This window comes from Erinaceus europaeus, chromosome 5, assembly GCF_950295315.1.
Source record: "Erinaceus europaeus chromosome 5, mEriEur2.1, whole genome shotgun sequence".
Classification (NCBI taxonomy): Eukaryota; Metazoa; Chordata; class Mammalia; order Eulipotyphla; family Erinaceidae; genus Erinaceus; species Erinaceus europaeus.
The window spans coordinates 39,802,091-39,946,269 of record NC_080166.1 but is presented as its reverse complement, the minus strand read 5'-3'; the positions used below and the strand labels follow the sequence as shown (position 1 = coordinate 39,946,269).

Below are 144,179 nucleotides of genomic sequence, written 5' to 3'. Positions count from 1 at the left end.
CAATTTGGGTTAAAAATTAGAGCAAAAAGAAAGGAAATTTCTTGATTATTTCTCTCAGCCCCTCTCTCCCCATAACCAGACCCCTGGGGTAGGGAGCTGCTGCTAGCAGGCTCCCTGTGGAGCTCCTTTCTTTACCAAGATTCCTGGCCCAGCGGGGTGCCATTAAAATCTGCTTCCAAATTTCTAGGCTATTTTTGTTGTTCCTCTGAGTGAGGGACTTAGACCCATTCAAGTGACAATTAGCTGATCAAGCAAGCCTCACCCAACCTGGGAAAGACTGCTTGAAAGTTTTTTTTTCTTTTTTCCCAGTTGTTTTGTATTGTGTTTTCTTTCTCAGTCAGTTGTCTAGACTCAATGTACATAAGCTAACAGGAGCTGTCCAAGCTGTAGACCCACTGCTAGGGCTTTTTACTCTGTTCTATTTTACAAATACTATTATATATACACACGCACATTGCTCCCCCCCCTCAGGTAACCAAAATTAACTCTTAGTATACTTTCCATTGCTAGATGACAAGAATTATCAGCCACTGTGAGGGAAACTTGTCTCACTTTTCATACCTCCTCTATACGCTATCACACTTCTCACACCTCCAAGCCAATTAAAAATATATATATATATATACAACTCTCCTTTAACTGCTGTTTTTTTTCCTTCTGTTTCCTTCTTTTCTTTTTTGTTTTCTCTCTTTTTTCCCCCTGTCTTCCTTTCTCTCTTCCTCCTCCCTCTGCCTTCTGAATTCACTGATACTTATTTGTGAACTACTTCAGGGAAGAAGTCTCACTCAGAGCAGACTCTCTTTGTGTGTGTCTCTGCTCTACTTCCCTTTCCCCTCTTGCTACCCCTAGAATATACAGTGGACAGTAGATTTGCATAATTGTCTATTCCTGCTATACCTTTTTTCCTTTCTCTTTCTTTTTCATTCAGATTTGGTAGCTATTTTTTCTTGAACTGGAGACAATGTGGGACTAACTGGTATTGGTTAAACTGCTTCAGTCATTGCTTTAGTAACTATTGTAATTTCTGAGGGTGGTGATTTCATTTTTCATAAAGGTATTTAGTATAGTGTGGCTTGTATATAAAACAAAGCAACTGAGGAACATCAGAACATAAAAATAAAAAACATATTAAAAATGGGTAGATCAAGAGCAAATAAAATTGCTAATACAATGAATGAAGACAAGAGCCTAGAAGAAACTACAAATCAGCCAGAAGTAACCATAGATAAGAAAAGCATGCAAGCAACAATAAATTTATTAATCACAGAAATGAAAACAACTTTGGAGGAAAGGAATAGCAGTATTAGGGAAAAAACAGATGAGACCCTCAAGGAAAATACTAACTAACTTGAGGCGATTAGAGAACTGAAAACTGAAATTGCTGTAATGAAGAAAGCAGCTGAGGGAAGGGAAAGCAGACTAGCAGAAGCAGAAAACAGAATTAGCCAGACAGAGGATGAGCTAGCAAAAACAAAGAAAGAGGTGAATGAGCTCAAAAAGAGATTGAGAGACACTGTAAACAACAACAGAGACATATGGGATGATCTCAAAAGAAGTAACATTCAGATAATCGCCTGCCAGAGGAAGAAAGAGAGGAAGGGGAAGCAAGCATTCTAGAGGAAATTATAGAATAAAACTTCCCAGACCTGAACAACAGAAAGGACATTAAGATCCAAGAGGCTCAGAGAGTCCCAAACAGAATCAACCCTGACCTGAAGACACCAAGACACATCATAGTCAAAATGAAAAAAATTAAGGATAAAGGATCCTAAAGGCTGCAAGAGAAAAACAAAAAATCACATACAGGGGAAAACCTATAAGACTATCAGCAGACTTCTCTACCCAAACTCTAAAGGCCAGAAGAGAATGGCAAGATATCTATCGAGCCCTGAATGAAAAAGGGTTTCAACCAAGGATAACATATCCCACTAGACTTTTATTCACACTAGTTGGAGTCATCAAAACCTTCTCAGACAAACAACAGTTAAAGGAAGCAACTATCACCAAACCGGCCCTGAAAGAGGTTCTAAAAGACCTCTTATAAACAAGAACATCACTATAATACTTGCAACATATCAAATAAAAACTTGTGGAACAATGGCACTACAACACATTAAATCCATAATATCAGTAAATGTCAATGGCTTAAACTCACCCATCAAAAGGCACAGAGTGGGGGGATGGATCAGAAAACAGAACCCAACCATATGCTGCTTGCAAAAATCCCACTTGACCCAACAAGATAAACACAGACTTAAAGTGAAAGGATGGAAAACTTTCCTGCAGGCTAAGGGACCACAAAAAAGGCAGGAATAGCCATTCTCATCTCTGACACAATAGATTTTAAATAAAATAAATCAATAAAAGATGGGCAAGGTCATTACATAATGATTAAAGGATCAATCAGCCAAGAAGATATAACAATTATTAACAATTATGCAACCAATGAATACATCAAACACCTTCTCAAAGAACTTCAAAAATACATCAATAGTAATACAATAATAGTGGGAGACTTTAACACCCCACTCTCACACTTAGACAGATAAACTAAGCAGAGAATCAACAAAGAAATAAGAAAATTAATCAAAGAGATGGACAGACTAGACCTCTTGGACATTTTCAGAGATCTTCACCCCCCAAAATTGGAATACACATTCTTTTCAAATCCACACAACACATACTCAAGGATAGACCACATGTTAGGCCACAAAGATAGCATCAATAAATTCAAGAGCATTGAAATCATCCCAAGTGTCTTCTCAGACCACAGTGGAGTAAAACTCACATTTAACAACAAACAGAAAATTATTAAAAGTCACAGAATTTGGAAACCAAACATCATACTGCTTAAGAACCACTGGGTCAGAGAGACACTCAAGCAGGAAATACAAATGTTCCTGGAAACAAATGAAAATGAAGACACAACCTATCAAAATATTTGGGACACAGCTAAAGCAGTACTGAGAGGGAAACTCATAGCCATACAATCATGTATTAAACAACAAGAAAAAAGCCAAATAAACAACCTTACTGCACACCTTAAGGACTTAGAAGAAGAGGAATATAGGATCCCTAAAGCAACCAGACAGATGGAAATCACTAAATTTGTAGCAGAAATAAACAACATCGAAAATAAGAGAACCATACAGAAGATCAATAAAGCCAAATGTTGGTTCTTTGAAAAATTAAGCAAGATTGACAAACCCATAGCCAGACTTACTAAACAAAAAAGGGAGAAGACTCAAATTCATAGAATTGTAAACAATAGAGGAGATATCACAACTGACACCACAGAAATCCAGAAAATCATGCGAGACTTCTATGAAGAACTATACGCCACCAACCTAGAAAATCTCGAAGAAATGGAAGAATTTCTAGAAGCATATGCCCTTCCGAAACTGAACCAAGAAGAACTACAAAACCTAAATGCACCAATCACAGACAAAAAAATTGAAACTGTTATTAAGAATCTCCCCAACAACAAAAGTCCTTAACCAGATGGCTTCACAAACGAATTCTACAAAACCTTCAGGAAACAGTTAATACCCATACTCCTAAAACTTTTCCATAAGACTGAAGAAAAGGGACACTCCATTCCACCTTCTATGAAGCCAACATCACTTTGATACCAAAAGCAGATAGAGACACAACAAAAAAGGAAAACTACAGATTAATATCTCTGATGAACATAAATGCCAAAATATTAAACAAGATCTTGGCCAACCAGATACAGCAGCATATCAAAAAGATGGTTCATCACAACCAAGTGGGATTCATCCCAGGAATGCAAGGCTGGTTCAATATACATAAGTCTATCAATGTCATTCTCCACATCAATAAAAGCAAAGCCAAAAACCACATGATTATCTCAATAGATGCAGAGAAAGCCTTTGACAAAATCCAACACCCATTCATGCTCAAAACTCTACAAAAAATGGGAATAGATGGGAAATTCCTCAAGATAGTGGAATCCATATATAGTAAACCTACAGCCAACATCATACTCAGTGGACAGAAGTTGAAAGCATTTCCCCTCAGATCAGGGACTAGACAGGGCTACCCACTATCACTATTACTCTTTTACAGAGTATTGGAAGTTCCTGCCATAGCAATCAGGCAAGAGAAAGAAATCAAAGGAATACAGATTGGAAGGGAAGAAGTCAAACTCTCACTATTTGCAGATGATATGATAGTATACATAGAAAAATCTAAAGAATCCAGCAGAAAACTACTGGAAGTTATTAGGCAATATAGCAAGGTATCAGGCTACAAAATCAATGTACAAAAATCAGTGGCATTTCTCTATGCAAACACTAAATCTGAAGAAGAAGAAGACATCCAGAAATCACTCCCACTCACTGTTGCAACAAAATCAATGAAATACCTAGGAGTAAAGCTGACCAAAGAAGTGAAAGACTTGTATACTGAATACTATGAGTCACTCTTCAAAGAAATAGAAACTGATATCAAGAAGTGGAAAGAATTCCCATGCTCATGGATTGGAAGAATAAATATTATCAAAATGAATATTCTCCCAGAGGTATATACAAATTTAATGCAATGCCCATCAAAGTTCCACCAAGCTTCTTTAAGATAATAGAACAAAAACTACATTCATTTATCTGTAACCAGAAAACACCTAGAATTGCCAAAACTATCTTGAGGAAAAGAAACAGAAATGGAGGCATCACACTCCCAGATCTCAAACTATATTATAAAGCCATTATCATCAAAACAGTATGGTACTGGAACAAAAATAGGCACACAGACCAGTGGAACAGAATTGAAAGCCCAGAACTAAACCCCTACACTTATGTACATCTAATCTTTTATAAGGGGGCTCAAAGTCTTAAATGGAAGAAGGAGGCTCTCTTCAATAAATAGTGCTGGGAAAACCAGGTTATAACATGCAGAAGAATGAAATTGAACCACCTTATCTAGCCAGAAACAAAAATCAACTCCAAATGGATCAAAGACCTGTATGTCAGACAGGAAATTATTAAATACTTAGAGGAAAATGTGGTGAAACACTTTCCCACCTAAACCTCAGGGACATCTTTGATGAAACAAACCCAATTGTGAGGAAGACTAAAGCACAAACAAACCAATTGGACTACATCAAATTGAAAAGCTTCTGCACAGCCAAAGAAACTATCACACAAACAAAGAGACCCCTCACAGAATGGAAGAAGATCTTCACATGCCAAACATCAGACAAGAGACTAATCACCAAAATATACAAAGAGTTCAGCAAACTTAGCACCAAAAAAGCAACTAACCCCACCCAAAAATGGGCAGAGGATATGAACAAGACATTCACTTCAGAGGAGATCCAAAAGGCTAACAAACATATGAAAAACTGTTGCAGGTCGCTGATTGTCAGAGAGATGCAAATAAAGGCAACATTGAGATACCACCTCACCCCTGTGAGAATGGCATACACCAAAAAGGACAGCAGTACCACATGCTGGAGAGGCTGTGGGGACAGAGGAACCCTTCTGCACTGCTGGTGGGATTGTAAATTGGTCCACTCTCTGTGGAGAGCAGTCTGGAGAACTCTCACAAGGCTGGACATAGACTTTCCATATGACCCAGTAATTCCTCTCCTGGGGATATACCCCAAGGATTCCATAATGCCCAACCAAAAAGATTGTGTACATCTATGTTCATAGCAGCACAATTCATAATAGCTAAAACCAGGAAGGAACCCAGGTACCCAACAGCAGATGAGTGGCTGAGAGAGCTGTGGTACATATACACAATGGAATACCATGCAGCTATTAAGAACAATGAGCCCACCTTATCTGATCCATTTTGGACAGAGCTAGAAGGAATTATGTTAAGTCAGCTAAGTCAGAAAGATAAAGATGAGTATGTGATGTCCCCACTCATCAACAGAAGTTGAGAAAGAAGAAAAGAAAGGGGAACTAAAAGCAAGATCTGATTAAATCGAGAGCAGGGCACCAAAGTAAAAACCCTGTGTTGAAGGGGAGAGTGGCCATTGGGCTTCACGGCATGGCGAGGGGTGGGGGAGCGGGGGTGGGTGGTTGGGATAGGACACAGTCTTTTGGTGGTGGGAGTGGTGTTTATGTACAATCCTATTAAAGTGTAGACATATAAACCACTATTTAATTAATATGAGAGGTGAAAATCTGATGATATGTCTAGAACTTCTTAAAACACAGACTGAGTCTTTTTAATACATAGGATGTTTTTGATATGTTGTCTCTCCCAAAAGCCTGGACCAGGGAGAACAGAAGCAACAGGTAGCACAGCCTTATACAAGATGCTGGGTATTATACCCCTAACCCTATCAAAGGGATTTTCTAAAGTTAACCCTATCACCAAATAATGTGATGATAACAATAACTATCTATTGTCTTCTTGAACCCTAAGACAACTGGAACCTCACATTTCCACTATAGAGCCAATATTTCCCCCAGTCCTGGAACATTAGGGCGGGTCCCACTTTTCTGCATGCTGCTTTCAATTCAAATCAAATAATATTGCATCCGTGGATCGCAACCCAATCAACGCAACGAGTGCCACCCAAGCATGCTTCACTTCAAACTGTGACCAGAGACTTCAGGTGTGGAATGACAACCCTTCAGCTTCATCACTCGGGTGAGACCTTTCCTTTCATAGTATTCTCTAATTCCATTCCAGATGTTCCACTCCCCAATAAAGTCCCCAAACACAGATATAGTCCCGGTCCCCTGAAATAGTGCATAGGTTCAACTGTGCCCATAAACTAGGGGAAAAATATATACCTGAAAGCAGAAGTACACAAGTGCCTGTAGGGAATACCCCCAACACTTCATCTGCACTATTCCAGTCTTTAGGTCCATGATTGTTCAACAATTTGTTTGGCTTTGTATGTTAACTCTCTTTTCAACCACCAGGTTCTGGATGCCAGCATGATGCCAACCAGACTTCCCTGGACTGATGACCCCACCAATGTGTCCTGAAGCCCCGCTTCCTCAGAGCCCCACCCTACTAGGGAAAGAGAGAGGCAGACTGGGAGTATGGACCGACCAGTCAACGCCCATGTTCAGCAGGGAAGCAATTACAGAAGCCAGACCTTCCACCCTCTGCAACCCACAACGACCCTGGATCCATACTCCCAGAGAAATAGAGAATGGGAAGGCTATCAGGGGAGGGGCTGGGATATGGAGATTGGGTTATGGGAATTGTGCGGATTTGTACCCCTCTTATTCTATGGTTTTGTTAATGTCTCCTTTCTGTATCAAAGACTCAGCCTGTGGTCTGTGCATCAAAAAGTTTGAGACATTCAATCAATTTTTTCCCCTCTCATATGAATTAAATAGTTATTTAAATGACTACAGATTAATTGGAGTGTACATAAACACTGTTCCCTCAAACAAGAGACTGTGTCCCATCCCACTGCATCGCACTCACCCCACCCGTCGCACACCCCATGAAATCGAACATACACCCTCACCCTTAATACAGGGTTTTTACTTTGGTCCTCTACTCCAAGTTTAGTCAAATCCTGCTTTGAGTTTCCCTCTCTGTTCTTCTTTCTCAACTTCTGTTTATGAGTGAGATCATTCCATATTCATCTTTATCTTTCTGACTTAGGTCACTTAACGTAATTCCTTCTAGTTTCATCTGAGATGGGTCAGAGAAGGTGGGCTCATTGTTCTTAATAGCTGCACAGTAGGAATATACATTCTAAGTGAGGTGAACACAATAAAAATAGGAAAGAACAACATGCAAATAGGTGAGGGAATTAAATGACAAAAAAGCCCTATCAAATGTTTGTTAATCAAGATCAACATCTTAAAAAGTAAGAAAAGGCTTTCCTAGATAATCAATGCTAGTTATTACACACATGATAACCACAAAACAAAACAGGGAACAGAAATTTACAGAAAGCACAAGAAAAATCAGTGAGGAATTCACCACAGAAACTCATCCACATAAAAGGTCAGATATAAACAAATGGGCAAAGATTCAACAATTTAAAATAAACTAAAAAGAAAAATCAGAATGGACATAAGTAAACCACATACATCAATAATCACTCTAAATGTAAATGGACTAAATTTACCTGTCAAAAGACTAAGATTGCTAAATGGATTAAAGAACAGGATCCAACGATTATATGTCTTCAGGACACACACACACACACACACACACACACACACACACACAAGACATATGGAAATTTAGTATAAGAGGCTGGAGCAAGAAGTTCCAAGCTAGTAACTCACAATAAAAGTGCAGGGACAGCTATTATGTTCTCTGATAAAATAGACTTTCAGGCCAAAAAAGCAATCAGGGACAGAGAAAGACACTACATAATGGTTAAAGGACTAATCAAACAAAAATATATAATCATCATAAATATATATATGACCTAAACTTAGAAGCACACAAATATCTAAAACAAAAACTTACTAAATTGAGAGACACTGACAGCAACACAATAATACTTGAGAAGACTGTTTTGTATATATCTATTAGGTCCATTTCATCTATGGTTTTATTTAAGATCACTATTGCTCTATAGATTTTTTTTTGTCCAGATGTTCTGTCTCTTGACATACTTGACAACAGGAGACAGAACATCTGGACCAAATAAATCTATAGATCAATATCGATCTTAAATGAAACCATAGATAAAATGGATCTAATAGATATATACAGAACTTTCCATCCCAAAAGTAATGAATACACAAATCTTCTCAAGTACACATGGAACATTCACAAGGATTGATCATATGCTGGGTGACAAAGACATTCTAAACAAATATGTAAATATTAAAATTACAAGATACATCCTCTCAGACCATGAATCCACGAAACTAGAAATCAACCAAAAAAGAAAATTTCCCCAAATCCCAGAGACTAAACAGTATGCTGCTGAACAATATAGGACTCATTGAAGAGATAAAAAAAGCAAAGTAATAGTTACTTCGATACCAATGAAAATGACGAAACCAGCTTTCAGACCCAATGGGATGCAGCAAAAGAAGTCCTGAGAGGGAAGTTCATAGCAACACAGGACCACATTAACAAACAGGAGAAATCACTAGTAAACCATCTAACAACCTACCCCAATCAACTAGAAGTGGAGCAACAAAAAGACCCAACAGTCAGTAGGAGACAGAAAATAGTCAAAATCAGAGCAGAAAACAGTGAAATAGAAAACAAGAAGACCATTAGGAAGATTAATGAAACCAAGAGCTGGTTCTCTGAAAGAATAAGTAAAGTAGATAAGCCACTAGCTACACTCACTAACAGAGGAGAGAATGCTATGGTAAAATCACTAAAAAATGACAGAGGATATATTACAACAGATTAGGTAGATATTCAAAGGATTATACAAAAATATTAAGGACATCTACATGGAATCAAATTTGACAACTTAGAAGAAATGGACACATTCTTAGAATTATGCGAACTGCTAACCTTGACACAAGAGGAAGTAGATAAACTTAACAGGCAATCATTAGTAAATAAATTGAAACAGTAATCAAAAGCTTACCCAAGAATAAATTTATGGCCCCAAAATTTGCAAAGAAAAACTAATACTCATCCTCTTCAAACTCTTCCAGAAAACAGAAGAAGAGGGAACACTCCCAAACACTTCCTATGAGGCTCACGTCACTTGATCCCTGAAGCAGGAAAGGACCCCACCAAGATAGAAAACTATACACATATATCCCTAATGAACATGGATGCAAAGATCCTCAACAAAACCTTGGCTAATTGAATCCAACAACACATTAAGAGAATAATCCACCAAGATCAAGTTGGACTCATCCCTGGGAAACAGAAATGGTTCAGTATATGCAAGTCAATCAATGTAACTGATTATATCAACAGAAAGAAAGATAAAAATCACTTAAGTTTATCAATTGGTGGAGAAAAAGCATTTGGCAAAGTTCAACACTCATTTACAATAAAGGTCCTTGATAAACTGGAGGTGGAGGGAAAATTCCTTAATATAATAAAGGCCATATATAATAAACCCATGGCTAACATCATAGTCAATGGGGAAAAATTGAAAGCTTTCTCCCTAAAATCAGGAACTAGACAAGGATGCCCACTCTCACCTCTTTTACTCAACATAGTCTTAGAAGTCCTTGCTATCACAATCAGACAAGAAAGGGATATCAAAGGAATATATGACAGGATGAAGTTAAACTCTTATTATTTGCAGATGATATGTTTGTGTACTTAGGAGACCCTGGAAACTCTGCCAAGAAACTATTGGAAATCATCAATGAATTCTGTAAAGTAGCAGGCTACAAAATCAATACCCATAAGTCAGTGGCATTTTTCTATACAAAAGATGGGTCACAGGAAACAAAACTGAAGGAAACAATCCTATTTATAATAGAATCCAAAAAGATTGAATACCTAGGAATAAATCTAACAGGGGATGTAAAGGACTTTTTCAAGGAAAACTATAAGACACAGTTAAAAGAAATAGAGGATAACACAAAAAGATGAAAGATCATCCCCATGTTCATAAATTGGAAGAGTAAATATCATTAAAATGGCAATTCTGCCAAAGGCAATCTATAGATTCAATGCAATTCCTATTAACATCACAATGACATATTGCAAGGAAATAGAACAAATTATTAAAAAATTTGTGTGGAATATTACAAAGCCACAGATAGCAAAAGCATTCCTAAGGAAGAAGAAGAAAAATGGGGCATCACAATACTTGACTTTAGGTTATACTATGAAGCAGTAGTAGTTAAAACAGTGTGGTATTGGAACAAAAATGGTCATATGGAACAGGATAGAGTCCAGAACTCAATCTACAAATATACAAGCACCTCATATATTTCAAAGGGGCCATATCTGCCCTATGGATAAAGGAAAGTCTCTTTAAAAAAATGGTGTTGGCAGAATTGGACAGCCATATGTAGAAAATGAAACTAGACCACAAATAAACATCATACACCAAAATTAACTCAAAATGAATGAACGATCTGGATGTTAGATCTGGAAGTATAACATACATAGAAGAAAATATTGGTGAAATATTTCATGATAGCAACACTGAAGTTACATTTGGAGACTTCCCCCCATGGGCAAGGGAATCAAAACCAAAATTGAACAGATGGGACTATATAAAATTAAAAGGCTTCTATACATCAAAAGAAAACTTCATAAGGATAAGCAGAAAATCTAGCAACTGGGTGAACATATTCTCACACCATAATTCAGGTTGATATCAAACATCTATAAAGAACTCATACAACTTAACAAAAAAAAAAACAATAAAAAAGTAGGAAGAAGATATGAATAGACAATTCTCTAAAGAAGAAAGATACATGGCCCACAAACATATGCAGAAATGCTCTAATTCACTCATCACCAGAGAAATGGACATTAAAACCATGTTGAGATACAACGTCACACCTGTGAGAATGGGCTTCATCAATAAAACAGGAAGATTCTTGTGGAGAAAAAGGGACTCTATTACACTGCTGGTGGGAATGAAAATTGGTACAAACACTATAGAGAACAGTATGGAGAATCCTTAAGCAAATACAGATGGAAATTCCTTATGATCCAGCAATTCTACTCCTAGCCATTTATCCAAAAGGGTTTAATAACATTAATTCAAAGAGATATATGAACCCCTGTGTTCTATAGCTATATTATCCACAATAGCCAAAATTTGAAAGCAACCAAAATGCCCCTCAACAAAAGATTGGATAAAAAATACTATGGGACATATGTTAAGTGGAGTATTACTCATTAATAAAAAAGATAATTTGACATCCTTTGGCATAAAATGGATGGAACTTGAGAACATTATGCTTAGTGAAGTACGCAAAGAGCTAAAAGAAAACTACAATATAGCTTCACTCATATGTGGGATTTAGAGAACTGAACACATATAAATAAACAACCAGATACAACACAACCCATATGTAAATTGGAAAACTATAGTGGGGGCCACAGACTTCTGATGGGAAGAAAGGTGTGAAAATTTAATCCTATTGATTTATATTCTCATAAATCACTATTAATATGAAATGTCAGGGGGGAATAGATTTAATATTTCAAGCTCTCTAACTGCCTAGACCACAGCCCTAAGCACAAATATTTGCTTTAGCCTAAAAAATTAATATATTAGATCTGCAAGATGATCAAACTCTAATAATAGGATTAAATTGTTCAAGGGGCTCTAAAAATGTATCTGCAAATATAGCTCTTTAAACATCTAAGTCAATTAAAAATTTAGGCCAAACAGATCGTGACCATTTGGCTCTGTAAGTATCCAAAATACAAAGATGTTCGGATACTTCTAAAAAGATATAAATCATAGTAAAGTCAAGTATATTAATATAGATACTAACCATTGGATCATCATAGAAAAACCAACCCCCCCAACCAACCTGGCTATAATAACAATCAATTATTGACATTCCAAACTCTTTCTAAGCCTATAAAAAAAGCCTGTTGCATATACCCCTTTCCCATATTAGGGAGCTACTCTCTTCCCTGATCCAGCTTCCTGTTCCTTCTCTAGTGATAACATCATCTCCCCAGACAATAACTTGGATTCACCTGCATATCAGATTTCAGGCTCAGGGGAAAAAAAAACTAGTATAGCCTCAGGCCTTTTGTAATATAACTAAAATATCCCTACTAGGTATCTACAAAATGGATGACTCCCCAACACTTCATCTGCACTATTCCAGCCTTTGGGTCCATAATTGTTCAACAATTTGGCTTTGTATGATAACTGTCTTTTCAGCCACTAGGTTCCAGATGCTGGCATGATGCCAACCAGACTTCCCTGGATAAATGACTCCACCAATGTGTCCTAGAGCTGTGCTTCCCCAGAGCCCCAACCTACTAGGGAAAGAGAGAGGCAGGCTGGGTGTATGGATTGACCAGTCAACGGCCATGTTCATCGGGGAAGCAATTACAGAAGCCAGACCTTCTACCTTCTGCATCCCATAATGACCTTGGGTCCATACTCCCAGATGGGTAAAGAATAGGAAAGCTATGGATGGGATGGGATATGGAGATCTGGTGGTGGGAACTGTGTGGAGTTGTACCCCTCTTATCCTATGGTTTTGTTAATGTCTCCTTTTTAAAAATACTTATTCCCTATTGTTGCCCTTGGTTTTTTATTGTTATAGTTATTATTAATGTCATTGTTGTTGGATAGGACAGAGAGAAATGGAGAGAGGAGGGGAAGACAGAGAGGGGAGAGAAAGATAGACACCTGCAGACCTGCTTCACCACTTGTGAAGTGACTCCTCTGAAGGTGGGGACCTGGAGGCTCAAACCAGGATCCTTATGCCGGTCCTTGTGTTTTGTGCCACATGCGCTTAACCCACTGCGCTATTGCCCAACTCCCAATGTCTCCTTTTTATAAAACAACATCAACAACAAAAACACTTGCATTTTCTTTAAGACCCTCATTTCTCCTAGTTCTGGTACCTCTAAGATTATGCTCATAATTCTTGATATTTCTTCTCTATGATTCCTTACCACTATACTGCCTCTGTTACTTTCAACCAAATTGCTACTGGTGCTGCCACCCACATTATGCTGCTACTGTAACCAGAGATACAGAGCCTGAGAATTCAACCACGAAACTCATCAAATCTAGTGAGATCTTTCCTAGCACATGGGATTACCTACATCCACATCATTTAACTAATTAACAGATACTAGATATAGGCTAGCGTTTAGGGTACTGGGTATAGGTGTACATGTATCAATAAACAAGGGGCAATTATATAACTCAAAATTAAAGTCCTAACTAATATATGAAATGCCTAAAGAATGCATCATAAATTCTCTAATCTATTGGACTTACATCAAACTAGCTGGACAGAAAGACCTAAAGAAGACAGACCCCCAAAACCTAATTCTGTTTGGGTTCAACAAATAATAATTAATACTTAAACAACTGGGAGAAAATTTAAGGTCATCAGATAAAGAGAAGAATATAAAAGGCAAGAGACTGGCCCACTTAATAATGGCCCTTTTGGTCAATAGCACATCACCTCATCATCTGGGAATATAGTTAGGGAATCCTTGGACTTCCACACAAATATAATGGGCCTAGACCTTTAAGTGATTCCTCTCCCAACCACTACTGGTCACTTCCATCAGGAGCGGTATCATAAGCCCTCATGTGGGCCCTCCCAGGACCTTGCCCTTAGTATAAAGCAATGATGGTAGGGATAGCCCCAGTCTCTGAAGGGAAATTGGGGTATCCTGCTTTGCCACTTGAGGAATAGTGGTCCTGAAATGAGTACAACTGCAATGTTCCCAGCTGTGACTATGAGCTCTGAGCTCAGGCCAACAGGGACACAGAGGTTACACAGGTTCTGGTGAATATATATGTATATGTATATGTATATGTATATGTATATGTATATGTATATGTATATGTATATGTATATGTATATGTATATGTATATATATTGTACTGGGTCAGGTGGATGGAGATAAATAGTTAATGCTATCCACAGAATTTTTTTCAAGAATGGAAGCTACTCTCTGCTTTAATCCAACTTTCTATCCCTTTTCTTTACTCTGACACCATTATCTCAGACAATATTTTTATCTAACTTCAGGCTAGCTCTCAAACTCAAGCAAAACTCTCAAAATTGTGTGCCCCTAGGAACATGCATAAAATGGATTCCTGCATGTCTACCCCTCACCACAGGGTTTTTACTTTGATGCCCTACTTACAATTTGGTCAGGTCCTGCTTTTAGTTTCCCTTTCAGATCTTCTTACTCAACTTCTGTTGATGAGTGAGATCATCCCGTACTCAAGGGGTAGACATGCAGCTTCCAAGGACAGTGGGGGGTGGGAGTGAGTTGGAGGGATGGGTCACAGTCTTTTGGTGGTGGGAATGGTGTTTATGTATACTACTAGTAAAATGTAGTCATATAAATTACTAGTTAATTAATATGAGGGGCAAAATTAATTGTATGTCTCGAAGTTTTTCAAAACACAAACTGAATCTGTGTAATTGATATGCAGACTCTCTCAAAAGCCTAGACCAAGTAGATCAGAAGCAACCAATAGCACAGCTATATACAAGATACTGGGTACTGTAACCCTAACAAAAGGACTTTTCAAAGTTAACCCAATTACCAAATAATGTGATGATAACATTAACTATCGATTGTCTTTTTGAACCCTAAGACAGCAGGAACCTCACATCTCCACTATAGAGCCTCTACTTCCCCCAGTCCTGGAACCCTTGGATAGGGCCCACTTTCCCGTATGCCTCTCCCAATCCATATAAAATAATATTGCATCTGCCGATCACAACCTAACCACCACAACGATTGCCACCTCAACATGCTTCACTTCAGACTGTGTCCAGAGACTTCACGTGTGGAATGACAACTCTTCAGCTTCATTACTCAGGTGAGACCTTTCCTTTCATAGTATACTCTAATTCCATCTCAGGTGGTTCACTTTCTAACAAAGTCCCAAAACCTAGATATACACCAGTTTCTGTGAGAGACAGAGCATATGTTCACATGTATCCGTAAACTACTGCAAAATATATACCTGAAAGCAGAAGTACACTAGAGTTTGCAGTGAGTACCCCCCCCCCCAACACTTCCTCTCCACTATTCCAAGCTTTGGGTCCATGATTGCTCAACAATTTGTTTGGCTTCGTATGTTAACTGTCTTTTCAGTCACCAGGTTCCAGATGTCATCAGGATGCCGGCCAGACTGAAGACCCCACCAATGTGTCCTGGAGCTCAGCTTCCCCAGAGACCCACCCTACTAGGGAAAGAGAGAGGCATACTGGGAGTATGGACCGACCAGTCAACGCCCATGTTCAGCAGGGAAGCAATTACAGAAGCCAGACCTTCTACCTTCTGCAACCCACAACGACCCTCGGTCCATGCTCCCAGAGGGATAGAGAATGGGAAAGCTATCAGGGGAGGGGGTGGGATATGGAGATTGGATGGTGGGAATTGTGTGGAATTGTACTCCTCCTACACTATGGTTTTGTTAATTAATCCTTTCTTAAATAAAAAAAAAATGGATTCCTAGCTTTCTTTGATCCTAAGATCCCAAATTTCATCTGCTCTATCCCTACTTTTTAGATCCTGTTCATTAATGATTTTTTATTATTTATTATTTTTTTAAATTTCTTTATTGGGAGATTCATGTTTGACAGTAAATATAACAGTTTGGACATGCATAACTTTCCTCAGTTTTCCACATAACAATGCAACCCCCACTAGGTCCACTGTCATCTTTTTCCAGGACCTGTACTCTTCCCCACCCCCCACCCCCAAGCCCCAGAGTCTTTTAATTTGGTGCAATACACCAACTCCAGTTAAGGTTCTACTTATGTTTTCTCTTCTGATCTTGTTTTTTAACTTCTGCCTGAGAGTGAGATCATCCCATATTCAATCTTCTGTTTCTGACTAATTTCACTTAACATGATTTCTTCAAGCTCCGTCAAAGATGGGATGAAAATAGTTGAGTGGTATTCCATTGTGTATATATACCACAACTTGCTCAACCACTCATTTGTTGTTGGACACCTGGATTGCTTCTGGGTTTTGGCTGTTACAATTGTGCTATGATGAACATGGGTATACACAAATTTCTTTGGATAGGTGTGTTGGGTTCCTTAGGATATATCCCCAGGAAAGGAATTGCAGGATCATTTCTAGCCTTCTAATAGTTCTTCAGACTGCTCTCCACAGAGGTTGGAGTAATTTACATTCCCACCAGCAGTGCCGGAGGCTTCCTTTGACACCAGAACCTCTCCAGCATTTTTGTTGCTGCTACCTTTTCTGATGTATGACATTCTCACAGGAGTGATGTGGTAACTCATTGTTGTCTTTATTTGCATTTCTCTGGCAATCAAAGATTTAGAGCATGTTTTCATGTGTTTTCCGGACTTTTGGATCTATTCTGTGGTGAATATTCTGTCCATGAGCTCTCCCCGTTTTTTGATGGGGTCATTTGTTTTCTTGTTGAGTTAGGCAAGTTCTTTATATATTTTGGTTATTAGCCTCTTGTCTGATGTATGGCATGTAAAGATCTTCTCCCATTCTGTGAGGGTTCTCTTTAAGTAGTGGCTTCTTTTGCTGTGCAGAAGTTTTTTAATTTGATATAGTCCCATAGGCTTAGTGTCAATTAAATTTAATTTGATATAGTCCCCAAGGCCTTAGTCTTCTTTCTAGTTGGATATATTTCATTGAAGATGTCTTTAAAATTTATGCAGAAGAGAGTTCTGCTAATATTTTTCTCTAAGTATCTGATAGTTTCTAGTCTAACATTCAGGTCCTTGATCCACTTGGAACTTACATTTATTTATTTATTTATTTATTTATTTATTTTCCCTTTTGTTGCCCTTGTCATTTTTTATTGTTGTTGTAGTTATTATTTTTGTTGTTACTGATATCATCTTTGTTAGATAGGACAGAGAGAAATGGAGAGAGGAGGGGAAGACAGAGAGGGGGCAAGAAATACACCTGCAGACCTGCTTCACTCCTTGTGAAGCAACACCCCTATGGGTGGGGAGCTGGGGGCTTGAACCAGGATCCTTAAGCCGGCCTTTGTGCTTTGCACCATGTGCACTTAACCCGCTGCGCTACTGCCCAACTCCCGAGCTTACTTTTCTATTTGATGAAATATAGTGTTTCAGTTTCATTCTTCTGCATGTTTCAAACCATTTTTTCCAGCACCATTTGTTGAAGAGACTCTGCTTTCCTCATTTAATAGTCTGGGCACCTTTGTCAAACATTAGATGTCCATAGGTGTGGGGGCTCTCAATTGTATTCCACTGGTCAGTTTGTCTATTCATTTTTCAGTACCAAGCAGTTTTGATGACAATGGCCCTATAATACAATTTGAGATCTAGGAGTGTGATGCCTCCAGTTTTGTTCTTTTTTCTCAAGATTGTTTTGACAATTCTAGGTCTTATCTGGTTCCAGATAGACATTTGGAGCAATTGTTCTATTCTAAAAATGTGGTTGAGATCTTGATGTGGATAGCATTAAATTTGTATATGGCTCTGGGTGGTATATTCTTTTGATTATGTTAATTCTTCCAACCCATGAACATGGAATATCTTTCTACTTCTTTGTGTCTTTTTCAATTTCCTTGAGTAGTGACTCATCATTTTCTGTATAAAAGTCTTTCACTTCTTTGGTTAGGTTTATTTCTAGATATTTTATTTTTGTTGTTGTTGCTATAATAAAAGGTATTGATTTCTGGATTTCAGCTTCTTCTAACTTAGTGTTTACATAGAGGAATGACACTGTCTTTTGTATGTTAATTTTGTAGCCTGACACCTTACTATATTGTCTTCTTCTTCTAGCGTTTGCCCTTCTTCCGTAGCCAGTCAACAGCGTCAGGTTGAGCCTGATGTAAAGTTTCGAGACCTCCTTTGAATCTGGAGAGGTGGCAGTCGTTGACTATGTGGGTCATAGTCTGTCTGTAGCCGCAGGGACAGTTCAGGTCGTCTCTGGCTCCCCAGCGATGGAACATAGCGGCGCACCGGCCATGGGCCCAATCATAATGTGCTAGATCAAAGCCGGGTGACGCTTTCAGGGGTCTGTGATGAGGTGTTTGTTCTTTACCTCAGCTGATTTCCAACTCTGTTTCCAAGAGTCTGGAACAGAGAAGTTCAGTGTAGGCATAGGGGACCAGATTGGGTGACGAGACATCAAGCGTTGGACAGGGTGGGCGAAGATATCCGCGTATATTGGCAGGTGCGGTTGAGCATAGACATGGGAAATGAACTTAGATGATGCTGCATCCCGACGAATATCTGGCGGGGCGATGTTGCTAAGAACTGGCAGCCATGGAACCGGGGTGGAACGGATGGTTCCAGAAATTATCCTCATGGAGGAATATAATTTGGAATCGACAAAGTGGGCATGGGGGCTATGGAACCATACTGGGGCACAGTATTCTGCAGTGGAATAGCATAATGCCAGAGATGATGATCGTAGTGTGGAAGTGCTTGCACCCCATGAGGAGCTGGCCAGTCTTGCAATGATGTTATTCCTTACGCCCACCTTTGCTGCAGTTTTTATGAGATGTTTGTGAAATGACAGAGTGCGATCGAGAGTAACGCCAAGATAGACTGGCTGGGCTTCATGCCGGATTCTCGTATCGCCAAGCTGCACATTAAGCTCATGTGAGGCCGAGGCATGGTGTAGATGGAAAACAGATGATACCGTTTTTGCAGTGCTAGGGATTAGTCGCCATTTTTTACAGTAATCAGATATCAGAGAAATATATTTCATGAGTGTCTCCTCGAGGATGTCGAACTTGGATGCCTGAGTTGCACAGCAGATCTCATCGGCGTAGATGAACTTCCTTGAAGAAGTTTCTGGGAGGTCATTGATATAAATATTAAATAGCGTAGGAGCCAGAACAGAGCCCTGGTGGAGGCCACTTGAGACAAGTCTCCATCTGCTAGACTTGTCACTCAGATGCACCCGGAATCTTCTCTTTTGGAGAAGAAACGATATAGTATTGGCCACCCATGGAGGCAAGCATCTTGAGATCTTGACCAGGAGACCACGGTGCCAAACCGTGTCATAGGTTGCTGTGAGATCAACAAAGACAGCACCCGTCTTTAAATTCTTCTGGAATCCATTTTCAATGTAAGTTGAGAGGGCCAGGGCTTGTTCGCAGGTAGATCTTCCTGGGTGGAAACCAGCTTGGGGTTGCATTGGATCAACCTTCCTGTGGTTCATCTCATGAGTACCCATTCCTTGGGGAAACTGACGATCCTTCCTAGCTGACTGAATCCACATGGATCCCAGTCACTTTAAGCCAGCAACTATATTGTCTATATTTATAACTATATTTGATGATTTCCAAAAGCTTCTTGCTGGATTCCTTAGGTTTTTCTTATACCATCATGTCATCTGAAAATAGGGAGAGTTTGAGTTCTTCTCTTTCAATCTGTATCCCTTTAATTCCTTGCTCCTGCCTGATGTTGGCTGTAGGTTTGCCATATACAGACTCCACTATCTTAAGGAATGAAAATTCCTTATCTATTCCTATTTTTGTAGCATTTTCATCATAAAGTGATGTTGTGTTTTGTCAAAGGCTTTCTCTGCATCTATTGATATGACCATGTGGTTTTTGCTCTTACTTTTATTGATGTGGTGGATCATGTTGATTGATTTACATATATTAAACCAATGTTGCATCCCTGGGATAAACCCACTTGGTTATGTCATTAACCATTTTGTCTCATTTTCTGTCCTGCCACCTCCCAGAAAACAAGTTGCCAATGATACGATGATTCCATCCTCTCTGCATAGATGACCTTACCAGTGTGTCCTGGAAAGTTGCCTCTCCATAGGTCTGGCCCACTAGGAAAAGAGAGAAACAGGCTGATTGTATGGATTGACCTGCTAATGCCTATGTCCAGTGGATAAGCAATTACAGAAGAATTCCTATCTTCTGCACCCCAAAAACAACCTTGATCCATACTCTCAGTAGGGGAGAAGTGATAGGGAGAAGAGGATGAGAGGGATCTGAACTCTAGCTCCATCAGCACCCAGAGAGAGAGGAGGAAAAGGAGAGGGACATATGGAGGTAGAAATGTTTTGACAAGTGCCTTGGAGGGGAAGAGGATTAGATCAGGAAGTAAACAGGGCAATTATGTATAAATGTAGACAGGTAGTTGTAGACATTATGGCTGACCCATATGGTGGTTTGCAGTGGGGTAACTGAAGATTCAGAACCCTGGTGGTGGGAGTGGATTGGATTTATACCCTTGTTGACATGTAATTTTGTAAATCAGTAATAAAATTTTAAAAATAATTACAATAATAAATAAATCTCTGGGGATGGTGGGGGGGCTCAGGTCCTGGAACATCAGGGCAGAGAAGGACCTAGTGGGAGTTGAATTGTTATGTGGAAAACTGAGAAATGCTATGCATGTACAACTATTGTATCTTTTTTTTTCCCTCCAGGGTTATTGCTGGGCTTGGTGCCTGCACCATGAATCCACCGCTCCTGGAGGCCATTTTTCCCCCTTTTTGTTGCCCTTGTTGTAACCTTGTTGTGGTTATTATTATTGCCATTGTTGATGTTGTTTGTTGTTGGATAGGACAGAGAGAAATGGAGACAGGAGGGGAAGACAGAGAGGGGGAGAGAAAGATAGACACCTGCAGACCTGCTTCACCGCCTGTGAAGCGACTCCCCTGCAGGTGGGGAGCCGGGGGCTCTAACCCAGATCCTTACGCCAGTCCCTGTGCTTTGTGCCACATGCGCTTAATCCACTGCGCCACCGCCCCACCCCATAACTATTGTATCTTATTGTCAACTGTATTGTTTTCACAATAAAGAAATAAAAGTAAACAAATAACTAGCCAAACTTTCTCTAAGACTTTGTGAGGACTATAGTGATTATCATTGAGTGAGGAAACAGAATTTTAGTGGTGGGCATGATATGGAACTATATCCACGTAATTTTATAATCTTTGAGGTCAGGCAGTGGTGCCCCTGGCTGAGTGCACATGTTATAATGCACAAGGCTCCAGGTTCAAACCGCTGGTCCCCAACTGCAGGGGTAAACCTCAGGAGTGGTGAAGCAGGACAGCAGGTGTCTCTCTCTTCCTCACTCCTTCTCTATCTCCTCTACCCTCTGGATTTCTATCATTAGATCATGAATAAAATTAGTGGAACCAAGATGGCAACTTGGAGACAACACCCATTGCAAATTCCAGAAAGAAGCAGCTTTCAACCCAGGACTCTCAGGAGAGAGAAAAATTTCTGACCATCAGTGGTAAGGGAGAGCCAGGGCTGGTCGGGGTAACACCAAAAAAGAGTCCTATAACCTACTCTTTGGCTGGCAAACAGAGGACAAAAGGACAAAGGAAAGGAGGATCTTTGGCTTGGCTATTTTTTAATTCACCCTGTGCCCTCACCCCAAAACCAGCCCCCAGGGGCTGCCCAGCTGCTCCTAGCAGGCTAGATATTTTCTTCACCAAGATTCCTAGCCCAGGAGGTGTGGGGTGCCTTCCCAGCCTTTTTTTTCCTTTTTGAAAGGAACTGGAGCTATATTTGAGTGACAGAATACCTCACCAGTCAGGGCCTCAGCCCTGCCTGGGAAAGACTAGCTGGAGTTTTTTTATTTTTTATTTTTTTGATACTTCTTATAATGAATCAGAATAGGAGCCCAGAAGAAACTCCAAATCAGTCAGATGTAACCATAGATAAGAAAATTATGCAAGCAATAATAGACCTAATAATCACAGAAATGAAGACAACTATGGAGGAAAGGGATATCAGAAATAGGGAAACAACATATGAGACCTTTAAGTAAAATACTAGCTACCTCGAGGTAAACAGAGAACAGAAAGCTGAAATAGCTGAGCTAAAAGACCAATTAGCAGCACAAGCTAATACTATAACAGAACTGAAGAAAGAAGCTGAGGGAATGGAAAGCAGATTAACAGAAGCAGTAAACAGAATTAAGCAGACAGAGGATGATCTAGAGAAAACTAAGAAAGAGGTAAAAGAGCTCAAAAAGAGATTGAGAGACACTTAAAACAACAACAAAGACATATGGGATAATCTCAAAAGAAGTAACATTCGCATAATTGGTTTACCAGAGGAAGAAAGAAAGGAAGAGGAAGTAAACAACCTAGGGGAACTAACAGAAGGAACTACCCAGCCCTAAACAACAGAAAGGACATTAAGATTCAAGAGGTCCCGAGTGTCCTAAACAGAATCAACCCAGACCAAGACACATCATAGCTACAATGAAAAGAAGCAAGGATAAAGAAAGGATCCTAAAGGCTGCAAGAGAAAAACAAAAAATCACATACAGGGGAAAACCCATAATACTATCAGAAGACCTCTCCACTCAAACTTTAAAAGCCAGAAGAGAATGACAAGATATCTATCGAGCACTCAATGAAAAAGGGTTTCAACCAAGCATAATATATCCTGCTAGAATTTCATGCAGACTAGATGGAGGGATCAAAACCTTCTCCTGCAGGCAACAGTTAAAGGATGCCATTATCACCAAACCTTCCACGAAAGAGGTTCTTCTAAAAGATCTTCTATAAACAAGAAAATCACCAAATACTTGTCATATATCAGAGCAAATAAAAAATTGTTGAATAATGGCACTACAATACCTTAAATCCATAATATCAATAAATGCCAATGGGCTAAACTCATCCATTACAAGGAACAGAGTGGGTGGATGGATCAGAAAACACAACACAACCATATGCTGCTTGCAAGAATCCCACCTGACCCAAGAAGACAAACATGGACTTAAAGTGAAAGGATGGAAAACTATCATACAGGCTATTGGACCACGAAAACAGGCAGGAACAGCCATTCTGATCTCTGACACAATAGACTTTAAATTAAATAAAGTAATAAAAGATAGGCAAGGCCATTACATAATGATCAAAGGGTCATTCAACCAAGAAGATTTGCATCCAATGAGGTCCCATCTAAATACATCACACACATTCTGAAAGAACTACAAAAATACATCAATAGTAATACAATAATAGTGGGAGACTTTAACACCCCACTCTCACACTTAGACAGATAAACTAAGCAGAGAATCAACAAAGAAATAAGAAAATTAATCAAAGAGATGGACAGACTAGACCTCCTAGACATTTACAGAGTTTTTCACCCACCCCCAAACTGGAATACACATTCTTTTCAAATTCACAGAGCACATCCTCAAGGATATACCACATATTAGGCCACAAAGACACTATTAACAAATTCAAGAGCATTGAAATTATCCCAAGAATCTTCTCAGTCCACAGTGGAGTAAAGCTAACATTCAACAACAAACAGAAAATTACTAAAAGTAAAAAAAAATTGGAAACTCAACAATACGCTGCTTAATAACGACTGGGTCAAAGAGGCACTCAAGCAAGAATTTCAAATGTTTCTCAAAACAAATGAAAATGAAGACATGAGCTATCAGACAATTTGGGACACAGCTAAAGCAGTACTTAGAGGGAAACTCATAGCCATAAAAGCACACATTAGAGAACAAGGAAAAACACAAATAAACGACCTTACTACACACCTTAAGGATTTAGAGGAACAAAGGATCCCTAAAGCAACCAGACAGATGGAAATCACTAAATTTATAGCAGAAATAAACAACATCAAAAATAAGAAAACCATACAAAAGATCAATGAAGTCAAATGTTGGTTATTTTAAAAATTAAACAAAACTGACAACCCCCTAGCCAGACTCACTAAAAAAAAAAAAGAGAGAAGACTCAAATAAATACAGTTGTAAACTATAGAGGAGATACCACAACTAACACCACAGAAATCCAGAAAATTGTGCGAAATTTTTATGAAGAACTATACACCACCAAGCTAGAGAATATGGAAGAAATGGAAGAATTCCTAGATACATACCTTTCCAAAATTGAATCAAGAAGAACAACAAAGCCTAAATGAACCAATCACAGACAAGGAAATCAAAACAGTTATTAAGAATCTTCCCCACAACAAAAGTCCTGGACCAGACAGCTTTACAAATGAATTCTCAGAACTATCAGGAAACAGTTAAGACCTATACTTCTAAAACTTTTCCAAAAGATGGAAGAAATGGAAACACTCCCTTCCACTTTCTTTTTTTCTTTTTAATTTTTATTTATAAAAAGAAAACACTGACAAAAACCATAGGCTAAAAGGGGTATAACTCCACACAATCCCCATCACCAGATCTCCATATCCCATCCCCTCCCCTGATAGCTTTCCTATTCTTTAACCCTCTGGGAGTATGGACCCAAGGTCATTGTAGGATGCAGAAGGTGGAAGGTCTGGCTTCTTTAATTGCTTCCCTGATGAACATGGCCATTGACTGGTCAATCTATACTCCCAGCCTGCCTCTCCCTTTCCCTAGTAGAGTGGGGTCTGGGGATGCGGAGCTCCAGGACACATTAGTGAGGTTGTCTGTCCAGGGGAGTCTGGTCGGCATCACGCTGGCTTCTGGAACCTGGAGGCTGAAAAGCTAGCTAACATACAAAGCCAAACAAATTGTTAAACATGTACCTAAAGGCTGGAATAGTGCAGATGAAGTGTTGTGGGGTACTCACTGCAGACTTTTGTGTACTTTTGCTTTCAGGTATATATTTTGCCCTAGTTTATGGATACGTGTAAACATATGCTCTATCTCACGGGACCTAGTCTATATCTAGGTTTTGGGACTTTGTTAGGAAGTGAACCACCTGGAATGGAATTAGAGAATACTATGAAAGGAAAGGTCTCACCCACGTAATGAAACTGTCATTCCACACCTGAAATCTCTGGACACAGTCTGAAATGAAGCATGCTGAGGTGGTACTCATTGCGTTGGCTAGGCAGATGCAATATTGTTTGGTATGAATTGAGAGAAGCATGCAGGAAAGTGCACCCCACCCTAAGGTTCTAGGACTGAGGCAAATATAGGCTCTATAGCAGAAATGTGAGGTTCCTGCTTTCTTAGGGTTCAAGAAGACAATAGATAGTTATTGTTATAATCACATTACTTGGTAATTGGATTAACTTTGATAAATCCCTTTGTTAGGATTTGCTGTATAATACCCAACATCACCATAATTTATGTCCTTTGACATTATTTGTGTATAGCTGTGCCACTGGTTGCTTCTGTTCTCCCTGGTCTAGGCTTTTGAGAGAATCAGTATATCAAAGACTCAGCCTATGTATTAAAAAGAGTCTATGCTTTAAAAAGCTTGAGACATACAATCATTTTTCCCTTCTCATATTAATTAAATAATGATTTACATGACTATAATTTAATACTAGTGTACATACACCATTCCCACCACCAAAAGACCGTCTCCCATCCCACCAACCCCCAACTCCCCACCCCGCTGCCCCGGGAAGCCGAATATCCACCCTCAACCTCACCCCAGGGTTTTTACTTTGGTGTCCTACTCCAGATTTAGTCAAATCCTGCTTTTAGTTTTCCTTTCTGTTCTTCTTTATCAACTTTTGTTGATGAGTGGGATCATCCCATACTCATATTTATCTTTCTGATTTAGCTCGGTTAACATAATTCCTTCTAGCTATGTCCAAGATGGGTCAGAGAAGGTGCGTTCATTGTTCTTAATAGATGCATACTATTCCATTGTGTATATATACCACAGCTTTCTCAGCCACTCATCTGTTGTTGGGCACCTGGTTGCTTCCAGGTTTTAGCTATTATGAATTGTGCTGCTATGAACATAGGTGTACAAAGCTTTCCTATTCTTTATCCCTCTGGGAGTATGGTCATTATGAGGTGCAGAAGGTGGGAGGACTGGCTTCTGTAATAGCTTCTCCACTGAATTGGCATTGACAGGTTGTTCCATGCTCTCAGCCTGTCTCTCTTTTTCCCTAGTGGGGTGGGGCTCTGGGGAAGCGGGTTCCAGGACTCATTGTTGCGGTCATCTGCCCAGGGAAGTCCAGTTGGCATCATGTCAGCATCTGGAACCTGGTGGCTGGAAGAAGAGTTAAAATATAAAGCCAAACAAATTGTTGACTAATTATGGACATAAAGGATGGATTAGTGCAGATGAAGAGTTGGGGGGGGTCTCCATTCTTTAGATAGTTAGTAGTCCTTTTTTAGTTTTATTCCAAAGAGCCCAGGACTATACTAGTTTTTCTTTCTTTCTTTCTTTCTTTCTTTTTTTTTTTTTCCTGAGCCTGACATCTGATATGCAGGTAGATCCAAATTATTGTCTGAGGAGATGATGTCATGGCTGGAAAAAGGACCAGAAATCTGAATCAGGGAAGAGAGTAGCTCCCAAATATGGGAAAGGTGTACAAATATTGTTGACTGTAAACCCCACCGTTTTGATCTGATCTGAGGCCCATATTCAGCTTAGGAGTCTATGGAGCCTCTGCATCCATGTAGATCTGAACTCACATTCTGTGTTCATGAGTAGGAACATTCCAAGCTGTCACAATTTCAGGACCCATCTTCCTTAGCTGTAACATAGAGTATGTTGTCCAGCCTCCCTTCAGAGGATGGAACATTCACTATCATTGTTGATCCGAGTTGAGGGAAAGGTCCTATGAGGGCCCACAAAGGGATCTATGGTGTTGTTCCTGATAGAGATGACCAGCAACAATGGAGAGAGGGATCTATTCGAGGTCTAGGCCTGTCATATCTCTTTGGGAATCTTGGGACTCCTCGACTAGGGTTCCAATTGATGGGGTGGCCTGATAGTGATTAAAGAGTCATGATTAAAGTTTGCTAGTCTCTTCCCCTTATTCAGCTTTTGCAATCTTTACTTTGATAAGGTTAGCTTTGGAGTTTGTGAGTTAAGTATAATAGATAGTAGTTGAAGAGGGTATCTAAATCTAAGTAGACAGCATTTCATCATGAACTTTATGGTGTCTTTTCAAGTCCTTTCTATGCTTGCTGCATATATACTGACTCACTACAAGCTATTGTAAACTTTTGCTCTCTGGTATAAATTTTGTCCTAATATCATATGTTCACATGTGAACATATGACCTTTCTCATGGGATCTGGTCTATATCTATATTTTGGGACTTTTTTTAAAGGAATTGAACCACCTGAAATGGAATTAGAGCATTCTATGAAAGGAAAGGTCTCACCCAAATAAGGAGGCTGAAAGACTGACATTCCATTCCTGATGTCTCTGGCCACAGTCTGAAGTGAAGCTTGCTGAGGTGGTACTTGTTGTGTTGATTAGGCTGGGATTAGCAGATACAATATCATTTGGGAATCATTGAGGGAAGCATGCAGGAAATGTGAGCCCCACCCTAGAGGTTGTAAGACAGGGAAATATAGGCTCTATAGAAGAAGAGGAATTTCCTGCTGACTTAGGGTTTAAGAAGGCAATAGATAGTTGTTATTGTAATCAAATTATTTGGCAATTGAATTAACTTTGAAAATCCTTTTGTTAGGATTTTCTGTATCATACACAACAACACCATAATTTATGTTCTTTGACATTATTTATGTATAGCTGTGTGTTGTTGTGTGCGGGCCACGGAGAAGAGAGAGATGGGGTCTGGAGCGAAGAGGAAACACAAATCTTTATTTGCGCTGGCACCTCAGAGTTGGGTGCTAGAGAGGCAGGTTGGGCCACATGGAGGTAGCTAAAATGGCCGCCTCACACAGTAACCTTTCCTGTGTCTGAACACCGGAGTGAAGCGCTGGCAAGAGAGTGAGGTGCGGAAGAAGGGCTTTTATAGGAGTAGCTTTTGCGAGAATGGGAAGGGGGAGGAGTAACCATAGCACTCCAGGATAGGATAATAACTCTCGTGAGAATGGGAGGGAGGAGGAGTAACCAAAGCACTCCAAATATCGCGGGGATATAGACAATGCCCTGAGGGCACAACATGGCTGAACAGGCACTCCAAGAATGTCCCAAGTCTCACGGGAACTAGCAGTAGCCTGAGGGGACAACATGGCAGATGTGACTGCGTCGGCACAATTTCCCAGCATCTTCCCCTTTCCTTTTATCTAATGCCCAGGGCAACAGTGTGTAAAGTCTATGAACTACTCAGGGTCAGTCTATGAAAAACCAGCAACGTGAAGGGAAGGAAGCTGATGTAAAATTGTCTAAAGTGTCCAAAGGGTATACCAGCAAGTCCGATAGAACTCTCAGTCCAAAGTAGGCGACTAGGGGGAGAAATGGCAGCGGATGAAATGCTGCATGAGGAAGGTCAGCCTCTGGAATTCCGCTTTTCTGTAGATTGTGAGCTGGAACCACCAAAACGTGACAGGCAAAGCAGAAACAGGAAAGGCAGACAGACAGTAAAAAAGTTCTGTCCTTGGAGTCTGTGAATCAGGTTCTTCAGATCACGTCAGGTGACATCTAGGGTTTCGGGGGGGGGTGTGCCACTGTAGTCGTGCCATCTAGTGGGTGATGTCAGGGTGTGCAGGGGTCCCTATGTTTTTTTCCGGGATTCCTGTGGAAGAAACACAAACAATCTGCTTCTCATGGTTAGCAGGGTATCTTTATAGAAAGAGGTTTGGTGCCTTAGCCAACTGAGTATTGGGGGATGTATCTTTCCTATTCATTTATTATTATATATTCATGGGAAAAAGAACTTATCTTTTAACAAAGACTCTAAGGTGTAGGGAAGTGGGAACTATCTTATCCCTTTTATTTTTATTTTTTCTGCTATCTTGCCTTTTGTTGCCCTAGTTGTTTTATTGTTGTAATTATATTGTTGTTATTGCTGATATTGTGGTTGTTGGATAAAACAGAGAGAAATGGAGAGAGGAGGGGAAGACAGGGGGAGAGAAAGACACCTGTAGACCTGCTTCACCGCCCGTGAAGTGATTCCCCTTCAGGTGAGGAGCCGGGGGCTCAAACGGGGATTCTCAAGCCAGTTCTTGCACTTAGTGCCACCTGCGCTAAACCCGCTGCGCCACAGCCCGATTCCCAGGAACTATCTTTTAACATAAACTCTATGGCCATGCCAATATCAACCTTGAGGGCACATGTGGCTCCCCACATGTCCCCCTTTGTTATATCATGTTTTGATGTTTGGTGGACTTTGTTTTGTGGCAGGGCGGACTGTGCCTATCTTAGGTTGGGGATCAGCCTTCCGTCTTACCCATCATTGGAATACCTGGTCATTTTTGCCCAGTAGTACCAGGTGCCCTGTCTTAGGTTGATTGGATAGCACTAGTTTCCTTTTTACCCATCATTGGCTAGCCAGTCCTCTACATGGTGGACGTTCTGATGGAGGGGGGCAAATCCTCCACAGCAACTTAATATTCTGCCATGTCCAGGCTATGTCAGTGAATTTGTATAAGTTGTATCTTTATGGCATCAATCTGTTGCTGCAAAAAGGCCATGAGCTTGTTAAGAATTATAGGCCCGTGGTCTGGGAGGTGTCGCAGTGGATAAGGCGTTAGACTCTCAAGCGTGAGGTCCCAAGTTCGATCCCTGGCAGCACATGTACCAGAAAGATATCTGGTTCTTTCTCTTTCCTCCTCTCTTTCTCATTAATAAATAAATGAAAATGTTGATAAAAAAGAATTATAGGACCTATTGTGAGCAGAAAAAGTAAAACAAGCTAGGGTCCCACAACTAAGGGTAGACAGGTAAGGAAGGGGGAACGTATCCATTGGTATGAAGAGGTGGGATCATATCTTAAGTCTAAGGGAAGCAGTCAGTGGATGTGATGTCCAGGGGAACAGCCATTTGTTTTTGGGGGTAGTAAAGGATGTCCGTGGCATGGGTGCTGTTATAAAGGGAAACATCATTAAATTGTTGGCTGACAAAGGCAGGCCTATGGTGGCAAGACAAGATACACCAGTTAAGTGTACAAGAATATGTGAATGTTGTTAATTCACATAGGTTGGATATGGAGGAACTTCTTACAGTTTAATACCTTACCATATGAACAGATGATTCCTCATATGAAGGCTTGATAGCTGTAATCACTTACTTGTGAAAAAAAATAAAACTTGTAGCAAGTTAGAGGTTTACTATAATTGACTTTGGACTATAAACAGACTCAGGTTACTAAGAGAGTTAACGCATGTTAGTGACAATGGTTTTAACATTTAGAGTACTCTGAGCAGATGGGTCATACAAAAATTTTTGGTCATTCAACACACTCACTCACAAAACACAACTGGCCAGTCATAACATAAGACATTCAGGGAAGGGCTAGGAGAGAGAGCTCTGTAAGCCAACTTTTGTAGGTTCTGCCATGTCATATTATGGATCCTGGGATGTATCCTGCATCTAGTCCTCTTGTATTTCTTGTTCTTCAGGGATAACAGTGCCATCATGAGGGTATTGTCGGACATGGCAGGCAGGAATCCAAACAGGTTTAGAGTAATTATGAGGGAAAATGCATGCAAAACCTCTTCCCATGGTCAATAGAGGGTCAGGCCCTTTCCAAATTTTATCAAGTGGGTCTTTCCATTTGACCTTAATAGATGGGAGATTAGATGGTGTTTGCCAGTGAAGAATAATAGGAGGTAAGTCTGAGTTATTGCAAATATTAAAGAGATTTAACGTAGTTAAGGCTTTTGCTAGCTGGATATTGGGGGGGGTACATTCCTCCTTTATCTTTATTTAATTGAGCCTTAAGGGTTTGATGGGCCCTCTCAACAATGCCTTGTCCCTGTGGATTATAGGGAATGTCTGTGGTATGAGTAATGTTCCAGAGGGAACAAAAATCTTTAAATTGTTTGCTGGTAAACTCAGGTTTATTGTCAGTTTTCAGTTTAAGAGGTCAGCCCATCACAGCAAAACAGGAAAGCATATGGCTTATAAGCTTTTTAGAGCTTTCTCCTGTCTGAGCTGTTGCCCACATAAATTTAGAAAAGGTATCAATTGAGACAAACACATATTTTTGTTTGCCAAAGTTTGGTATGTGGGTGACATCAATTTGCCAAATAGCATTAGCTTTTAAGCCTCAGGGGTTAACACCAAGAGTCTGAATAGCAGGTGTTTTTATGAGACTTGCACAGGAAGAGCATGTAACTAGGATATGTTTTAACTGTGGTAAAGGACCATCAGGAAATGGAGCTTGAAGGCATTTAAGATTAACATGGGTTAGAGAATGGAAATCAGCAGGATCAGAGACAGAGGCTAGGAGAGTTCCTGTGGAGGCAAGGCAGTCAGCTGCAGCATTCCCTTCGGACAGGGAACCAGGAAGAGGGCTGTGGGAATGAAGGTGCTGAATATATAGTGGTTGGATTTGAGAAGAGAGCATAGAGGCGATTTGAATCAAGAGAGGGTAAAGTGGGTTGTCATCAATTTTCACATAAGAACGAGCAAGCCATGGAAGTAAGTTAACAGTATACACACTGTCAGAAAAAAGGTTGAAGGATTCTGGTACAGCTTTTAATGCAAGGAAAACAGCATAAAGTTCTTTGTACTGAGGGGAATTCTCAGGAAGCTTAGTAAAGAGAGGTTTAGGGGGCTGTTTGTCCGGGTAATATATGAGGGCAGCAGCTCCCTTTTTTCCACCATCAGTGAAGACTCTAGGAGCAGAAGGAATGGGATCTCGAGAGAAAAGTTTAGGTGCTAGTAGAGGCAAAAGAGGTAAAGAAGCTATCAATTTATTAGAAGGAAAATGGCTATCTATTTGTCCTGGAAACCCCATGAAGCTTATGGCAAAGTGGGAATGATGGCATATGAGCCACTCTGTATCTGTGAGAGAAAATGGCAGAATAATTCTTTCCCTAAGACCTACACAGACCTATTTCTCCCTTGGCGAACCATGAATGCTAATGCGTCTATCTCAGTGAGGAGTCTTGGAGCTCCTCCTACTGGCATGTGAAGCCACTCAAGAACCCCATGGTCTTGCCACAATGCCCCTACTACTGTGGGGGTGGAGTTAAAGATTATAAGGTTTACGGAAAAGGAGGGGGAGAATCGAACAAGGTGCATGTCCTGGAAGGCCTGGTTAACCCCTTCCAGTGCCGAGGAGGCCTCGGGAGTTAACTTACGTTTTGAGGAGGGCTGTTTGTTTCCTTTCAACAGGTCAAACAATGGTTGGAGGCAGCTTGTAGGCAGATAGAGATACTGCCTAAGCCAATTAAATTTCCTAAAAAACTTCGTAAAGAAGCAAGAGTAAGGTTAGAAGGAAAGGTGACATTAGGTTTTAAGGGACGAATTTGCGTTAAAGAAATCTCTAAACCTAAAAAAGATATTGGAGGAATTAGCTGTATCTTCTCAGGAGCTACATTAAGGCCACTTTTCTTTAATGCAGGAATGAGAAAATCACGTAGGGCACAGAGATGTGTATCTGATTTTCCCCATATTAATACGTCATCCATGTAATGAAAAACATTAAGGTCCTTATGGATATATGGAAAAAGGGCAGATTTAACAGCCTCTTGACAAATTGTAGGACTATTGGCCATGCCCTGGGGCAGCACCACCCATTCAAATCTATCAGCAGGGCTGGCGTTATTAATAGAAGGAACAGAGAAGGCAAAACTTTTACAATCTTGTGGATGCAAGGGAACAGAGAAAAAACAATCTTGTATATCAATAGCTATGATTGGAATTCCTGTGGGAATTGCAGAAGCAAGAGGCAAACCCCTTTGGGGGGAGCCCCAGACCTGCATGGTTTTATTAAGCGCCATTTTCCTGAGCGCTTTTTAATCACAATGACAGGAGTATTCCATGGACTTCGAGAATGACGAATGTGTCCCAAGGACAACTGCTCTTGGACGAGCTCTTTTAAAATTTCTAGCTTATCCCTAGGCAAAGGCCACTGTTCCACCCAGACAGGCTCATTAGAAAGCCAGCTTAAGCGGGGTGTTTGGCATTTAGTATTGGGGGTGCTAATTAGATCTCGTCTTACAGGAGCGGGTGTTGCGCTCTGCAGAGGCATCTGTGGATATCCTAACATCAAGACATTCTAAAAGATCCCTGCCCAATAGGCTGTTGCTAATATCAGCTACCAATGGGTGGAAGTATCCAGTAGAACCTTCCGGGTCTTCCCATATGAGCGAATCTCGTGTGAGAGAGGATTGGGTCACCCCTCCAACTCCATGTATACGAGGTCCCGGGAGGATTTCCCAATTTTGGGGAACCTCTGCTTGCCTTAAAATAGTCTTTTCTGCCCCCGTGTCAATCAAAAATTTAAAAGGAATATTGTCAATCTTTACTGTCATAGTAGGGTGACCACGTTCTAAAACAGGGGTGGTCCACAAAATCTCAGGCCCCGAATTTGTACCATTCAGGGGCGTGCCATCTTTATGAAATTTGGACCAACAATCTCTCTTCCAGTGAAACCCTTTACGACATCTTGGGCATGGCTTCTGGCTCCCTGACTGAAGGTGGGGTTGTCCTGATTTGAGGCGGGGTTGCCCTGACTGGAGGTGGGATTGCCCTGACTGGAGGAGAGATTGCCCTGACTGGAGACGTGGTAGCTCTAACTGGAGGCGTGGTCGCAGCTTATCTGGACATTGGTTACGCCAATGCCCTTGGTGACCGCACTGAAAGCAGACCCCATTTTGATTACGTGGGGTAACTGCATAAACCTGTGTCATAGCAGGTGCCCTATAATTGCCTGATGTAAGTTCCTGTTTCGCTAAAATCCAATTATCTGGGTGTAGGTGTTTAAGACTAAGGCATGCCTGACAGAATTGTGGTATCATGCCATCCTAGACAATAGAACGCAGGAGGAAAGAGAGGATTTCAGGATTAAACCTTTCTCTCTAAGGTTTGCCTCACCCTTGAGATGAAATTTGCTAAGGTTTCATCAGTGTTTTGGCGAAGAGAGTTAATAGGGACTGAGGCCTCTACTGTGGTTGGGGTTAATCTTTCCCATGCTTGTGTTGCGCAGATGCGCACCTGTTCAAAATAACCCATTGGAAACTTGGCTTCTGCCTGCTGAGTTCCAGTTCAAACTCTCCTGCTCCAAACAATGCATCAAAATTCCATGCTGTTTGTTACTATTTTCCTGAGATTGTCTAGAGCATTCATCACGGAAGTATGCTGTCCACTGTAAGTAGAGGGGGTCTGGGAGTACAGCACAAACCAGGTCTTTCCAGTCCTGGGGGGTGTTAAGGTGCTGGTAAAAACTCCTTAAAATGGACTTGGTCCATGGATCCGTCCTCCTTCACGGCTTGTCTGAGTTCCCTGAGCTCTTTGGAGGAGTATGGATGCCACACCTGAGGATTTTGTCTACTTGGGGCCACATTTACCGGGAAGGTGTGGATTTGGTTCAATGACACTGGGGAGAGATCTACGGAAGTGGAAGGTGCTGTAGTGGCAGGGGAAACTGAACACGTATCTATGAGGATGGAGCTCTTGGGGTGGACTGCAAATGGTTTAAGGTCCCTAAATGCTGAAAAAATATCCTTTAATTCTCATGTCTCAACCACAAGGTCTCTTAATGATGAGGTGTCAGCAGGGGGAGGAGTCGAAGGAGAGGAAGCCACAGGGTCTCTTAATGATGAGGTATTAGCAGGGGAGGAGTCAAAGAAGCGGAAGCCGCAGCAAGATAAACCAAACCTGTGTCTGTGGGGACAGCTGTGGGAGGGGTCAAAGGAGTGGCTGAACACGTGTCTGTGGGGACAGCTTGGGGAGGGGTCAAAGGAGCAGCCGAACACGTGTCTGCCGGGACAGTGGGGGGAAGGGTAGTGGAAGCAGAAGCTGCCGCAGGAGAAACCGAACATGTGTCTCTGGAGGCAGCAGTTTTGGGGCTGACTGCAGATTGCTTAGGGTGTTTAAGTCTTAAGAAAATATCCTTTAACTCCCATATCTCAACCTCAAGGTCACTTAACCTTTTGGCAGGAGGCCTTGTACATATCCTGAAAATAGTATAGCCATGAGAACCCATGGTGTAGCGAAAATTAAAGCGTCTCTGAGATCGAAAGCCTGTCCCAGGAGAGAAGGATATAATGTCTGGGACACCTCCTCATAAAACGGAAAAAATCCCATGGTGGGGGAAATGCGGGGCTGCAGAGTCAGGCGGCTGCCACTTACCTGTATCTGGGCGGCTTTTCTGGACCTCAGGCCGGGAGTGAGTGTGGGACACGTTGAGCGCCAGATGTTGTTGTGTGCGGGCCGCGGAGAAGAGAGAGAGGGGGTGCGGAGCGAAGAGGAAACACAAATCTTTATTTGCGCTGGCACCTCAGAGTTGGGTGCTAGAGAGGCAGGTTGGGCCACGTGGAGGTAGCTAAAATGGCTGCCTCACGCAGTAACCTTTCCTGTGTTTGAACACCGGAGGGAAGCGCTGGCAAGAGAGTGAGGTGCGGAAGAAGGGCTTTTATAGGAGTAGCTTTTGCGAGAATGGGAAGGGAGAGGAGTAAACATAGCACTCCAGGATAGGATAATAACTCTCGTGAGAATGGGAGGGGGGAGGAGTAACCAAAGCACTCCAAATATCGCGGGGATATAGACAATGCCCTGAGGGCACAACATGGCTGAACAGGCACTCCGAGAATGTCCCAAGTCTCTCGGGAACTAGCAGTAGCCTGAGGGGACAACATGGCAGATGTGACTGCATCGGCACAATTTCCCAGCAGCTGTGTCTTATACAGTAACTCCACCCGTTGCTTCTGTTCTCTCTAGTGTAAGCTTTTAGGAGAGTCAATATTTCAGATACTAAACCTGTGGTCTGTGCATTGAAAAGTTTGAGACATTCAATCAAATCTTCCCTCCCATATTAATTAAATGATGATTTATATTACTACAAGTTAATAGGAGTGTACATAAACACCATTCCCAGGAGTTAGGTGGTAGCACAACAGGTTAAGTGCAGGTAGACTAAAGTGCAAGGACTGACTAAGGATCCTGGTTCAAGTCCCTAGCTCCCTACCTGTAGAAGAGTTGCTTCACAAGTGGTGAAGCAGGACTGCAGGTGTCTATCTTTCTCTCCCCGTTTTTCCCTCTTCTTTCCATTTCTCTCTGTCCTATCCAACAATGACACCACCACCAATAACAATAACTACAACAATAAAACAAGGGTAACAAAAGGGAATAAGTCAATATTAAAAAAACAAAACACCATCCCACCACCAAAAGACCATTTCCCATGTCATCCTCACCCTCCCGCCACCCAGTGAAGCTGAATATCCATCCATAACAGATCTCAGGCTCAGAAACAAACAAACAAATAAAATATAGTCATGGGACCTTTGGAATATAACTAAAATAGGCCTACATCTACAAAACGGAGACCCCCAAATCTTCATCTGCACTGTTCTAGCCTTTATGTCCATAATTAGTCAACAATTTGTTTGGCTTGATATGTTAACTCTTCTTTAAGCCACCAGGTTCCAGATGCTAATATGATGCCAACTGGATTTCTCTGGGCAGATGACCCCACCAGTGTGTCCTGGAGCGCTGCTTCCCCAGACCCTTGCCCCACCAGGGAAAGAGAGAGACAGGTTGGGAGTATGAATCGACCTGTCAACGCCCATTCAGTGGAGAAGCAATTACAGAACCCAGACCTTCCTCTTTCTGCACCCTTTAATGAACCTGGCTCCATACTCCCAGAGGGATAAAGACTAGGGAAGCTATCAGGGGAGGGGATGGAATACGGAGTTCTGGTGGTGGGAATTGTGTGGAGTTGCACCCCTCTTATCCCATGGTTTTTGTCAATGTTTCCTTTTGAACATATCTTTATTTGCTTAAAATATAACAAAATAAAGGTTACATGCTATTTTCATGTAACCTGCTTTTTCATTAAGGCATAAAGCAATATTTACTACTTACATTGCTCAAACAATTTTAGTTTTTAAATAGCAAGCCAGAATTCTGTACAAAATCAACATTTGGTGCAATGTTGTCCAAATATGTCAAGGATTTTTAATGTTAACTTTGTTACATTGTGTTCTAACAAAGCACACAGGACCATAATTCAAAACATGATGTTAATATTTATTAAATGCCTTAGCAGCTTAATAAATACAGTATGCACATTGGGTTTTCTCATGCAACTACTCATATACAAATATATCAGCTACTCTGGTAGAGTTATGAATGGTCAGCCTCAGTCTCATGGCCAATTGGAAGTCAATTTTTTTTTTAAAGAGAGAATGAAAGAGGAATTGAAAGACAAAGAGAAGAGTATAGTTATAGTCTCAATAAAAGAAAAATATGACAGTTAAGGTTTGTTGGCTGGTGACAGTGGTCAAAAGCCTGGAAAGCATTTTGTAGTGACTTATTTTCAAAGTGTCACAGTCTGATAAATGTCATGCTATCAGGGTAGGGAATGATATATGGACCTCTGGTGGTGGGAACTGTGTGGAATTGTATCCCTCTTATCCTATGGTCTTATCAGTGTTTCCATTTTATAAATAAAGATTTTTTAAAATGTCATGCTCTCCTGGCTTTAGCAGTGTGACAACCTTGGATGGTTTTATATCTTAATTCTCTGAGGATGACCCTGGTTTGCAATCCTTCAGCTTTGCATTTTTGTTAGTTTGCTCACTGGACAAGGCTGGCTAACCATTCCTTAACTCAGCACTTAAGCAAATGGTGTCAATATAATTTATCTCCCATATCGGAAGACTTGAGATAATTAAAATGACACTATGAATTTTGAGACAACAGATGTAAAGCGGAACTGCCCCTAGGCCAACCAGCATGCTGGTCACTCGGTGTGCATAACCAAGTTCTCAAAGTGTTAGATTATGTTAACTATTAATAGAGATCTAATTAAAATACATACCCATCCAATGTCCCAGGTTCAATCCCCAACAGCACCATAAACCAGAACTGAGCAATACTCTGGTTGCTCTCTGTGTGTATCTTTCTGTGTCTGTCATTAAAAATAAATAAATTAAAAAAAGAAACATATCCAGAGACAAGACCTAATAACAGGCTTTGAACACTCTTAGCAAATGTTATCACTCTTTATAAACTTTTTACCCTCCCTACAAATTAAATTTTAGTTGAATGTTAACATATAAAAGAAATAAAACTTGATCTGTTTTGAATGGTGTGAGCATGAGGGCTAAAAGTTTCTCCTTCTCCCCTACCAACTATGGAAGATCCTAAAAGGTACCTTTAGCTTCTCAGAAGACAATTGGAATGTCACTGTTCTAGACCATACTCTCTTCATCTCAACATTGATTGGCTCCACAGACATTCCTACATGACCTACTTTGTTTGGAAAAGTCTAGGAGTCAGCTTATTCTGGATTCCCTGGTTCTGACTCTAACAGGTCATACCCAGAATAAACTTGAAGTCTGCAGGCCTTCTATTAGGTCTTCAACACATGTCTGTTGAAAGAATGAATATGGAACTGAAAGTATAATAGCTAGAAGCACATGACCCTGGTTTTCCAGACAATTTTATAAGAGGCATTGATGAGTGACATTAATAATGAATGGAAGGCAAGCTATCCCTCTGAGTATCTGAAACAGGTTCTCTGTCCAGTGTTGTGCTTTTAACTGCAGAAACTCCTATTACCCACACCATGCCTTCTGAAGGTGCTGTAAGCTCAGGCCATGACTTGGCGGTCAGAAATATAAGCAGCTGTGGCACTTAGCAGTGGCAATAAGAATAAAGGAGGGAGTTTTAGGCAAGATGGGAGGAGAAATGCATCAGGGATTTAAGGAAGTACACTGAATGAATTAGAGGATTATATGAGGCTGAGAGTGAAGCACCCTGGTCCACAGGAAAAAAAAAAGCCAGCACCCAGCTATCAGAGATGGAACAAAACTTCTCAATAAATGAACCAGGACCTTTGGCAGGAGAGGAAGCATAGTAATAAACAGTACCTAACACTACAAATTCGAACTGAAACTATGAACCAAGAATGAGTTTTTACATAAATACAGACACAGTGTCAGAGGATCCCTGCTTCTGGTTACACTGGGATGTAACATCCCTCAGTACTCCTTTCTTTGGTGCCAGTGCCTAAGGAAAGGCTACCCGCTGGGCTCAACCCAATGCAGCCATCACCACTCACTGGATTCATGACTCAAGCATCTAGAAATATTAAGCATTTTTAAACATAGCAAGTGACCACAAACATCACTGGCATCATTTCTAGAACAAAATATATGTTTATACAGTGTATATTTCCCCTTGTGAGACTCTTACAGTACAAGTAAGAAGACCTAAATTACATTCTGATTTATAGATCTTCTGTTCTCTATATTAATGTAAAGCAAAGAATAGTAATATTTGTGGAGCTCAGGGGGAAGAGTTGACCTGGGATCATTATTTTAGTTCAGTCATGCTTTTTCAACTCAAAGTGCACATAAGAATATCATCTGGAGCAATTTGGAAAATACGAATGCTGGGGTTTCACTTCTAAATAATATAAATCAGGTCTCAGAGGGTGAGGCCCTAGCATTAATCTTTTTTACAAAGGTGCTCAAGTTGATTCTAAAGTACAGGTATCACTGAGAATACTACTGTAAGGGTTAGCCAAAGGCTGTTGTAATACTTTAATACATAAGAGATTAGGTTTTAGGAAGAATTCCTTCCTCATCTTTCTCCAACACTGAGGTAAAGCTCAGTGCTCACTGACTGGTGACAACTCTCTTGGATTTTTTTTTTTTTTTTTTTTTGGATAAAGCCTTGGAATAAGATTCCAGGAAGATTTTCTGTTCATGAAGCCAGGGGGTAAGCCTGAAGGCTCTCAACACTATTGGGCAATCTAAAAATATATCCATGATGTCATGTTTTATGAAGGCAGCTAAAGATGAACCAAACAAACCCAGGCAGGGGTCCAAGTATTACTGATTTCACCTTACTGAAAAATAATTGTATTCTCTTAAAATTTTGTTTTATATCTACAGTGACTACTTGAAAATATCCTCTTCAATAGCACACTCTCTTGTGTCATTTCTGGAATTGACAATGTAATAAAGGCAACTCTATATGTACAACTACTAGTATTCTCATCTACTTGAAAAACACTACAACTCACAAATTCAGTTAGTAAGGCAAAATGTCAAGCACCATATTTTTGCAGCTAGAAAGAAATTTACCATGTGCTGTATTTTAGTCAAGATAAAATAGAATTTCTAGGAGCACCTCTGCATCATTTTACAAAAAGATACCTAGAAATATATGTACAGTTAACTATGTTAGAAATATATGAAGTAATACTGAATAAGATCCTGCACATGTGTTAAAAATCAAGGCCCCAATGAGAGACCTGAGAAACATTTGCATTACTTCAGTTAGTCCCTGCCTCTTTAGTCTAAGCCATTTGTAAAAGTGGGCACCATTTATTCATCTCCAGCAAGTGACAACTCATGTAGAAAGCTATATTTGAACTACCTAGTTCTCAGTTTCCAAATGAAATTTTAAAACTATTCACTTAGATGCCTAAAAGCACTGCTTGTTTTTCCATTTTCCTCTCCAGTAATTCTTTTAAACTCTCATCTCTGTGCTTGAAGTACAAATAATCAGGGAAGGAGAGACCCCTCCTAGTGCTTTGTAGAGGCCTGAGGCTGAGACACTCCTCCCTGCGTGCAAACTCTCTTTCCTGGCCGATTTCTGGCCCAACATTGTCCTTGATCTCTTTCCGACCTTCTCCTTTCAGGTTGTCCTTTTTCTCCTCCTTACTGGTGTCCCTATCTGCTTCGGGGCCCTGTGCAGGCTTGGTGAGTAGATCCTGGGGTGTGCAAGGTTGTGTGCTCTGATGGGCCAGGTCTTGGCTGTCATTCTCTGCCTCATAACAGTTGTCATCCACCTCTTCTTCCTCCTCATTGAAGGAGCTGCCCTTAGCACTCTCCCCATCTGACTGGAATGCTGGTCTCTTCCCCTGGTGCTTCTGGGACAGATCAAAGGGCTCTTCCTGTTCCAAACTCCTCAGGACCCCTGAAGTTTGCACTAGGGCAATTCTCCCCCTCCCCAAACCTGCAACAGTAAAAGCAACAGTTAAGTCCTAAGGAAAGTACCCAGGGATGTTTAATGTAGTTTGATTTCACATTTTAATAATAGATAAAACATTCAGTAAATGTAGAGCTGGGTCTTGCCACAGATGGAGTTTAAATCTGTGTAACCCTGTAAGGTAAATTTGGGAAGGGCTCTAAAATAGACATAGGTCTAATTTAGCAATTACACAACAGAGAATGTTTACTATGGAAACTGTCAAGCAGGTGCACAGAAATGAGTGTATAAGTATGCTCATATACATATTTTATACCATGAAACAGAAAACAATTTATTTACTGACAGTATTTTGGTTATCTAAATAATAGAGCATCTATCCAATGAAACATAAATAGATGATGCAGAGACCTATTATGATCATAGTGGGTTTTCTCTACATATCTGAAGAAAGTATTTATCTGTGCACAAATACTTAAATACATAAAAATACACAAATAAACCATAAACTACATATATATATACATATATATCCATTTTGAAAAAAAAAAAAGCAAAAATATGCCATTTGGGAAGTGAGGAAACCCCCCCCCCCCATAACATGTGGACATAGTAGGAGGGCACAAAGTGTCCTGCTTTCTGGGCACAGTGATGAGAAAAAGTCTCATTTTTAGTTTCTACCAAGGTCCTACTGGAGGGTGACCTAATGTTTTTAAAATCCCTAGTCTTATTCTTTGATCATATTAGTGAGCAGAAATCAGAAGTTAACTAATATAATCTTGAAAGCTACATATATGTCTATTTCTTCTTCCCATGCACAAATTTTCTAGAATACAAAGACAGTCTTATCCCTCTTATATCTGCCCGTAGCACACTTCACAGAAGTGTACTTACTGCCTGTTTATTGAAGGACTGTTTTGTTCAAGTGACTAAGGAACAACTCTCTGGATTCAGTAGATCTGGAAGATAAATTCTTCATTGCTAAAGGTCCTATAATCATAGGAAGGTAAAGGAGGTGGGGAGATAGCATAATGGTATGGAAAAGACTCTCATGCCTAAGGTTCTGAAGTCCCAGGCTCAGTCATGAGTACCAACATAACCTGGAGGTGATCATTCCTTTGATCTCTTTCCCTCTCTCTCTCCCATAAAAATAATTAAGCAATATCTTTAAAACAAAGATAAAGAGATAAATTTTTATTAGTTCACTTAGGAATCAACGGAAGACATATAAGTCCCTCTTCCAAGGCCTTAAAATTGTTTTTTTTCTTTTTTACAATAAAAAAACCCTTGAAATCAGCCCCCCCCCAAGAACAATAATTCCAGTTCCTTTTGTTGGCTTCTGGTTGTAGCAACCTGGGACGTATCCTAGAAAAACAATTACCTTGAGAATGAAGGCCTCGCTCCATAATCCCATGCTTGACTTTCATGTGACGTGTCAGGTTCCCCTTCAGAGTGAACTTGCTTGGACAGTAGAGGCACTTGAAGGGTTTGCTGTCAGAATGCAGGTGCATGTGGCCCATTAGATTGTGCATTCGGTTAAATTCTTTCCCACACAGCTATTAAAGACAAGGACAAGAAAAGCATAAGGTTACTCATTGGTTGGGGAACACACCAAGGCGAACCCTCATCCATGCCTATGTGAAGAAGAACATAATACAACCCATGCTGCTTTTAAATCATTTGAATCTTGCCATTTTAATTTAATTTTTTTAAATATTTATTTTATTTATTCCCTTTTGTTGCCCTTGTTATTTTATTGTTGTAGTTATTATTGTTGTTGTCGTTGTTGGATAGGACAGAGAGAAATGGAGAGAGGAGGGGAAGACAGAGAGGAGGAGAGAAAGATAGACACCTGCAGACCTGCTTCACCGCCTGTGAAGCGACTCCCCTGCAGGTGGGGAGCCAGGGTTCGAACCTGGATCCTTATGCCGGTCCTTGTGCTTTGCGCCACCTGCGCTTAACCTGCTGCGCTACAGCCCGACTCCCTGAATCTTGCCATTTTAAACTGCTTCCAAGAAAAATGTCCTCATGGAATGCAGCTGGTTCTTGAGACTTGCCTTCTTGCTGTACAAGCATTTTTCAATTAAAGGTAAATATTGAAAAATTTTAGTATGTTTTTTTGAATGAAACCTTCGGAAAAAAGAAAAATTTACTTTAAAAGAAACTGTTCAACACTATTTATACACCCTTCCCATATTAGGGAACTACTCTCTTCCCTGATCAAGCTTTCTGGTCCTTTTTCTAGCCATGACATAATCTCCCCAAACAATAACTTGGATCTACCTGCATATCAGATGTCAGGCTCACGGAAAAAAAAAACTAGTATAGTCATGGGACCTTTGAAATATAACTAAAATAGGTCTCCTAGCTATCTACAAAATGGAGATCCCCCAGCTCTTCATCTGCACTATTCCAGCCTTTAAGTTCATGATCAGTCAACAACTTGTTTAGCTTCATATGTTAACTCTCTTTTCAACCACCAGGTTCCAGATACTACCATGATGCCAACTGGACTTCCTTGGACAGACAACCCCACCAAAGTGTCCTGGAGCCCTGCTTCCCCAGAGCCCTGCCCCATTAGGGCAAGAGAGAGACAGGTTGGGAGTATGGATCAACTTGTCAACGCCCATGTTCAGTAGGGGAGAAATTACAGAAGCCAGACCCTCTATGTTCTGTACCCCACAATGACTGGGTCCATACTCCCAGAGGGATAAAGAATAGGAAAGCTATCAGGGGATGGGATGGAATATGGAGTTCTGGTGGTGGGAATTGTGTGGAGCTGTACTCCTCTTATCCTATCGTTTTGTCAGTGTTTCCTTTTTATAAACAAAAAAAGCAACTGTTGACCCTGTGCTTTACTTTAATAAAAAGGATATGATTACTGATTAATATGCTCTATTAATACTTTATAAATTAAGGAGCTACAAAATGTATGGCACAATCTTAAGTCTGACATGAAAGAATCTCATTTTATTATAACATCAACCCTAGAATATGAGTACTGGTATCACACCCTTTTTATAGATAGACAAACATAGTAACACTTGGCCTAGACATATAGCTACTGCATAAACTGACCAGTGGAGGCCACATGGTCAACCACCAAAACCATACTATGTATAACAATATAACTCTTCTGTTACACTGTGTCAGATAATGTTATTATAATTTTCTAATTACTGAAATGTTTTCAAAGGAACAAAAACAAAAAAAAGAAACCCTCTAACCCTCTAGTTATAGAAGTACTGAAATATTGTTTCAGGTATTCATAAAGTAAATATGTTTTATTCATTTCTATTACATTTTCTCTATTTCTGCCAAAATCCAAAAAAAAAAAAAAGTAACTGCATCCCAACATTGGTTCTCCAATGTCTTTCAGAATAGCAGAACTGCCTTTTCATAGGAAATGTGTTCAAATACAGAAGTGGCTGATTCTGGAAGTGCTTCCCCCTCTCTTTTTCTTGCCCCTCAGTCCTAGCAGAGGAGGGTTTGGAAACTCCTGGCCTTCCCTGACATTGCTGAAAGAAACAGAGAAGGACTTTGTGTCTGAGCTTGGACTAAACAGTGAAGGAGCATTCTACTTCCTTCTCTAACCTTGTAGGCCCATGCTGTATGGTACTGATAAGAGAGGTCTTGGGGTATAGAATTCTCTGAGGTCAAAACTAGGTTTCTTTCTTTTTTAAAAAATTTTTCTTTGATATTTATTTCCTTTTGTTGCCCTTGTTTTATTGTTGTAGTTATTATTATTGGTGTTGTCATTGTTGGATAGGACAGACAGAGATGGAGAGAGGAGGGGAAGACAGAGAGAGGGAGAGAAAGACTGACACCTACAGACCTGCTTCACTGCTTGTGAAGTGACTCCCCTGCAGGTGGGGAGCCGAGGGCTCAAACCGGGATCCTTACCCTGGTCCTTGCCACTTTGCACCATGTGCGCTTAACCCACTGTGCTACTGCCCGACTCCCTAGGTTTCTTTTCTTACTCAGAGCTATTTCCAGGGCTACTTTTAGAAATTCTGGTTGGATTTTTTTATTAGTGAAGGCAATATTATTAAGTCAAATTAATTAATGAATTATCTTCAGGTGGCTATGGATAGGCCTTGGAAGAATCTAACAAATAGCAATATTGGGATATGAACCTTAAAAAAATGCTGTGCAGTAAGAAAACAGCCTGGAGTTATGTTGAATGTAAAACATTAATCCCTCAATAAAGAAATTAAATAATAATAATAGTAACAATAAGGAAAACAGCCTGGAGTTGCAAATTTGTAACTGGTAACCCTAATGTAAAGAATGAATAGTTCTGTAATTTTTTTTTTGTTGTTTGCTTTGGCCTCCAGCGTTGTTACTAAGGCTCAGTGCCTGTACCATGAATCCACTGCTCCTCATGGCCATTTTTTCCAGTTTTGTTGTTGTGGTTGTTGGATAGAGCAGAGAGAAATTGAAAGAGAAGGGAAAGACAGAGAGGTGGAGAGAAAGATTGACACCTGCAGACATGCTTCACTGCTTGTAAAGCAACCCCTTGTTTGAACCGGGATCCTTGGGCTGATCCTTATATTTCACACTATACACATTTAACCTGATGCATTATTTCCCAGCCCCTTTTAGTTCTGTATTTTTAAATAATTAATATTTGGGGGAGTAGGATTTAAAGTAAGTTTTCCTTTTTACTTCCTTACTAGTAAGAATGAATTTGACATATTGGTATTCCACACTGTGTAATATTCATGGCACCTGAATATCACATTCCTCTGGAAAGGGTTACCAGAAAGTAGAAAGACTGAGAGTTGGTCTAATGTCAGCTTCCTTAGGAAAAGCCCAAACATGTGGCATGTGTTTCTGTGCATGCGTATATATGTATGTGTGTATGTGTGTATGTGTGTTTTACCCTCGACAGTGACTATTCAGCTTGTGTGTGTGTGTGTTGTGTCTGTGTGTGTGTGTTTCTGGTTCAATGCATTCACTACTAAACTTCCTGGGACACAGTTGTGGTACAAAATAACATAAGGACATTAAAATGATTTGTTCTCTAAAGTCAAGACCCATGGCTTCAGGGAGGTCCACTCTGGAATATAATGAATCAGTTGTATTATCTGATATGTGACTAACAGGAGACTAATTTTTGTGCTGTTGGCTAGCTTTAATTTTTACTTATTTGCAGAGCTGGGGACTCTCACACAATCCAATTTAACTGCTCTGAGTAGCTTTTACATGCTGACACACACACACACACACGCACAGAGACAGAGATAGAGAGAGAGACAGAGAGAGATAGAGAGAGATCACAACACTGGAGTGTCTTCCAGTGTCATAGGAGGTCCCAAATGGTGCTAGGGCTTGAACCTGACCTTCATGCATGAAAAGGCAGTTACCCTAGCAGGTATTCCTTGGTCCTCTAAACTATTCCTTGGTTCTCTAAACTTTAAAAATCAGGGTTATCCTTCACTGTTTATAATGTCCTACTGGGAAACCCAGTGGAGAACTTTTCTGGAACTAAGTGAGGATGTGTCAACTCTGGGAGATATTTGAGGCTCTAAAAGAAGTAATAATGTTGTCTTCAGAAAGGTAAAGACTATCTTCCCTTTTCTTTATGGTTGACCAAACATAGGGCTACAGATATAGGTAGCATTTAATGAGTATCCATGTATTTGGTAGTGGGAATAAGTGATTCAGGAAAATATTCATAACCCAGGCAAATAAAAAAATAAGTAAATAAATAAGGCTGTTGGGTCCTGAAATTGGGGCAGCTTGGATCGTTCCTACTCATTGACCGTGGAATGTGAGCTCAGATCTACAGGGATGCAGAGGTCACATAGGCTCCTAAGCTGATATGGACCCCAGATCAGATCAAAATGATGAGGTTTACAGTCAACAATATTTGTACACCTTTCCCAGATTTGGGAGCCACTCTCTTCCCTGATCCAGCTTTCTGGTTCTTTTTCCAGCCATGAAATCATCTCCCCAGACAATAACTTGGATTCACCTGCATATCAGATGTCAGGCTCAGGGAAAAAAAAAAACTAGTATAGTCATGGGCCCTTTGAAATATAACTACTAAAATAGGCCTCCTAGCTATCTATAAAACAGAGACCCTCCCAACTCTTCATCTGCACTATTTCAGCCTTTAGGTTCATGATCAGTCAACAATTTGTTTGACTTTATATGTTAACTCTCTTTTCAACCACCAGGTTCCAGATGCTATGACGCCAACCAGACTTCCCTGGACAGATGACCCCACCAATGTGTCCTGGAACCCCAGTTCCCCAGAGCCCCGCCCCACTAAGGGATGAGAAAGACAGGCTTGGAGTATGGATCGACCTGTCAATCAATGCCCATGTTCAGCGGGAAAGCAATTACAGAAGCAAGACCTTCCACCTTCTGCACCCCATAATGACCTTGGGTCCATACTCCCAGAGGGATAAAGAATAGAAAAGCTATCGGGGGGGGGGGGGGAGATGAGATATGGAGTTCTGATGGTGGGAACTGTGTGAAGTTGTACCCACCTTATCCTATGGTTTAGTCAATGTTTCCTTTTTATAAATAAAAAATAAAAATAAAAAATAAATAAAGCAGTCATATTTAATTCTCTTACACTTACCACTAATTTTATGCACACTTGTTTGCAAGCCAAAATTAACAGTAGCAGGCCAGAGGCAACTAACTCAGTACCTAAAGTATTTGGACACTTCATATCTCAATAGTACGTGCCCTCAACTTCTTCCTCTCAGGTTCTCAGGCTTTAGCTCTTGAAGCCTTTTTGCTTTTTATTCAGAATACATGGCCTTTTAATCCCTTTCAGAAGATTTTGTTCCTATGAAAACACACAAACGTAGGGAGATATTTTGTTTTATGAAATTCTGGACAAGATCTTTCTTTTCCCCTGATTCCACTGTTCTTAGCATACTTCCCCCCCTATTTCAATGCCAGAAAAAGATGAAGAAAGAGAGAGACAGAGACAAACATTTGTTCTTGGAGCATCCCTTCCATTGTACAGAAAGTTCCCACGTGTGTCAGGGGCTTGAATGAGGCCCTAACACATGATTCAGTGTATGCAGAATGAAACCTTTCAGTCATTGTTAGTGACGAGGGACCAGAGTAATAGGTCATGAAAGATGGCACCCTTTCCTAGGGTTTGTGCCATAAGCTCCAAGCAGATTTTTATTTTTTTGTAGCAGAGGAGAGGAATTAGACTAGAAGAAAGAGGGAGTGTGAGGGAACACCAAAACTCTAGTTTCTTCACTTATGAAAAACAGCCATCTAAAACACCTTTTTAACTATGAGAAATGAAACTAGGGGGTCTAAGTCAAGACCATATTATCATTTCCTGTTAAGGTCTGCAGAATTTAAAACATTGATGTTTGTTTTTTTGGTAGAAGAAGCTGTTAGATTGGTAAGTACTCAGATTTCATCTTGCATGTTATCTCTCGAACCCCTCATCTGCTATAATAAGAGGTATTAGCATGCTTGTGACATTAAATCTTAGTTTTCCGATTCCATCTCTCTATATATTACACTGGTGGGCTTCAGCATTCAATAGAAAATTAAAAAAAACATATTTTGAACTGTTCTTTTAAAAATAGGTTGCAAGATTGAGGGAAGTGAAATAGGAAGTGGGTGAGGAGGGCATCTAGGTCTAAATAGAAACTATTTGAGTACTTTATGGTGTCTTTTTGGGTCTTTCTACTTGCTTGCTGCACTTACTGAGTCACTGTAAACTATTGTGCACTTTTACTTTAAGGTATATATTCCTCCACAACATATAGATACATGTACACATATATCTTATGGGCCCTGGTCTATTACAGGCTCTGGTCTATATATAGCTTCTGTGCTTTGTTAGGGATTGTGTCACCCAAAGCGGAATTAGGGAGTCCTATGAGCTAGGAAAGGTTTCACCAGAGTAATGGAGCTGAAGGGTTGACATCTGAATGGCTGAAGGCTTGGTGTCTCTGGACACAGTCTGAAATGAAACATATCAAAGTGGCACTGACTCCATTGATTTGGTTGAGATCAGCAGATACAATATCAAATGGTATGGATTAACAGAAGTGTGAAGAAAAACAAGCCACGCCCCAAAGGTTTCAGGACTGGGAGAAATAAGGGTTTTATGGAGAATGGGGAAGGTTTCTGCTGTCTTAAAATTTAAAAAGGCATATAAATAAATAAAACAAACAAAAAAATTCTAAGGCACTGAATCTATCTAGTGATTTAGCTTTGGTCTTTACAAATCTGTATCACTGAAAATAAATGTGAGCCCTGACTTAAGCCTAAAAAAATTTAAAAAGGCAATAAATAGTTATTGTTACCTGGAAGTTACCTGGAAATTTGGTTTACTTTGAAAGCTACCATGGTTAGGATTTACTGTACTATACAAGACCTTACCATGATTTATACTATTTACAATTTACATTGAATGCTAGTTACAAATAACTGTATCTTATATATTGACAAGACCAGTTGCTTCTGATATCCCTGGTCTAAGATTATTTCAAAGAAAAAGTCACTACTGGAAGTGTATCAACAATTTAAGCCCACTGTTAAAAAATTCAGTCAGGTTACCAATTTGAAACATTAAGTGCTTAGATTGAAGGAATATATACTCCAAACTAGGGTTTCACTTCCCTCAATCACTCTAAGGCTAACTTTGTCAGATAAAGTAAGGATTATAGAAGCTGGATAAGGGCAAGAGGCCAGCATACTTTAATGATGGCCCTTTTGGTCACTACCAGGCCACCCCATCATCTGGGGCCCTAGTCAGGGAAGCCTGGGATTCACACACAGATATGATGGGCCTAGATCTCTAGCAGATCCCTCTCTCCACCATCACTGGACATCTCCACCTAGAACAACATCATAAACCCTCTTGTGGGCCCCTACAGGACTTCACCCTCAGTGTAGATTAACAGTGGTAGAAATTGAACCACTCTCCAAAGAGAGGTTAGGTCAACAAACTCTGTCACTTGAGGAAGACTAGCCCTGAAATGAGTACAGCCTAGAATTTCCTTAGCTATGACCATGGAATGTAAGCTCAGACCTACAAAAATGCAGAGGATACACAGGCTCCTGCACTGAATATAGGTCCCAGATCAGAACAATGGGAGTTACAGTTAATGGTATTTATATACTTATCCCATATTTGGGAGCTGTTCTCTTCCCTGATACAGCTTTCTAGTCTTATTTCCAACTCCCCAGACAAAACCTATAGCCCACCTGCATATTAGCTGTCAGGTACAGGCAAGATTTAGTAAAAAAAACCTTTAGCCCACCTGCATATTAGCTGTCAGGTGCAGGCAAGATTTAGTAAAAAAATACCTTTAGCCCACCTGCATATTAGCTGTCAGGTATGGGCAAGATTTAGTAAAATCATGGGTCCTTTGGAATATGTCTTACAGACTTCCTAGCTTTTTCCAAAATGGAGACACCAAATCTGCTCTATTCTTACATTTAGGTTCATGATTAGTCAACAATTTGTTCTGCTTATATCTTAATGCTTTTCAGCCACCAATTTGCAGATGCTACTGTGACATCAATGTGAATTCCCTGGGCAGAGGACCTCACCAATGTGTCCTGGAACTCCACCTCTCCAGAGCCCTGCTCCACTAGGGACAGACAGAAACAGGCTGGGATATGGACCGACCTGCCAACGCTCATGTCCAGTGGAGAAGCAATTACAGAAACTAGACCTTCCACCTTCTACATCCCATAATAATCCTGGGTCCCAGAGGGATAATGAATAGGAAAGTGTCCAGTGGGATGCAGGACTCTGGTGATGAGAATTGTGGACCTGTTGATCATAACCATCCAATGGACTTATTAATCATAATTAAATCAATAAAAAAGATTAATGATAACTGAAAAACAAAGAAATAATAGGTTGCATAGATTGTTAGATTTTTGAGGTGGTACTGCAGAGAGGTGATGGTAAGATGTCAAAGGGGTAGTGAATTCTATACAGTGCTAATGATAATCATAAATTCTTATGAAAGTTGTTTTAAAGATCAAATGAGATAATTCATATAAGGGGCTTAGAAAATAGTAAAACTTGATAAATTTTTAACTTTACCACTCTGATTATCTTTACATAGTAGATTCTTTTACATTCCAGGAAAAGAAAGATCTTTAAAAATGGGGGTGCTGTATTTTTTTTCTTTTTTTTTGGCCTCCAGGGTTATCGCTGGGGCTCAGTGCCTACACTATGAATCCACTGCTCCTGGAGGCCATTTTTTCCATTTTGTTGCCATTTTTGTAGTTGTTATTGTTATCATAGCTGTTGTTGATGTTGGATAGGACAGAGAGAAATCGAGAGAGGAGGGGAAGACAGAGAGGAGGAGGAGAGAAGGACAGACACCTGAAGACCTGCTTTACCACTTGCAAAGTGACCCCTTGCAGGTGGGGAGCTGGGGGCTCAAACTGGGATCCATACGCTGGCAGCTGTGCTTTGCGCCATGTGCGCTTAATCCACTGTGCTACCACCCAGCGCCCTGGGGTACTGTTTTTTTAAAAAAAATTTTTATTTATAAAAAGGAAACAATGACTAAACCGTAGAATCAGAGGGGTACAACTCCACACAGTTCCCACTATCAGAACTCCGTATTCCATCCCTCCTCTGATTACTTTCTTATTCTTTATCCCTCTGAGAGACCCAAGGTCATTGTGGGGTACAGAAGGTGGAAGGTCTTGCTTCTGTAATTGCTTCCCCGCTGAACATGGGCATTGACAGGCTGATCCATACTCCCAGCCTGCCTCTCTCTTTCCCTAGTGGGGAAGGGCTCTGGGGAAGCAGAGCTCCAGGACACATTGTTGGGGTTGTCTGTCCAGGGAAGTCTGGTTGGCATCATGTTAGAATCTGGAACCTGGTGGCTGAAAAGAGAGTTAACATACAAAGCCAAATAAATTGTTGACCAATCATGGCTCTAAAGGCTGGAATAGCGCAGATGAAGAGTTGGGGGGGGGGGGTCTTCCATTTTGTAGCTAGTAGGCATATTTTAGTTATATTCCAAAGGGCCTGTGGTTTTACTAGGTGTTTTTTTTTTCTTTTTTCCCCTGAGCCTGAAGTCTGATATGCAGGTGGATCCAAATTAATGTATGGGGACATGATGTTTTTAAGACTACATTATTTGGAAAGAATACTAAAGGAAGAACTGAGTGGGGAAAAAAGAAAAAAGAATTGAGTGTGAACTCCTTTGAATAAATATCTGCCAGACTATGAGACATAATATAAATGGTAACTGTTGTGCCTGGGGCAATACTGGAAAATACTGATGGAGAAAGGTCCACCCTATACTGTAGGAATCGATGCTATCTGGTTCTCCACTTTTCTATTAGTTCTTCAAATTATTAACAGATGCCCAGTTACTCTAGGTTTCATTACCTTGCCTTCATTAGAGTTATATATCTAATCTCTTGGAGTTCCACTCTTCTACTTCCAGGACTTGAAGGCACCTCATGAGCCTCAACACCATGCTAACAGCCAGAGCCACTGAGAAGTGGCTGAGTGATGCAGCTGCTGGGCTGAGGCCAGAGTCCCATAAAGCCAAGAAGAAGGACACAACTTTGCATCAAGCAGCCTGATCTGAGCCTGAGGACTGAGATCTACCAGGAAACCTGTGTTTTCCTATTCTGAAAGAAAAGGTCAAAGAGCTGCAGCTGCAGTTGAGGAAAATGGCCTCTGCTAAACTGCTCTTCCCTTACATTCTTCTCTTTCTCTCTTTTAATAAGAAGGGCGTTCCTTTCCTCAAAGGGAGAGAGAGGGAGGGAGGCAGAGAGAGGGACTGTAAACTGCCCAAAAGGACCGTGAGAAAACAGGAAGCTTTGAAAAGTACAAGAGAAAGCAAGATGAAATCTATTTGCAGGCAGGCCCCTGGGGACATGTGAGGCATTGTTAAGCAGGCAGTTCATACAGCTATATCCTTCCTTCTGCTGAGGAGGGTTTTGCTGCCAAAAGGCAGCTATCTAGTCACTGCCTTAACCCCCTCAATGCTAGACTTAGAGCCCTCATCCCAAGCACTGGACTCCTCAAAGTCTGCATCTGGTTCTTCTACTTGGAGAGAGCTAAAGAGTAAAAAGGAGCCACTCTAGTTGATGTTGAGGGGATCACTTCTAATAACACTACCCTCTGCCTCCAGGCCTCTGCTTCAGTCCAGGGTGTAGACGACCTGGTGATTCATAACTTAGGCAGCTCCGGCTTCACCCATCTCAAAGGAGAACTTGTCCCGGAAATTCTAGATGGCTGCTTTTCCTGGACAGGTTTCCCAAAGATGACAGCTGGTTCTTTGCTATTATGGAGTGTGGCTGCTACAAGGATAGCATCCAAATCAACTCTTGCATGTTTACGCAGAATATGGGAAGCATATTTCTGAAACATAGCTTAAGCTTATGGGTGCAGGTCTCTGGAGAAACTCCAGCTGGCTCCAAGAATCAAAAGTTCAGATGTTGAACCAATAGCAGAGAAACACAGAGGGCAGTGATTTTTCTTTTCATATGGAAAAAAGGAGGAGGAAGAGGAAGAGGAAAAAGAAAATAAGAAAATGGAAACCTTTCCTGTGTTCAAAATTTCCATCTTACTGTTAAAGCCTAATTCCACAGTGAACAAACACTGCTGCTTATATGGACAGCTATTTCCACTGAGTACAGGGCCCAGTAGAACCAATTCAAGCTGCAATGGGGTGGTGGGGGCATTATATCAGGAAAGACTAGCAGTGGTGAGAGTTCCAGGAAAGTAGATTCTATTACTTAAAATATCTCTATATTAGAGCAGTGGCACAGTGTCTGTCTTACTTTCTATCTCTCACATAAAATGAATAGATAAAACTTTTTTTAAAGTTCTCTCTCTCTTTTTGTACATTTTTGGGTAAAAGATACAGAATTAACTGCTGGAGTGTTCAAGGAGGGAGACTTGCCTCTTCCTTAGGCTATGTCAATCATGAAAAGGGAGTTAACTGTTATTCTCATTTCTCCCATCCAAGTACTAACCAAACCTGACCCTGCTTAGCTTCCGAGATCAGATAAGATCGGGCATGTTCAGGGTGGTATGGCCGTAGATTGTTATTCTCATTTCTGTTACCATAATAAAAGCTTAGATTAGTAGTCTAGTACTATTCTCTGGCAGTTCTATGCCATCAGTTAGCCATTCATCTCTGATGCCTATGCATTAGAAATCAATATGCAAATGGCTTTCCATCCTACTCTCAACTCCCAACAACCTCTACCTCAGACTAGTTTCCAAGAATCCAGCATAATACGGATAGGAAGTGAGACCCACCTCAAGAATATCAATTTGAGTTTGCCCATCCAACAGTGAGATATGGCGACAGTGAGCAAACAAGATGGAAAGAAGCTGAAGAAAACCCTGGTAGTTGGTCTCTGACATTTCCCAAGAGAGAGAACTGCATGGTCTGGCAGATGGCATAGTGGATAAAGTATAGGTTCTGAGTTCAACCCCTATGAGCACATGTACCAGAGTGATGTCTGGTTCTTTCTCTCTCTCTCTCTCTTTTTCTATCTTTCTTCATTAATAAAATCTTTAAAAAGAGAGACAGAGAACTTCTGATCAAGATGACAGACACTTGTTCTTATTTCAGTGTTTAATTTTTTTATTATCTATATTTATTGGATAGAGACAGCCAGAAATCAAGAGGGAAGGGAGTGATAGAGAGGGAGAAATACAGAGAGACACCTGCAGCCTTGCTTCACCACTCGTGAAGCTTTCCCCCTGCAGGTGGGGACCGGGGGCTCGAACCCGGGTCCTTGAGCATTGTAATAGGAGCACTCAACCAGGTGCGCCACCACACGGCCCCTATTTTAGTGTTTAAGAGTGGAGAAGGGTTACCTATGTTTAGGGGGTAAAAAGACCCTGTAACATCCCATTCTTTATGTTCTAATGACAGATACACTCTCCTAAGAGTCTCCTGACCTAGAGTATGGTCTCCTAAGAGGATTTCTCCACCATGAAGAAGTTACTTTTGTAGGTGACCATGCCAATTTCTGCACCATTGGAGAGGATAAATTGTATAATTCCAAAGCTGGCATGCTTATGAGCATTTTTTTTTTTTGCCTCCAGGGTTATCACTGGGGCTCGGTGCCTACACTACAAGTCCACTGCTCCTGGAGGCCATCTTTTCCCTTTTGTTGCCCTTGTTGTTTATCATTAATATTGTTGTTTTTGCTGTTGTTGTTGCCATATAGGACAGAGAGAAATCGAGAGAGGAGAGGAAAGAGGAGAGGGGGAGAGAAAGACACCTATAGAACTGCTTCACTGTCTGTGGAGCGATCCCCCTGCAGGTGGGGAGCCAGGGGCTTGAACCAGGATCCCTACTCTGGTCCTTGCACTTAGTACCATGTGTACTTAACTTGCTGCACTAGCTCTGGGCCCCTGCCTATGAGTATTCTTATGGAATTCACTGATGTAATCAGACACCCAGAGCCTAATCCATCCTCAAAGAGAGATCACACAGCATTTGAATGGTAAAGCTGACCAACAGACACCTTTTGAATCATGTGTGGTGTACTACCATTGGGGTGGGGGTGGTATGTCAAGCTAGGTTGGCTCACTGTATTGCTGGGCCCAGATTGCACTTTGCTGTACAGTCTTTAGTGTATGATACCAGCAAGAATCCTTGAAGTCCTCAGATCTCACTTGATCTCAGAAATCCTTCAGCACCACCATATCCCCACCCCAAGTCCCAAACCAGACACAGCCTGGAATACTATTTCCTGTATTGATTTTACCCCCTTGAGACAACCCTTTGTTTTAAGGATACTTTCATCCTCTTTTAATCATTCCTTCTGAACCAAATGGATGTAGCAGGGGAATAAAATGGTTGGACTACACAGGTTTGGGTTTTCAGGGAACTGGCTCCCTGAGTATGTGACCTAAGCAGACACACAGGACCACATATTCAGAAGGGTCCTATGTCTAACTTAATTCTTGACTTATACCACCACTTAGAAATCCTTCAGAACATCTGAACAAGGACCCCCACATTTTCTTTATGCACTGGCCCCTGGTAATTGCATTTCCCATCTTGCATGCAGCTACCTCCTCCTTCAGCTTGGAAAACTCAAAAGGGACAGAATTTGACTTTCTGTCCATTGGGAACTTGAAGTCAAAGAAGGGAAACATAAGTGTGTGGCAGGAAAAGTGCTGGAGGGAGAGCCCCCCCCCATCCCTTGCCTCCGGAGATTGCCCCCACAGGTTGGGGGAAGCTCTGGTTCCTGACCCCTCTCACCCTCTCCCAAAGTGGCCAACACAGGAAAGAAGTCAGCTTCACAGGGGGTTCCTTCAAGTATGGGGACATGCTACAGAAGGATGAAAGCAAGTACAACCCCTGAAACAGGGAACTCTGTTTCACAAATAGAAATCCATGGAAAATATCATTAGGACCCCATCAGACATGTAGTAACAGAGAACAAACACTTCAGGCTGGGGTGACAGCACGATGGTTATTGACTTTTATGCCTGAAGCTCTGAAGTCCCAGATTAAATCCCCAGCACCACCACAAGCCAGAGAAGTGCTCTGGCCTTTGCCACTCTCTCAAAATGAAATAAATAAAATATTTTTTTAAAAAGAGTAAAAATTTCAATTTATAAAAGAAAGATTTTAACAATATCTTCATGTGGTAATTCTCCTCTGCTCCCCCTTCCTAGCCCTCTTCATGTATAGGATCACACTTGCTGGTACATTCCTTTAATTAAATCACCAATCCTGAGTAAGATTTCTTTTCATTTTAGAGGTGAATAAAGGAAACAATGCAGCAGGGGAGAGGTCATGGGGACAGTCAACACTTCTGAGTAATGCCATTCAGTGCCCTGGGCTTTATAAAATCTCTAGCTCACACCTGATGTCATCTGATGTAGGAATCCAACCAGTTCATCTGACACAGGGATTTTAATGAAGATATTTTATCCTTTAACCCCATAGTAGGAGGGAGTAAGTGAGAAACACTTGGAATCACTGTGCTCATAGTTATTCCTTGACCCAAGAAGCATTTCAGAGGGACTAGTCACAGAATGTCTTTTATTCTCTAGGAAGCCTACCCTCTAAATGTTGGGGGAGTATGAAGGAAGCAGCGATAAAGGAGAGAGGACAATGCTAGAAACTTCCTTGATATCTTTCCATGTTCTACTTTTGACTTGTTATGGGAAAAGGGCTTTGATGCCTAAACTCTCCATTTTAGGAGGGAGTCCCTCACATCGCCTTTATCCCTTAATAACTTCAGTCCCTACATGGGTCTGCAGAACTCCCTTTGTCAGCTGTCTATGCCTGGGGACTGAATCCACAATGAGACAAATAAGCAAGGGTCCTCAGGCAGGGTTCATATGAGAGCTGATATGAGCAAAAGTGTGGTAGAATAAGTGATGGAAAAGTGGATGGGTTTGGGACTGGCCAAGACCTACACTGAGTCTCAATGGTTCCATCTATGAAAGGCAGCTGCAGGTTCCCTAAAGATGTTTTCCCATCAGGTATGTTCACTACTCTGTGTGCCTTCCCTCTTTGTACCTCCTTCTCAAGTACCTACCTTACATTTGAAAGGCTTCACATCTGAGTGGACAATCATATGTGCCTTGAGGGTCTGTTTCTGCACAAAACTCTTATAGCAGAGGTGACACTGGTAGGCACGGATGTTGGTGTGAATCAATACATGTCTCTTCATATTGGCCAGCAGGGTGAACTCCCGCCCACAAATCCCACATTTGTGCTCCTTTACACCCTGGAGGAATGCAAGATTTAAAAAAAGAAAAAGAAAAATACACTGTTAGTAGGCAACATACTTCCTCATGATTGTAGTCTTGTCTCCCTGGAATGTAAGTTCAAAAAGAGTTTTATGACAGAAATTGAGTCCCAGTGGTATGACTTCAGCCTTGTTAAGTGGCTGTTTTCTTGAAAACTTTTATTACGTGTGGGTCAGACCTTTGGAGAAAAAGACGTTTATTGTTTGTGTTATTTCTTTTGCTGCTGGGGTTAATTCTATACTAGCTATTCTTGAGGACTTATGTTAAGAGCATTGTGGATTGATGGGAAATGAGTCTCTAATTCAGCTTTCATGATAGTGAAAAAAATAAAACCATCTAAAGTGACATCATTATTTCCCATATGAAGACCAATGTTCTCTTGAGCCCTCATTAATGGACTTAAAAATCACAAAACAACTCATATCTACATACATCAATAAATTATAGCTTGATAACCACCTCTTGAGATGGTCCCCTGGGCTCTCAAAGGCTATAGTGACCTCTGTGTGACTTTGCTAGGGACTCTCCTCTAAGAGCTGGCTTCTTCCATATACATATATGTGGCAGAGAATGGGTTTCTGGGTTAGAAAACAGGACAGAAGGAGATTTTCAAATTTCCTTGTTTGCGAAGAAGTGTTTGAATACTTAAACAGCAGATAACTCTAATTAAAAGCATATCCAGGGGCCAGATGGTGGCACACCCAGTTGAATGCACATGTTAAAATGCTCAAGGACCAGGATTTAAGCACCAAGTCTCTATTGGCAGTGTGTGTGCGTAGGGGGATTTCCATTAGTGGTGGAGTAGTGCTGCGTATGTCTCTGTCTCTGTCTCTCTCCCCTTGCTTGATTCCCCCGTCTCTCTCTATATATCCAATAAGTTAATAACAATAATAATGATATTAAAGCATATCCAGAGACTCATAGAGTATTAGTAAACCTGAATAACTAACACCTCTCTGCAAAAGCCTTTGCAAGACATCCTGACCAAGAATCAGTCTTTTTTTGGGGGGGGGCAGGGGGAAGGAATCAGAGTTTCTAGCACACCAGATTTGCATGTATTAAGTGCCCAGAATTCTCAGGTTTAATCCCTGGCATGGCCATTTGTCAGATCTGAGCACAGATCTAGTTAGTCTGTTTCATGAAAAAATAAATCTTTAAAAAATATGAAGTTATTGCCAGTTTAGAACATGCTGTTTCACTAATAACTATATGATACCCCTAGTGCAGTGGTATCTATTGTGAACTATGTGGGTGGGGGAAGGGTGTTCCAAGTTCAGCTCTGACTCTGCCTGTATTTCCATTTCTTTAATTTAGGGCATGGAAAGAAAGCACCATTTCTCAGTGTTGGTGAACCCATGGCACAAAAGGGTAATTACTGGCTGTTTGACGGCCTTTCCTGATGAAGGTTTTCTCATCCCAAGATGAATAGGTAGGTTATGAGGTTTTAGGCCTCTTTCCCCCTAGAATTGTCTCTACTGTATATGTTAGATTTATGTATACATTTATGTATAGATTTATGCATTGAAGATATCTAAATTATGCATTGAAGATATCTAAATTATGCATTGAAGATATCTAAATTTTAATGTCCTCCTAAGAAGTTTAATTTTTAAAAATGTATTGCATATTCTAGAATAAACAAAGTTAAAAATATGAAATGACTAAAAAGCATTTTTGCAATGAATTTCAAATTTTAAATTTTACTTCAGCATCTTTATTCTTAAGACTGTTTCTGAACTTAACTATGACTTAGTCGTGCTGGACAATAAGGGATAAGGAAAAACTACTTATCACTGTCTGTGTAATTCTCTAAAGTGAATTCTAGTTCCAAAGTAAAATTGGCACGTGGGCTGGCATAGCTCACGTGAACATGAGCCTGGCTACAAGGGAACAAAGGAAGTTTCTGTTTCTATTAAGAACAGAGAGATCACTGAGAGGGGGCCTATAGAACTCTGGAGGTGAGAAGTAGGTAGGACAGGGAAATATGGACACTACTGTGCAAGAACTCAGACACTGAAATCAGAGATTACTGGGTGAACTTCATAGGTCTTAGATACACGGATCAGGAGTGATGATACCTATACGTGATTGAAGAGGATGAAATGAAAAATAATGCATTTCGCACATAGAAAGTTCAGTAAAAGGGGAAAATAGCAACAGGCTGGGAGTATGGATCAAACTGCCAATGCCTATATCTAGCAGAAAAGCAATTACTGAAGCCAGACCTTTCCCCTTCTGCAACCCATAATGATCTATACTCCCAGAAGGATAAAGAATAGGAAATCTTCCAATGGAACGGATGGGATACAGAACTCTGGCAGTGAGAATTGTGTGGAATTGTACCCCTCTTATCCTATGGTCTTATAAATCATTATTAAATCAATTAAAACCCCCCAGAAATTTCAGTAAATACTATCTCTTACTGTTGCCATTTTTTAATTAAAATGTATTTTATTCTCCATTTACAGTGATATCTATTTCAGATACCAGGCTGTTTTACCATTTTGATTCCATTTTCTACTATCTTACTGAATCTCTATATGCTCTCAAATCCACTTCTGATTCTTTTTCTAAACTTGAAGGAGTTTCTAAAATCAGTGAATGTTTCCCTTGGTGGCAAACTCTCAAAACTACATTCCTTCTCGATACTTTCTGCACTTGGCAAGTTATCTGCAGGTGCCTTTAGTAAGGCAGGAGCAGAAGGTTTGTGCAAAGCCCATATTTCTGCAGAACCAGAAGAAGCCCAATTTTGTTGCTGTTGTTCTAACCTAACAAATGAAACATTATTTCAAAGCATAAATGTCAGCTTGGCTGGGCTAAAGACTACACTGACCTTTCAGAATGTTTAAGAAACTCTGGCTTGCTAGACATCTCCTGCCAAGAAAACCATCTGATGTCAAGGGTGTGAAGCTAGAGGCCACTTAGCAAATCTCTCCTCTTAGAAGTTCAAAACAAACCAAACAACTTAGCTGGGGTAAGATTTCAGGAATGTCACTAGGGCCTCATTTTAAATGCACTTCAAATGACTCCATTGTTGCAAACTAGGTTGAACTGATAACTATGGGGCCTGCATTGAAGACCTGAGCCCAGGGAAGATAAAAATAAACCAGAGAAAGATACTCATTCTTGCTTCCTATGACACAAACCACTGGGGACCAGCAAGATAGTTCACCTGGGATAGAGACCAACTTACCACTGTATAGAAGTACTCTGGCACTGGAAAACTTCAGTGCTGTGGTGTCTGTCTCTCTCTCTATCTGAAATAGGCTGCCCAGAGTGGTGAACGCAGGCAACAAGAAAACTCTATCAAACAAACAACAGCAACACCCCCAAAATCAAAACATACAAAAATAACAACCCAGTAGATGGGATCCACAGGGAGGGTGGCCAAATTATGCTCACCCCAGGACCATCTGCGTAAGAAGCATGCCTCACAGTGGAGGGAAGAAATAACTCAAATGAAAGCCAGCTGCTTTAGCAGTAAAAGATCAAGAGACTTCTCAAGAACAAGATTCTGACTAGTTTATTTCACACACAGAGCTGGTCCTGTGTAGACAGGATGTGATGACTTACTTATGCTAGTGCCCAGGATGGAGTTTACAAAAATCAAAGCTTTTAGGAATTCTTTGAGGTTAAGAAGCACCAGCATAGCGTCCTGCGGTTTCCTTCATCTTCTCTCACTCTCCTTTCCAAACTATCAGTATCACTGAGCCAAACTTGGGCTCGAAGGCAAGATGGGAAAGGACCTGACTGCTAAATTCGCTTATTCTTACCCATTTGAAAGAGAAAAAAAAAAAATCAGGGTTGTGGTAAGGGAGACCTCTCACTCAGGTCACACAGCAGGTGTGTGTGTTGGGGCGGGGCAGCGCTGACCTCCTGGTTACTGGTCCCCAGGACTTTGCAGTTTTTCCCCAAGGCCAAGCCAAACCTGCCCTGGCTGGGGAGCCCCACGGTACCTTGTGGGTGAGGGAGTGCTGCTTGAGGTGGTGAGGCTGCACGAACTCCATGCCACACTCAGAGCAGATGTAGGGTCTGATGTCCTTGTGCTTCATCATGTGGTTCTGCAGTTGGCTTGGGTACTGGAAGGTCTTGTCACATTCGGAGCAGTTGTACTGAACGGGACCCCGGTGCGTGGTGAGGTGCCTCTTCAGCTGGGCCAGGGTGGGGAAGTCGAGGCCACACTCCACACAGATGTTCTCCCTCCCACTGGCATGTTTGGTCTCGTGGGCCTTGAGTTCACTGGGGTAGGCAAAGCCCCGGCCACACACGCGGCAGTTGTGCGGCTTCACTTCACTGTGCTGCATCATGTGTCGTTTCAGATGGCTGGTCTGGGTGAAGGCCTTGTGGCACACCTGGCACTTGTGAGGCCGCGTGCCCTGGTGGGTCAGCATGTGGGTGTGCAGGTGGCTGAGCTGCTTGAAGAGCTTCCCGCAGCGTGTGCAGGCGTGCGGTTTGATGCCGCTGTGGCCCAGGATGTGGGTGACCAGGTTGTACTTGGAGGTGTAGGACTTGTCGCAGGTGGGGCACTGCCAGCGCTTCTGCGTGCCGCCCACGTCCACGTAGTAGCTGTCGTCGATCTGTACGTTGACGTCCACACGCTCCACTTTCTGCTTGGCTTCCTCGCTCTCAGCCATGGCTTCGCTCTTCCTTGGCGCCTGTGGCTCGGGAGATGCCTTGGGCAGGAAGGTATGGCGGCTGAAGGGGAACGGGGAGGAGGATGAAGAGGGCATGAAGAAGGGGAACAGGAGGCCCGGTGGCACTTTGGGGTAGTAGGCGTATGACGCGGGCAAAAATGGTGGCGGTGTGGGCTGGGACCACAGGGTGCTGGGCTTCACGGGCTCCTGCTTGACCAAGGCTTTGCCACCCAGGTGTTCCAGGGTGCGGCAGAACTGGAAGCCCACGTTGCACAGGTCGATCATCTGAGAATCGAACTTGGGGCGCTGGGGCTGTGGGAAGAGCACGTGGAGGCTGGACGGGCCACGGGGTTTGCTCTCCTCGGCGGCCGTGGCCTGGAGGGCCAGAGCGGCCTCCTCTGCCGGATGGTTATAAGGCATCTTGGTGGGCACGCTCTTCCGTTTCCGAGAGCGGCCTCCTTCAAAGACCCCGGGGAAGCTGTCCAGGACTCCTGGGGGAGGTTCATACCGAAACTGGGAAAAAGGCCCCCGGAGGGCTTCTGGGAAGGGGTGTCTTTGGGGAACTTTCTCTCGAGAAACCACAGGCTGCACAGAGAGGGGAAAAGAAGGGGTTCTCTTCAAACTCATGCTGAAATGCACAGCTTCGTCTTTGGCCATCATTTCCTTCTGCATCCTGGACAATTTTCCTTTAAAGAGAACATTTATTGTTATTTTTAGAAGTTTAATTGTTTTCTGTTTTTCTAATGAATGAGAGGTACACATACACACACACACACACACACAGAGACAGAGACAGAGACAGACAACAGACACCAGTGCACTGCTCAGCTCTCGCTTATGGTGATACTAGGTGATTGAACCTGGGACTTTGGAACTTCAGGCATGAAAATGTTTTTTGCATAACCACTATGCTATCATTCCCATCTTTTTTTTTTTTCAATCCTTTTTTCTCATAATGGCATTTGGATAGAAGTTAGTACTATGAAATTATGAAGGGTAACGAATGTTTAACATGCCTGCCATTCACTGTAAGGCTGTTTAAAATAGCAAAGACATTTTCCCCAGTTACTAAAGTGAAAAGCACTGGCTTTCCAGAGTGGGAGCCTAAGACTGAATTGAATCTCACTTTCAGGGTAAATCCTCAGCTGCAGAATATTGATGTGTGTGGAGGACTGTGGTTCCACACAAGCCAACAAGAGGACTAGATTTGGAAGACAACTGAGACTCACCTGGTTGTTATCCCATATAAGATAAGAGTACCAAGGCCCAAGCATATGAAATGACATGCACAAGTCCATAACAATTCAGTTGGGAATTAGATCTAAGGCATATTCAACATGAAATGGAGATGCGATTGCTAATATTGGATTTAAATGTGTTCCTTAGGGCTAACTTCCTTAAATGAACTGTTTTCCACCACCCTAACCTGTCTTAAGGCCTTCACTTCTTGAGGATGAGAATATTAAAGTCACTCAGAAAATAGGTGAATGCTTAAGTTAGCTTTCAACCTTTCTCAGTATCCACCCTGACCAAGTAGATGCTGCTTGGGGGTTGGGTGTGTATTGAATGGAACAAATCAACACGATTTTTAAAAAGTATATGAAGATGCTAGTGTTACAAAGACATCTTGGCAATTTAGGCTTCCATGTGAAACAACTTGAGGTGAAAATGCCAAGATCATGAGCCTCTAAACCTACATTTTCCTCATCCCTTTCACTGTGACTCTTGCACTGAATGACCTTTTCCTGGTGAGACAGTTAACTGTCTGCTGGTGACTATACTATGCATGTCTGGGACAGCCTGTGGGGCTAAGTGTACACTAGGGCCCATGGTACCATTCACATGTCTCCTTGCTGTTTTTCTATCCTCCTTACCTGGATATGGGTAGAAAGAACACAATGGGTGACTCCATATTTTTACTGAGGTCTCTTTTTAGCTAAATCGTGTGAGCTTGAATGGGGTTGGTCCTCTTTGCTTATCAGAGGTCCCCATAGACCCAATCAGCCTGACTAGACATAAGGTCTTACCAGGGGTCACCAGAAACAGGACCCAAGGAATGTAGCCATGTGCTATGTAGGGTGAAGTTCTCAGGAGTGAGAATTTCACGAGTGCTTTTTTCTAGTCCTTGATAAGGCAAATGATTACATGGACACACACACACACACACACACACACACACACACACTTCACAACTTGGAATAATCCCAAATTGCATATGTGTCTTTATGAGAAGGTTGAGATCTGCAGTACTTTTTTTTTTTATTAACAGGAGGATGTTTATTATTCTCTCCTTTGATTAGATAGAGAATTATCTGTTGTTCTAATTAAATGTCAGCCTTAGGCAGACTCTGTGTCTCCAGTACAATTTAAATAAAAATAGGCCTTTTTTTTTTTTCAGATTCTCAGTTCCATACATAGATTATCTGTTTGATGAAATATTTGAATGCTATTTTGAACAGTTACATGGAAGTGTTAGAGAACTAAAAATAATGTCTACTAATACTTGCTTTGTGTTTGTATGAGTAGGAAGATAGTCTATTTGTTTTCTAATAAATTTGGGCTTAGTCATTATGAGCAAGAACTTGTATGTCTAGCAAAAAAGTGCCCTAAACTTTATTCATTTTTCTTCTGCTTTTTCCTGAAATTCTCATGAAATGCTAAGTTTTCAGCTAGTACTCTTTTAAGCACCAGACACTATAGGAAGTGAGAAAAGCACTCAGGATGAAATGTTTGGTGTAATGAGACTGGTAAAGAGTGGGTGTCAAAATGAAGGAAGTGATTCTGCTGCCATGAAAAGCACTGACTTTGAGGATGGAGATGGGAGAGGCTTTTACTAGGTTGTCTCTTGGCTTGAAATTTAGTAGGTCCTTCTCTCTAAATTCATAGAGTTATGGAGCCTTGGTCTACCAAGCTAACCTATAAAAACAATGGATATTCACACAAGGTTATTCACACTGAATCATGCTGAAAACAAGGACAGATCCTTTCTCTGAAATTTAATTTTAGCTACACTTGGTTTAATAAACTCTCTGGAGGAATGTTCCTATTTGCAAAAACATCAATGAGAACTCTTCCAAATTACAAGTGATTATGACAAACTATTGTATAGTCCATCCAAATTCAAGCCAGTTCTGTTTTCTTTTTATCTAATTAAAATAGACAATAATTACTACTTCATATTAGTTTGATTTGAGAATTGGCTAGAGAGAGACAGACAGATAGACAGACAGACATTTCAGGACATGGATCAAACTTAATGAGTTTTTAAAATTTATTTACTTATTTATTCCCTTTTTTGTTGGCCTGGTTGTTTTATTGTTGTTGTTATTATTAATGTCATCGTTGTTGGATAAAACAGAGACAAATGGAGAGAGGAGGGGAAGACAGAGAGGAGGAGCGAAAGATAGACACCTGCAGACCTGCTTCACCTCCTGTGAAGTGACTCCCCTGCAGGTGGGGATCCTTATGCCGGTCCTTGCTCTTTGCACCATGTGCGCTTAACCCACTGCGCTACTGCCTGGCTCCTGCGTATTTTTTTTATGTAGTTTATTGTTAAGGTAAATGAAAATGCATGGCTAATGTTGTCTGATTTCTTTATATAATATATTGCACCTTAAACTGTAAAGCTCTAACTTCAAAAAGAATATCTTCACTAATTTAGAAATTAAAAGTATTTCAATTAATGTACATTATTATTGATTTTGATAGCTTTATTTTTAGCTTGTGACAGCCTACTAAATTGATTCAATTTAATATATTAGGAGTGACAGTTCTAATTGCTAAGTTAAAAAATATTTGTTTTCATTATTTGCACTTATATTTATCACCATTGACATAGACAACCAAAGAAATATTATTTATGGAAAATACATAATTTTAATTTCTTGAGGAATTTGATGCTTTAGAGTATAGTCATTGTCATATGAATATAATTTCATTATGTACCAGGATCCTTAAGTTCTCTCTTACCCCTCCCTCTGAGTTCCTTGCTTTGATGTAATACACCATGCCCAGCTTAACTTTGTTTGCCCAGAAAACTTTGTTTTCTCCCTCCCTGTCTTTATTTATTGGGTCCTTTTTTAATGAGTTTTAAAATTTTTTTTAGTATTTATTTATTCCCTTTTGTTGCCCTTGTTGTTTTATTGTTGTAGTTATTATTGATGTTGTTGTTGTTGGATAGGACAGAGAGAAATGGAGAGAGGAGGGGAAGACAGAGAGGGAGAGAGAAAGATAGACACCTGCAGACCTGCTTCACTGCTTATGAAGTGACTCCCATGCAGTTGGGGAGCCAGGGGCTCAAACCGGGATCCTTGATGGTCCTTTCCTTGCGCTTTGCACCACCTGCGCTTATCCCACTGCGCTATCGCTGACTTCCTATTGGGTCCTTTTGATAACTGCAGTCATTCAGCATTTATCTTCCTCTTTTTGACTTACAGATATATACTTTAACATAAGTGTGTCAGAATTATGTCTACTAAATGCAAACACTTTACATATGTATATTTAATTTCCTCTGTTTTGTTTATTTGCTAATTTAAGGTGCTAGGGAATGGTGCCAGGGCATTTTTTTCATTCTTTTTTGTTTTCTTTTTCTTAAATGTTTATTTATCTAAATGAAAGAGACACACACAGACCTAGAGAGAGAGAGCAGAGCACTGACAGCTCCGGTTTATGGTGGATTGAATCTCAGGTATGAAAGTGTTTTTTTGCATAACTACTATTCTGTCTCCACATCCCATCTTTTCATTCTTCACTTTAGAGAGAGACAGGAAAGAGAAGAAGCAGTCACAGCACTGATCCACCATCTGTGGTGCTCCCCTAGTGCTGTCTACTGTGCTACCATGTGATTCACAGCTTCAACTCAGGACTTGTCACTTGATGAGGTACTCATTGTACTAGGTGAATTATCCCCCAGTCCCTAACTTTCTATATTTTAATATGGTAAAAAATATTTCCTCAGTTTCTAATATGTGGTTATATGTACTCCACACTTAAAATAGTGGTCTTCCTGCTCTAGAATAAAATCAGTGACTCAAGAGATTTAAGAAAATATTGGGATTTACCGAGAGACGTTTTCCAACACTTTGAATCAGCATCTCTTTCTGCATAAAGATCTTAAGGAGCACTACCAGTCCCTGTAGAGGTCACAGAGAACTGGACCTATGTCCTCTCAGCCTATCTGAGAGATAAATCAGCTGTAGTTGTTGCTAGTTATTGGTATCCTTGTCAGTCATTTGAACGCAGGGTACTAGGGCTGAATCCTTAGAGTGGGGGGAAAAAAGTCTACAGATTGGTAATGGGAGCATTGTAAAGAAGTGTAGGGGGAGAAAGCCTTCCACAGGAATAAATTTACCTTGAAATCAATCAACCAAAATAAAACTCTGAGTAGCCTCTACAGATATATTAATAGGTTCCTAGAAAATCTCAGTATGTGCCACCCACATGCTCCTATCTGTTTCTAAAAATAGGTTCACAGGCATTTGTGGCAAATATGGGATTCCTCTTCAGGAAGCAAGAGAGACATAGCAACAGTAATAATTTGTTTCACCAAGGCAGGACAGAGGGCAGGGGAGCTGCTGGCCCCAGGGGAACCCCCAAGACCCTGCCCATTACCATCTTCTTTGCTCCCAGAAAACTGGCAGGTGGTAAGATAGTCCCCCATAAGGATGTGTTGAAACAATATGCAAACAGAAAGAAGAACTGAAAATATGAAAGCAGACAGCTATGGGATAGTGGGGAAAACATTCATTTAGAGCCTGAGCATCTGGGTTTGAATACTGCTTATACTAGAAGCTGTGGGAAATTGCTTACTTTGGTCCTTTGGGCCTTTATTTTCTCATTCATGCGATGGGATTGGGATAACTCCTTGGATTTTTGGAGTATGTATGTAATAAAGGAAGCTTCACAAATAGTGGAATGGTATTGTGATATATCTTCTTCTCTGTGTCTTACCTTCTGTGTGAAAAAAGAGCCATTTTGGAGCAGTGAAATTGTATAGACCTGAAGTCCCAGTGAAATCCTTGGTGGCAAAAAACAAAAGACAAACATGTAATCTATAAGGTGAGATGCCTCTGGAGATATCTTTGAGCCCATATTAATAGCAGGTAACTTTGGGGAGTAACAGCAAAAGGTGATTTCATGAGCTATCTCAAAATTGAAATATTGCCCCTAGTCTCATGTCAGAAGTCACCTTCCCAAAGACACAGGAATGTTTGTCAAACCTAGTCTCAGACAATAAGCCAGTATTCATCCATAGCATGCCACCATCTCCTCCAAATTTTCATATTACAAAAAGTCTTTTATATTTTCCTTTCCATGGAATATTTATCCATGCTGTATATTAGTATTTCAGTTGACTTTATTGATCTGTAAGAGATTCTCATATATTAGAAACAGTTCTTTGCTATAGATCTTGCAAGTGTTTTTTATAATTATCAACACATTTGTATTTTCTTTTTTGAGCACTTGACTCTTTCAGCCTTCTAAAGTAATTTGTATACGAGACATGAATATACTTTTCACTTCATTTGCTTCCTGGTTGGTAGCCAATGTAGCCATGAATTTTATTAAATAACTTTATTTATTATTAAGTATGCTACAAGGAACTTTCAAGTACTTTTGAACCAAATTCTGCATTTCATAATGTCCTATCAAAATGGTTTTGTTTAATTTTTTATTCAGGGGGCTAATGCAGTCATTTATACATGAGTATAATTTCATTATGCAACTGGACCCTAAAGTTCTCTTCCAGTCTTCCCTCCCCTCTCCTTTCTCAGAATCCTTTACTTTGGTACTATACTTCATGCCAGTCCACGGTTAACTTTGAGTTCCCCCTCCCAGTCCTATGTATTAATTTCTGCCTATAAGTGAGATCATTCACCTACCAAAATGTTTTAACTACTGGAGCTTCATTACAAACTGTGTAGGACAAACTCCCTCATTTCATTTATTTATTTTCTACAAATTTTAGAACTCACTTGTTATATTTAAAAGTTAAAATTGTATAAAATAATTTAGGCAAAGCTAGTGATAGTCTTTCTATATTAAATCTTTCAAAAATAAAAGATTACATATCCACATTTATTCAGACTATTTCTGCCACTTTGTAGCACATTAGAATTATTTTCATGTAACTATATTTATTATATGTACTTTTAAAGCTTATTCAAGTATACTAGATATTTCTGTTGTGTTTATGAGAATCTTCAAGCTGGTTACCTTTAAAGTAACTTTACAAACAGTCACAAAACTGAATTTTCTTGTTGTTTAAATTTTTTTCTTGTTGAAAATTATTTTCCAATTTACTATGTTGCAATGTTTTATATCTAACTTGAACTTTTATGCAGAAACTATAGAAAGTATTTGCTTATATTCAGCTTTATAAACTAAGCTGAGACAAGTCATAACCCTTCAATTATACTCTGTAATGAAAAAGCTTCTAGACTGACATGAAAGAAACAAAGATGTAGTATTCCACCAAACATAATAGACTTATTCCATATATTAATTATTAGGGAAAAGTTTGTTAAAGTTGAATGAACATCATGCTTGGATGAATTACAGTAATAACATTGTGATTAAGTTCAGTTTTGATGCCAACTGGACTTGCCTGGACAGAGGACCCCACCAATGTGTGCTGGAGCCCACTTCCCCAGTGCCCTGCCTCACTAGAGAAAGAGAGAGACAGGCTGGAAGTATGGGTCGACCTGCCAATGCCCATGTTCAGTCAGGAAGCAATTACAGAAGCCAGACCTTCTACCTTCTGCACCCCATAATGAACCTGGGTCAATACTCCCAGAGGGATAAAGAATAGGAAAGCTATCGGGGAGGGGATGGGATATGGAGTTCTGATCGTGAGAATTATGTGGAATTGTACCCTTCTTATCCTATGGTTTTTGTGTTTTTTTTTATAAATAAAAATTAAAAAATAAGTAAAGACAAAAAAAAAAAGAAATTATTACTAGACTGCGAGAGAAAAGATTGGGCCCCTCCTCAAAATCATTGCTAAGTTTCCAATTCCCAACATGGTGCACGATGCAAAGTAGATAGATACTCAGCAAATTGCTGTGGGATGAGGAATGAGAAGGAATGGATGGTCTTTGGCTTTAAAGTCTAAATATGGAACTTTAAAATGTATAATTTTATATTATCTAGATTGTTGTTGATATTTTGGGATACCCCTGATCACCATATTTGTCATAAATTCTTATGTAGTTACTGTAAGAAGAACTACATATACCATGTGTGCTGTTGCTTACTCCTAGTTTCTAAGGACCATTCTCTGAATTCTGAACAGAGAATGGTAAGCCCTAGATCATTGCTACAATAATGCTAAAAGGTCCTCCTCAAAGTGTCATCCAATTATGCAGCTCAGTCAGAAAACTTGCAAAGTTCAATGGACCTTGAGGGTAGAAGCAAAGAACTCTGGACTGAGAATATCTAATTTAAATGAAGAGCAGGTAGTTATTCTGCACTCTCTCACCTAAAAGAAGTGTTTAGAAAGTTAAGAGCAGCTCACTCTTTGTACTAACATGGGGAGGGAGAGGCCTTAGAGTGATTACATATTTTTATTACTATGGTCTGAAAATATTTCTTTGATGTCTTATTTGATAGATATTATTATGAGAGTTATAAGGACACAAGGAGTGATTAAATTCTTAAGAAGAAAAATCTCTGAGCTGTAAAAATTATTTAGGAATACAAGACTTAATAGAAACTTTGGTGATGGATGTGGTAAGATGTGTATTCACTCTCATGCACATAAAAGTCGTATAATGTGAGTGAATATTAAATGGATAGAAAAAGTATTTTGGCCAGGAAAATAGCTCAGCTAGTAGAGTACAGGATTTATACATCTAAAACACTAGGTTTGACCCCTGTTGTCTCATGTACTAGAATGATCTTATGGTTTTTCTCTAATTTTTCTCTCAGGAAATAAATTTTTTTAAAAAAGTCAAGGCTTAACCAAGATGAAACCACATTTAGTTTGGGGGGAAAGTGCTTCTAATAATGCCCTTTAAATTGGGAATTCACCTCTTGAACCAAAATATAAATATTCCCCAGATAAAATTACTGGTATTTTGTGGTTCTCATTTAAATCTGAGATCATTCCTGTAAATGTCATTAGGAGAATCACAGTGAGTCAGCATGCTAGGGACAGAAATCTTTGTTCCACAACCCCAAGTTCTGCTCATCCTAAAATCCATGGGGAAAAAAGTCCTTACATGAAACAAAATATACTGTTTTTTTGAGAATTGTCAATGTGCTGTGGGGAAAAAGGCACATTTTACAATTGGAGATGCTAGCTTCCCTTTAATTAGAGAGAGTGGCACTTCACTTATGTGGTCTTTGAGCTCTGCCCTCAATGAAGATGAAAGTAGGGAAGAGGTTAAAGTTCAGAAAGGTTTAGTCATAAGAAGCTGTGCTAAGCAATGGAAATATGGGTGGAAAACGAAGGCAAGATTAATGGACTGGCTGCTAACCTCTCTCTCTTTATTCAAAGAAGTGCTGTAAGGCTTCCCTAAAGTAGGATTTTATTGGATCACATGTTTTTTTTTCCGAATGTGTGATAGCAGGAAACTCTGAATATTATAATTGAATATTCTAGTGAGTCAACATAATTGTCTTAATGAATGTGTATTTGTACTGCTGAATCTGTTACCTGCAGGTCTTTGATGAGTATTGAGTTCTGCATTCCTGTGACTGACAGAAGAGCAAAGTCTTCTAAAGAAACAAATGATCTGTCTTTTCACTCCCTGAGTTAGCCAAGAAAAGGTAACAAGATACCTGGTATTCAAGATCTCAGAGCCCTTCTGGATGGGGCTTGTGTCCCCCTTGCATCTCGATTTTACTTATAAACCAAAACTCCCCCCTAAGGAAAGCAAATCATATGTTTATTTCTAGGAATGGCAACATTATTGTTCTGGTGGACCTCAGAGTTGGCTGATGCCAGAAAATCTGAACCTCTGTGAGTTAAAGTGGAAAGAATCAACATATAATAGATGAGGTTATTCATGTAAGTGTTGGGCCTATTTTTAAAAAATTATTTAATTTATTACACAAATTTTAAGTTCCTAAATTCCATCAAAACATAGCATAAAGTTTGGTTTTTGATTGTTTAAATTGTGCATTATGAGTACTCATATAATTTTTTTTTATAAATTCTTATTAAAGCAATAACAAATTGATATACTAACTTGCCAAGGTTAAATGAATACAGGTTTTAATTAGGAAAGTGCTTAGCATCTAGGCCTACTTTCTGAAAAGCAAGATTGAATATAATTGCTTGAGCATTGGAACAGCTGCTTACATATTAGGGTTATCTCCATCTTCATTACCCATTTAAAGGAAGGAAATGAAATGGAGATAAGATGTAGAAATTCTCTTTCCTGATCCACAGACCTAATGTGTCTCTGGTGTATGGAATTATCTGGAATGTTAGTGCTATTTTTTTTTCCTAACAAAGTGTTAGTTTTTTTTTTTTTTTTTTTTTTTTTTGCAGGAGGGGTGCAGGTTCTTTGGATGTTTGTTGATTTTTTTTTCATTATGTGTTTATTAATCAAGAAAACTTGACCAAGGACTGGTGAAATAGCTCACTTGGATAGTGTGCTGTTTTACCATGGGTACAACTCAGGTTTGAGGCTATCCTCTACTGGAAGCTTTGGTGCTGTAGTTTCAGTTCTTTTAATTGACTGTAGTGCTGACATTATCCCAGAACTCTGCAGGATGAGGTGGAGAGAATCTCACTTACTGGAGGCTTTAGGGGACTTAGAGACAAAATAATCCTTCCATCAGAACTGGGAAGTGTTCACTTCTTTAGTCAGTTGTATTTCTTTGAGGTCTTATTTGTTCACTGAGTCTTGTGCTGCTAATTACCTTTCTCTGTGAATGTGTATATATTACATTTATAACAGAATCTGCTTAGAAAGTGAGAAATTTTCTTGGTGCCTATTTTTGCTGTGAGTTATTGAAGTCCAGTGATTACTTAGGAATTTGACACATACTAACTCACTCTTGCTCCTAGATTCCAAGTAGAAATTTTGTTGACTTGACTTTTCTTAGTCCATCCCAAACCAATGTCACATCAATATACTACAAAGAGTATCTCTATTTTGATGCCAATAGGACTTCCCAGGACAGATGACCCCACCATGTGTCCTGGAGCCCTGCCTCCCCAGACCCCTGCCCCACTATGGAAAGACAGAGACAGGCTGGGAGTATGGATTGACCTGCCAATGCTCATGTTCAGCGGAGAAACAATTACAGAAGCCAGATCTTCCACCTTCGGCACCCTATAATGATCCTGGGTCCATACTCCCAGAGGGATAAAGAATAAGGAAGCTATCATGCAGGGGATTAAATATGCAGTTCTGGAGTTGGAACTTCTGTGAAAATCTACCCCTCTTCTCCTATAGTCTTGTCAAGATTTCCATTTTATAAATAAAAATTTTAAAAAATAATAATAAAAAAGAATATCTCTATTTAAGTCTGTTTAACTAGTCTGGTTTAACTAAAGTATAGACTTCATCAAGAAGGGTAGTGAGCCTCAGAAAACAGCCCCCTCCATCCTAACTCAGCATCCTTGGATAGTGTGTGCCATATTCCATTGACCTGAATAGTGAAATGTCCTGGTATACAAAAACAATATGAATTAGCAGCTGGGTGGTTGTGCACCTGGTTAAGTGTACACACTGTAGTGTGTAAGGACCCAGGTTCAAGCCCCTGGTCCCCACCTGCAGGGGGAAAGCTTCATGAGTGGTGAATCAGAGCTGCAGGTGTCCCCCTCCCTCTCTCTCTCTCTCTCTCCTCCCCCTCCCCTCCCTATCTCCCATTCACTTCTCAATTTCTCTGTCTCAATCCAATAATAAATAAATAATAAAAAAATTAAAAAAACAATATGAATTAATGTGAGAGGGATACAGAAAGATCTAAGAGCATGTATCAAATGCTGCTTAATCTCCCTGTCAGTATAACAGAATATACCCATGTTCCAGCAAACTATTGACTCAGGAGAGTGGGTCACCAGGGTTTCTCTTTTGTTATTTAGTAATTGCAGGCTCCTCCATGACCCTCAGGTAAATGTATCTGAGCTTTGTATAAATGTCATTCCTACTGGACAGGCAGGTCTGTGATTGCTTTTTTGTTGTTATTTTTATTACTATGTGGATAGATTTTCTGCTCTATTTCAGACTTCTGATCAGTGATCACTCTTCATTCTAGATTCATTTATTGTCTTTCTGTGGACTGGTTCAAGATTTTATCATTGATTTGTTTTATATTGACCTTCCATTGATTCTGCTCACTAAAACCATTCTTGGAAAGCATACACACTTATAAAACACACACTCTTAACACCTTATGTACATGTACACATAGCCTACCTCTGAAAAGAAATTTTTAAAAAATCCAGTGGGTGCAGAGGGCTGGGTGGTGGTGGCACACACAGTTGAGTGCACATACTACCATGTGCAAACACCCAGGTTCAAGTCCCCATTCCCACTTGCAAAGGGAATGTTTCACATGTGGTGAAGCAGGTCTGCAGGTGTTGCTTTCTATCTCTCCTTCTTTATCTTTCTATTTCCTTTCAATTTCTCTCTGTCTTGTCAAAAAAAAAAAAAGGCCACTGGGATCAGTGGATTTATAGTGCTGACACCCAGCCCCAGTGATAACCCTGCAAAAAATAAATAAATAAATAAAAAATAAATTTCACTACTCTGTGGACAACTTTTTTCATTCAGATAAAGACACAGACAGACAACACTAGAACATCCCACTAGAGTCATGAAACTCCCTTATGGCTAGGGGACTGAAACCTGAGCAGTTCACACGCCAAAGCATGTACCCTACCCTTGAAGATGTCTCCGAAGCATTTCTTTGAACTCTAATTTTTCTATCCAAAGATCCATCCTTCTTTATGCTTTGGACATATAATGTTATGACTAAGATTATATCTTTAGGGAAACAATTATAAGTGACAACAAAGACTCAAGCAAGAAGATTCCTCTCTGAAGCATTAATTAAATTGCTTCAAGTGTCTCCATTATACCTGTGCTGTACCTGGGGTCATGGAGATCATGCCCAGTAAACCAAATGCCAGCATCAAGGAAATTTCCATATGGGAGAAGAAAGTGACAGACAGATTGGAAGGAAAGTGTTTTAGGAGCTGCAAAAGTGAAATCTCAGAGAGGTAGAGTGATTTGTTGAATAGGGTCATTTATTGAGAACAGGAAGCAGGGCATTTCTTTGATATAAGAAACTATTTTCAGATAGAGATAGAGAAACAGTGACAGAGGGAAATATACCACAGCACCAGAGCTTCGCCTAGTGCAGAGGGAGACAGGCTCTGCATGGCAACCTAACACTTATGCATGACAAAGCAGGTAAACTGTCCAGGTGAGCTATCTTACTGGCCCATTTCCTCTTTTTCCTCCTTCTCCCCCTCTTCCCCCTTCTCCTATCTCCCCTCCTTCTCCCCCCCTTCTCCCCCTGTCCTCCTCTTCCCTTTTCTCCTCCTCCTTCTAATCATTAAAACAAAGTAAGGATGAAATAAGTCTTTAGATGTGAGGAAAGTGCAAAATATTTCCTTCTCCCCAGCCTGTACCCGAGCTTTTGCTGTCAGTGTTCTGTAGAATAGAGGAAGCTCTTGGTGACTTGCAAAGACACCAAAAAGCTGATCTTTGATGAACTTCACTAAGTAAGCCAGATACATATAAACAAAAAATTAACTACACTCAGCTTTAATATTTAGATGAAGATGAGTCCAATGTGAAGATTCATAGTTGTTACAAAATCAAACCCTGCAATGGTGTTTACTTTAGTTTTTCTGCTCTATGCATCCCTGAGTTTTTCCTTGGCACCTCCCTCAATACTGAGATGGTCTGAGATACTAAAGATGAGACTCTTGAATTTGCCTCATATCTCATTCTGGGATTTTCCTTTTTTCAGTTTCTGCTTTCTAATAAGTTCTCTCCTATTTACCAAATGCTAATGCTGTGCATAGAAAAAAAAGACCAAGAAGTCAATCTGTTTCACCTTTCATCTTAATAATTCATTAATGGATAGTTGCTACATCTTGTTCACTGTTTCTTGGAAATGATAATTAACTTTATTTCGTCTAGTCATTCTTTTTGTCTAGGATTCTAGTTCAAGTTCCTACTACTTTACTACTTGTTTTTAACAGTTTCCATTCTACCCTCTCAGATCTTCTTCTCCTTCCTTCCAGATTTCCCAAATACCATTGCTAAATTCATATTCCAAAAAGTCATAATTTCTGTCTTCATTTTTTAAATAAAACTCTGAGGACAGGGAGATAGCACACCTAACCAAACATGTTCCTTACCATGTTAAAGGCCCTGGGACTACATGGAAAAATAATGGGTAGAAAAAGCTAAAAAGGTAGGGCATTCCCTTCAAAGATATAGTGCTCCTAATACTTTGAAATAACAACATAAATCTGTTGAATAAAAATTACTGGTCTAGGGATTGTTTTTTTTTTTTTTTGACTTTAGGTTTAAGCTCTTTTTATTAGCAAAACAAATATGACAGAGAACACAAATCTCAGTTGTAAATGTCTGTGAGTTGTCTCAGTGTTTTTGGCAAGGACCTCACCAGGGAGTCTTGAGGGTGAAAAGTAGAGACATGTTTACTCTAACTTGCCATTTAGTTGAGGGAATGGTCTAGAAATTATAGGATCATAGATTACCTGTGGAACCCATAAGCTCTAAAGGATAACCCATATTATAAATGTCCTAATTGTTCAATGTAAATGCCTCTACATTTATAAGACAGACTATCCTAATGGATTAAATGAGCTAATGTATCTTACAGAGCACCTGTACTTAGTAAGTGTAGTTCAGTTCACTTTGACTATGAATATTAATACAAGTCTGACCTTGGATAGACCTTCCCGTGGTGCATCTCGTGAGTACCTATTCATTGGGGAAACTGACGATCCTTCCTAGCCGACTGAATCCACATGGATCCCAGTCACTTTCAAAGCCAGCAACAAGCAGCTCCTGACAGTTTTCAAGCTGTTGGTCCTGCTCTTCGAGTCCTCCAACTTAATGTTGAGGGGCTGTCCTTTGCCAAACGTGTTCTTATTGGTCAATTGGCGATACAGCATCAGGCAGATGTTATCTGCCTACAAGAAACACATATAGCAGTCGATGAAGCTGCTCGATTCACCATCAGTGGATTCGATTTAATATGCTATAATCTCCATCCTAAACACGGCTGAGCCATCTACGCCAAATCGTGTCTTGCAGACGTTTACCATACGGCCTCTTCGACCTTCTACGACTCCATTACTATTGGAACTATTCAGCTTGTCAACATATATAAGCGTCCCAGTGCCTCATGGGATGAGGTCCTGCCTAGCCCGAAACACCCAGCCGTTTACGTTGGAGACTTTAATAGTCATCACCAAGACTGGGGATATTCCTCCACTTGTGCTGATGGCTCTATCTTAGCTGACTGGGCTTCAGCGAATGACCTCTCCCTACTATACGATCCCAAACAGCCAGGCTCTTTTCACAGTGCTAGATGGAATAAAGACTCATCACCCGACCTGTGCTGGATTAGCACAGTCAACGGCCAAGCCTTTCCCGCTACGAGACAAGTTCTCAAGATCTTCCCGCACAGTCATCACCGCCCAGCTATCATCCACATTGGTCTCCAGCTCCCACTGATTCTGTGCTCGGAGAAACTAAGATGGAATTTTCGGAAAGCAAACTGGCGTCTGTTCAGTGATCTTACCAACAAATCTATTCCTGCAATTCCAATTAACTCTATCCCCTCTGAAGATTCCTACAGGCACTTCCACCAAGCCATCTTCAAAGCAGCTTCCCAAGCCATTCCTCGTGGGAGACGTGCTAACTATACTCCTTGTCTTGATGCTGAATGCAAGCAACTACTAAAGCAGTATGATGAGTCGGGCGACCCAGATGTGGCTGACCATCTCATTGCCTCCCTGGATGCAGCACGCCAAGCCCGCTGGCAACAACTCACGGAAAGTCTGAACTTCACCCACTCAATTAGGAAGGCCTGGAAGCTTCTTCACAGACTGGGTGCTGGTAGCCAACCCCCTCCCGTCTCCCATCCTCCCGTATCTCCAAACTCAGTGGCCAGTTACCTAACTCAAGTTGGACGTGCTAAGATTGACCCAGTCTGGAAAAGAGAAATTTCCCATGAGTGGTCATCCCACTTCCGGTTATCTTGTCCATCTCCAAAACTCTCTCCCTTTACACTGTCTGAACTGGAAGACGCTTTGAAGAGGGTTAAACCGGGAACAGCTGCTGGCTATGATAACATCACCCCAGAACTCATTCTTAACCTGGGTCCCGCGGCAAAGAAGTGGCTCGCTTCATTCCTGTCCCACATCTTGGAATCCGAGTCTATGCCCAAAGTTTGGCGTCGTGCGAAGATTATAGCGGTTTTGAAACCAAAGAAAGACCCAACACTGGCCGCCAGCTATAGACCAATTTCTCTCCTCTCCATGCGTAACAAACTCCTTGAGAGGCTGCTTCTGTCATGTATTTCTCATCTTACAGAGAAATTCCTATCACCCGCCCAAGCTGGTTTCCGCCCAGGAAGATCTACCTGCAAACAAGCCCTGGCCCTCTCAACTTACATTGAAAATGGATTCCAGAAGAATTTAAAGACGGGTGCTGTCTTTGTTGATCTCACAGCAGCCTATGACACAGTCTGGCACCGTGGTCTCCTAGTCAAGATCTCAAGATGCCTGCCTCCATGGGTGGCCAACACTATATCGTTTCTTCTCCAAAACAGAAGATTCCGGGTGCATCTGGGTGACAAGTCTAGCAGATGGAGACTTGTCTCAAGTGGCCTCCCCCAGGGCTCTGTTCTGGCTCCTACGCTATTTAATATTTACATCAATGACCTCCCAGAAACTTCTTCAAGGAAGTTCATCTACACCGATGACATCTGCTGTGCAACTCAGGCATCCAAGTTCGACATCCTCGAGGAAACACGAAAGACATGTCTCTGATATCTGATTACTGTAAAAAATGGCGACTAATCCCTAGCACTGCAAAAATGGTATCATCTGTTTTCCATCTACACCATGCCTCGGCCTCGCGTGAGCTTAACATGCAGCTTGGCGATATGAGAATCCGGCATGAAGCCCAGCCAGTCTATCTTGGTGTTACTCTCGATCGCACCCTGTCATTTCACGAACATCTCATAAAAACTGCAGCAAAGGTGGGCGCGAGGAATAACATCATTGCAAGACTGGCCAGCTCCTCATGGGACGTGAGCGCTTCCACACTACGATCATCATCTCTGGCATTATGCTATTCCACTGCAGAATACTGTGCCCCAGTATGGTTCCGTAGCCCCATGTCCACTTGGTTGATTCCAAATTATATTCCTCCATGAGGATAATTTCTGGAACCATCCGTTCCACCCCGGTTCCATGGCTGCCAGTTCTTAGCAACATCGCCCCGCCAGATATTCGTCGGGATGCGGCATCATCTAAGTTCATTTCCCATGTCTACGCTCGACCGGACCTGGCAATATACGTGGATATCTTCGCCCACCCTGTCCAACGCTTGACTTCTCGTCACCCAATCTGGTCCCCTATGCCTACACTGAACTTCTCTGTTCCAGTCTCTTGGAAACAGAGTTGGCAGTCAGCTGAGGTAAAGAACAAACACCTCATCACAGACCCCTGCAAGCGTCAACCCGGCTTTGACCTAGCACGTTATGATTAGGGCCTCCTCAATCGCTATCTAACAGGCCATGGCCAGTGCGCCGCCATGTTCCATTACCGGGGAGCCAGAGACGACCCGAACTGCCCCTGCGGCTACAGACAGACTATGACCCACATAGTCAACGACTGCCACCTCTCCAGATTCAAAGGAGGTCTCGAAACTTTACATCAGGCTCAACCTGACGCTGTTGACTGGCTACGGAAGAAGGGCAAACGCTAGAAGAAGAAGTACAAGTCAGAAAAATGTGTTCAATAAATGATGCTCACAATAAGATCCCATTTCTTTTTTAAAAAATATTTTATTTATTTTATTTTTGAGAGAGATGCTGAGAGAGAGAGGGAGAGAGAGATTGAGAGAGAGAGAGAAACACCAGAGCACTGCCCAGCTCTGGCTTATGGTGGTGTGGGGGCATTGAACCTGGGACTTCAGAGCCTCAGGCATGAGAATCTTTTTGTATAACCATTATGCTATCTACCCCCCAAGATCCCATTTCAGAGTAGGATAGTCAATTAGTAAATGCATGAAAAAGAAAGAGGGCAGGGGCATTCTGAAACTAAACTACCAAAGTCAAAGTATGAGTCAAAGTAAGAGGCAGCTTCTAGTAAGAGTCGTTGCCCCTGGCTGTCCATTCAAGAATCTCTCATGCTTCATTTAATTTGTAGAACCTAGACTCAGAGAACTCAGTGACATCAGCTGTCTTGAACAAGGAACAGATATTTGATCATCATCCTGTCCCTAGCCCTTTGTGGTATAGAGCTTACCACAAGGAAAGAAGTAAAGTATGATCCCACAACAGTGATGACCTGACCACTCTAAAGTTGTGAAATTCAAATTGCTAATTTCTCAAACTGAAAATTTCCTGGTGGCATTATCAGAATACATGTTGGTCATTCAGTTACTTAGCTATTAATTTATTCTTTGTCTTGTCCCACTTAACTGTAAGCTTCATGGAGTTAGGTACCTTGCCAATGCTGTCCATTACTGTACTTATCAGAGGAGTGTCTTACACATTATGAGTAGTGCATTAGAATCGCTTGGAAATATAGATCACTTTAGACATAGAACACCCCCTTTACATCTGAAAAGTTTCAGTGCTCAGGATGCTTTCCAGACCTAAATTACAATTGGAACTCAGAGATGGGTATTAGTGTACCTTTAGAGCTCTGTAGGTGATTCTTCTGGTCATCCAAATGTTACAAATTATTTTAAGGAGGTGCCCAATAAAGCTCTGTTGAATGTAAGTGGCAGAGTTCATACAATAAGGGAAGTGTGAATGGAAATGAAAGGGAAGTGAATTCTGGTGTAGGAATCTCTGTGACAGTTCATCACTCTCTTCTACCACCCACCTGTGACACTAATGCTAGGGTGTGGGGATGAGTAGCAAATTCTTCTACTAGTCTGAGCTGATGAAGCACAGTCCATAAAAATGGCCACTTTTTGGGGGTGGGGTCCATGTATTTCACAAAGGAAAATTTCCTTGATAGGTCATACTTTCCCCTCCCTCCTTCCCTTCCTCCCTCCCTCTTTCCTTCTCCTTCCTTCCTTCCTACCTACCTTCTTTCCTTCCTTCCTTCCTTCCTTCCTTCCTTCCTTCCTTCCTTCCTTCCTTCCTTCCTTCCTTCCATTCTTTCTACCAGTCCCTTCCTCTGTTTCTTCCTTTCTGTCCCTCTTTCTTTTTTTCTTAAGAGTATGTTTTGGGAGTAAGGGTATCCACCAGTTATTTATGAACATATGAGTTTTAGACTGGTGGACCCTTCTTACCCCTTTTCCTCCTCCCAGGGGAGTCTATCCCATCTGATGGAGATTTGAACATTTTCCCCAGTAAGGATGTATCTTCCTGACTCTTCTAACCTGCAAAACTTGACAATGAGGAAGAGGTTTTCTCTGCATGACTATGATGCTTATGAAAGGTTGAGCTGCGGATTTTTTTTTTTTTTTCACTTCTCTCTTGGAAACCACCTCTGCATTCTGATTGGACTGCAGGACAAAACTTCTTCTTTACATTGGGAAAGCATTTCCCACTGTATTTAGGGGGAAAAATAGGACTGCTTTTTTTCTTTTCTTTTTAGTTTTCTTATTAGTTTTCAATGCCAATTTGTCCAGGTTGTTTTTCTTAAAAATTTGTTATATTCTTCTACCAATAAAAGAAACCAAATGCAAAATCTTCCATTGTACTTTGATTGAAACACACCTTTTAGAATATCCAGCTCATATTTTGAGAAAGAAGCAGCTGATACTATTGACATTTCATTTAAAAATACTTCATTCAATTCCTCCTCTCCCATACTATAGTACACAGACTATGGGATATTGCAATGTTTGATGATAGTGATAAAAATGTCTACATTAAATGTGTTGGAAAAGTAAAGTAAGCTTTTAATATCCTAGACACTGAAGTAATGTCATTGAAAATGGCTGACCTTAAGAAAATTTGACTTAGAAGAAAGGGTAACTATTTTAGATACTATTGATATCTTCAAGGGGGATCTTTGAAGCTCTTGATCAAGTGAGTTTTTGTCCCTAGGTCAGGCTGACTCACTTATCTAAGGGCTTCACTAGTAATGAATATTATTAGTAGTAGTGACTGCTGTTGTTTATTGATTCATCATAAGCAAGGTTTTAGTGTGCTTTATTTTATTCAATAATTGCTGTTTTTATCAATAAGAAATCTGAGGTACAGTCTATATAAGTGATATAAAGTCATACATGTAGGCTGGAAAATACTTAATCTTAGCCTTGAATTTGTAAACTTTCACTGTAAAGGATCAGAAAATAAATATTTTTAATTTTGTGAAGCTTACAGTTTCTGTTGCAGCTGCATAACCCTGATGTTGCAATGAAAGCAACCATAGTCACCATGTAAACAAATGAAGGTGATTGTGTTCTAATAAAGCTATCTTTACAGTAATGGGTGGTAAACTGGCTTTGACTTTGGATCTGTAGTTTGCTAAATTCTGCACCACCTCTGACACTAAAATATGTTTTGAGGCTTATTGAGGGACTCTTTTATTTCAAGATTAACGTGTGAGATACTGTAAAAACTTGATATACAGAAAAATCACTGAGTTTTAAAAAAATGTTTTATCTTCCTTGGTGCCAACAACACTCTGAATGTTATGCTGGAGAAGGGCTTATGAAGAAGTGGGACTATAAATCACATGAGGAGCCTTTTAGGAAAAGTTCCTAAACATCACTCAGAATTCATAATACCAACAAAATAAAATAATTGAAAAAAGGGGGCATTGTGTCATTTAATCCCCTGCAGTTTTCTGCATAACAATACAACCCCCACTAGGTCCTTTGTCATCCAAGAAGATTATTTTCATGAGGTCAGAAAACAAGAGGCTGAGCTAGCACTTCATTCCATCTCTATCTAATTTCTTTGCTTACACAGCTTCTATTAGATTACTCTGACCATTTATAATGGGACTGCAATCATCTTCTTGCTTTATAGCCCAGTCAGTAAGTGAATTTGAAAAGCTAGTTAAATTTGAGATTTGTCTATTGCTCTGTAAAAAGGAGAACAGAGGGGATGGGATACAGAGATCTGGTGGTGGAAATTGTGTGGAGTTGTACCCCTCTTATCCTATGGTCTTGTCAGTGTTTCCATTTTATAAATAATTTTTTTTAAAAAAAAAGGAGAACAGAAAACCTCAAAGTATCCTATTCATTTCACATAACTGCTATTGTAATCAAACAAGGTAAAGTATATGAAAGATGTTTACAAAGGGTGAAAACACTCTGAAGATGAACAGGGATGGCATGTGTCAGAGCTATTGGTCATAGTTGTAATGAGGCAAAACCTTTCACCCTTTTGCCACTAAAAGGGTTCCCCTGTACCCAAGGTACCTGGACCACTGAATCATTCAGATTACCCATGTCTGGGGAGGAATTGGTCCTTTAAAAATGCCATAAAATAATCCTAAAGCTCAGAAAGTTAGAAAGGATTACAGAAAACACACAAATGACTCTTATAAACACATGCAGGAGTATCTGTGTAGCACCATCTGTCTGCGCACTACTTTCCTCCTTCAATTACTCTAGATTCAAAATTAGTTCTTTCTTCTTGGGATGCGTATTAATTAAGCCCTTCCCCCCCCAGACCAAACTCCTGTGCAGTTGTTTTAGCTTTAGAGGAGAGAGCATTGTACTAGCTTTGTTCAAAGCCCAAAGTTCCAACTTCTATATGTGTTTGCCTTAAGCCTGTGACCTTTTAAAAGATTTAGCTAAAATTTAGGAACTAGAAAAGTTAAATAGCTTGAGTATATAAAGGTGGGTAAATTTTACATATCAAAATTATGTAAAATTAAAAAGTAAATGGCAATGTGGAAAAATTAGCAACATATGGCATAGAAATAGTATTACTACTAAAGAACTGTAAATCAATCACAAAAATGATTTCTTAGTATGGGAAAGTGCGCAAAAGTCATAAAAAGGTACTGCACAAGAGCAATCCTAAAGGCAAATCTAAAAGCTTTTTTTGATTATTTTCAAGTGACAGCAGATACCATATTTTCATGGAATTGCTAGTAACAGAAAATGTCTAGGCAAAATACATTACCATATCTGGCATAAATTGTGCATGTGAGTACGTGTACACACATGGAGTTCTGTATAGTCTCTTTATAAACCTGCACCTGCTTGTGCTAGTTATGATGACTAGAGCATGGACTAGAGACAATGACTAAAATGAATACTTTAGATTTAATTGTATGAAGATAGTGTATACAACTATAACAAATTTTAGTTCTGAAAATTTGGACAAAGTAAGAAGGAAATGGATAGATTTAGGTATAAAGATGATGGAAGCAGCCCTGCAAGCTCTTGTTTTATAAGTGTCTTGAACAAACTGTACAAAGCCTGAGGCTTATCTAAGGCATAATTAATAGGAGAAAAAATCCATTCATGAAATCAAAATATACTAATACAAGATGTAATTCATGAGTAGAGACTGAAAATGTAAAGGATATTTTCCAAATCAGTGTAAAAATGTGCAGAAATAGCTGAATCTAAATTGAATAAGAATTGTGTGGCAAATTGCTGAAGTAGTGAATAAGCCAATTCAAACAGACATGCCTTACAGAGAGTCTGAATGCTGAAAAACCCAATCTAGATTTGGAGGTAAGTAGTATTTCCTTGGAGAGCTTAGCAGAAGGAGGGGTTCTTTTAAATGCTTCTCTATACCTGTTTTTTGTTCTTTGAAAATTGTTGACTTTGAGGATTGGGGATGACTTGGGTTTACTTGATGTCTCTCTCCCCACCTTTTTATTTTTAAAAAATCTTTTCAAATATTTTATTTATTTATTTATTGGGTAAATACAGGGAGAAATTAAAAGTGAGTAGAGAGAGGAGAAGAGAGACACCTGTAGCACTGCTCAGTTGCTCATGAAACAGCTACACACATAGGATTTAAACCTAATTCTTCATGCATTTTACCAAGTGAGCTGCTACCTGGGCCCTCTGCATAATTTACTTTTAATGGCTTTTAAATAATGTGAATTAATTGCTTTTGTAATATTTAGTACTGAAATGCTTAAAGAAAACAAGGTAATCAATAATGCCACCACCAGAAGTAGTTGTTTATATTACAGTTTCTGTATAACACTATTTAGTATATATCTCTATACAATAAATAAATAACCCAGCATAGATGTATTACTTATTACACATAACAAATTTGGTTTGTCACCATAATTTACTAGATTAATTTCTCTGGAAATAGAATAACTTAGTCAAATGATGTGAATTTTTAGGCCTTAATACATATAGCTAAATTGATATCTAGAAAGGTTAACCTAATTTAGACTTAACTTACTTATTTTTTTAAATGTGTTTTTTTTTTTTTTGCCTTCCCATCTAAAATTAAATAAGCTCCACCTAAAATTAAATAAGCTGGTTCAGCATTGTAAGAGGAATGAACAAAAACATGTCCAGTTCATTGAGAGAATTGTTTTGCTATTCAGTGGTAAGTTAACACTGAGATGATTCTCAGTTTATATATATATATATATATATATATATATATGTGTGTATGTATATATACACATACATGTTACATATATATAAATTACGTGGTCATTATTACAGTTAATCACCACAAAAACTCATGAAATAAAGCAATTATTTTGAATATGAAAGAGACTTCTAGACATTATCTTATTTAGATTTTAATGTTTCTGTCTGACAGAAGCACAATGAAGATAAAAAACAAAAAAACCCTGAAAGTTCTAGAGCCTAAGTGTCTGGATCTCAGTTCACGTCTTTTCTTCCTTTGGGATGACCTTGACTCTATATAGTTTTTTAAAAATATTTATTTATTTACTCCCTTTTGTTGCCCTTGTTTTATTGTTGTAGTTATTATTGTTGTTGTTACTGATATCATTGTTGTTGGATAGGACAGAGAGAAATGGAGAGAGGAGAAGATAGAAAGGGGGAGAGAAAGATAGACAACTGCATACCTGCTTCACTGCTTTTGAAGAGACTCCCCTACAGGTGGGGAGACGTGGGGCTTGAACCGAGATCCTTACTGGTCCTTGTGCTTTGCGCCACTTGCTCTTAACCCATTGTGCTATCGCCTGACTCTCTCTATATAGTTCTTATAAGGCTTTGTCCTCAGCCTGAATTCTCAGTCTGAATTAAATTTCCCCCCATTTGCAGATATTTACAAATAATGACAGAAAGCCAGTGTAGCTAAGAGAGTTAGGTCTTGGGTTGAGCGGTGGCAGATCTAGTTGAGTTCATATGTTACAGTGCACAAGAACCTGGGCTCAAGCCCCATTCCCCACTTGCAATGGGAAAGTTTCATGAGCAGGGCTACAGATATCTTTTTTTCTCCCTTCCTCTTTATCTCTCCCTTCCCTCAATTTCTCTCTATTTATATCCAATAAAAATATATATTTATTAAATAGATTTTTAAAAAAAGAGTCAAGCTTGAACTTGGTGTGAACTTAGCTGAAGTGATCAAAGGAAACTCGGTGAGGACATATATAGGGTTCCAGGATCAGCATATTTGAGTACCAGACTGCTCAGATGCATGGTCTGTCAAAAACTGGAGTATGCTAAAGACAGGAATTTTCTCCTTCATTCTCACCGGCACCTTTGACTTAGCAAAGGTGAGCTATAGGAAGAAAAACTTTAGATCTTCTTTAAACCCAGAAATTTATATATATATTTTAAATTTCTTTATTGGCGGATTAATGGCTTACAGTCAACAGTAAAATACAATAGTTTGTATATGCATAACATTTCCACATAACAATACAACCCACATGAAGTCCTCTGCCATCATGTTTCAGTACCTGAACCCTCCTCCCTAACTCAGTCTTTTACTTTGGTGCAATACACCAACTCTAGTCCAATTTCTGCTTATAGTTTTCCCTCCTGACCTTGTTTTTTTATATTTATTTATTTATTCCCTTTTGTTGCCCTTTTTGTTTTATTGTTGTAGTTGTTGGATAGGACAGAGAGAAATGAAGAGAGGAGAAGAAGACAGAGAGGGGGAGAGAAAGATAGACACCTGCAGATCTGCTTCACCACTTGTGAAGTGACTCCTCTGCAGGTAGATAACCGGGGCTGGAACCGGGATCCTTAGGTGGGTCCTTGCGGTTTGCGCCATGTGCTACCGCTCGACTCCCCTGATCTTGTTTTTTAACTTCTGCCTATGAGTGAGAACATTCCATATTCATCCTTTTGTTTCTGATATATCTCACTAACATGGTATCTTCAAGCTCCATCCAAGATAGGATAAAGAAGGTGAATTCACCATGAACCTGACACTTTAGAGCCTCAGGAATAAGAGTCTCTTTGAATAACCATTATGCCACCTACCCCTGTTCATATTTCTCATTTTCCATATAAAATTTTGACCCGTCTCTTGGTCCTTCTCTGCCATTATGTTCCAGGACCTGAACCCCCCCACCCCCCCCATACCACAGAGTCCTTTACTTTGGTGTAATATACTAGACCCAGTCCAAGTCTGCTTTGTGTTTGTTGCTCAACATTTTTAAAAATTGGATTTGTTTAATTGAGGGTGCCTTTAAAATTTAGATGGAAAAGAGTTCTGCCAATATTTTCCTCTAAGTATTTGATAGTTTCTGGTCTAACATCCAAGCGGTATTGAAATCCCCTAATATTACTGTGTTGCTGTTAAAACATATTACTGTAGCCTTTGCAGTAGATGTTTAATGTATTTAGATGGACTCTCATTGGGTGCATAGATATTAGTAATCATTAAGACCTCTTGATTGACTGATCCTCTGAGCATTAAGTAATGTTCATCCCTATCTATTTTATTTTTATTTATTTAAGGTCTATCATGTCAGATTGAGAATAGTTGTTCCTGCCGTTTTTTGTGGTCCATTGACTTGTGTGGTAGTTTTCTATCCTTTCATTTTGAGTCTGTGTTTATCTTGTTGAGCCTTTTGAGCTTTTATGTCTTTTCTATTGTCTAGAGTAGGGAAGTTCTCAGCTATTGTGTCCTGTAGAATGCTTTCTTCCCCTCCCTCTCTTTTTTCCTCTGGCAAGCCAGTAATGCATATATTACTTCTTTTAATGTCATCCCATATGTCTCTGTTGTTATTTTCAGTATCTCTAAATCTCTTTTTGAGATCTCTTAATTCTTTCTTAGTTTTCTCTAATTTATCCTCAATCTTGCTAATTCTGTTTTTCTACCTTACTTATTCTATTCTCTATCCCTCTGTTGTTTTCTGTAGCTCAACTATTTTTTTACCCTGTTCTAATACTGTATTAGCTTGTTCAGTCAGTTGTGTATTTAGCTGTTTTATCTTTCAGCTCTCTAATTACCTCTAGATAGTATTTTCTTTTGGAGTCTCAATAGCTGTTTCCAAATTTATGATATTATTTTCAAACTCTTTCCTCACTTCTGTGACTAATGCTCAATTAATGTTCGGATCTTGTCCTCAAAACCCATAGGGGGGTTAATCTGGACTTTTGTCCAACCACATGCAAGTACCCACATGAGACTGCAGAACCCTTAGCTGTAGATTATGGCTTCAGTTTGGTCTCTTGTTGTATTTATTTGATGTTTTGGGAAGAGAGATTATTCGATCCCTCTTATTCCATGGCCATACCACCCAGAAGTTAAGATTTGTATATTCTTTGTGGATTATTATATGACTACTGCAGTAGAAGATTAAAGTTTATTGTCTGGATGCTTAGTAGGACTTTGGTGGTGTTGGCTAGCTAACCAAAGCTCCACCATGGCCTCTGGTGTTTTCCCCAAGAAGTTACATTTAACTTTAGAAACATCTCAGTAGCTTTTGTATTTGTGCACATGTAATTTTTAATTAATAGAAGTTATTTCTTAAAATTCCTGGAATTTAAGAAAATCTGGCACATAATTGCTGCCCATGAAGCCAAGAGTCACAAGTATAGAAAGTAGCACAGTTTAACATGTTAAGTGTGCCGTAATTTCCTTAAAATTAATATTTGTGCCATATGTTGGTACTCTAAACTCAATATCCTTTGGAAGTTGAAAATACTAAAGGAAAAACATTTTCACACTGATTTATGTTCTGATATATATATACACACATATATTACAAAGACAGAGAGATTTAGAGAGAAAAGAGAGATAGGGAGAGAGAGAAAGATATAGACCTAGAACACTGCTTCAATACTTGTGAAACTTTCCCCCTGCAGGTGGGGAATGAGAGCTTGAACCCCATTCCCGGTGCATGGTAATATGTGCACTCAACTGGGTGCATGACAGCCCAGCCTCTCATTACTTATATTTTAAATTTCTAGAGATGGAAGTAATCCCATTGCTTTGAGCATGAATTTGAGATATACATAAATACTTTGATGGTTTAGAGCTATTCTGTTCAACTCAGTACATGCTACCCACTGGTGACTTTTGCATAGTTAGTCTGAATTTAGACATGTCATGCAAGTAAAATACTCACAGGATTTCAAAAGTTCAGAAAAAAATCTATTTTTTTCTAATGGCAAAATATCCTATACTAGTCAGTATTCTGTTGATTACATATCGAAAGAATGCTTTTAATTTATTGGGTTAAATAAAACTAGTTCAAAATCAATTTCACTTTTTTAGCTTTTTAAAATATATTTATTAGAAATTATAAAATTGCATTTGGGTCTTGGATTAAATTATATTTTTATTGATTGATGCTTGTTTAGAGATTTTATTTATTTATTTATTTGGCTTAGAGATTTGTTTGCAAGCTGAATTCCATCATTTATACAATCCAAGATTTATCCAATGATGGGACTAGGTGGGGTAGATCATCTGGTCTACTCATATCTTTTGGGTGATGTTGCACATAAACCATTATACAGTAAATCTTACTTTTAAATATTTGTAAATAAATCTTCTAACTTCCCAATGTTTTGTCAAATACAAATAAGTAATTCTATGAGTAGATCTACTTGTGCAAGTATTTTAGATAGTGCAGTAGCAAGGAATCTTTAATTCTCCATCAATGGCCACTCCAAAATCAAGTTACAATTTCTAAAAACCTTCCAGAATTCTGCAGTTATCCTCACTATGATATCTATACTTCTGGTCCAAGTAACAAAGATCTCACCTAAGCCTGCTGCATTTTTTCTTCCTTCTTCCTCTCCCAATATTACTTGATGCTTATAAACTTTTTCCCCTAAAACAGTCATAATGAACTGCTTAGTGACAACATATGACCATTTCATTCCTCTTCTGCTTGTAGGTCTGAAATAATTTTCCTTTGATTTTAGGATAAAGTTCAAAATCTAAACATCAGTATGGTCTGAACATCCTCACTTTCTCCAGCTGCCTGGAAATTGAGAGGGGACGGAGATAAACAGGGGAAGAAGAAGATAGATAACTGCATATCTGCTTCACCACTCATGAAGCATTCCCTCTGCTAGTGGAAAGTGGAGGCTCAAAGCTGAGTCTTGCACTTGCTTCCATGTGCATTCAACCAGGTGTGCTACTGTCCAGCTTCCCCAGAACTTTTTTTTTTTTTTCATTATTTGATAAAGGGAGAAAGAGAAGGAAAATAGACATATACATATGAGAGATAACATAGTACCCTCCATGGAATCCCCATGAGGTGCTAGTGTTCAAACCCAAATATATAGTAAGGTAACTCTCTACCAGGTAAACAGTCACCAGCCACTCTTCTTATTTTCACCCTTGACTCTCTATAACCTATCAAGCACAGTAGTTTGATCAATTCTGTTAAAGTGCAGGCCATATATATTCATTCCCCTTTTCAAAATATTCCAGCAGTATTCTATCTATACTAGAATAAATGTCAGCTCTACCCAGGATTCAAGGCTTTCTATGATGTAGTTACCCCTTTGACACTATTTATAATCAGTCTCCCTTGAGTACTCCATTTCAACTATAGTGGTTTCTGCTTGTATCTTGTCCATAGCAGGTATTCTCTCACATGGGGATCTTTGCATCTGCTATCTAGATGGCCTATATCACTCCCTTTTGCTTCTTTCAGATGTGTGTGTGTGTGTGTGTGTGTGTGTGTGTGTGTGTGTATTTAGTTTTGTTTGGCTTTAACCAAAACACTGCACTGTTCATCTCTGACTTATGGTGGTGCTGGGGATTGAGTCAAGTGATTCAGACATGAAATTATTTTTGGATAAATATTATAATATCTTCTTAGCCTGCTCCCCTCAGTTTTTGCTCTATATAATCTTTCTGTTGAAACCACCAATCCTAAATTGCATGCAAATACTTCCTGTTCTTTTTCCTTGTTTTATTTTTTCATCATGATCTCACATAACCTATTTTATTCATTGTCTATCCCCCTTTGCTAGAATTCAAGTTCCATGAACACAGAAGTTGTCTTTTTTTCTCTGACACATCCTCAGTGTCTACTGGATTGTCCCAGAAAATGTTGTTGAATGAAAAACTTAAGCTTTGCCTATGTACCTGAAAAAGAGATGAACTTGAGACTTGCCATCCAGCTTGAACACACAAAATTGACCTGTGATTGTTAACAGGACTGAGTGGACTTTACTTTTGAGTGGGTTCAGGAGACCACATCAGCTGCTTAGGCTCTGGGCACAGTTGGTTTAACTGCCTGTGAAACCCACAAAAGCAGTTGCAAAGAACATTTAAATAGCTTCTTTCAACAACCTCCACTCCTTGTCCTTTTCAACCCCCACCACACACAAGTGTACCACAAAACCCTCTCCCTTTCTAAGGACACAACTCAGGCTATTTCAAAAACTCGAGAGTCTGATCCAAAACAGTAGCCAACATATAGTGCATCTCTCTGTGCACAGGAAAAGACAGGGGACCTCTGAGCAATTTCCTGACTCTTCATTTTTCTATTCCAGTAAGTGAGGGCTTCTTTAGCTCAGGAATCTCTCAAAGAATCAAAACAATGCCATAATGGTATGTGCCATTTGTTATTGTCTGGGCTTATTTCTTTGTTCTTTTACTTTTCCATTTTAAGTGATCAATACTTATTTTCCTTTTGTGGTAAAATTTTGACATCTCTGCCATATGTTGAGAATTCATAATGTTAATGGAGAGTTCCCTTCCTAAATTGGCATTTTACTTAATAATATGAAATACTTGAACTATACTTTCTCTTTAAAGAGCTTTACAAACTTTATACTCCATTAGACTGCATAACATTTGAACCCAGGCTTTAAGGTTTGGGGAATCTCTAAGATTAAATGATTTGCCTAGTTGTGATAGGACAGGGTACTTTGTTTCATTTTTATGATTTTTTAAAAAAAATTATGAGAGGGACTAGAGTATTGCTTTACTCCAGTGATTAAACACAGGGATTCACAAAAGTCTCATGTTTTTTTTTTTTTTTTTTTTTTTTTTTTTTTTTTGAGCCTCTTTCCCTTGTTGCTATCTTTGTTATGGGTAAGAAGAACGATTGTCTTTATCAGAAAAATAACTCTGAGTTCTTTCATCATGAATTTTTTTAGGCCATATTTGAGATTCTCTTTTGATTGTACTCTCTCTTCCTGGTCTCTGTATACTGTTTCATGCATTTCTTTCCCTTTTCTCCTATCCTTTTATTCCTAGTTTCTTATATATGATAGTTGCTAAAGGGGACCCATAATTCTCTCAGCCTGACAACAACCTGATTCTTGTCCCATTGAGACCCACTCTCAGGTGGTTACTGTGTGGATATGGAAGGTATGAGGCCAAGACCCTAGAGATAGCAAAAAACACAAAATAAGATGATGTATCATCTTGGTTTGTCAATTTTATATAATTGTGAGTAAATAAAAAATTAAATGCAAACTTATATGCACATATTATGGAGAAAATTAAAAAATAAGGTAAAAAATTGAAGCCTGACATTCATCTGTGAAAGACACTGAGAAAATTTCTTTTCCTGATTTTTTGCAACTGCTTGGGATACTTAAATAAGAAAAGTCTGAGAAGAACTGAGATAGCATGGCACTTCTAGGCTCTAGGGACATGAAATACTATAACTGATTTTCTAAGAGTTAGTAGTATTAGTCTTATATTGTTATTCCTTTGAGCAAGGATTCTTTTCTTCCTGGATCCTATCTTGAAAGCATTGGAGGAAATCTAGGGCATCCTTTTCCCTGAGTCCTGAACATCCACCAGGCATCAGCCTTCAATATGACTTTTCTTTTATCATTTAGTAAATAAAAACAGCAAGCAAAGAAACCTATTGCATTTGAGTCTAAAAGGAAAAATCTGACATCCATTTAGGGTTGAAGCTTTTGCTTCATAATGATTTCACACCGTATGTATTGGAAACCTTTAAAGAGAATAGACATGGTTCAGATATAATACTTTTTATTGGACTTTGACCTGTTCATACCCAGATTCACATGTATACAACCTTAAGTCCTAGGAACACTTAATCCCAGCACAGAATTTGTATGTAAATACTTAGAGTGCATTCAGTACAAGAAAGCAAAGAATTCAGGAGATGAAGTCAGAAATGTGGCTTTGAATCCCAGTATTTCTATTAATTCTTCCATGCCTATGTTTTCTCAGCTATACTAGAAAGATATCAATACTTTATTCACCAAAGTGTAAATTTCTGTATCAAGATCTCCTCCTGGGTAGATAATTGGGCTGCATTTTCCTATTCTCTTTATGTGTTGGCATGACTATGAGACTTATTCTGGCTAACAAAATGTGAGTGAGTACAAGTGACATGTCATTTCCTTGTGGAATCTTTGAGAAGTAGTTCATGATTACATGTAATCTTTCCTTATCTATAGCAACCTGAAACATTTCATGTAATACTCTGTCAGTCTGGAGCCTAACATAACAAGGATTAAAGCCACAGTTGATCTATATAATGGATATATAAGTACTAGATTCTTATTTCCTCCCTTCCATCTCTTTTTCTCTTTGACTTCTCTTTATCTTTGCTAAGGATATTTAGAGTTATTTGTTTATTTGCCTCCAGGGTTATTGCTGGGGCTCCACCTACTACGAATCTATGAATCTACTGCTCCTGGAGGCCATTTTTTTTCCTTTTGTTGCCCTTGCTGTTGTGGTTATTATTGTTGTCACTGATGTTGCTGTTGTTAGACAGGACAGAGAAATGGAGAGAGGAGGGGAAGACAGAGAGGGGGAGATAAAGACACCTGCAGATCTGCTTCACCGCTTGTGAAGCAACTTCCCTGCAGGTGGGGAGCCGGGGGCTCAAACTAGGATCCTCATTCTGGTCCTTGCGCTTCATGTGCGCTCTGTGTTATTTACATCAATGACCTCCCAGAAACTTCTTCAAGGAAGTTCATCTACACCGATGACATCTGCTGTGCAACTCAGGCATCCAAGACGACATCCTCGAGGAAACACTCATGAAAAACATGTCTCTGATATCTGATTACTGTAAAAAATGGCGACTAATCCCTAGCACTGCAAAAACGGTATCATCTGTTTTCCATCTACACCATGCCTCGGCCTCGCGTGAGCTTAATATGCAGCTTGGCGATACGAGAATCCAGCATGAAGCCCAGCCAGTCTATCTTGGCGTTGCTCTCGATCGCACTCTGTCATTTCACAAACATCTCATAAAAACTGCAGCAAAGGTGGGCGTGAGGAATAACATCATTGCAAGACCGGCCAGCTCCTCATGGGGCGTGAGCGCTTCCACACTACGATCATCATCTCTGGCATTATGCTATTCCACTGCAGAATACTGTGCCCCAGGATGGTTCCATAGCCCCCATGTCCACTTGGTTGATTCCAAATTATATTCCTCCATGAGGATAATTTCTGGAACCATCCGTTCCACCCCGGTTCCATGGCTGCCAGTTCTTAGCAACATCGCCCCGCCAGATATTCGTCAGGATGCGGCATCATCTAAGTTCATTTCCCATGTCTACACTCGACCGGACCTGGCAATATACGTGGATATCTTCGCCCACCCTGTCCAACGCTTGACGTCTCATCACCCAATCTGGTCCCCTATGCCTACACTGAACTTCTCTGTTCCAGTCTCTTGGAAACAGAGTTGGCAGTCAGCTGAGGTAAAGAACAAACACCTCATCACAGACCCCTGCAAGCGTCAACCCGGCTTTGACCTAGCACATTATGATTGGGCCCTCCTCAATCGCTATATGGCCGGTGCGCCGCTATGTTCCATCGCTGGGGAGCCAGAGACGACCCAAATTGCCCCTGCGGCTACAGACAGACTATGACCCACATAGTCAACGACTGCCACCTCTCCAGATTCAAAGGAGGTCTCGAAACTTTACATCAGGCTCAACCTGATGCTGTTGACTGGCTACGGAAGAAGGGCAAACGCTAGAAGAAGAAGAACTGCCAGCCCCGGAGGTTTCTTTTTTTAGTTGAAGCACAATCTAATCTGTCATAACTAATGTCTTTTTAAAAAATTATTATTTTTATTATATTTATTTATTTATTGGATAGAGACAGTCAGAAATTGAAAGGATAGGAAGAGATAGAGAGCTAGAGAGACAGAAAGACACGTGCAGCACTGCTTCACCACTTGAAAAGCTTTCCCTCTGCAGGTGGGGACCAGGGACTCAAACCTGTATCTTTGAGCATTATAACATGTGCACTCAATCAGGTGCACTAACACCTTGCCCCCATTAATGTCTTTATGAATCTAGAGAAAGAGAAAAACAGGATACATAATAGGCAATATAAATAGTATATAACAAGAGCCAAATAAATATTCTATCCTTTCTCAACAAACTCTTTCCTTTGTAATCCTTCCTAGCCCTTCCTAGCCCTGAGCTATGCTATTCTTCAGTCAGTTGTTTTCAGTTTGAGAAGAATAAAAATGAACTTTGTCTTTAACACTGAACCCCCAAGCAGAGCAGAATTAGGAATTCACATAGTGGGAAGAAAAATTCTCTCTGAAATTCACAAAAGAGAAATAAGGATGTTATCTAGGTAGACAAAAAAATAAAATCAATTTATTTAATATTTTCAGCCAGAGATTCCTTCCCCCAACACACACACACACACACACACACACACACACCATCATACTGCTGTCCTGGGGCACACAGTTCTGACTTTCCTCTAACAGGTTGTTTCTCCTAGATGGAAATGCAGTCTTTGTTCTTAGGCCATGTTTCCTGACTTTTTTTCAGCCAGAACTATGATAATACCTCAAGCTTTTAGCTTTTTCTTTGATATCCTAAAAACAACAATAACAACAGTAACAAAAAACTTTCCTTTCCTGTACCTGATCCATCATGAATCTGAAAAGAAGGTACAGAGGTTCACTACCCTTCAGGTTGCTTTTACCAGATAATTTAGATTTTATCCCTTAACAATTTATTCAATTAAACCATTGGCCTAATGCCACTTTAGGGTATTCAGATCCACTTTGGAGGGAAAAAAATGTTGCAATTTAAAGTTATTCTAGAAAGTCACATCTCTGTGTTTTACTCAAAGAATAAGTCATAACCAATCAAATGACTATTTTTTTATTGCCACCTGGATTATTGCTGGGGCACAGTTCTTATGTGACAAATCTACTGCTCTAGCAGCCTTTTCTTTCTTTCTTTCTTTCTTTCTTTCTTTCTTTCTTTCTTTCTTTCTTTCTTTCTTTTATAGATAGGGAAACTGAAAGGAAATGGGGTGACAGAGAGGGAAAGAAAAAGAGAGACACCTGAAGCTTTGTTTCACCACTTGTGAAACCCATCACCTAATCCCCTCACACACACGTGGGGACTATGGGCTTGAACCCCATTTCTTTCACCAGAAGGCATTCATTAAAGCCTTAGGTTGTTCTTCTCTAGTGAAACATGCAGAAAAATAAGTAAGGTGGCAAAAATATTATTTCAAAAGATTTATAATAAGTTTCTATGAAAGAACAAATACTGTTTTGGGCATGAAGGGACCCTGGTGAGAAGATAGTCATAACCCTGACTTTCCCAAGAGGACCAGCTGTTGTTGCTGTTTTGTGGGCATCTACTGCAGGATTTTAATTTATTCCTTCCCATCCCCATATCTTGGATGCCAAAAGTAAAGCCCTAGTGTAAAAAATAAAATAAAATAAAAACCAACTTTTCTTATTTAAAGATGCTTCTAGGGGGATCTGAGAATCCGTCTAAGAAGAACTACTAAAATTAAATATTATAATTGCTGAAGGTGATAAAACAGAGAGTTCTCAAAGAGGCAAATAAGCTCCTAATGAGGGTAGAAGGAACCCAAGAGAAGCCATTGTGAGAATTATTTTTTTATCCCTTTGATAGCACTTGTTATATGTACATTTACCTAATTTATAGACGCAAGGCTCCAAAAGGAGCAAGATCAAGTCTGAAATGCTAGATTTCTCAGTAGATACTGGATTAAATAAAATGTTTTGGAAAGTGAACAAATAGAACTACTTGAAGGAAAAAGTGGAAGCTATAAGAGGTAGATGTGGCTTAAAATGATTCATAAACATCCTTTGACAGTAAACTAGTTGACCCAGTAGATATTATCAGGGGCTTTTTAGAGCTGATCTGTGGACCATGGAGGGAGCTGAGCTGGCTAGTGGCTCATCACGTCAAAATTCATATTGTATGACCACTCATATTGTATGGCACGTTTTTGGCAACTCAAAGTCCTCTTATTCATTTTTAGGTTACATAGGATTATCTTTAAATAAATAGTATTATCTTTAGGTTATATAAGATTATCTTTTGAAAATATAATCCACCTCACAGAGTTATGAGATTGCATAAAGTAAAAAAAATTAACTACTTGGTATCCTCTTTCCCATGCACAAAGGACATCTAGTCAATAGTAACTATAGTAGTAATTAACTTTCTTAGATGGAAAGAGGAAGAACTAAGAGAATATTATGAGTCAGAAATTAGAAAAATAAGAAAAAAAATCAAGTTCCTTGCTTTTTACTTCAGTTGTCTTCCTTAGTACATTTTCAGGGAGAATTCCTACAATTGCTATAGTTCTGAATAAGGCCTCATTGAGCCCTGCCCTGTTGTGTACTCGGCAGGTCAAAAGGGGGAGGAGGGATGGGAAAATTGTATCAAACCTTACAGGCAGGACAGACTAGAGTATTCAGAGGAGTGAATTGCCTGGTGACAAGACATTAAACCATAGTATCTGAAACAAGTGAATGAGCCTGACACATACAAAGGAGCTATATTACCCTTGATAGCTTATTTTTAAGTAATTCAAGGAGCTAGCATTTAGAAGGACTATATTTGTTTTATGTGGTTCCAGTAGGTATAAAAGTAGGGTCAATGGAAGTATATTCATCTCTATTCAGTATAATCATTAATTTACTAGAAACTTCTGGAAACATTGAAGTAGGTCCTAATTACTTTGATGTCTATAGCATCAGCACAGAGCCTCACCCATAATAGACCTCCAAGAAGCAGTAAATACTAGGGTCCTTACTGTAATGGTCTTGGGGAAAGGGACTGCTTCTGAAAAGATTATTTATTCATTGTCTCATCTGTCTAAAGTTCTTATTGAAAATAAAAATGCTAGGCAGCTCTGAAACTCAGGGAAGTCCATCTTTTAAAATCCAGCAAGAGATTCTTTTTTTCAACCTTCATTATCTAACTTTGCAAACACTTAAAACAGCAAACAAACAACATTCTTTATTAGGCTCAAAGGTTTTTTTTATGTAATAAAGCTCAAGAACTGTCTGTAGGATGATCTGGAAGTGAAATTTTAAGCAACATAAACACTAAGCCTGCTGTGAAAGGTCATACTAACTTCCTTTTACCCTTTAGCTGTGATCCTCAGCATTTTGGTTTGTGGCAAGAAAGCATTGCTTTTTTCCTCTTGTTTAGAGTCTACTGGTCTTGTTTCCTCTTAGGGCTTTTCATGAAAATAAGTCTTCATATCAATTCCAAGTCCAATCTGCTCAAACCCATAAATGTATGTCTTGCTGCATTTAACACATACAGCTGATAAATTTGTAAGCTATATTGGATCATAATATAAATATCATTATCTTTTTGTTTGTCTTCACAAAAGTGCATATTCCCAACTGTAGCATTTGCATAAAATCAGTTTTCCTGTGACTGTCTTAGTCAAAGCCTGCCTGTTTACTAAGGAAAAGAGGTGAGGAATTACACATCTAGAATTGCCTTTTATTTTTATTTCGCATTTTCATTTATTTACTAATTCTCAAAATGACTCTCAAGTTCTGTTTATGCATTCAAAATAGTGGAAATTGGTGCCTAACTCAACAACAAAAAATGCTGAGCATTTCTTATGTGACCATAATGTGTTAAATATATCATGTGCATTAACTCATGTGACTGTCACAGCATCCTATGAGGTAGATAGTATTCTTCCTCCACTTTGTCAGAAAACTAGGACACAAGTAGGTTCAACTAACTTCCCAAGGTTACATAGATAAAAAAACAAACAAAAAAAAACTATGAGGGGTTTTTGTTAGCTAGTTGTAAAATGAAAGAAGAAATTGAACAATAATGATGATGCTTGCAGGAACATAAACTTAGCAGTTCAAGAATAGAAAGCTCATTGCCACTAGAAGATGCAGATTATTCAAAATATTCCCTGATATTATTAGTGATCCCCAGTTTTTCTCTACTTTGTTTTGTTTCAACTTCTGAACATAAGAACTCGCTGTTTTTTTCATATAAATTCATGTTGTAATTCCTAGTAAGTTAGAAAAAGTGCAAAATAACCAAAACTATTTTCAATTCAGTTGTCTTCAAATTAATTGATATTTTATGAATTATAATATAATCATATTTGAAATGCAAAGGCAAATATACTTTCAAAACATTATTTAGTCAGTCTGCAAACTTTCAGCACCTGACATCTGAATATAATCTCTACAAATCACAGAAGATCCACAGAACTTTTTAACTTCAGCTGAATTGTCTATCTCTTCTGAACCTCAGTGCCCTCTTCTGTAAATTAGGAATAATAAGAATTTTGTCAAAGGATTTCAGAAAGAATTAATGTGAAGTCATTAAGAGGTTGGAGGGCTCTTGTTCTAGAACATCCATTATGCTTAGTTTTAATATAACAAACACACAGGAAAGGATTATTAATCAGGAGCAAACCACTAAACTGTGCTTTCTATAATATGATCTGATAAGAAATAAGGTAGAGAATGTATGCAAAAAAGCTCACACCTTATATGCAAGGGTAAATATACTTAAAATATCAGATGTATGAGTGTGTGTGTGTCCACAGATTGTCTGGGATTCAACACATCCTTTTTTTTTTAAATTTCTTTATTGGGGAATTAATGTCTTACATTCAACAGTAAATACAATATTTTATACATGCATAACATTTCCCAGTTTTCCATATAACAATACAACCCCCACTAGGTCCTCTGTCATTCTTCTTGGATCTGTATTCTCCCAGAGTCTTTTACTTTGGTGCAGTACGACAATTCCAGTTCAGGTTCTACTTGTGTTTTCTTTTCTAATCTTGTTTTTCAACTTCTGCCTGAGAGTGAGATCATCCCATATTCATCCTTCTGTTTCTGACTTCTTTAACTTAACATGAATTTTTCAAGGTCCATCCAAGATCAGCTGAAAACGGTGAAGTCACTATTTTGTATAGCTGAGTAGTATTCCATTGTATGTATGTATATATACCACAACTTGCTCAGCCGCTCATCTGTTGTTGGATACCTAGGTTGCTTCCAGGTTTTGATTATTACAAATTGTGCTGCCAAGAACATATGTATACAAAGATCTTTTTGGATGTTTGTTATGCTTCACTGAGATTAAATTTGGCAAACATGGATATGCACATTGTTGTTTTGGTTTTATTTCCTTTGAAGGTATGGCTTATATTTATTGGATGACTACCATGGAGAGCAGATTATACAATAACTTTAATATTAGTATTTAATTATATTTTGATTCAGATCAAAATTTACCATTTAATTCGCTAGACTATCCCTCTTTACCATACTCCTATATAGTGCTATAATCTTCCAGTTTCTTTTCTTTTTTTTATTCTTTTTTAAATTTTATTTATTTATTCCCTTTTTGTTGCCCTTGTTGTTTTATTGTTGTAGTTATTATTATTGTTGTTGTCGTCGTTGTTGGATAGGACAGAGAGAAACGGAGAGAGGAGGGGAAGACAGAGAGGGGGAGAGAAAGATAGACATCTGCAGACCTGCTTCACCGCCCGTGAAGCGACTCCCCTGCAGGTGGGGAGCCGGGGTTCGAACCGGGATCCTTATGCCAGTCCTTGTGCTTTGCGCCACCTGCACTTAACCCGCTGCGCTACAGCCCGACTCCCATCTTTCAGTTTCATAACCTGAATTCATCACATTTTCAGGTTATATTTGACCATTGGAGACAATCACTCTTCATGTTATTAACTTGGGGATAGAAGAAATGACTCCATTCACTCTCTTTGTGTTGGATTTAAAAACATAAAATAAAGGAAGCCATGCAGTGGTGCAGCGGGTAAGCTGCACACGGAACAAAGCGAATGGACTTCACAGGCATTGAAGCAGGTCTGCAGGTGTCTTATCTTTCTCTCCCCCTCTCTCTCTTACCCTCCTCTCTCCATTTCTCTCTGTCTTATCCAACAACAACAAAGGCAACAACAACAATAATAACCACAACAAAGATAATAAACAACTAGGGTAACAAAAGGGAAAAAAATAAAATAAGAATTTGGCATCATTTGAAAACTTTGATGCCTCTCTTCCTCCACCCCCAGGAATACTCGAAGTATCATGAGCAGAGAGGGTTCAGATTAAGAATTAAAACAACTAACATTTATTGAATATTGCTATGAGGTACAGGCATTGTACTCACTTTTATATGAATGGTCACTCTTAATCCTTACAATAAACCCTAAAAGGATGGTTCTACCTATGATGCTAATGAAAAGACTAAAACTAGCCTGGTAACACTAATGCAAATAAGAGGGCTGGAACTTGATCTCAAATAGCTGCCTCTGAGATATGGGTTGTAATGAATACTTTATATTATCTTGACACCTCCCTTACTACATAACCCTTTCTCCCTGAATTTCTGGGCTGTCTTCTCACCCTGACTGATGAACATATTTTAGATGATGTCAAGACACTAGGAGTAAATTGAGTGAGAAAGAACAAAGTTTTTGGTAGTAGTTTTATAAGTGGCAGTGAATGACATACTGGTGGAAACAAACAAGGAATACAGACATCTATGAGATGTTCATCCTTCTTAAAAAATATTTTATTATTTATTTTATTTTTGAGAGAAATGCAGAGAGAGAGAAACAGAGGGAGAGAGACAGAGAGAAACACCAAAGCACTGCTCAGCTCTGGCTTATGGTGGTGCGGGGGATTGAATTTGGGGTTTAGGAGCCTCAGGCATGAGAGTCTGTTTGCATAACCTTTATGCTATCTCCCCTGCCCGAGATGTTCATCCTTACAGTCATAGAATACCAAACTTAAAATCAGGAGCAAGTGGTCCAATCCCTTCATTTTACTAATATGGATAGAAGGCCAGATAGTTTTGCTCATATAACCAGCTTGAGAATCAAAACTACCCAGTAATAGATATAGTCACAGATTCAACTCTTGGGAAGCTTTTTAAAATGCACTATCACACCAAAATATTTGTAGTATTCTTTGGACCCTTAGAAGCAATTATGGTAACAAATTTTTTAACTTTTGTTTCAGGTTGGATAAAATTGTGACTTGTAATTTTGATTTGCATTTTCTTATTTTGAGTTAGAATGAACATCCTATTTTTGTTATCATTTAAAAACCAGCTATATTCTATTTTATTTGAAGTGTGTCCTTAATGTTAAGTTCCTTGTGATATATATTATGAATATTTTCCTCAATTTTCCTCTTGTTTTTTGACTATATTTATTGAGTTTAAGCTGTGCAGATATAATTTTTTTAATGTAAAATGTAGAGTAAAGGTTATGACTTCTGGGTAAAACAAGAAAATCTCAGAATAAATTTTCCATTTTTCTAGTACTTTTATGTTTTTAAAACATTTAAAGTATCTGATTTGTATGGAATTTACTCTATGAAGTAAATCAAGGCAGTGGAGGGTATGACTCAGCAGGCAAGCTATGCATGCCTGAGGTCCTGGTTCAGTCTCAGACACCACATATTACAGAACTCTTTTCTCTCTCTCTCTCTCTCTCTCAAACACGCACACACACACACACACACACACACACTCTAAAATCAATCTTTAAAATAAGAAAGTAGGCATAGAAGTTCCTTTTTTTCTTAGATGGCTTCTTAACTGGCCCAGTTTCATTAATTTTTAAAAAATTATTTATTTAAGAAAGGAGACATTAACAAAACCCTAGGATAAGAGGGGTACAACTCCACACCAGTTTCACTAATTCTATAATACAACTTATCTCTGATGCGCTATGATAATCCTATCATATACTAAAATTTTCATATGAATCAGGTTCACTGACTAGCCATCCCATTATGTACCACTAAGAACACAAAAATCTCTACTCCCTGACTCCACATTTAGCCTTCATTTCTGATTTACTTTGACTAAGAAAAATACAGTGAGCAAACGAAGCTGTCTATGAATTGCTTGAATAATAGTTAATCCCGCTCACCTCTTATTCCCCACTGCCTCTAGCTGATTAAATTTAAACTCAGTTTAACATCATCAAGAAAAGCATAACCAAAACAACCCATTTGAACTTACAGAAGACTGAGAATCAGATATACATTCTTCATTCAAATGAACAATTTGGGGTAACCCACAGTTGTCCTCCCTGGATAGTCTCTCTCCCCCCAACCTCCATGTGTGTTTATGTATGTGAATGTAGAGCACATCTGTTATATATGGAAGAGATAGTGGTTTAAGTAAACCAACTTCTTTCCACCACCTTGCCCCTTCCAAAAAAAAAGACTATATTGGATGAAGACTATATTGGATGAAGACATATAAGCTTGGCACTTTATGTCTAGATCCTTCTGGTATAGGATTTGCTTACAGTCCAGTGGCCCTCTCAGCTGCATATGTCTCGAACTTTTTAAAACACAGACTGATTCTTTTTAATACATAGGCTGAGTCTTTGATATGTTGACTCTCTCAAAAGTCTAGACAAGGTAGAACAGAAGCAACTGGTGGCACCACTATATACAAGATGTTGGGTATTGTACAGAAAATCCTAACAAAGAGACTTTTCAAAGTTAACCCAATTATGAAATAATGTGATGATAGCAATAACTATCCATTGTCTTCTTGAACCCTAATACAGCAGGAACCTCACATCTCCAATATAGAGCCTGTATTTCCCCCAGTCCTGGAACCTTACGGTGGGGCCCACTTCCCTGCATGTTTCTCTCAATTCATATCAAATAATATTGCATCCGCCTATCGCAACTTAATCAACACAACGAGTGCCACCCCAGCATGCTTCACTTCAGACTGTATCCAGAGACTTCAGATGTGGAATGACAGCTTCATTACTCGGGTGAGACCTTTCCTTTCATAGTATTCTCTAATTCCATTCCAGGTGGTCCACTCCCCAATAAAGTCCCCAAACCTAGATATAGTCCAGGTCCCCTGAGATAGAGCATCTGTTCACATGTGCCCATAAGCTAGGGAAAAATATATACCTGAAAGCACAAGTACACAAGAGCCTGCAGAGAATACCTCCCGACACTTCATCTGCACTGTTCCAGTCTTTAGGTCCATGGTCGTTCAACAATTTGCTTGGCTTTGTATGTTAACTCTCTTTTCAGCCATGAGGTTCTGGATGCCAGCAGGATGCTGACCAGACTTCCCTGGACTGAGGACCCCACTAATGTGTCCTGGAGCCCCGCTTCCCCAGAAACTCACCCTACTAGGGAAAGAGAGAAGCAGACTGGGAGTATGGATCGACCAGTCAACACCCATGTTCAGTGGGGAAGCAATTACAGTAGCCAGACTTTCTACCTTCTGCAACCCACAATGACCCTGGGTCCATACTCCCAGAGGGATAGAGAGTGGGAAAACTATTTGGGAGGGGGATGGGATATGGAGATTGGGTGGTGGGGTTTGTGTGGAGTTGCACCCCTCCTATCCTACGGTTTTGTTTTTGTTAATGTCTCCTTTGTTAAATAAATTTTTTAAAAATTTGATGCTGAAATTCCTGTCTAAAGAGACTCAGAAGGCTGATAGAAGAGTCAGTATAAGTCATGCTGGGGAGAATGGGATAATCAAGCACTTAGAGGATGTGGCGATGCACCAAGTTCGATTGCCTTCTTCATAATGATATAGTATTCAGCTGAATCTTCTTCAGCGTTGGGGCTCGACACTCCTTGTGACTCAGAGCCCAGATTTTTGACAGGACATAGAAAATCTCCATCCTTAGGGACTGACTTGCAAGAGGGCTGTGATTTATCTTTATATATATATATATATATATATATATATATATATATAGAGAGAGAGAGAGAGAGAGAGAGAGAGAGAGAGAGAGACCCCTGAGTTACTTGCTATAATACTAGATTTTTCCTCAGCATTGTGAAAAATGATGCTTGGGATATTTTCTCCTTTTACAGTTCTCTAAATGTCCCAGTAGGAGCTGAGATTCTGGATATATCTGGGAGTTACTGCCTAGAACTTTTTGCATATTCCTTACCCTGAGAGTTCAGTTTCTGATAGTTCAGGAATGCCATCATGGTGGATTATGTTCCTTAACACTAATATGTCTTTAACATATACATTTAACACTATACATTTAACATATACATTTACATACATTTACATTATACTTATACATTTAACACTAATATGTCTTTAACATATACATTTTTAGGGTAATGCTGGAAGACCTCTTTTGTACTTTTTTTTTTCTTGAAAAAGTCCTCTGCGACTGAGGGGAAAGGAGACTAGTATGTTGTGAGGAAGACAATTATGTGAACTAGAAAATTAACAAGAAACAAAATGCTGGCATTTATGGTAGATATTTCCACAAAACAGCTTTGAAAATGTGTAGTTCTTCATCTTCCTGCTCTTTCTGTGGAAGAAGGCCAGAGAGCCTTCTTAAGGTGCAGAAGTCACCATGTCCATCCAGGCTGAAGCAGACCAGAGGCAATTCCGGTCCTCTTCCTCACTCTCTTCCGGCCATGCTTCCTTTCCCCACCCCTCCAACAATAGCCCCCTTTTGATTTCTGTTCTGAGAGAATGGTGAGTCCCCAGTGCAAAGGAAACTGTAAGGATTCTTTCTGCAGAGGCTTTTAACTGGGAAGAGTGAGTTGTGTACTGACATCTGCTTCTTGACTGTGATGCTGGATACCCAGGCTCCCTACGTGCTCCCCTAGAAAGACATAAGTCAGGTTGTAGAACTTCTTGCCTTGTTCTTTAGTTTTTCAAATGGGTGAACTAAGAGTACCTTTTCTTCTCAGGAAGTCTTTGAATTTCTCTTTTACTTTCATACATACACTATTGCTCTTAAATACATTTTCAAGTTGCTGAAATAGTTAATTATCTTTCGAGAGTGATATCCCCAAAATACTTAGCACTGCCCCCCCCTTACTCTGAGTCAGTAATTTGTATAATAAGCAAAACCTTGAACCTCTCCCCAAATTCATTAGAGCTAGTTATTCAGCAGGCGATTCTGGAGACTGGTGCTCAGAACACACTGGAAAAACAATAGATTATCACTGTCTGAGATTGTATTGATTCCCTGGTATGAAGTTAACTTGATAGACATGACCACAAGAAACCATGCCTAATGTTGATCAGAGCCAAATACAATGGAGACTTGTAAAGTAACACCATTATCTGAGAGGAAGTTCTGCTGTTTTGGACAAGGTCAGACTTAACAAATGGCTTTGTAACTGTTTGAAACAAAGACCTGCATTCCGAAATCAATCTCCGTGTATAGCAGGTCAAACCCTAAAACAGTGCTGCTCAAACTTGAGTGTACATCTGAATCACAGGGAGTCAATGACTCAGCAAATCTGAGGAGCTTGATTTCCTGTATTTCTAACAGACTCACATAATGCCTTGCAATTGGTTCTTACATTAACTTTAAGGAGCACTGTTTTCAGGCTTCTTAATTTAAAACAAAAATGAACAACAGGTGACAGACATGCCTTAGTGAGAAACACCCAAAATATAAATTTAATGACTAAGATAATCATTACATTCTCTAGTTTATGTGTTAAATAAAACTTTTTCTGGGGCAAGGGAAATAACATAATGGTTGTGCAAACAGACTTTCATGCCTGAGACTTCCAGGTTTCTGGTTCAATCTCCTGTACCACCATAAGACAGAGCTGAACAGCGCTCTTTTTTGTTTTTGTTTTTTAATTTTTACTTATTATTGAATAGAGGCAGAGAGAAATTGAGAAGGGAGGGGGAGTTAGAAAGGAAAGAGACAGAGAGAAGCCTGTAGCCCTACTTCACCACCTGTGAAGCTTTCCCCCTGCAGGTGGGGACCAGGGGCTTGAACCTGGGTTCTTGCACATTGTAATGCATTGTAATGTGAGTGCTTACCCAGATGTGTCATCACCTGGTGCCCTGAATAGTGCTCTTGTTAAACAAACAACCCACTCCCCCAAAGTTTCTCATTCTCTAACATAGGAGGGAGAAAGCACCCACTTCTTAACTTGGAAAGTTTGGTGAAATAAAGTAATTTTTTAGCAGGTCCCAAATTTGACAATGACTCTTCCATAAATGTTTTTATTGGTTTCATTTAATATTATGGTTATAGAATCAGGTCAGAGTAGGGTCATAACATATCAAAGGAAAACAGAATAGTTCTAAATTGCATTTGTGTGCTCTGGTAGCTGGTGCTAAACTGATAGGCATTAATAATGTGAGCAAAGAGAAGTTTTTCAGTTTCTATACTGAGTAACAGAAACCTTGATTTGAGCACCAATAGTCATCACCCAAAATCTCAACTTAAATCTATTTGTATCTTCATTCACTATTCTGAGTTTGCCAAATAAATTCAAAATTGCCTCAAAAATTTGTTTGCTTTGTGTTCATTTCTTAATTATAGAAAGGAAAAGGTATTGTACTTAACAAGGATATTACATTTCCTTCTCTGAACACATCCCATAGTGTTTGTGTAAGTTCAGCCCTAGTGGCATCTCTTTAGCTTGGATTTACAGCCTTGCCTATAAAATACCAGAGCATTTCCTACAAGGCCGAATCCTGTCTCACAGCTCTCACAGTCAAAGGAAAACAAATGACCACTGTCTCTCTTGCTAAAAACAATTTGCTAACCCATCATCTACCCCCAAAACAAATGGAAAATAAAATACAATCAACAGTCTTTTGTATGTTTCTGATCAATTTTTATCTCCCACATGCAAATGGATGGAGTCTTGCCAAAATGCAACATTAATTTACATATAACAGACCTATTCACATTACTGTGCAGTGCACCAAAATTCTAGTCAGTCAGGTTGGGGAACAGATATATGGAGTTGGCAATTTGGCATTGTCCAGACCCAATACACTTTTAACTTTTTTTTTAACTTTCTTTATTTCATTATTTATTTTTTATTAAATCGTTTTATTCAACATAGATTGATTGTGTATCTATTATATACTGTGTGATATTCTAAGCCCTAGGCATACAGCAGTAAACAAAACAAAGCCTCTGTTTTCATTGTGCTTGTTTCTAGTGTGGTTATATATTTTATAAAACGTATGATAAAGACATATTTACTCTTTCATTTAAATTAAATTTAAATTAAATACCATTATTAATCTTTTGCTTTGTCATCAATAACTATTTCAAGTTAGGGACAAGGCATAACTTTTAAAATGGGCCCAGAACAGTATGCATGATAAAGTGACAGAAAGAAAGCAAAAACATTCTTGTGAGGTAAAATTTACTAGTGGGCCTGGGGTAGATAGTATAATGGTTATACAAAGAGACTCTGAGGCTATGGTCCCCCCAAACCCCCCCACTATAAACCAGAGCCAAGAAGTGCTCTGGTAAAAACAAAACCAAAAACAAACACCTACTAATACTTCTAAAAAATGGATAGGCCCCCACACCATCATAAGCCAGAGATGAGCAGTGCTATGGTAAGAATAAATAAATAAATATTCTTACAGACCAATCTAGTTTTTTTTTTTTAAGTGAATAGGAAGGTCTGGAGACAATAAAATGGTTATGCAAAAATACTTTCATGACTAAGGTTCCAAAATCCCAGGTTCAGTCTTTGTACCACCATGAGGCAGAGCTAAGCAATACTCTAGTCTCTCTAAAACAAATAAAGTAAATAAAAATATTTTAAAAAAGTGAATAGGGTATTTAGTGTATGTGTTTTTTTATTATTATAGAAAGAACACATTAAGATGCAAGCCAGAAAAGTACAAATCAAAAAGTAGTGTACAATATTTATAGATCAAGCTTATCTATCTTTCCTGATTTACATATGTTTATAGAACATTTATCAGTCTTATTGGGTTGCTTATCTAATTAGCATACTCCTTACTGCATAATACTAATAATATCTATATTAGCAGTCTACATATTAACATCTAATTTCTGGAGAAGCATTTAATGCTGAATAAGAATCATACTCAAAACATTATTCTTAGAACATATATTTGCATTTAATGTTAATACAATGTTTTGAGACCCTGATACCCTGAGAGTCTTGTTTTAAAGAGTCAGTATCAGACTCTCAGATTATCCATTGCAGTGGGTTGTCAAGAATTTGTGAAGGAATTGCAAGTGATCTCTCTATCTCTCTTTCTATCTCCCTCTCTCTCTCTTTCTATCTCTCTCTCTCATCAATGATTCAGCCCAACTCCATTGTTTCACAAGAAAACTGAAGTCTAAGCAAGTAAAGAAACCTGTCAAATCACACATAAAGGGCGTGGCAAAAGTTGGACCAAAACAGAAATTACATGACTCCCAAACAAACCTTTGTTCTGATGAAATAAGTCACATTAGGAGATACCTTTTACACATTTGGGCAGAACAACTGTTTAAATTTACTGTCTGAAGTGCTGCACTGTCCCCAGAATGTCTTATTTATATCAGAGATTCTCATTCTAACAAAAGCATCTCACAGTTTTGAGTTAGTGGTATAATAAATTTTTTGGCTTTTCTTACAGCTTTGTGTCTTGCTTTAAGAAACTGGAGAGAGAAGTTTAAAACATGTGTTAAAGTTACTTAACAGAATAACCAACACACAGGTTTTAAAGTTTAGTGTGTGAGAGAAAAGTAGTATGTGGGTCACAACAGTAATAATGACATTCTTTTTATAGTTGTGAAAGTAGGTGATTCCCTACTGAAAGTTGGAGGAGAGGGGCTGAGTGTGGGGAGTAGAATATATCACTTCAAATCCTTTTCTTTCTGAGTCATGGAATTGCCAAGATGGTCCCCTAAAAATGTGCAGACCAAACTTCCATGGCCAGGGAAAAGGTCACACAGAGTTTGAGATTTTTTTTTCTTGTCTCTAGAGTTATTGCTGAGGCTCAGTGCCTGCACCATGAAGCCACTGCTCCTGGAGGCTATTTTTTTTTTCTATTGTTGCCCTTGTTGTTTATCATTGTTATTATTATTGCTTTTGTTGTTATTGCTGTCATTGTTGCTGGATAGGACAGAGAGAAATTGAGACAGGAGGGGAGACAGAGGGAGAGAGAAAGATAGACACCTGTAAGCCTGCTTCACTGCTTGCCAAGTGACCCCCCTGAAGGCGGGGAGCTGGGTACTCGAACTGGGATCCTTATGTCGGTCCTTGTGCTTTGTGTAATGTGTGCTTAACCCGCTGCGCTACCGTCTGGCTCCCCTAGAGTTTGAGATTTTAAGGGAAATGGGTGAAATAACTAGAGAATAACTGCAGGCTTTTTTCTAAAAATTTTCTAAGTTGAAAATTTTTATCCCAAGGAATCTTTCCTCTGCATTGAGCTTATAGAACACAGCTGGCATTTTACTAAGGATTATTCTGACTTTTTTCCCCACTAGCAGAAATGATCATTAAAAAATTAAACTCCTCTTTATTTCATACTAATTTGGGGATTTAGCCAATCTCTGCCCAAGTTAAAAAATCTATGAAGAATAATTTGTGTTCTCAAAAGCTCTTGGAAAACTATTAAAAATGACATAGATCTGTAGGGTATGAATTGTATTCTCCATGTTCAGAAAATGGTTTTAGCATATACTTTTTAAAAATATTTAGTAGTTCAATAAAGATCTAAAGTTAAAAAAAAATTACAGCTGACACCTTATTGGCACCTACCACTTGCCAAGCATTGTGTTAATTGTTTTACATAGTTTTATTTATTCTCACAACAACTCTATTATATTGATACAGTTTTACATTTGGGGAAACTGAGACTTGAGATTAATGTCTGCTTGAGTGCCATAATCAGTGTCAAAGCTAGAATTCAAGCTCAAATTTGTGTAAGAACAAAGCTTAAGTTTTTGATGCTCTATAATTATTCTAATTTGATTCACAACTCAGCACCTAGACCTATGGGACCTATAGTAATATAATTTACATTAATGTGACAAATACATAATTTAGTTTTATGTTTCATTTTGGCAGAAACTAATTAATTAAATTGTCAAATTCTGTATCATTCCAATATTGAGTTCCCATAATGATATCACAAAGAATCCTCTGCTGACCCCAAAGAAGAATCATACACTGGAAGTTTCCACAAATGCCAGCTCACTCCTTGGAGTTGAGTAAAGACAAATAGAGTGGCAGCAACTACACTAACCTTATTTCTTTAGGTAGCTGAAAATTTTCCTCCAGTACCTAGCAAATATTTTCTTGGCAGTGACTCAGCAACTTAAATGGAAATGCTGAATTCATATGTTATTTTAAAGAAAATAACATACCCCACACTCCTTAGTTTCTAAGGACTGGAAGACTATTTCTGAGGCTATTTCTGTCACCTTCACATGCTCATATGTAGGAGTGTGCCTTGCTCTCATTTTGTTTTTCATATTGTGTTGCACTTGATTTTATTCAGTAATCAAATACTAGAAAGCATTCTATGATGTTTTTAATTGGTATAAAATTAAATCTCTTATCAAGAAGAAATGAAACTGAAAGTTAAGATTTTAGTCTCGAGTTTTCTACTGTGGACACAATTGCCCATAAAACATGTAAAATGTCAAGTTGATAAATCTTATCACCTTTAGACCTGAAGATCTATGAGATATGGTGGACAGAATAAAGCAGGGGAGCTGGAGATCACTTTCAACTGTTAGAATAATTCTGCATCCTCAAGCAGGCAAATAACATTTTATAATGCTCATTTTATGATACTCCTGAGAAATATTTCTTGAAAAAAGTAAAAAGTTTGTTTAGGGGAGCAAAACTTCTATAACAATCCAGTTCTAGCATATTTTCTCCATCCTTATAAAGATGATGACTCGCTTTCAAATAAAGATTGATGGTAGTTAAAACATAGTCTGACCAAATTAATATGTAAACAGGAGATCAGCCATTTTTGCCACACACTTTTCACATCTCAGGCAGTTTTAATCATTACATTTTGTATAAATGAACATAAAATATTATGCATGATCATTGCATTTCACCCATTCAGTGCCTCTATGAATTAGTTTATTAGTATTAGTCAATATGCATAATTTTTTTGATGTCCTGCTTTTTTGATAATGTGATCTTAGTTCCCCTGTGGATTGGTGATGAATTATTGGTAACATTATCCTGTCTGGCAAATATAGTTGAAGCAAGTTAGATTTTAAAAATCCAATTGTATGTATAATCTTAAGTAGCTTTCTGTGTTCTTTCTTATACTTGGAAATCCAGGTTCTTAGTGAATATTTCTGTTATGTCTATTGCTTTCAACTGTATCCTACTGACACAAGCAATCAGTCTCAGTCCTCCTACGTTAGTTATTTTCTAAAACTAAAGTTATATGTTACAAAATCTTTACCTCCTGACATTTCGTTGACAATGCATAATAAATTTACACTCAATCCACATGTTGAATTTGAATATACAAGCACCTTACATAAGGTGATATTGCCCTTTTTCCCTCCTACCTCAGTGATGAATAATAACATTTATATATTAATATCCCTCTCTTAGGGGAATTGCTGAATATAAAGAAAAGGAGAAGATGCCTCAATCTAGACAACATGTAATAAAACCTCCAGAGCAAAGCACATTTCTTAACAGACACCTTGGTAAGGTTCCCAGGGCATAGCACTGTAGAAGAGTGAATTCTCTAGTGAAGCATATCACACACTCCTGTGGTTCCTCGCTAATCTAGGCACACTATCCATGCCAAAACTCAGATTTAACACAATGCCCTCCAGTGCAGTTCTGTCTCCAGCTCCTCTGGCAATCTCTGCTTTACAAAGATCAGTATTCTTTAATATTTTTCAAGAAAAAAAAGCTTATGTGGTGGGTTACCCACCAGTTGTGCCCTTGGGTTAAGGAATATACCCAATAAAATATTTTCTGTTGCTGATGCCCACAGAAGTACCCATCCCAGGGACATTGGAAATGGAAGGAGAAACAATTGGGTAACTTACCAGCTCCTGAGTCTGAATAGCTGCAGCAGCCCCCGCGCTTTACCTGATCCCTTGCTCTCTGTCTCTCCCCCTCTCTCTTATGTACAGGTTGGGGACTTAAAGAACTCACAGGGACAGTATTTCAGATGACTTAAGAAAGAGAACAGGAACAATACTTCGTTCTCTTTTTCTCAGATGAGTACCTTCGGGAAGAAGGAAGGAAGGGAGGGGAGAGGGAGGAAGTCAACAACCCTTTGCTTTCCTGAAAAAAAAAAATAAGGAAACAGAAGATAGACATCTCATTTTCTATTAAACAAAATGTTGGAAGAGAGAGAAAGAAAAAAATAAGTCATTAAATATGCTTTCTGATCTGGGAGCTTTAAAGAGATGAAAAGCCTTGCTGATTTGGCCTATTCAAACAAATGGTATTCCATTTGTTTGAAAGGCAGCTATACTCTCCTAAGTTTGTAACCTCTACTCTCTGGTTTGCAGAATTTTGACACAGCCAAATGGAAACAAATCATATTATATAGACAATATGTGAAGCCAAGTTTGGTCTGTTGTGCTGAGGCAAACCTGAAGCCTGGGAGACTGGGTAGTGTAGCCAGTCAGTCAGGGCATTCTACTCCTCCCAGGCCCTTGGAAACACCAGAATTGTAGCAATTCTTCTGCCTGACTCTAACTAGATCTTTCCAGTTTTTCAAGGATGAGTTATCATATTTATGTACTAGTTACTGAGCTTTACTCCATGGACCAAATCAAGTTGAAAAAAATGGGGTGGGAGGAGTGGAACAACGTATCAAATTGCTGCTGGCCATAGTTGCCTTAAAACTGCTATTCATTCCCCAGAGCCCCACCCTACTAGGGAAAGAGAGAGGCAGACTGGGAGTATGGACCGACCAGTCAACGCCCATGTTCAGCGGGGAAGCAATTACAGAAGCCAGACCTTCCACCTTCTGCAACCCTCAATGACCCTGGGTCCATGCTCCCAGAGGGATAGAGAATAGGAAAGCTATCAGGGGAGGGGGTGGGATATGGAGATTGGGCGGTGGGAATTGTGTGGAGTTGTACCCCTCCTACCCTATGGTTTTGTTAATTAATCCTTTCTTAAAAAACAAACAAACAAAAAAAAACTGCTATTCACTTGGTTCATTCCTTAACATCCATACATTTTGTTTGTTTGCTTGCTTGCTTGTTTTACTAGAGCACCGCTCATCTCTGGCTATTGGTGGTACATTTCATTGAATCTGGCACCTCAGAGCCTCAGACATGAATTTGTTTTATTTTATTTATTTTGCATAATCATTATGTTACCTCCCTCTCTCTATGTCTCTAGTATTTTTTAGGTTTAGTTCTCTCTAGAAAAAGCTGAAAGGTAGAGGTAGATAGCATAATGGTTATGCAAAGAGACTCATGCCTGGGGCTCTGAAGTCCCAGGTTCAATCCCTTGCTCTACCATAAGCCAGAGTTGAGCAGTGCTCTGGTAGGAAAAAAAGAAAAAGAAAAAAGAAAAAGCTGAAAACTCATTTCTATTTTTTTTTAATACTGAAAGCATTTCTTATGTAAGTTGGCTATAGTTTTTGAAAAGAGGGTATGAGAAGGTTGTATGGAAAAATAAATAGAAGAAATATCCTTTATTAAGTTAGGGGCATTTGGGAATTCACTGGGCAGGTGAAAATTCTGTCTAGGGTTAGTCATACTCAATAAAAAGTTTGGTTTAAAATGATCTGATTATGTGGTGTGTTTTATGTCCTTCGTTCATTTAGTTAGGAGCATTTTCACCAACAGAAACCAGCTGTTACATGGACCTTTATAGCAAGAAAGAAAACTACCTCTAGGATACTTCCTTATTTCATTCAGTGGTTGAAAAAATAGGGTAAAAAGTTATACCTGATAGCAAGAAGCAGTTAAGGTAATTTCATTGAAAGAGTGATTCTGTTTCTTTTTTCTTGTAATAACTTCTGGGTCTTATGGTCTCTAAGATAATTTTATCCCAATATTAATTACTTTTCTCTAATAACTAATTTTCTGTCAATCTTAATGTGTTTCAGAGAGCTCATGAAGATATTACTATTTAGTAATTTGTAAGTGTAGAATGAAGTCTTTAAAAAATGTTTATTAGAGAAAGGGAAACAGAATTAGAGATATTTCTGGAATATGTTGTGCCAGAAGCTGAATTTAGATTCTCATGCTTATAAACTGTACCACCTCCCATGCCTTCAGAATGAAGTCTCATCTTTGCTTTTGCTGTGAAACCACTGATAAACCAAATGACACCTGGCGTTGCATTTCAATTTCATCTACAAATGAGACAACTAACATAAATGGAAGTCACATACATCAGTGGTAAAAATCAAAGTACTCATCTGTCTCCTGACTCAACACTAATGTTCTTTGCCCTCTGCTGGTCTTTCTCTATATGTCCTGCCTTGCTAGAAATAGGAAGGAAAGTGCAAATCTAAGAAAGCAAGAGGAGGAGATGAGAACTGAAATGGAAAAAAGAATAGAGATTGACTTTCTTACAGGAATAGCAAGATCAGGGGCATATGTTGAAGTAATTGTGAGAGTTAAAAGGCATTGCTGAAATGTATAGTTAAAAAAAGGGAATGTTGAAGAAGAATTAAATGAGAGGAAGTGAAGAGAAGTAGAGGAGAGCTAGGCTGGAGACAGTGAAAAAAAAAAAAAAAACATAAGGAGTGTAAAAGAACTAAGAAACTCAGGCTACCAAATCCTTGCTGGGATGACAAAGGCTCTGATCACTTGAAAGATCAGTGACAGAATCATAAAGTCTTTTTATTTTTATAGGTTTGCAGCTTCAGGGCAAGGCCAGGACTTAGCCCCAGGAGACCAGTCAGAATCCAAACAATTTCCCCTTTGACTTTTCAGACTGTGGGGATTGTCACGTTGAGACCTGTTGTTTTCTCCAAACCAGAGGACCCATCCAAAGACAGCCTGTATAGAGTCCTATGCCACCTGAGATGATTCAATGGAGTGGTCCCAGTCAGGACCTGGCAGCATCCCCTGTGGAAAAAACTGGAAGATCACTTCTAATGTTTAGGAATTCTTTGAAGCAACAGTCTTCAACTTTGTCACCCACAGTGTTTCAGAAGAGATTCTCAGTTCCACTTGTATCAAGATGTTCTACTTGTATTTTGTGGTAGCCCTACCTGTGAGGCTCCCATTTCTGAAGCAACCTAACTGGTACTTCTTCAGAATTTCATTATCCAGAACTCTTGGGCTTTATGTCCTCAATATTAATTCCAACACCCAGTCATAGAAGGTGTGGATGTAGAGTAGTGCAGTATTATGTATATATTATTATATATTGACATATGTATTATATATAACATATATTCACAAATGTGAACACACACAAAAATGTACATCAGTGAATTTCACAGAATGAAAAATCTGAGTAATAGCATCCAGTCAAGAAGTCTGTCACCATCCAATCTTTGGCTCCTCCCAGGGGTCACCCTACTATGATTTCTCACACTTGGTATCAATGTATATTACCTGACATTGAATTAATTTAAACACGTTGAATCCATTTTGCACTTTTTTTTTCAATTTCTTAACTGGGGGATTAATGGTTTATAGTCAACAGCATGCAATAATTTGTACAACATAACATCTCCATATAACAGTACAACTCCAACTAGGTCCTCCTCTGCCATCATGTTTGAAGACCTGAACCCTCCCTACCACGTGCCCCAGTGTCTTTTACTTTGGTGTAATACCCCAACTCCAATCCAAGTTCTGCTTAGAATTTTCTCTTCCAATCTTGTTTTTCAAGTTCTGCCAGTTATTGAAATCATCTGACATTCATCTGTTTGTTTCTGACTTATCTCACTTAACATAATATCTTCAAGCTCCATCCAAGATGGAGTAAAGAAGGTGAATTCACCATGAACCCAACACTTTGGATCCTCAGGAATAAGAGTCTCAGGAGTCGGGCTGTAGCGCAGCGGGTTAAGCGCAGGTGGCGCAAAGCACAAGGACCGGCATAAGGATCCCGGTTTGAACCCCGGCTCCCCACCTGCAGGGGAGTCGCTTCACAGGCGGTGAAGCAGGTCTGCAGGTGTCTATCTTTCTCTCCTCCTCTCTGTCTTCCCCTCCTCTCTCCATTTCTCTCTGTCCTATCCAACAATGACAACAACAATAATAATAACTACAACAATAAAAAACAAAAGGGAATAAATAAATAATAAAATAAATATTTAAAAAAAAGGAATAAGAGTCTCTTTGCATAACCATTATACCATCTACCCCTGCTTACATTTCTCAGTTTCCACATAACAACTGACCCCACTCTAGATGCTCTTCTGACATCATGTTCCAGGACCTGACCCCTCCCCCCATACCTGAGAGTCCTATACTTTGGTGCAATATACCAGACCAGGTCCAAGTTCTATTTTGGTTTATTCAACTTTTTTTCTTTTGGTAATTGGATCTGTTTCATTGAAGGTGCCTTTAAAATTTAGGTAGAAAAGAATTCTGCCAATATTTTCCTCTAAGTATTTGATAGCTTCTGGTCTAACATACAAGGGGTGTTGAAATATCCTACAATTACTGTGTTGATGTTAATATATATTATTGTAGTCTTTGTAGTAGATGTCTGATGTTTTTAGATGGCCACTCATTGGGTGCATAGAATGTTAATAATCATTAAGACCTCTGGATTGACTGATCCTCTGAGCATTAAGTAATGTCCATCACTATCTATTTTATTTTTATTTATTTATTTTGAGATCTATAGTGTCAGATTGAGAATAGCTGTTCCAGCCCTTTTTTGTGGTCCATTGACTTGTATGGTAGTTTCCATACTTTCACTTTGAGTTTGTCTTGTTGAGTTAGCTGTGTTTTCTGCAGACAACATATGGATATGTTGTATTTTCTGATCCATCTTCCTACTCTGTACCTTTATAGGTGAATTCAAGCCACTGACATTTATTGATATCAAAGATTGAAGATATTTTAATACCATTATTCTAAACTTTTAGAGTGTTCCGATATATGGCATGTTTATGGTGATGTGATTATTTATAGGAGACCTTTCAGAACTTCTTTCAGGGCAGAATTGGTGATAGTTGATTCTTTCAACTGTTACTTGTCTGAGAAGGTTTTTATGTGTCCATATAGTCTGAATGACAGTCTAGCAGGATACATTATTCTTGGTTGAAAGCCTTTCTCATTGAGAGCTTGATATATGTCTTGCCATTCTCTTCTGGCTTTAGTGTTGTGTGGAGAAATGTTCTGCTGATCTTATGGATTTTCCTCTGTAAGTGACTCCTTTTTTTCCCTTTTGCAGCCTTCAGGATCCTTTCTTTACCCCTATTACTTTTCATTCTAAGTATGCTGTGTTTTTTTGTCTTTAGGTCTGGGTTAATTCTGTTTGGGCCCTCTGAGCTTCTTGAACCTTTATGTCTTTTATGATGTCTAGAGTAGGGAAGGTCTCAGCTGTTATGTCCTGTAGAATTCTTTCTTCCCCTGCCACTATTTCTTCCTCTGGCAAGCCAATAATGCTTATATTACTTCTTCTGAAGTCATCCCATATGTCTCTGTTGTTGTTTTCAGTATCTCTTAATCTCTTTTTGAGATCTCTTATTCTTTTCTTAGTTTTCTCTAATTCATCCTCAAACTTGCTAATTCTGTTTTCTGCCTCACTTGTTTTATTCCATTTCTCCTCTGTTGTTTTCTGTATCTCAACCATCTTGTTACCTTGTTTTGATACTGTATTAGCTTGTTCAACTAGTTGTGCTCTTAGTTCAGTTATTTCAGCTTTCATCTTTCTAATTACCTCCAGATAGTGTTTTCTTTCAGAGTCTCATTTGCTCTTTCCCCATTTCTGATATTACTTTCAAACTCTTTCCTCACTCCTGTGACTAACAACTCAGTTAGTCTTTGGATATAGTCCTCCTTTGTATGTGCTTCTACCTTTGGGGGGCTTTTAGCTGGGCTATTGTCCTAGCTCATTTCTCCAATGTTTCTTCTTGGTTTCATCATTGTATATGGTGTCTTATGAGGTTCCTCTCTCAGAACATTTCAATCCACAAATCACATTTGCATAAATAGTCACACTGACCAGTGGAATAGAAATGAGAGCCCAATGGGAGTTGGGCAGTAGCACAGCGGGTTAAGCTCACATGGTGCTAAGCTCAAGAATTGGCATAAGGATCCCGGTTTGAACCTTTGGCTCCCCACCTGCAGGGGAGTCACTTCACAGGCAGTGAAGCAGGTCTGCAGGTGTCTATCTTTCTCTCCACTTCTCTGTCTTCCCTTCCTCTCTCCATTTCTCTCTGTCCTAATAATGATGGCATCAATAACAACAACACAAATAACTACAACAACAATAAAAAACAAGGGCAACAAAAAGGAAAATAAATAAATAAATAAATAAATAAATAAATAAAAGAATTGAGAGCCCAGAAGTAAGCCCCCACATCCATGGACAAAGGTTCCAAGACTATTAAATGGGGAGAGTCTCTTTAAAAACAAATGGTGTTGGAAAAATTGGGTTGAAATGTGCAGAAGAATGAAACTAGAACACTAAATTTCACCAAACAAGCAAATTCCAAGTGGGTCAAGGACTTGGATGTTAGACCAGAAACTATCAAATACTTAGAGGAAAATATTGATAGAACTTTTTTCTGTGTACATTTTAAGGCATCTTCAATGAAATTAATCCAATTACAAAGAAGACTAAAAAATAAACCAATGGCACTAGATCAAATTAAAAAGCTTCTGCACAGCAAAAGAACCCAACACCCAAAGATAATTCTCACAGAATGGGAGAAGATCTTTACAAGCCAAACATCAGACAAGAGGTTAATAACCAAAATATATAAAGAGCTCACCAGACTTAACATGATTCCTTCAAGCTTCATCCAATAAGGCCTGAAAATGGTGGAATCACCATTTTAATAGCTTAGTAGTATTCCACTGTGTATATATACCACAACTTACTCAGCCACTCATCTGAGGGTTGCTTCAGAAACAGAAGGATGATCTTAGATATTAAAAATGGTGATTTGGGGGAGAGGGTAGATAGCATAATGGTTATGCAAACAAATTCTCATGCCTGAGACTCCAAAGTCCCAGGTTCAGTCCTCCACACCACCATAAGCCAGAGCTGAACAATGCTCTGGTTAAAAAAAAATTACGATTTCACCTTCTTGAGTGGAGCTTGAAGAAATCATATTAATTGAGATAAAGTCAGAAACAAAAGGATGAATATAGTATGATCTCACTCATAGACAGAAGTTGAAAAACAAGATCAGTAGTGAAAACACAAAGCAGAGTTGGACTGGAGTTGGTGTATTGCACCAAAGTAAAGTACTTTGGGGTAGTGGGGGCAGGGAGGGTTCAGGTCCTGGAACATGATGGCAGAGGACTTAATGGGGGTTGAGTTCATATGTGGAAACTGGGAAATGTTATGCATGTATAAACTATTATATTTTACTCTAAACCATTAATCTGCAATAAAGAAATTTAAAAAAATGTTTAAATATGAACACAGAGTACTTGTTAAAAAATATTAATATGCTGTTTATACATGAGATGTGTGTGATAATGGTGTGGTGGTTTTATTTTAAATATATATAATGAAGCATTAAGAAATAAAATGTAGTTTGCTTCAAAATTCTTTAAGAAAAATTCATTGTACATGTGAAAATCTTCTAAATTTGATAGTATTAGGATATGGCCATGGATGTTCACTGTATAGTTATTTCATATTTTCCAAGTGTTTGATATATTTCTATCTTGGAGGGAAGTGGAGATTAAAGCAGACTTTTTTAAAAAAATAGATAAAATTTTTTTCATTTTTTTAGAACATACGACACCATTTTTTCACATGCATAACATTTCTCATTTTTCCACACAATTATACAGCCTTCACTAGTTCCTCTGCCATCCTGTTCCAAGGCCTGAGCTCTCCTCACCACCCACTCACCCAACCACCCCAGAGTCTTTTACTTTGGTGGAATACACCAACTCTAGTCAAAGTTCTGCTTAGTGTTTTCTCTTCTGATCTTGTTTCTCAACTCCTGCCTATGAATGAGGTCATCCCATATTCATCCTTCTGTTTATGACTTAACATGATTTCACTTAACATGATTTCTTCAATCTCCATCCAAAGATAGTAAAGCACGAAATTTTAATGTGAATTTGTTTTACATTGAAGACAGCATGGTACAAGTTTGTAGCTGAATGATACCTGAATGTAGTTTCCTTTTTGCATGGTAAAATTTATGCTTTTGATATATTTTTTCTCTGAAAGCAGGCATCCAAATCTTTATTATTTGAGATCTAGTCATTTAGATTTAGGAATGTTCCTAAAAATAGAATAAGAGAGAAGTGATAGTGACTTAGGAGACTGAGATCATAAAAGCCACTGCATGTGTGTGTGTGTGGCAGGGGGATGATTTGTTCTATAAAAATTATTTGCCGTCCTTGAAAATACCTATGCAACCCATGGAAAGACCTAAATGAAGAGAAACTGGGGTCTTCATAAATGAGTAGGCTCTCTTGTTAATGGATTATTTAGCCTAATAAAATCTTCAATGGCTATCACATTCCTAAGAGATTCTGAGCCAAACTATCCTGTTAAACTGTGTCTTATGTTCTGTATCCAAAGAAACTGAGATAGTGGGGCAGAGCCAAGATGGCAACTCAGAAGCAGCTGCTGGCTTGAGCTCTGGCAACAATTGCTGGAAAGCATGGATCAGGCCTTCAGCAGGACTGTGAACAAGACATTCTAAGAGTGACACCAAGGAGGTGACTATAGCTAAATTTGGGCTAGAAAATAGAGCAAAGAGAAAGGAAATTTTTTTATTATTTCTCTCTCCCCCCCTTCCCTCACATAACCAGAACACAAGGGTAGGGAGCCTCTGATAGCAGACTCCCCACTGACATTTTTTGTTTACCAAGATTCCTGGCTCACCAGGGGTGCCATTCTCAATACCTTGGATATTTTGTTTTCTCTGAGTAAGGGACTTAGGCCCAATTGGAGTGGCAAAGACTCACCCCACCTGGGAAAGACTGCCTGGAAGTTTTCTTTTTTTCTTTTTCAATCAGTTGTCTAAGCTCAATGTGCCTGAGCTAACAGGGTGCTGTCCAAGCTGCAGACCAACTGCTAGGGCTTTTTACTCTGTTCTATTTTATTATTAATATTATACATACATGTATTCCTTTCCCCAGCCCAGGGGATGACCAAAATTAATTCTAAGTATATTTTCAATTGCTAGGTGACTGGATGTCTTATCCATTGTGAGAGGAACTTGTATCACTCTTCATACCTCCTCTATCCACTCCCCCCCTTCTCCCTCCTCCTAGCTAATTAAAAAAAATATCTCCTTACACTGCTTTTCTTTTTTAACTGTTTTTTCTGTTTTCTTTTCTCTCTTTTTCTCCTGTCTTCCTTTCTTCCTTCCTCCTTCCTCTGCTTCCTTAATTCACTGATACTCATTTGTGAATTATTTCAGAGAAGAAATCTGACTCAGAGTGGACTCTCTTTGTGTGTATCTCTGCTATACTTCCCTTTCTCCTCTTGCTACCTCTAGAATTTACAATGGACAGTAGATTTGCATAATTGTCTATTCATGCTATCCCTTTTTTCCTCTTTCTCTTTCTTTTTCATTTGGATTTGGTTGCTATTTTTTCTTGGACTGGAGACATTGCTGGGCTAACAGGTATTGGTTAAACTGCTTCAATTCCTGCTTCAATTACTATTATAATTTCTGAGGGTGGTGATTGCATTTGTCATAAAGATATTTAGTATAGCTGGCTTGTACTCAAAACACAACAACTGAGAAAAACAGAACATAAAAAAAGAAGCACATTAATAAAAAAATGGGTAGATCAAGAGAAAATAAAACTGCTACTAAAATGAAGACAAAAGCCCAGAAGAAACTACAAATCAGCCAGAAGTAACCACAGATTAAAAAAGTATGCAAACAATAATAAATATATTAATAACAGAAATGAAAACAACTTTGGAGAAATAAATAGCAGTATTAGGGAAACAACAGATGAGACCCTCAAGAAAAATACTAACTACCTTGAGGCAATTAGAGAACTGAAAGCTGAAATAGCTGAACTGAAGAAAGAAGCTGAGAGAAGGGAAAGCAGACTAACAGAAGCAGAAAACAGGATTAGTCAGACAGAGAATGAGCTAGAGAAAACTAAGAAAGAAGTAAAAGAGCTGAAAAAGAGATTAAGAGACACTGAAAAAAACAACAGAGACATATGGGATTATCTCAAAAGGAGTCATATTCATATAATTGGCCTGCCAGAGGAAGAAAGAGAGGAAGGGGAAGCAAACATTCTAGAGGAAACTATAGAAGAAAACTTCTCAGACCTGAAAGGACATTAACATTCAAGAGGCCCAGAGAGTCCCAAACAGAATCAACCCAGACCTGAAGACACCAAGACACATCATAGTCACAATGAAAAGCAGTAAGGATAAAGAAAGGATCCTAAAGGCTGCAAGAGAAAAACAAAAAATCACATACAGGGGAAAACCCATAAGACTATCAGCAGACTTCTCCACTCAAACTCTAAAAGCCAGAAGAGAATGGTAAGATATCTGTCAAGCCCTGAATGAAAAAGGATTTAAACCAAGCATAATATATCCTGATATACTTTCATTCAGACTAGATGGAGGGATAAAAACCTTGTTAGACAGACAACAGTTAAAGGAGGAAACCATCACCAAGTCTGCTCTGAAAGATGTTCTAAAAGACCTCTTATAAACAAGAACATCACTATACTACTTGCAGTATATCAGAGCAAATAAAAAATTGTTGAATAATGGCACTACAATACATTCAATCCATAATATCAGTAAATGTCAATGGCTTAAACTCACCCATAAAGGGGCACAGAGTGGGAGGATGGATCACAAAACATAACACAATTGTATGCTGCTTGCAAGAATCTCACTTGACCCAACAAGATAAACACAAACTTAAAGTGAAAGTATGGAAAACTATCATATAGGCTAATGGATCACAAAAAAGGCAGGAACAGCCATTCTCATCTCTGACACAATAAATTAAATAAAGTAATAAAAGATAGGCAAGGACATTACATAATATTAGGGAATCAATCAGTCAAGGAAACTTAACAATTATTAACATCTATGCACCCAATGAGGGACCATCTAAATACATCAAGCACCTACTCAAAGACCTTCAAAAATACATCAATAGTAATACAATAATAGTCTTCTTCTTCCAGTGTTTGCCCTTCTTCCATAGCCAGTCAGGTTGAGCCTGATGTAAAGTTTCGAGACCTCCTTTGAATCTGGAGAGGTGGCAGTTGTTGACTATGTAGGTCATAGTCTGTCTGTAGCCGCAGGGACGGTTTGGGTCGTCTCTGGATCCCCAGCGATGGAACATAGTGGTGCACCGGCCATGGCCTGTTCGATAGCGATAGAGGAGGGCCCAATCATAACGTGCTAGGACAAAGCCAGGTTGACGCTTGCAGGTGTCTGTGATGAGGTGTTTGTTCTTTACCTCAGCTGACTGCCAACTCTGTTTCCAAGAGTCTGGAACAGACAAGTTCAGTGTAGGCTTAGGGGACCAGATTGGGTGACAAGACGTCAAGTGTTGGACAGGGTGGGCGAAGATATCTGCGTATATTGGCAGGTCTGGTTGAGCGTAGATGTGGGAAATGAACTTAGATGATGCCGCATCCCGACGAATATCTGGCGGGGCGATGTTGCTAAGAACTGGCAGCCATGGAACCGGGGTGGAACGGATGGTTCCAGAAATTATCCTCATGGAGGAATATAATTTGGAATCGACCAAGTGGATATGGGGGCTATGGAACCATACTGGGGCACAGTATTCTGCAGTGGAATAGCATAATACCAGAGAGGATGATCGTAGTGTGGAAGCGCTCGCGGCCCATGAGGAGCTGGCCAGTCTTGCAATGATATTATTCCTTGCGCCCACCTTTGCTGCAGTCTTTATGAGATGTTTGTGAAATGACAGAGTGCGATCGAGAGTAACGCCAAGATAGACTGGCTGGGCTTCATGCCAGATTCTCGTACTGCCAAGCTGCACATTAAGCTCACGTGAAGCCGAGGCATGGTGTAGATGGAAAATAGATGATACCGTTTTTGCAGTGCTAGGGATTAGTCGCCATTTTTTACAGTAATCAGATATCAGAGAAATATCTTTCATGAGTGTCTCCTCGAGGATGTCGAACTTGGATGCCTGAGTTGCACAGCAGATCTCATCGGCGTAGATGAACTTCCTTGAAGAAGTTTCTGGGAGGTCATTGATGTAAATATTAAATAGCATAGGAGCCAGAACAGAGCCCTGCGGGAGGCCACTTGAGACAAGTCTCCATCTGCTAGACTTGTCACCCAGATGCATCCGGAATCTTCTGTTTTGGAGAAGAAACGATATAGTGTTGGCCACCCATGGAGGCAGGCATCTTGAGATCTTGACTAGGAGACCACGGTGCCAGACCGTGTGATAGGCTGCTGTGAGATCAACAAAGACAGCACCCGTCTTTAAATTCTTCTGGAATCCATTTTCAATGTAAGTTGAGAGGGCCAGGGCTTGTTTGCAGGTAGATCTTCCTGGGCTGAAACCAGCTTGGGCGGGTGATAGGAATTTCTCTGTAAGAGGAGAAATATGCGACAGAAGCAGCCTCTCAAGGAATTTGTAACACACGGAGAGGAGAGAAATTGGTCTATAGCTGGTGGCCAGTGTTGGGTCTTTCTTTGGTTTCAAAACTGCTATTATCTTCACACGATGCCAAATTTTGGGCATAGAATCAGATTACAAGATGTGGGACAGGAATGAAGTGAGCCACTTCTTTGCCGCGGGGCCCAAGTTAAGAATGAGTTCTGGGGTGATGTTATCATAGCCAGCAGCTGTTCCCAGTTTAACCGTCTTCAAAGTGTCTTCCAATTCAGACAGTGTAAAGGGAGAGAGTTTTGGAGATGGACAAGATAACCGGAAGTGGGATGACCACTCATGGGAAATTTCTCTTTTCCAGACTGGGTCAATCTTAGCATGTCCAACTTGAGTTAGGTGACTGGCCACTGAGTTTGGAGATACGGGAGGATGGGAGACGGGAGGGGGTTGGCTACCAGCACCCAGACTATGAAGAAGCTTCCAGGCCTTTCTACTTGATAGTGGAAGACTTTAACACCCCACTCTCACACATAGACAGATCAACCAAGCAGAGAATCAATAAAGAAACAAGAGAATTAAGTGAAGACATGGACAGATTAGACCTCTTGGACATTTTCAGAGTCCTTTACTCCAAAAAACTTGAATACATATTCTTTTTAAATCCACACAACTCATACTCAAGGATAGACCACATGTTAGGCCACAAAGACAGGATCAATAAATTCAAGAGCACTGAAATCATCTTAAGTGCCTTCTCAGACCACAGTGGAGTAAAGCTAACATTTAACAACAAACATAAAATTATTCAAAGACAAAGAATTTGGAAACTAAACAACATACTTCTCAAGAACCACTGGGTCAGAGAGTCACTCAAGCAGGAAATACAAAAGTTCCAGGAAACAAACAAAAATGAAGACACATGCTATCAAAATATTGGGGACACAGCTAAAGCAGTACTGAGAGGGAAACTTATAGCCATACAATCACATATCAAACAACAAGAAAAAGCTCAAATAAATGACCTTACTGCACACTTTAAGGACTTATAGGAAGAGGAGCAAAGGAACTGTAGAGCCACCAGAAGGATAGAAATCACTAAAATTAGAGCAGAAATAAACAAAATCGAAAATAAGAGAACCATACAAAAGATTAATTAAGCAAAACGTTAGTTCTTTGAAAAATTAAACAAGATTGACAAACTCGTAGCCAGACTCACTAAACAAAAAAGGGAGAAGGCTCAAATGAATAGGATTGTAAACAATAGAGGAGATATCACAACTGACACCACAGAAATCCAGAAAATCATGCGAGACTTCTTTGAAGGACTATATGCCACCAAGCTAGAAAATCTGGAAGAAATAGAAGAGTTCTTAGAAACATATGCCCTTCAAAACTGAACCAAGAAGAACTACAAAACCTAAATGCACCAATCACAGACAAAGAAATCAAAACTGTTATTAAGAACCTCCCCAACAACAAAAGTCCTGGACCAGATGGCTTCACAAAAATTCTACAAAACTTTCAGGAAACACTTAGTACCCATACTTCTTAAGCTTTTCCATAAGATTGAAGAAACAGAAATACTCCCTTCCACCTTCTATGAAGCCAACATCACCCTGATACCAAAAGCTGATAGGGACAGAACAAAAAAGGAAAACTACAGACCAATATCTCTGATGAACATAGATGCCAAAATATTAAACAAGATCTTGGCCAACGGGATACAGTAACATATCAAAAAGATTGTTCATCACAACCAAGTGGGATTCATCCCAGGAATGCAAGGCTGGTTCAACATCCATAAGTCAGAAATTGAAACAGTTATTAAGAATCTCCCCAACAACAAAAGTTCTGGACCATATGGATTCACAAACGAATTCTACAAAACCTTCAGGGAACAGTTAATACCCATACTCCTAAAGCTTTTCCATAAGATCGAAGAAACAGGAACACTCCGTTCCACCTTCTATGGAGCCAACATCACCCTGATACCAAAAGCATATAGAGACACAAAAGGAAACCTACAGACCAATATCTCTGATGAACATAGATGACAAAATATTAAACAAGATCTTGGCCAACCAGATACAGCAGTATATCAAAAAGATTGTTCACGACCAAGTGGGATTAATCCCAGGAATGCAAGGCTGGTTCAACATATGTAAGTCAATCAATGTCATTCACCACATCAATAAAAGGAAAGCCAAAAACTACATGATTATCTCAATAGATGCAGAGAAAGCATTTGCCAAATCCAACACCCATTAATGCTCAAAACCCTACAAAAAATGGGAATAGATGGGAAATTATTCAAGATAGTGGAATCCATATATAGCAAAACTACAGCTAACATCATACTCAATGGATAGAAGGTGAAAGCATTCCCCCTCAGATCTGGGACAAGACCGGGCTTTCCACTATCACCACTACTCTTCAGTATAGTACTGGAAGTTCTTGCCATAGCAGTCCGGCAAGAGAAAGAAATCAAAGGAATACAGATTGGAAGGGAAGAAGTCAAGCTCTCACTATTTACAGATTATATGATAGTATACATAGAAAAACCTAAAGAATCCAGCAGAAAACTAAAGGAAGTTGTTAGGCAATATAGCAAGGTGTCAGGCTACAAAATCAATGTACAAAAATCAGTGGCATTTCTCTATGAAAACACTAAAACTGAAGAATAAGATATCCAAAAATCACTCCCATTCACTGTTGCAACAAAATAAATAAAACACCTAGGAGTAAAACTGACCAAAGAAGTGAAAGACTTGTATACTGAAAACTATGAGTCACTATTCAAGGAAATAGAAACTGATACCAAGAAATGGAAAGACATCCCATGCTCATGGATTGGAAGAATAAATATCATCAAAATGTATTTTCTCCCCAGAGCCATATACAAATCTAATGCGATACCCATCACAGTTCCACCAAGTTTCTTTAAGAGAATAGAACAAAAACTACAATCATTTATCTGGAACCAGAAAGCAACTAGAATTGCCAAAACCATCTTGAGGAAAAGAAACAGAAATGGAGGCATCACACTCCCAGATCTTAAACTATATCATAAGGCTATCATCATCAAAACAGCCTGGAACTAGAACAAAAATAGGCACACAGACAAGTGGAACAGAATTGAAAGTCCAGATCTAAACCCCTACACCTATGGACATCTAATCTTTGATAAGGGGGCCAAAAGTCTTAAATGGAAGAAGGAGGCTTTCTTCAATAAATGGTGCTGGGAAAACTGGGTTACAACATGCAGAAGAATGAAGTTGAACCACCTTATCTCATCAGAAACAAAAATCAACTCCAAATGGATCAAGGACCTGGATGTTAGACCAGAAACTATCAAATACCTAGAGGAAAACATTGGTGGAACATTTTCCACCTAAACCTCAAGGGCATCTTTGATGAAACAAACCCAATTGCAAGGAAGACTAAAACAGAAACAAACCAATGGGACTACATCAAATTGAAAAGCTTCTACACAGCCAAAGAAATTATCACACAAACAAAGAGACCTCCTCACACAATAGGAGATCTTCACATGCCATACATCAGACAAGAGACTAATCACCAAAATATACAAAGAGCTCAGAAAACTTAGCAACAAATAAACAAATGACCCCATCCAAAAATGGGCAGAGGATATGAACAGAACATTCATTATAGAAGAGATCCAAATAGCTAACAAATATATGAAAAACTGCTCCAGGTCACTGATTGTCAAAGAGATGCAAATAAAGACAACACTGAGATACCACCTCACCCCTGTGAGAATGGCATACATCAAAAAGGACAGCAGCAACAAATGTTGGAGAGGCTGTGGGGACAGAGGAACCCTTCTGCACTGCTGGTGGGAATGTAAATTAGTCCAGCCTCTGTGGAGAGCAGTCTGGAGAACTCTCACAAGGCTGGACATAGACCTTCCATATGACCCAGTAATTCCTCTCCTGGGGATATCCTCCAAGGACTCCATAATGCCCAATCAAAAAGATATGTGTACACCAATGTTCATAGCAGCACAATTCATAATAGCTAAAACCTGGAAGGAACCCAGGTGCCCAACAATAGATGAGTGGCTGAGAAAGCTGTGGTACATACACACAATGGAATACTATGCAGCTATTAAGAACAATGAACCCACCTTATCTGACCCATCTTGGACAGAGCTAGAAGGAATTATGTTAAGTCAGCTAAGTCAGAAAGACAAATATGAGTATGGGATGATCCCACTCATCAACAGAAGTTGAGAAAGAAGAACAGAAAGGGAAACTACAACAGGATCTGATTAAATCAAGAGTAGGGCACCAAAATAAAAACCTTGTGGTGAGGGAGGAGTGTGGACATTCGACCTCCTGATGTGGCGGGGGTTGGGTGGGTGTGGGTGGGTTGCTGGGATTGGACACAGTCTTTTGGTGGTGGGAATGGTGTTTATGTACACTCCTATTAAATTGTAGTCATATAAACCACCATTCAGTTAGTATGAGAGGGAAAAATTGATCATATGTCTAGAACTTGTTTTTTAAAAAAAAACACAGACTGAGTCTTTTATAAATAGCCTGAGTCTTTGATATGTTAACTCTCTCAAAAGTCTAGACCAGGGAGAACAGAAGCAATTGGTGGCACCACTATATACAAGATGCTGGGTATTATACAGCAAACCCGAACAAAGGGACTTTTCAAAGTTAACCCAATCACCAAATAATGTGATGATAACAATAACTACCCATTGTCTTCCTGAACCCTAAGACAGCAGGAACCTCACATCTCCAATATAGAGCCTATATTTCCCCCAGTCCTGGAACCTTAGGGTGGGGCCCACTTCCCTGCATGCTTCTCTCAATTCATATCTCAAATAATATTGCATCCATCTATCGCAACCTAATCAATGCAACTAGTGCCACCCCAGCATGCTTCACTTCAGACTGTATCCAGAGACTTCAGGTGTGGAATGACAACCTTTCAGCTTCATCACTCGGGTGAGACCTTTCCTTTCATAGTATTCTCTAATTCCATTCCAAGTGGTCCACTCCCCAATAAAGTCCTCAAACCTAGATACAGACCAGGTCCCCTGATATAGAGCATATGTTCACATGTGTTCATAAACCAGGGAAAAAAATATATCTGAAAGCAGAAGTACACAAGAGTCTGCAGAGAGTACTCCCCCAAGACTTCATCTGCACTATTCTAGCCTTTGGAGCCATGATTGTTCAACAATTTGTTTGGCTTTGTATGTTAACTCTCTTTTCAGCCATGAGGTTCTGGATGCCAACATGATGCTGACCAGACTTCCCAGGACTGATGACTCCACCAATGTGTCCTGGAGCTCCGCTTCCCCAGAGACCTACCCTAATAGGGAAAGAAGCATACTGGGAGTATGGATTAACCAGCCAATGCCCATGTTCAGCGGGGAAGCATTTACAGAAGCCAGACCTTCCACCTTCTGCAACCCTCAAGGATCCTGGGTCCATTCTCCCAGAGGGATAGAGAATGGGAAAGCTATCAGGGGAGGGGATGGGATATGGAGATTGGGTGGTGGGAATTGTGTGGAGTTGTACCCCTCTATCCCACGGTTTTGTTAATGTCTCCATTCTTAAATTAAAAAAAAAAAGAAACTGAGATAGTAAATGATTTTTTTTTCTAAGTAAGTCATTAGGTTTGGGGGTAACTTTTTTTTTCTTTTTTATTAGCACACTGCTCAGCTTTGTCTTACGGTGGTTGGAGTCTAATTTTCAAAATTTCAAAAAGAAAATTAATATATTGAGTACCTGGGAAAACTCAGGTTTGCAACTTTTGACCTTAACGTTTCTTTTTAAGAATATATGTAATTAATTAATTAATTTAATGATACACAGAGAGAGCAGAGCACTTCTGATCTCTGGCTTATAGTGGCACTGGGGATTGAACCAAGGACCTCAGGCATTAACTTAAAAAAGAAAAAACTAAGATGGTAATCTTACTAATACTACCACATCCCCAGTAAGCAAAGGCACCAACTTTTATGAATTCACATACTTATCCTACCATATATGAAATATCTCTGAGGAGATTTCTAGTAGTGTTTGGAGATGGAAAACTAAGAGTTTAGTACACCACCTATGCATGTGTTTATATGCTTCTCTTCCACATTTGTCAGTGAGTGGAGATGATGCTGTCTGGGCCAAGTTCTTTTAGATATCTTTTCTTGATGGACTCTTAAATTTCCAGGAGCCAAAAATCAATAGCTACTTCATTTTATGTAGTGGTAAAATCTACAGATAGTTTGTGAATACTTGATGAGTGCTAGATAATACTGTAAAAACTAGATATTGGGAAAATTTTATTTCCTGTAAAAGAAGAAAAAAAAGAGCATACTTATTTAACAAATCTTATTTGGTTGCTGGGTGGTGGTACACCTAGTTAAGTACACATATTACCAAGTACAACAATCTGGGTCCAACAACCCGTCTCTCCTCCCTATCTGCAAGAGGTCTGCTTCACTAACAGTGATACAGGATTGCAGGCATTTTTTTCTCCTTCTATATCTCCCCCATTTTTCTCAGTTTCCCTCTGTCCTATATAATAAAAATATTAGAAAGAAAAAGAAAAAATCGCCACTGGGAGCAGTGAATTCATAGTGTTAGCACTGAATATCACCCCTGGTGGCAGTAAAAAAAATCTTACTTGTACACTTCAGACAAGTTGTTCATATAAAACATCTATAAAGAACTCATTCAGTTCAACAAAAAGAAAAAGAGCATTCCAATAAAAAGTGGGCATAAGATACGAATATACAGTTTTCTAAAGAGATACACACATCCCACAGACATATGCAGAAATACTCCAGTTCACACATCATTAGAGAAATGCATGTGAGAATGGGCTCCATCAATAAAACAAGAGAAGGTAAGTGTTGGAGAGGATGTGGAGAGAGAGGAACTCTGCTACTCTGCTGGTGGAAGTGCAAATTGATACAGCCATTATGGAGAACAGTATGGAGAATCCTTAAATAAAAATGGAAATACCCTAAAATCCAGAAATTCCACTCCAAGGCACTTAACCAAAGGACATAATAACACTGATTCAAAGGGATATATATATACACCCCATGTTCATTTGCCCTTCAACAAATGACTGTATCAAAAAGTTATGGGACATATACTCGGTGAAGTTTTACTCAGCAGTAAAAAGATGATATTGTGTCCTTTGGGATTAAGTGGATGGAACTGGAAAAGGTTATGCTTAGTGAAACAAGTAAGGAGGTGAAGGATAACTACAGAATGATCTTACTCATATGCAGAATATAGAGAACTGAACATACAAATATGGGGGGAAAAGTCAACACATATCTAAGCCTTTGGGAGAACTATATACTGGGTATCTACAGGGGTATGAATAGGGAGACAGAACTTTGGTGTTGGGAGTGGTGAGAAAAAAAAGAAATATAGTGATTGTATGTACAATAAAAAATCCCTTTATAAAGAAACTCTCTATATTTTTAAAAAACTACTTCCATAAGAAAATAAGAAAACATGGGGTCCAGGCAGTGGCACACCCAGTTACATGCACTTATCACCGTGTACAAGGACCTGGATATGATCCTCCACTCCCTACCTTCACAAGCAAAGGAGGCCTGCAGGTTTCCCTCATTCTGTCTCCCTTTCTACTTCCCCCACTCCCTCAAGTTGTCTCTGTCATAAAATATAAAGGAAAAAAAGATGGTTAAAAAAAAAAGGTTGCTGGGAGCTGTGGGTTCATGGTGCAGGTACACAATCCTGATGGTTTGATGCCAAAAAAGGAAAAATAAAATAAAACATAAAAAAGAACCTTAAAAAAATCGTACTTGATGATTATTATAGCAACAAGTTCATAGGAACCTGGGATATGCTGATTCATTGCTATAATATCTTCAGTGTCTGAAGATCATTTGACATATGAAAGTTGCCAATAAACACTTGTTGAAAGAATGAATGAATAAGACCAAAAGATTCCATTTGGAGAAAGAAAGTAGAGTTTCATCCATTGAGCATCTCCTTTAAAACCCTTTCTCTTATCAGCCTTCTCTCAAAATATCATCACTGATGAGGCACCTTTGGAGCAGGCTAAGACTCCATGAGTAATCCATGTTTAAATCCAAGAACTATGGGGCTGAGTGTTGGTGCACACGGTATAGTGCATGCTATGCACAAGGACCCAAGTTCAGGGCCTTGGTCCCCATCAGTTGTAGGGGAAGTTTTATGAGACATGAGGCAGTGCTGCCTCCTTCCCTCTCTATCTCTCCAAACTCTCTCAGTTTCTGTCTCTATCAAACAGTAAAAAAAAAAAAAAAAAAAGGCAAAAAAAAAAAAAGTAAAGGAAAATGGCCACTGTGGAGCAGTATATTTGTTGTGCAGGCACCAAACAACAATAATAATAACCCTAGTGGCAATAAAAAGAAAAAGAAACATAAGTTAAAATAAAATACAAGTACTAAACATGAGCAGATCTAAACCCTCCTTCCACTTACTGGTCACAAGGCATTGATAGTCAGCTTTGCCACTATTATTTGGTTCTGATTTTTTATTCTGTGAAAAGAGACAGAACCTCCAACCTTAATACCAGAGGTGTTTGAGTCTGTACCTACCTTCCCTTCCCTTAATATCCACCCCAAAGACGCAAGTTATCACTTGTGAGGCACTTTGAAGCTGACAAATTGGAATGTGACTAGAAGCTCAGATCTTGGCAGTTGACATGATCTGACTGAGGTTCAAAGTAGTGACTAGAAGGTGACCCAGCCAAAAATAATGGGGGAGGCGAAAAGAAAAACCTCACAGGGTAAGGCTTGGGTCACTTGTGTTTCCTCTGGTCTTATGTCCTCCCTGCTGTGCTCCACCCAGTCCTCAAACAACCCCCTCCTGCCTCCTCTAGAAGAAAAATTAAAAGCTTTCTTTTGGGAAGAGAGTAGTTTGCTTAGACTGCTGCTGTTTACCTTTGGTAGAGCAGCTATTGGTGTGGACTTCAAACACAGGAAAAGATTTCTGCTCACAGGAAGAACTGCAGACTTGCCTGGTTGAATTGCTGTGATGTTGTGGGCTTGCACCTTTCCCCACCAGCCAAAATTTTGGGACCTGACACTGATACTGGGCCCTTGCCTGACTCATGTCTGGCAGCCAGTCTTCAGCTGTTTCTAGAGCTATGACTACTCTTCCTTCACCTCAGGGATATTGATCCTAAAATTTAAAGGTGATGACTAGTACATCAGTCTACAGGGAAGGGAGATCAGAGAGAGGTACTTATACCACAGATTTGTTTCCAACCTAATATGGACAGTACAAGTAACAAGCCTTGGGTCTGAGATTTGGGAGTGAGGAAGGACTTTATTTGTTTTCAATCATTCAAATCATCTTTCATGAACTAAAGAGTTCATATCTGTCAAAAGGTGTCACAACTCTGCCCAGTTAAATAGATTTCTATGCAGTTATCTTTACACTTCTATAATTTATTCATGAAATAGAATGGAAATAATTGTCTCATGCTACTTAAAAGCAGTTACTATTGAAATATGCCCATCCTGAGAAGGGTTAGAATAAATTGTAGGAAAGAGGAGGAAAATCATACTGAATGAAAAGCTATTAAAGAATAAGACTTCCGGAGGCGGAGCTACGAGCAGCAGATCGCTTTCTTTCCTCTCCTCTCCTCTCCTCTCCTCTCCCAGATCTGTTGTTAAAATTCGGTGGCTCTAGCTGGCCGGGCTAGCTTCACGGGCAGGTAACAGAGACGACCAGAGACATACAGCTGGGCAGGGAAGCTGTATTTCTTTATTCAGGAACAACGATTCATAAACTAAACCAAACTAATCACCAAACAGAACTCTGCTGCCTCTTTCCCCCTTGGCGGCACCAAGCACTCTCTAACTCTGGAACTCTAGAACCCTCTCGGGGTTCCTTGGGGCAGGGCCAAGCGGGCCCGTGAAACTAGCAGGACTGATCCAATTTTCTTGGCAGGGGGAGAGCTAGAACAACCCAATGTAAAGCATACAACACGGATCAGCTAGGAATACCAAAGGAGACCACCCAGACCGAAACAAGACAGGACTAGAATGACCACAGGAACCCAGTAAATCACCCATGAGTACAAACACGCATGGCTGGTGACAGAGAGGAGAGAGGGGCCTAAGGAGAGATTAAGTGACTGCTAACAGTTCAACAGTTTATCAGTGGAGACACCACCTCCAGTCTGCTCCACAACAAGGGGACAGCTGAAGGGAGGAGAGGACTCCCCAGAGACTCACCAAGTGCAACTCTGAGTCTCCATTGCTACTACCCTCAGAATCTTGAGCAGCAACAGGGAGGGACACCAGGGGACAGAGATCTAACCGGAAAACTCAGGAGAAGACCTATACCTCGGTGGCATAGCTGAGGGGCTGTGAAAGTCTCTTTGCATAACCACTGGATTATCTCTGCCACACTCTGCTTTATCTCTTGGTCAGGAGTCAGTGATTAAGCTGAAGCCTATTGATAGTTTAAAAGCCCTCAGACTCCCATAGCCTACAGGGAAGAAAAAAAAAAAAGAGGCTTTTACACCACTGAGCTCCAACTCAGGGATTGAAAAAACTGTTAACTTCCACCATGGTAAACCCCTTAATTAAATTACTTAGACACAAGTCAACCCAGGCAATAGTGATCAATAATTTGAAAATTACTGATAAAGGGAACTCATAACATAATATATAAAATGGTTAAAACAACAAGAAAAAATATTGGAGACTCGAACCAGGACAAGAGTCCAGCTAAAAGTCCTCCAGAGGGTGAAGCACAAAACAACGAGTTCAACATCCAAACATTAGCTAAGGAAATAATAACAGGAGTGAGTAAAGAATTTGAAAAAATTGTAATCAGAAATGCAGGAACAACAAATGAAAATATGGAAGAAAATTCTAATCTCATGGTTATTAGAGAGCTGAAAGCTGAAATTGCTGAGCTAAGAAGGCAGCTAGCTGAACAAGCTAAAACAGTATCAGAGCAGGGCAACAAAATAGATGAACTCCAGAAAGCAGTAGAGGGCAGAGAGAATAGAATCTATGAGGCTGAAGACAGAATTAGCAAGATTGAGGATGAATTAGAGACAACTAAAAAAGAAGTAAGAGATCTCAAAAAGAGATTAAGAGATGCTGAAAACAACAACAGAGTCCTATGGGATGACTTCAAAAGAAACAATATACGAATTACTGGCTTACCAGAGGAAGAAAGAGAAGGAGAGGAAGAAAGCATTCTCCAGGCCATAATAGCTGAAAATTTCTCTAGTCTAGACAACACCAAAGACATAAAGATTCAAGAAGCCCAGAGGGTCCCAAACAGAATTAACCCAGACCTAAAGACACCAAGACATGTCATACTTAGATTGGAAAGGAATACGGATAAAGAAAGGATCCTCAAGGCTGCAAGAGAAAAACAAAGAGTCACCTACAAAGGAAAACCCATAAGATTAGCAGCAGACTTCTCCATACAAACTCTACAGGCAAGATATCTATCGAGTGCTCAATGAGAAAGGCTTTCAGCCAAGAATACTATATCCTGCTAGACTGTCATTCAGACTAGATGGAGGCATCAAAACTTTCTCAGACAAGCAACAGTTGAAGGAAGCAACCATCACCAAGCCTGCCCTGAAAGAAGTTCTGAAAGGTCTCCTATAAACAACCAGACCACCACAAATAGGACATATATCAAAACACTCTAAAACTCTACAAGAAGGGCATTAAAATATCTTCAATCTTTGATATCAATAAATGTCAATGGCCTGAATTCACCTATTAAAAGACACAGAATAGGAAGATGGATCAGAAAACACAACCCAACAATATGTTGTCTACAGGAAACTCACCTAACCCAACAAGACAAACACAGACTTAAAGTGAAAGGATGGAAAACTATCATATAAGCCAATGGCCCACAAAAAAGGGCAGGAACAGCTATTCTCATATCTGACATGATAGACTTTAAAATAGATAAGATTTAAAAAGATAGGAATGGACACTACTTAATGCTCAGAGGATCAGTCAATCAAGAGGAATTAACAATTATTAATATCTATGCACCCAATGAGAAGCCATCTAAATTCATCAAACTTCTACTGAAAGAGCTACAGCAATATATTAACAGTGACACAATCATAGTAGGGGAATTCAACACCCCACTATCTCAGCCTCACAGATCATCCAGGAAGAAAATCAGTAAAGACATAAGGGAGCTAAATGAAGAGATAGATAAACTAGAACTATTGGACATTTTCAGAGTCATTCATCCCAAGAAAATGGAATACACATTTTACTCAAATCCACATGGATAATTCTCAAGGATAGACCATATGTTAGGCCACAAAGACAGCATCAGCCAATTCAAGAGCACTGAAATCGTCCCAAGCATCTCCTCAGACCAAAGTGGAATTAAACTAACACTTAACAATCAACAAAAGATTAGTAACAGTCCCAAAATGTGGAAGCTCAACAGTACACTTCTTAACAACTTCTGCGTCAAAGAGGAAATCAAGGAAGAAATCAAAATGTTTCGAGAGTTCAATGAAAATGAAGACACAAGCTATCAAAATATTTGGGACACAGCTAAAGCAGTCCTAAGAGGGAAGTTCATAGCTATACAAGCACACATTAGGAAACAAGAAAAGGCACAAATAAACAGCCTGATTGCACATCTTAAAGACCTAGAAGAAGAACAACAAAGGAATCCTAAAGCAACCAGAAGGACAGAAATCACTAAAGTTAGGGCAGAAATCAATAACATTGAGAATAGGAAAACCATACAAAAGATCAATGAAAGTAAATGTTGGTTCTTTGAAAGAGTAAACAAAATCGACAAACCTTTAGCCAGACTCACAAAACAAAAAAGGGAGAAGACCCAAATAAATCGGATAGTAAATGAAAGAGGAGATATCACAACAGACACTGCAGAAATTCAACATATCATGCGAGGCTTCTATGAACAACTATATGCCACCAAGCTAGAGAACCTGGAAGAAATGAATGATTTCCTAGATACCTACCAACTTCCAAAACTAAGTAAAGAGGAAGTGGATAACATGAACAGGCCCATCACAGCTAATGAAATTGAAACAGTTATGAAAAATCTTCCCAAAAATAAAAGTCCTGGACCAGATGGTTTTACAAATGAATTCTACAAAATCTTCAAAGAAGAACTAATACCTCTACTTTTAAAATTCTTCCAGAAGATTAAAGACACTGGAATACTACCTGCCAGCTTCTATGAAGCCAACATCACCCTGATACCAAAAGCAGACAGGGACACAACCAAAAAAGAAAACTACAGACCAATATCTCTGATGAACATAGATGCGAAAATATTGAACAAAATTCTAGCCAACCAGATACAGCAGTATATCAAAAAGACTGTTCATCATGACCAAGTGGGGTTTATCCCAGCCATGCAAGGTTGGTTTAATATATGTAAATCAATCAATGTGATCCACCACATCAACAAAAGCAAGACCAAAAACCACATGGTCATATCAATAGATGCAGAGAAAGCCTTTGACAAAATACAACATCCCTTTATGATCAAAACACTACAAAAAATGTGAATAGATGGAAAATTCCTCAAGATAGTGGAGTCTATATATAGCAAACCTACAGCCAACATCATACTCAATGGTTAAAAACTGGAAGCATTTCCCCTCAGATCAGGTACTAGACAGGGCTGCCCACTATCACCATTACTATTCAACATTGTGTTGGAAGTTCTTGCCATAGTAATCAGGCAGGAGCAAGGAATTAAAGGCATACAGATTGGAAGAGAAGAAGTCAAACTCTCCTTATTTGCAGATGACATGATAGTATACATGGAAAAACCTAACCTAAGGAATCCAGCAAGAAGCTTTGGAAATCATCAGGCAATACAGTAATGTGTCAGGCTATAAAATTAACATTCAAAAGTCAGTGGCATGCCTCTATGCAAACACTAAGTTAGAAGAAATTGAAATCCTGAAAACAATTCCTTTTATTATAGCAACAAAAACAATAAAATATCTAGGAGTAAACCTAACCAAAGAAGTGAAAGACTTGTATACTGAAAATTATGAATCACTACTCAGAGAAATTGAAAAAGACACAAAGAAGTGGAAAGATATTCCATGTTCATGGGTTGGAAGAATTAACATCATCAAAATGAATATATTACCCAGAGCCATCTACAAATTTAATGCTATCCCCATCAAGATCCCAAGCACATTTTTTAGGAGAATAGAAAAAAATGCTACAAATGTTTATCTGGAACCAGAAAAGACCTAGAATTGCCAAAACAATCTTGAGAAAAAAGAACAGAACCAGAGGCATCACACTCCCAGATCTCAAATTGTATTATAGGGCCATTGTCATCAAAACTGCTTGGTACTGGAACATAAACAGATACACTGACCAGTGGAATAGAATTGAGAGCCCAGAAATGAGGCCCCACACGTATGGACATCTAATCTTTGACAAAGGGGCCCAGACACTACATGGGGAAAGCAGAGTCTCCTCAACAAATGGTTTTGGAAACAATGGGTTGAAACATGCAGAAGAATGAAACTGAATCACTGTATTTCACCAAATACAAAAGTAAATTCCAAGTGGATCAAGGACTTGGATGTTAGGCCACAAACTATCAGATACTTAGAGGAAAATGTTGGCAGAACTTTTTTCTGCATAAATTTTAAAGACATTTTCAATGAAACGAATCCAATTACAAAGAAGACGAAGGCAAGTATAAACCTATGGGACTACATCAAATTAAAAAGCTTCTTCACAGCAAAAGAAACCACTACCCAAACCAAGAGACCCCTCAGAGAATGGGAGAAGATCTTTACATGCCATACATCAGATAAGAGTTTAATAACCAACATATATAAAGAGCTTGCCAGACTCAACAACAAGACAACAAATAACCCCATCCAAAAATGGGGGGAGGACTTGGACAGAATATTCACCATAGAAGAGATCCAAAAGGCCGAGAAACACATGAAAAAATGCTCCAAGTCTCTGATTGTCAGAGAAATGCAAATCAAGACAACAATGAGATCTCACTTCACTCCTGTGAGAATGTCATACATCAGAAAAGGTAACAGCAGCAAATGCTGGAGAGGGTGTGGGGTCAAAGGAACCCTCCTGCACTGCTGGTGGGAATGTAAATTGGTCCAACCTCTGTGGAGAACAGTCTGGAGAACTCTCAGAAGGCTAGAAATGGACCTACCCTATGACCCTGCAATTCCCCTCCTGGGGATATATCCTAAGGAACCCAACACATGCATCCAAAAAGATCTGTGTACACATATGTTCTTGGCAGCACAATTTGTAATAGCCAAAACCTGGAAGCAACCCAGGTGTCCAACAACAGATGAGTGGCTGAGCAAGTTGTGGTATATATACACAATGGAATACTACTCAGCTGTAAAAAATGGTGACTTCACCATTTTCAGCCCATCTTGGATGGACCTTGAAAAAATCATGTTGAGTGAAATAAGTCAGAAACAGAAGGATGAATATGGGATGATCTCACTCTCAGGCCGAAGTTGAAAAACAAGATTAGAAAAGAAAACACAAGTCGAACCGGAAATGGAATTGGAGTATTATACCAAAGTAAAAAAAAAAAAAAGCTATTAAATAATAAAAATCATCTGGGTCTTTCCAATTTTTGTCTATTTTTTCCCAACTCTTTTTTTTAATATCTATTTATTTATTCCCTTTTTGTTGCCCCCTTTTTAAAATTGTTGTAGTTATTATTGTTGTCTATCTTCTTTGTTGGATAGAACAGAGAGAAATGGAGAGAGGAGGGGAAGTCAGAGAGAGGAAGAGAAAGATAGACACCTGCAGACCTGCTTCACCACCTGTGAAGCGACTCCCCTGCAGATGGGGAGCCGGGGGCTCTAACTGGTATCTTTACACAGGTCCTTGTGCTTTGCACCACCTGCGCTTAACCCGCTGCACTACCACCCAACTCCCATCCCCTCTAACTCTTATTTCAGAAACTCCCCTCACTTTAAGAAGCACTAGACTTTCTGGTCTGTCTAGTCTCAAGTTTATCAAGATCTCACTTCTCTCTTTTCCTGTTTTTAGAAACACTTGTGTCAAAGCCTTCCTGCCATCTAGAGAGCCACAGAAACCTGTCTCTTGCAGAAGATCTTGTCCCTTCTCTCACACCAAACCCCAAATGGAATGAAGGGCTTTTGATCCATCAACATCCTACTTAACTGACGTTTTTCCTCCACCTAAAAATGTTCTCCACTTTTCCCAGAATAATTCATTAGAATTTGACTGGAGTATTTTGCTTGGTATGGAATGAGTTTGTAATAAAACCCCTAATTCTTTCAAGTTTTAACTTTTTTTTTATTTAAGAAAGGAGACATTAACAAAACAATAGGATAAGAGGGGTAGAGTTCCACACAATTCCCACAACCCGATCTCCATATCCCATCCCCTCTGCTGATAGTTTCCCATTCTCTATCCCTCTGGGAGTTTGGGCCCAGGGTCCTTGTGGGTTGCAGAAGGTGGAAGGTCTAGCTTCTGTAATTGCTTCCCCGCTGAACATGGGCGTTGACTGGTCGATCCATACTCCCAGTTTGCCTCTTTCTTTCCCTAGTAGGGTGGGTATCTGGGGAAGTGGAGCTCCAGTACTCATTGGTGGGGTCGTCTGTCCAGGGAAGTCTGGCCGGCATCCTGCTGGCATCCGGAACCTGGTGGTTGAAAAGAGAGTTAACATACAAAGCCAAACAAATTGTTGAACGACCATGGACCTAAAGACTGGAACAGTGCAGATGAAGTGTTGGGAGGTATTCCCTGCAGGCTCTTGTGTACTTGTGCTTTCAGGTATATATTTTTCCCTAGCTTATGGGCACATGTGAACAGATGCTCTATCTCAGGGGACCAGGACTATATCTAGTGACTTTATTGGGGAGTGGACCACCTGGAATGGAATTAGAGAATACTATGAAAGGAAAGGTCTCACCCGAGTGATGAAGCTGAAGGGTTGTCATTCCACACCTGAAGTCTCTGGACACAGTTTGAAGTGAAGCATGCTGGGGTGGCACTCGTTGTGTTGATTGGGTTGCTATCAGCAGATGCAATATTATTTGATTTGGATTGAGAGAAGCATGCAGGGAAGTGGGCCCCACCCTAAGGTTCCAGGACTGGGGGAAATATAGGCTCTATATTGGAGATGTGAGGTTCCTGCTGTCTTAGGGTTCAGGAAGACAATGGGTAGTTATTGTTATCATCACATTATTTGGTGATTGGGTTAACTTTGAAATGTCCCTTTGTTAAGGTCTGGGGTATAATACCCAGCATTTTGTATATAGCTGTCCTACCAGTTGCTTCTGTTCTCC

General features: G+C 39.4%; 1 protein-coding gene across 3 annotated transcripts; it reads right to left on the bottom strand.

The window, feature by feature from the left end:
- Positions 1-37,311: 37,311 nt before the first annotated feature.
- Positions 37,312-114,334, bottom strand: ZNF366 (zinc finger protein 366). Of its 3 annotated transcripts, XM_060191225.1 has the most exons (6): positions 114,199-114,334; positions 68,566-68,632; positions 61,936-63,299; positions 57,766-57,957; positions 42,632-42,806; positions 37,312-41,277 (listed from the first exon to the last, which is right to left on the bottom strand). In XM_060191225.1, exons 3-6 carry the CDS (start codon positions 63,283-63,285, stop codon positions 40,736-40,738), a joined length of 2,259 nt encoding a protein of 752 aa, XP_060047208.1. In that variant the 5' UTR covers positions 63,286-63,299; positions 68,566-68,632; positions 114,199-114,334; the 3' UTR covers positions 37,312-40,735. The 3 variants fall into 3 exon arrangements, with proteins under 3 accessions (XP_060047208.1, XP_007531310.1, XP_060047209.1); XM_007531248.3 differs by lacking the exon at positions 68,566-68,632; XM_060191226.1 differs by lacking the exons at positions 57,766-57,957; positions 68,566-68,632.
- Positions 114,335-144,179: the final 29,845 nt, after the last annotated feature.

Bases quoted from the DNA above. Each gene is read 5' to 3' on its own strand.
- ZNF366 (XM_060191225.1), bottom strand. From the start codon at position 63,285: ATGCAGAAGGAAATGATGGCCAAAGACGAAGCTGTGCATTTCAGCATG. The intron at 57,958-61,935 runs GTACCGTGGGGC...GCATTCCTCCAG, and splicing joins AGCACTCCCTCACCCACAAG to GGTGTAAAGGAGCACAAATG. The intron at 42,807-57,765 runs GTAGGTACTTGA...TGTCTTTAATAG, and splicing joins TGAAGCCTTTCAAATGTAAG to CTGTGTGGGAAAGAATTTAA.